This window comes from Photinus pyralis, unplaced genomic scaffold (assembly GCF_008802855.1).
Source record: "Photinus pyralis isolate 1611_PpyrPB1 unplaced genomic scaffold, Ppyr1.3 Ppyr1.4_LG6, whole genome shotgun sequence".
NCBI lineage: Eukaryota > Metazoa > Arthropoda > Insecta > Coleoptera > Lampyridae > Photinus > Photinus pyralis.
The window spans coordinates 991403-1130116 of record NW_022170663.1 but is presented as its reverse complement, the minus strand read 5'-3'; the positions used below and the strand labels follow the sequence as shown (position 1 = coordinate 1130116).

Below are 138714 nucleotides of genomic sequence, written 5' to 3'. Positions count from 1 at the left end.
AAATTGAACCATGTAAACGCGATCGATCTATTTTTCATTTTCAACTAAAGTCGTTCGACCGCAGTCGCTCGATTGGAATCGACCCGTGTATACGCGCCTTAAACAAACGCGTCAGGAAGAGGGTGCGAAACGAAAAGTCGAGGGAGAAGACTGAGCATTATTTAGACCTAGTCGATGACGAAAAAAAATGTCATATGTACTTCCATATGTTCATAATTTCTGCGCCTGCACGCACCGGTTTGGGACCTTCGCGTGCCATGCACGGAGCGTATCGGCACCGTCAAAATATTCGTCGACGCTCCGTGCATGGCACATTACAGTGCTGGTCGGTGACTAAACGGTCTAGTGAGCACAGTCCCATACTATGCCATGCAAACAAATTTTTTTTTGTCTGGCACGTTCCTGTTACGGTTATGTTATGATACGTTGTAGTGGGTAGAGAGAGACCTTAATAGTGAATTTTTTTGTGGAAATGCGCTAGAGGCAGTTTCGATAATATATGAATCGAATTGCAAACTTTTTTATTTATGAAGGTATTTAAATGAAATTTGATACTTATAGGCATTTGGAATAAAAGCAAATTTGGTTTTACGCATGCGCAGTATTAACTTTCTTATTTATGGAAGCATTTAAATTAAATTTGATACATATGCACTTGGAAAAAAAGCAAATCTGACACTCGGTTCAAAATGTGGTTTACCTAGTGACGATATCGTTCATCGTTCATATCGTTCATATCATTAGAAAAAAATGGGATTTTTTAGTTACGAGCTCTAAAAAATGTGTGCTTCCTCGTAAGTTGTATATACAAGGTGGAACTTTACAGCTATATGAAAGATAATTGTCAGAAGATTTAGAGCATTAGAGGAAAGCAAATTAAATAGATTTGAGTTAATTAGTAGACAATTTTACTAGTTATGTATAATATAGACATATTCTAACTACATTAGCATATTTGGGCCCTTAGTTTCTATATTACTCTTATAAGACCAAGTATTAGCCATATGGCCTATCTGTTTGCATACTGATCGAACAACTGTTCGATCTATACAAGTTTCGATCTACAAGCTTGAGCAATATGTCCCAGCCTTTTACATTCTCTACAAGTGTAGGTCTTGTAAATACATTTAAATAAGTAATGGTTTTCCTGACCGCATGCTCTACACATATTATATCTACATGCTTCATCAATATGGCCTACTTTATTACATATTGAACATTTGGACTTCTTGTGAACACATTTAGAATTATGTTTTTCATTACCGCATGCCAGACATTTATTAAATGTACAAGCATCAGCGATATGTCCTACCTTATTACATATTATGCAAGTGGCAGCGTTATGGACACATACGGAGAACCAGTGTCTTTCTTTACCGCATGCCTTACACGTATGAAATCTACACGCTTTAGCAGTATGTCCTATCTTGTTACATATAGTGCAAGTGTAACCCTTAAATTTACAACCAACGAAATCGTGGTTCTCATAACCGCACGCATCACACTTTATGGGTGATCTTCTTGAAGCTCTGTTGCAATAATCAATAAAGTTGCTTGTTTGTGTGCGAACAATCCTTTTATTCCCTGATGTAGTAACTTGCGACGAAGTACCAGCTTCACTGCACATATTAGGAGCGAGATCTTCATCATCTTCATCTATAGTTAAAAAATGTTGTAAAAATCAATTATGAATTTTGATATATAATCACAACAATTTTCATATGAACCTGTCATGTTTACCAAACCTTTTACTGATGAGATTCACCAAGGAAGCGCCTGTTTCAAAGAATCATCAGTACATATAAAAAATATAGTGCAAACGCCAGTTTTAGTTATATTCAGGCGCAGATATGCTTTTGCGTATATCTGTGGTTCAGGAATAAGATTGCCATGTGAAGAATACTGAAGAAAAGGTATAAAACCTCTTCTTAAACATTAAAGATAAATAATGAAAATTACTAAACGCATTTACCTTCATCGCTACTATCATCCCATGCTTCTTTCACTATTTTGTGTGACACTTCTGCTTCCTCTTTCTCCTCGGTAGTGGTTTGTTGATTTGGGTTTGCAGCCAGTGATCTATGATCAGCTTCCGTTTGCTCTCTCGCCTGTAGTTCCTCACGCATCTCCCTAAGGAATGCCAATCGTTCCCGCTTGGCATCCTTCTGTCTACGTAATTGATTACCGTCTTTTATTTCTTCTTCATGCCGCGTCAAAGGAAGCTGGACGGTTTCGTCCCCACTCGTTAACTTCTGTGTCTTATGTACTAACTGAGGACCATGTCCTTTCTTAAATCGTTCTGCTTCAACTTTCTGTAACCCCTTCTTCTCCTTACGGGCTTCCAGTCTTGCCTGCCTAGCCGCATTTTTTCTTTTAACGCTTGCTTCCCTCATCGTTTCCATGTGCACAGCGAGAAGGCCTTGCGTAATCTTGTCTCCCTTCTCAACCCTTGTAATTGTATCATTTGCAACTTGCAAAAACCATTCCTGTCTTTTATGCTTTTTATCACAGTCCTGCATACGTGCTTGCTGAGTGTCTTTCTTCTTTCTAATCCGTTCATCCCTTTCTCTTTTCAACTTCTCTCGCTCCTCATGTATTTCGTTAAACATTTTCAATTGTATTTCCCTAACTTTATTTGCACTTTTAAATGGATCGTTTTCTTCGTCATGTATTAATTTCAGACCGTCCATATGCTTAGATGCGAGTGCCTGTATACGTCCTTCAACTGTTTCCTGCATAACGGCTATCGTCTCTTCGCAATTCCGAAGGGTTTGTTGTACAGAAAGTAGGGTTTTTGTACAAGAACCTGTCTCATTCATTTCATTTTCCTCTTTTCCCTTTGTCCTTTCTTGGTTCGGTGCGTTGAAGTCTTCTCGCTTGTGCCTACTTCTTTTGTTAATTTGTTGACTTTGCTCTATATTGATGGATATGTTTGACTCCTCATGGCATCGGATTTCTTGAGGCATAGTGAGTATAGCTTCTGTAGATCCCGTTTCTTCTTCATAGCCTGAATTGCAGTTCTTCGCTCCCTTACCAATTTTTGGCAATTGGGTGTTGCCGTTATCGTCTATGTTTTCTACTTTATTATGACGAACCTTGGTCCTAAAAAGAGTTGGCAGTATTATATGCGTGATTCTACATCTTAACTTACTTATTTCCACCCCTATGTTTTTTGGAAATGGGGATGTTCTCTATCGCTACTTGGGAAATCCTAAAAGAATCATACATATATAAAGAATAGAAAGTGAATGCTTTTACCTTTCGGTATGACTTCCATCCTTGTAGTCATGTTTCGCTTGATCCATGATGAAGTATCCTTGAAATAATTATCGAAATCTTTTCATATCGTAACCCGTAAAACGAAAGTAAGCAACCTATAACATCAGTGATTGGTTTGTTTTAGGGTAATTAGTGTTAACCGATCTTCAATGTATTTGATAGTAAATATGAGGGTAATTACAAAACAATTTTGCATTTTTTATTAGTCTTTTTTCAATGTACAGTACCAGTACCACATACCAAATAAAATATTAGCAAGAACAGGTGGAGCTTGGATATCAAAGTGGGTGGGACGTCCTTCACGTCAGAGCGAAAAAATTCAAATTATATTAATTAATTAATTTGGTGTTAGACGGTTGATCGTAATACAACGTTTTAAATTTTAGCATTATCAATCCGTCCGATTTAAATTAAACTCAGGAATTAACTTAAATAACACGGAGTAATGTCAACGTTAGTTGCTGACCTATGCCAAGAAAATTATTTCAAGTTGTAAACCCCAATGACCAATGACATTTCCGCGTACAGTTCATGTATTCAATGATTGACACACTTGAAAACTTTTCAAGTTATTGTAAAGTATGCAGGTGGAGATAGAACGATTTTCTGGCTGAGCCAAAGACATAAGCCGTTGCAGCTACTTCTACAACTGAAGCAGAGGCGACCGAAGGTGACAAAGAGGTAATCTAAGCAGACGTCTCAAGGGAATCATTCAACTTAAAATCAATTATAGCAATTAGACGAGAGTTACCAAAAAAACCTCTAAAGGTTTTATTTGTCCAAATACAATTATGTGTGTAGTGTGTAGTAAAAAATATTCTAAAATATCTTACCAAAATGAAATGGCGTCGGCACGGTGACTTTGAAAGAATTGTACAAGAGGCATCTAATACAATTCACCCATAATAACTGAGATGTGATATCGTGTTGCACCTTTATTTTAACTGAACCTTTAATAGCAGAGTGGGATATATGCCTAGCGACGATTTTGATCTTACTTTAAAATCGCAAATAACGTATGATCAGGTATAACATAAAAGACCTTGAAAATTCTTATTCATCTGTGTAAATAAACTGATATTTTTGTATTGTTACTTAAATCGTTTTGAAGATATCAACAAAATTGTACCTACTTATCAAGTATGACTAATTCGCACAGCAATTATTAATCAATATCAGGAAAAAATAAAAAGAAGATAAGTACCTACCAACAAAGTGAATGATAACAATTTTTTTGAAGGAGAATTTTTCCCTATGACTGAAAAATTTAATTCGTCGCACCTCTGCTTCAGACCATTTACGAGTAATAACAAATAAAACAAACTACATTTTCAAAATGTTCAATTACAGTGCGTTCGAGATAAGAGGGTCAATATCTCTTTTATTTAAATTGTTAAATATATATTTATATGTGATATCACTCCCGGTATAACCGGAAATTGATGCAACTTTTGTTTTTCAATTGCAATGCCTATATTTTTTCCGATATTTGAAAAGAGCAATAAATTTGCTGTAGGTACGACAAAAAAAATGCATACAACTCTTGTGCAGATATAGCGCATTTTTTAAACCGAAATAGCTTAAGTAAATGGTTGGGTCATAAGTTAGTAGCATACTAACTAACTATGTTTACTTAATCCTTGGTAGATTTGGTAATCAACGGGGAGGAGGCTCTTTACACACAAAGATTTAAAGGTCGCCTGGCGAACAGAAAGCTGCCGAGTGCCGGTGTATTGTATTGATAAGTAGAACGCGAGATATGAGCGTTTAAGGAAAAAATTCTTTTGAGCCCCTTTCGATCGAGGGGCAGAAGAAAAATGTACCCAAAATTCCTGGGTTACCTCATTACAGCAATATAAATGAAAGTTCTATTATATGCTATTAGTTGGCAACAATGTAGCCACTAAATCAAATAGAAGCTGCCCCATTGGGCAAAAAAGAAAGTCATTTCCCTTTAGGGTAATGCATCTGTCTACTACAATTTCAATCGCTAATCTTTTTTTTTTGGATTAGAAACTATATATTGAAAAGTGAAATGTTTTTGTTTTAACAAACTGGTGTTTCCTTTATCAACCGAAATCATATGTTCAGAAATTCATAAATATAATTGATGCAAAAAATACATACCCAATTTAGAACTAATAAATACTTAGTCGATTTCCCAATGAAATGTTATCACAAACGATGTTTTGATACTGATTTAATGAAGTTATTGCCGCTATTGGGTAGTGATGCCTAATGCGTTCTTTCCGTATATCACACTACTGGTTTTTATTGTCACTATTTATGTTCACTTTTCCGTAAGTATGTTAGTGTACTAAAAGTACAACCGTTGAGTGAAAATTCAATGGTATAACAGAATAAATTACATGAACAAATAAACATGTTCTATAAACAAACGCATGTGCTTGATAGCCGGTGCAAGCCGCAGGAAAATAATACCTAGGTAGTATTCTTTGGTATCACAACTATTGCATGCGAGATATGCACCTATAGGTACCTATGCAACTCGTGAATGCAGCGGATGGAGGGAAACTTCAGAGGGAACATATTATTCACATACAGTGAATTTTTTTAAGAACATAGGAGTTTGCATGCAATGTAATTTCCCTATGTTCGATTTTTAAAAAAAACACATCAATCTATGAGGTGTGCGCGGTTCACATTCCCAAATCGCGCAACTTGTGTGACTATGAACAGCAACTCTAATAGTATTGATGATGAAAAGTGCTCGGTAAGATTTTTTTTAAAGAAACCATGTGAGGCCATAGCAACTTTAGGATAAATTTTTCTTAAACTTACGATAACTTGACCTCACAGGGCAAGCGCTGACACCACAACTCATTGTGAACCAACCTTCAATTATTTGTAGGTCATGTGAACCTGGTATTCTACTAATTTGATCTAATACATAAATGAAGAAAATAAGAAAATAAATACCGAAAACAATTACAATAAATGTTCGAAGTTTCCTCCTTGACATTATAAGCAATAACCTAACCGATTTCGTAATTAAATTGGACGGCGGTATTTTTAAAAATGTGACAGCTGACATCTATATATCTACTACTCATTTGAACTACTCAATAGATTGAGGTGTTTTTTTTTTGAAAATCGAACGTAGGGAAATTACATTGCATGCAAACTCCTATGTTCGCATTAAAAAAAAATTCACTGTATATAAAAGACCTAGATGAAACATTTTGTATTTGATTCATGGTTCATGTATTAATTTTTAATTAAAGGGTATAACTATTGTGCACTGTTTTCGGTTTGGTTATTTAAATGTTTGAATTGGTCAAATTCAGTTTCAGTTCAGGGGAATCTTATTTGTATAGAAATTACTAATCAGCCATTCATGGTGTGCTTAGCGTATTTTCCTCAAAGTGAAAAATCGCTATTGGCTACACTTTGACGTCCGTTCGTCTGTCCGTCACACGTACTCCTTCTACTGAAACGATTTTGGCGATATAGGACTCATTTGAAAGGGTTTGGTCCAAGGATTCTGTGCATACCCATATTTTTTGGTTTTGCGCACGCGCAGTGTCAAAAATTTGGTTTAGCGCATGTGCGATGCTAACTTTTTTATTTATAAAGACATTTAACTGAAACTTTATATGCAAACACTACGAATATAAGTAAAATTAACGACGTTTTGAAAATGTTGTTTTGCGCATGCACAATGCCAACTTTCTTATTTATGAAAGCATTTAAATGAAATCTTATATACAGCCATTTGGAATAAAGACAAATCTAACACCAGGTGCAAAATTTGGTTTTGCCCATGCGCAATTCCAACTTCCTTATTTACTGAAGCATTTAAATGAAATTTAATACATAGGCACTTGGTATACAAGCAATCTAACACCAGTTTTAAAATTTGGTTTTGCGCATGCGCAATGGCAACTTTCTTAATTATGAAAGCAGTTAAACTAAATATCATATGAACGAATGAAACTAAAACTAATACCGGTTTCAAAATTACTGTTAACGCATGCTGTATGTTTTATTTATGAAGGAATTCAATGAAATTTCTAATGTAGACAATGCGCAATTCTATTTACGAAAGCATTAAAAAAGTTTCGTATGTAAACACTTCGAATAAAAGTAAAACTAATGCCCCTTTCAAAATTTGTATGTATTTCTATACGCTTCACTATTTTTCATTAAACTGTATACACTTCGACGATAGGTGGCTCATTTGAAAGAGAATGGGGTAAGGATCTCGTGCCTACCGGTATTTTTTCCTGGTCCTAGCATTAATTGTAACGTTATTTATAAAATTCGGGTTCGATTTATATCAATATTTATTAAACAAAACTAAAACACTATAAAATCCGTACAATTTATATCGATTATTTATATCACTCACACTTCGCAATTTATATCAGCTTTTCGCGCTCTATGTTTCGTCCGTACTCGATCTCGTTCGATAGTAGACTGCCGCGATGTTCGGTCCGCAACCATTTATACACGCAAGCAATGTAAGTCCAGTACATTCTCCAATAATCGCGCGCGTAGAAAATTCCAGAGCGCCAAAGGCGACGTCATGTCTGGAGCATTTCCGTTACACTGCCCCCTTCTTAATTCTGGACGTCTCGTTCAGAAACTGCGTTAGTATTACTTTTTAATGCCTCGTGTCGGAATCTGCAGTCAGAGCCTGCTCGACAAACACCTTTCTTGAAAAAGTAACAGTCCACAGTTTTGCGGAGGGTCGTCCCTGTGGGTTGAAGCAGCATACTGTAATTCGAACGCTAGTGTTTCTAAAAATCACTTCGATCATGGTTCGCACTATTTCCAGTCCAACCCATCTAAACCACATCCAATCTTCGGGATCGCCAAGCTATTTATGTCATAGTATGCCATGAGTTTCTTTAAGCTTTTTAAAGCAGACCAGAGGTTTTCATAGGTGGGTTTGCCTTCTGACGTTTTCTTTGAAACCAAGTAGAACAAAGAGCGTTGACTATCTTCCAAGCGCAGTACTTTACCCACTCGTGGTCTTTGCTTTAACAACTCGTCCATTCTTCCAAATCTTTTCCGGAATACGGAAGCTATACCTCTACTCATGCGAAGGTCTTCGGCGACACAATGGGCGATGGAAACGTTAACCGGAAGCTCAAAAATATTTTGACAAATTTCCTGAGTAACGCCAAATCGAGCTTTCTTCCGCTGGGCGTAATTTGACATAAAATCGTTAAAGTTTGGCTCGATCCCAAAGCGGCGTTCCTCTTCTCGAATACCTCTAACTTCTTCGTTGTTGTTGGATCCGGCATATCGTGCGAGTCGATTAATGTGGACAACTTTCGGTTTCCGGTGGTTCATTCTGATACGATATATCACGTCATTTATTTTCTTGATCACCTCATACGGACCTTCCCATTGTCTTTGTAGCTTGGGAGAAAGACCCCTTCGTCTCTGTGGATTGTGCAGCCATACCAGATCTCCAGCTTCAAAAGTTTCATTGGCCGAGCGGAGGTTGTATTGATTTTTCATGCGATCGCTGGCAATCTGAATATGACTTCTAGCCAAGTCGTGAATATCGTTCATCTTCGCCTTTAGTTGGTCAACATAATTTTCACCTGCGACATATTCTTCATGGGGTTTACGCCCAAACTCGAGGTCACATGGAAGGCGTAGTTCACGACCCAACATAAGGCAGGCAGGAGTCTGACCCGTGGTCTCGTTGACGGCTGATCGATATGCCATAAGGAACAGGTGGAGGTACTGGTCCCAATTTTTCTGATGTTCTGCCACGACTTTTGAAAGATATTTACCCATCGTTCGATTCATTCTCTCCACCATTCCATCTGACTGAGGATGCAAAGGTGTTGTTCTTGTTTTATTGGCTCCTACCAATCGACAAACATCTTGGAACAAAGCCGATTCAAAGTTCCTTCCTTGGTCTGAATGGATTTCTATAGGAACACCAAAACGTGTAAAGAACTCCTTTACCAACACTTCTGCAACTGTTGCTGCCTCTTGGTTTGGAATGGCGTAAGCTTCAGTCCACTTTGTGAAATAATCCATAGCGACTAGGATATATTTATTTCCGCCATCTGTCTCGGGAAACGGTCCTGCGATATCGATAGCAACTCGTTCCATCGGACTACCAACGTTATACTGCCTCATGGGTGCCTTCTTCTTGGAAACTGGTCCGTTTCCAGTAGCACATAACTCACATTTTTGACACCATCGCCGGACATCTTCTTTACGGTTGACCCAATAGAATCGCTCACGTACCCTTTGCAACGTTTTCGTAATACCAAAGTGTCCTCCGGAAGCGCCGTCATGCAATTTTCGCAATACTTCCGACACTTTGCTTCTAGGTACTACTAATTGCAGCGTCGATTCGGTGCCATCTTCACTTTCAAGGGTCCTATACAACAGGTTGTCTTTCAGAGTCAGGCTATTCCATTGGCCCCAATAACTCTTTACTTCAGGACTTGTGGCACTAATGTCTTGCCAGTCTGGTCTTTGTCCGTGGCGCATCCAATTCAGAACAGTTTTTAAACTTGGGTCGTTTTCTTGGGCCGTTTTGATTTCGCTTGGCTTCCATTCCTCACTCTCTACAGTTGTTCGCCGCAGATGGCCCATCTTGTCTTCTATTTTAGAACAATGTGTGCAGTTGTCCTTGCACGGTCTTCTTGACAAAGCGTCTGCATTATTGTGAACTTTTCCAGCCCTGTGTTCAATGTCGTAGTCATATTCCTGAAGACGTTCTAACCATCTTGCCACCTGTCCTTCTGGGTTTCGGAACTGCAAGAGCCACTTTAGCGCTGCATGATCTGTCCTTATCAGGAACTTGCGGCCGTAAAGGTACTTATGGAAATGTTCGCATGCCTTTACCACACCCAGGAGCTCTCGCCTAGTCACACAATAATTCCTCTCGGGTTTCGACAGTACTTTGCTGAAATAGGCAATGACTCTTTCCTGTCCGTCTTGCAATTGAGAGAGAACAGCTCCAATGGCGGTGTTACTGGCATCGGTATCTAGCACAAACTTTCCTTCATTTCTGGGGTAGCCAAGGATAGGTGCGCTAGTAAGAGCTTGCCGGAGATGTTCGAAAGCTCTTTGACAGTCTTCACTCCATTCGTACTCATTGCCCTCTTCTGTCAACTTTATTAATGGTTTGGCAATGTTGGCAAATCCTTTCACGAATCGTCTATAATAGGTGCACAAACCGAGGAAACTTCGAATCTCGTGCTTGTTCTCAGGAATCGGCCACTCTTGAATCGCTATAATCTTCTCTGGGTCAGCTGTAACACCATCACGAGATACGATGTGCCCCAAATATTTAACTTCTTTTTGGAACATAAAGCATTTCTTGGGACTTAGTTTTAAATTGGCCTCTCGTAATCGTCCAAACACCTCTCTCAGGTTCTTTAGGTGTTCTTCAAAAGTTTTTCCTACGACAATTACATCATCCAAATATACCAGACATGTCTGCCACGTTAGTCCCCTTAGAACTGCTTCCATAAGTCTCTCAAACGTCGCGGGGGCATTACACAATCCGAAAGGCATTACTGTGAATTGCCAAAGTCCAGAGCCTATAGAAAACGCGGTCTTCTCTCGGTCTGTCGATTCCATCCCCACTTGCCAATAACCACTCTTTAGATCGAGTGTGGAAAACCATTGGGCTCCAGATAAAGTGTCCAAGGTGTCGTCTATTCTTGGCAGTTGATAGCTATCTTTCTTGGTGACCGAATTTAACAGACGGTAGTCAACGCAAAATCTTGTGGAGCCATCCTTCTTCTTTACAAGCACTATCGGTGATGACCAAGGACTATTCGATGGCTCGATGACACCTTGTTTTCTCATGTCTCTAATAATCTCTTCCGCTTCGTCTCGTTTAGCCAATGGGAGTCGCCTTGGCTGTTGTCTAATCGGTTGGGAATTGCCAGTCTTTATTTTATGGGTGACTATGCTTGTCTTTCCCTTGTCCTGGTCGTTTACCGCGAACACATCCCGAAATTCCACAAGCATATTTTTCACCTTTTGTCGTTGTCTATTGTCCAAATCTGGGGTGTTTTTAAGGACCATATCTATCAGCTCTCTTGGATACTTTCCTTTAGATAGATTTTCCGATTTTACAGAGCGAATAGCCGAGATGGGCACACACTGTCCAACTACAGTTCGTTTGCTTAGCTTAACAGGACTATCTTTCAAATTCATAATTCGAATCGGAACGCCATTTTGAACTTTTACCAGAGCCCTAGCCACTAGAAATTCCTTTTCGTTTAGTGCTTCGACTATCCGTAGGCTTCCCTGGCGACAATATCCATCTAAAGTGGCCATTATAATTTTTTCACTAAGTCCGGGTATAATGACGTCATGAGTGGTTAACAGGCGGATAACATCTTCTTTGTCTTCATGGAAAGGGAGTTCTTCATCGCCGACCTTTAACACGCCCTTTTTCACGTCCAACACAGCTCCGAGTTTCTTAAGAAGATCCATCCCCAAGATGAATTGATCAGAAATATCAGCAATTAGCGCCTGGTGATTGATGGTGGTCTTCCCGATGGTGACAGACATTTGTATTTCTCCGTGCGTTTTTATTCTTTCACCAGTTGCTGTTTTTAACTGCACGGTCGAAGATGAGATCCGAGAATGATTCTTCAATAACTCTGGTCTTGCAATAGTTCTTGTTGCACCTGTGTCTACTGGCAAGGATCTGTCTTCTCCATTAACTCGGCCGTCGATGTACAAACTCAGAACTTTTCCAGACGACGAAATGTTCACAGTGAAGATCGGGGCTTTGTTTCTGCAGGTCGACGATAGCCCCTTCCTGTCGACCTTTCTTAGTTTTCCGACTGCTGCAATGGTTTTTGGCAGTTGCGGCGAACGTGTCCAATCTCGCCGCAATTCCAACATCGTGGTTCACGTTTCTTTGCCAGTGACTGTATTGCTTTACTGACCTTTTCTTCCACTACTTTACTGACCTTTTCTTCAAAACTTTCAGAACCACCTTCCTCTTCGATGGTTCTTACCCAGCTCTCACTGCGAGGTTCCACCATACGTACTCGCGCACTTCCATGACTAGCTTTCTTGGCGGCTTCGAATTCTAACGCATGGGCCAAAGCTTTCTCAATTTTGTCGTGCCTAGCCAGTCTCAAAGCCTGCTGGGCATCTCCATCACGAACGGCATCGATAAATGTTTGTACAGCCAGTTGATCAAGAAAGCTCTCCGGTGCCGTAGGGTATGCCAATCGAATCAGTCTAGCGATGTCCGCTTCAAGTTCCTGCAAACTTTCTCCAGGTTTCTGCATTCGGTTCTTGACTTGGGCATAGTAAACTTGCTGAAGGTGTTTATCGCCATATCGCATTTCGAGTCGCGCTACTATTTGTTGGAAGTTCTGTTGATCCTCGGGGATGGTCCGCAACACATCCAGAGCATCTCCTCTCAGAGCAAGAATCAGGGCTGTAGTTTTGTCTTGAAGAGTCCATTTATTTGCCGCAGTCGCTGCTTCAAACTGTCGAACGTACGTGGTCCAAGAAATCTTACCATCAAAAGTAGGTGGCTTTACTCGGGCTTGCTGAACGTCGCCTTCTACTCTTGTATTTGTTTCTGGGTCGACCTTCTTGTAATGAGTAGACTGTGGCACCTCAAGAAGACGGTCCATCAGTAATTCATCTGGGGCACTACTAGTACGCTCTTCCGTAGTCAGTCGCAAGAATTGCTCGCGCAGCTCTTCATACTTGTGCTCAATCTCAACGAATGTTGCTTTAAATGTTTTGGAAACTTCCGTAATTCTATCTTCAACTTTTTCTTCAATTGATGTAGAGACTTCTTCGATAATCTTTCTAGAATTTTCCTCCATCTTCTCGAATTTCTCTTGAATATTTCTAGAATTTTCTTCCAACTTCTCGAACTTCTCTTGAATATTTCTAGAATTTTCTTCCATTTTCTCGAACTTCTCTTCAAAATTTCTAGAATTTTCTTCCAACTTCTCTTGAATATTTCTAGAATTTTCTTCATTAATCTTTCTAGAATTTTCTTCCAACTTCTCGAACTTCTCTTGAATATTTCTAGAATTTTCTTCATTAATCTTTCTAGAATTTTCTTCCATTTTCTCGAACTTCTCTTCAAAATTTCTAGAATTTTCTTCCAACTTCTCTTGGTTGCTTTTTATTTCTTGTTGCAACACCTGTTGGCCATTTTGGATTTGCTGGAGCAAATTGAGCATCGTTTCTTCCATTTTAGCGGCAGCAGATCTTGTTACAGGCATACACAAGCACAAGCACTTAATTTAATCTTACTTTTAATTAATTTAATTAATCCCACTTCTGACACCAATGTAACGTGATTTATAAATTCGGGTTCGATTTATATCAATATTTATTAAACAAAACTAAAACACTATAAAATCCGTACAATTTATATCGATTATTTATATCACTCACACTTCGAAATTTATATCAGCTTTTCGCGCTCTATGTTTCGTCCGTACTCGATCTCGTTCGATAGTAGACTAACTCCCGCGATGTTCGGTCCGCAACCATTTATACACGCAAGCAATGTAAGTCTAGTACATTCTCGAATAATCGCGCGCGTAGAAAATTCCAGAGTGCCAAAGGCGACGTCATGTCTGGAGCATTTCCGTTACAATATGTTTATGATTTGGCTGGGTTGTTCCATCGTATTAACAGCTCTTGCTTTTACAGCACATACGGCGATATCAGATTCCACTTTTGCTGCATCACTATCGTGGCTGTGGCCGCGGATTTCTTTAATAATTTCATTGTTTTGAACATGAATTCTTCCTTTGCACACGTTCTTCCTTTCGCATCTCCAGAATTCGATAGACACATCTTTTTCGCTTAATCTATCAAACACGTATAAATAACCATTACTTGCGAATTTTGGTTTCTCTCGTTTACTCTGTAGATTTATAGCCATAATTTGTAAGCACGAATCACGATGTACTTTTGCTAAAGCCAGATGAGGTTTGTCATCTCAAGATAACATTTCAATATTTTAAGGAATTTTTTACTCCCTCCCCAAAAATGTATTCGTAAATTTAGAACTGACCACTTAAAAACGACTAAATAACTCTATTGTAACATATTCCCTTTCATTGTGGATACCTGTTATTGAAAATTTACATGAAACTAATCCTTTTTAAAGATGGTTGGGGCTGTAAATATTAGTCAATGGTTGGGATAAGAAAGGTGAATGCTTAAAGGTTCGCAATCCGCGTGAACACAAGATCGTCTGTTAATGTTAATCCTCTCGTTTCAAGTGCAAACTCACAAAAATAATTCTTAGAAATAACTAAGGGACCTCGTAAATAAGTCTAGTACAAAGTAAACAATCGGCGTATTGGTATACAAAAAGAGCTGGTTGCGCAAAAAGTTACCCATCTCAGGTAAAATATGAATTTGCAGGCCCATTACACAGTCCTATGGAAACTGTAATAAATTGTTATCAGGACTCAAAAATGTTCCCCACCTCAGACTAGTTTGCCGGGATGGTCGTAGCCGGGGTGGAAATCGCCGGAATGACAATGTCCGCAGGGATTAATTGAATGTCGTTACGTTAGAATTTATTAATTGTATTATATTTACGCCACATCCTTTCCGAACTCCCTCTGAATGATCCACTCACAATTGACAGACAATTGTCTTAAATATGATTGGAATGGTCTCGCGCCAAAACGGTCCGCGCCAAAACGGTCCGCGCCAAAACGGGTTCGCGTCAAAATGGCTCGCGCCAAAACGGCCCGCGCCATACCGGCCACGCCAAAACGGTCGCGCCAAAACGGCCGCGCCAAAACGGCCGCGCCAAAACATGCCATCCCGGAGAACTTTACCATTTGCACTGAAACCAAAAGTAGAAAAAGAATTAGAAAAGTTAGTAGATTTAGGTATATTGAGTCCTATTGAAAGTAGTGAGTGGGGAACGCCCATTGTACCAGTAAGTAAGCCAAATGGCGAGATTAGCTTATGTGGAGATTATAAGGTTACTATAAATAGATATTTAAAAGTAGATAGATATCCGGTTCCTAGAGTGGAAGATTTATTTGTAAAATTGAATGGTGGTCAAACTTTTACTAAATTAGACATGTCGCAGGCTTATCAGCAGATTGAATTGGACGAGGAATCTAAGCAATTGTTAACTATTTCGACACATAAAGGTTTATATGAATGTAATCGTTTAGCATATGAGTAGCCTCTGCTCCGGGATTATTTCAACGGGAGATGGAGAAATTAATGCAAGGTTTAGATAATGTTACAGTATTTTTAGACGATATTTTGGTGACAGGCCCTACAAATCTCATACATTTGCAAAATTTAAATCAAGTTTTAAACAGAATTAAAAATGCAGGGTTAACCTTAAATAAAGCCAAATGCCAATTTTTTCAAAAAGAAATTGCATATTTAGGTCATATAATATCTAGAGTAGGGTTGCAAATGGATCAAAGAAAAATTAAAGCTATTATAGATGCACCATTACCAGAAAATTTAATGCAATTTGTAATGTATGCATTTTGACGCACCTCGTATATGAGATTAAGGAAGATCTCTCTCTCTCTCTCTCGGTGTCCTTGCGACACGTACCTACTTCTCTGTGTTCTTATTATAATATAAATTATAAACAATTAGAAACAAATATGTATTCGACTTATTCACGAGACACAACACTGGCGCTGAGGATCAAGAAAAAGTAAGAGATTTGGAGTTTTTGTAATACCTAATTAGAATAAGGTAGAAGAGAAGCACTATCTACGTACAATGTTGTTATCATTCGCGGTATACAAAATGGCTGTTATCGGGACCATGCCGGAATTTGATGGAAAGGATGATTTTGTTATATTCAAGGAGCGGCTAGAGCAAATACAGTCACGGAGGAGAAACAGGTGCCTGTTTTAATCACAGCTTTGAGTAATACAGTGTACACTACGTTGCGAGACCTGTGTGATCCAAATAAGCCACATGAAAAAACATTCGACGAAATATCTAAGCTACTTGTGCAGCAGTATTCTAAAACGACATCCATTTTCAATGAGCGAAGGGCATTTTATAAAGCACAGCAAACCAGTGGAGAGAGCATGAGCGAGTGGTATGCCAGATTAAAAAAAGCTAGCAGTAAACTGTAAGTTTGGGATCAACTTAGTCCACGTTTTAAGTGACAAGTTCGTAAGCGGAATGGTGGAAGGAAACGTGTTAGATCGCATGATGGAGGAAGATCCGACAAAGAAAAACTTAGAAGAATTGGTAGAGATAGCAGTTAAGAAGGAAGCATCATTGGAACAGAGCAGTTCAAAGGCGCAACAGCCCAAGCAGCATTATAGTGAAAGAAACTTATATCACCACTCTAACTGAGTGAATTTCACGTGCTAATAACTAAATTTGCTACAGTAAAGTAACGATAACTGTATTGTATGTCTATAAAGTTATAACCAAGTAAATTCCACTCGCAGAAGTAACCCTATTGTGGTTTAACATTTTGGTGACTTTGAAGGTGCAAAAAACGTTACAATTACTACTATCGCCCACTTTAAAGTTACGAAACTTTAAGGTGGCCAATTCATGGTTATAGTAACTTGTAAATATCACCTAAATATTACTCTACAGGGTGGTGCCTTGCGTCGCGCATCATAGGGATTTCAATGTAACATTCATAACATGCCATTATTGGCTCCCCAAATTATGTTAGAGCAAAACTGTATTAAGGTTTTTTATAGACAACAATTTTTTACGTCAATCAACCGACATAATGAACATAATGAAGACAGAAAATTGGAAAAATAACCCCCGCATCTTTTTCAATAATCTGTGATGCCATGGAATTTTATAATACAAAAACTACAATATCCGTCATGCCATGGAATGTCTGCTATAAAACAAATCAAATTCTATCAAAAAGTATTATATTTAGAACAGCGAATTCAACATAAAGAAAGACCAAATTACTAAAAACGATTTCTTAATATAATAATTTACAATAAATGTTCGAATAAGTCACCATTAACTGCGAGACAGTAACCAAGTCGATCATAAAATCCATTTCGAACTGCTGCTAATTGATAACTGGACATCTTTTTGTTTTAGAAAATTCCATGGCATCGCAGATTATTGAAAAAGATGCGGGTTTTATTTTTCCAATTTTCCGTCTTTATTATGTAAAAAATTGAAAACTAATACGGTTTATTGACGTAAAAATTTTTTTTCTACAAAAAACCTTAATACATTTTTGCTCTAAAATAATTTGGGGAGCCAATAATCGCATGTTATGAATTTTACATTGAAATCCCTATGATGCGTGACGCAAGTCACCACCCTGTATAGTGATTATAACTTTCAAGTGGTAATCAATAGTGATGGCGATGTTTAAATCACTTCTAATATAACTTTAAGTTTTGTCACTCGATTATATAAATTTTTATTATACTTCATTGAAATCACCTTATTTACATCTGTATTAGAAATAATGGTATCTGGCCTTTTCCAGGCTAGCGCACGGAATAGTACATTGAAATACAAGTGCAGAAACGGTATTATTGAAAAACGAGTATAAATGTACGTAATTATACGAGTTTTTCAATGACCGTTTCGGCATGCGTGTTTCATACTATTTTTTCTACGAAAGTGAAAAGTTCTTCTCTAGAAATTAGAAATTTAAACTAGTCAGATAACGGCAGAAAATCATGTAGTCTGATCGTAGTTGGATGTTTCAATTGTAAATGATCAAGTAAGCCGGTTGCCATGACAAAACATAATTGTTTGAAAAATCGTAAATTTAAGTCAAACAATTTGTGGCGTAGTGAAGAAGTGTTAAGATGGATTTTGACGAAACTGAAGATGAAGCAGGTATGTGCACCCGCCGGACGTTGCGGAAATAGCTAATGCGGTTTCGCATGAATTGCTACCCCAAAAGTCTAAGCAGCGTTTCGGAAAGGAGCGTTTTCATAAGAGAACAAATCGCTGTTTTTGGGAGAAGCGCCTGATGAAACATTTGTAGGTAATGATGAAGGTTTGTGAATTTCTTATTGTATTTTTAAATAATAAATAAGCATAATTTAATTACAGGTCGCTCTCGTCCTTGGAGTGGCTGGAGCTTGCCGTCGGAGCGAACGTTGTAAAATGACTGTAATGGATTCCACAAAACAAGATAAAATTTTATTGATAACGATTCCTGACTTCAAGAATCATGTCCCAAGAACGTTTTCTGTAGCAGAAGACAAAGAAAATTGGATACAGATTTATACCAAATCCCGAGCTTTACGTCCCTCTAATGTGCCAACTAATCGGTTTTTCTTAAATTATAAGAAAGGTAAATCTACCGTTTACCGTATAGGTAAACACGTTTTGCAAAATTCCTCAACAAACTGCAAATGATCTAAATCTGCCAGATCCTTTGGTTTTACCGGTCATTGTTTCGCCGGACTTCGGCCACGCTACTTGTTAATGCTGGAGCAGATATTCTGAGCCTAGAGCGTCACGGAGGCTGGAAATCGTCAATGGTAGCAGAGGGTTACATTGATGAGTCTTTAAGAACGAAAGTTGAAGTTTCCAAGAAAATAATTGGTAATGCTTCTGATATTTCTGAATTAACTGGTACCTGCACATCGTCTTGGGCGTTCAATGTAATAACTTCCAATCTTTGGATTTCAAAATCTATTAATCAATTATAGTCGACAATTCCAGGTGTACGTACAGGTAATTGTTCATCTTGTACCTTTAATATTAATATTAGTAATGAGTAATATTTCATGTATGATTTTTTTAGTTGTAGTTTAATTGGAGTTTTTAGTGATCCAATTTTTTCTACCATTGTCTTATATAACGAAACTGTGAATAAAGCAATACAATTACAAAGAGTTACTTCGCATATGTTTATTAGCGTGTAAAAAATGCGTGCAGAAAATATTTTTGCCGCACTAGTGTTTCAAAGACCTGTTTTCACAATCAATTTACCTACAAAAACAATCGTGTTTCTACACTTTCGTAGAAAATAGTATATTAAGATACAAGTGTATAATCACGTCTTTAAAGCACGCGCAACGAGTTTAAGGGCACGACGCAAAGCGGAGTGCCTTTAACGTTGCAAGTGCTTTAAAGACCAATTATACACGTGTATCTTATAGTATTTTTTATTATACCTGCAGCGTAATTTAAAAATAGGAAATACAATGAAATTATATTGACGTTATACTCGAATACATGTTTAATTAAGTGGGCTGGGTGTTCGAAATTTCACGATCGCCATGGAAATGTCACTTGACGTTTGCTTATAAAATCATCGTCTGTAAATAAAACGATTTCCGTTGAAAAAGATAATACGTCGTCCATTAAATCGCTTGCTGTAAAATCTAAACAAACGTTGGTAGGTGTAAAATCCAAATCCAGTAAAGCCTATTATAAAGAATATGAAAAGTTGTTTCCATGGATGAATATAGGAAGTTACTTACAAATAAAGTCTTAAATGCATCGATAATGCTGCCATATATGAAGGAAATGTCAAAGGTATTTAAATCTTGTATCTTTTGGTGCATACATTCAGAAGTTCAAACAATGCTACGATTAAAAAGTGAAACAGATTTGGAAGCATACCCTAAATTACGCGCGTTTGTGAAAGCTTCAAGCAAAGGATAGGTACAACCCAAAGAAATGTTCTGCATTTACAGAAAGCGACCTAAGAGGATTTTTTATTTCAGTCCCAGATGACAGTTTCAAAAGTCATACTTGAAGTATCGTTACTTAGCAACTTTAAAGCACGTGTGTTTTAAAGGCCTTTTTTCGCACGCATTTGAGTATTTAAAACGGAGATTGTGATTCAGGTATAATAAAAAAACTTTTCTCTGTTTCGGTGTTAGAATACGTCATTCTAGCACGTATTTTAGTGTTAGTCTGAACTCTATTCTTAAACGATTTTTAGTGACTTTTTTTTCGACAGTTTGCATTAATAAGTTTGACAGTCGGCTTATCGATGACGGAAGCTGAAATTATGTGCCGTGAACATCCATCATTTCTAAATTACGAATCGAAGCATCGAGTATGTCTTCCATAATGTAGAACTTTTGTAAGTCTTACTAAGAATTTCGAAGTATGCAAGCAAAAATTTTCTGTGAGGGTTTGTCCCTTGTTTTCAATGCGCCAAGATTCAAATTTTTCATACTCCTTTTGGTACTTATTTTTAGACTTGGATGGCACCAAATCATTTACCGCATTATCAGCTAATTCACGCAATTCCGGTGGTGTTGAAGTTAGTTCTTCGTCTGACATTGTAGGCTCTTTAGTGAAATGTAGGTAATGGATTTTATTTTTCAAATCTAAAGATAATTTCGCAAAAATATTTCGTGAAGAAATTTGAAAGATCGGTTACTATGGAAACCAAGCAAATAGTCAGTACTGCCAACACAATTTATATCGAAAATATTTTTAAATTTATCCATAATTAAACAATGCGAAACGAGCCCGAAACAGAGAAAATAGTATAAAACATTCGTTGCAGAAGGCCTTCTAAGCACTCGTTCATTCGAACCCTCGCCGCTACGCGGCTCAGGTTCGAAACTTGAACTCGTGTTAGAATAGAGGGCCTTCTGCAACTTATGTTTTAATATACTATTCCTGGTCCCTTTGATTCTTTCCGTGCGCTGAATATAAATACCCAAAATATTGTTTTAAAATACAAATTTACAGGGAAGTAAACTAATTTTCAGAAATTCTATATGCGTTGTAATGTTTCATATGTAAGTATTTTGCGTTTTAATTCGTAGATGTTTGAATATTTAGATAAACTTCTTTGAGATTTTGTGACATTTTTTGACGTTTCGTCAACCTTATCTGAAATAATAGTATATTATATACCGCGGGACTGAAGTAGTACTTTTAATCCCGAAGGTAAAGTTTATGGCCCGACCGAAGGGAGGGCCATAATTTACCTGAGGGATTAAGACCACTACTTCAGTCGCAAGGTATATACGATATTTTTCGTACTTCCGAAACTGAAACACTTAATATGTATGGGGTTAGAGAACTTACGCGTTCTTTCAAAAAATCGCTGCTTAACAAGTTACCATAGGAACGTTGCGTTGGTACGACAAACCCTATGCTATGGTAACAAAAATAAATTGGAAACTGTCATTGCTAGTGTCACAATTTTGGTGGTGGGTGACAAAGGTGTAATTGATCAAAAGCAGCCAAACTAGGTAAAGAATTGATACCACCGAAATCCAAAAAAGTATATGAGCAGCAGTACGATACGTTTAAGAAGTGGTGCCGCATACAAAATGTGGAACAACCTACTGAAATTGCCTCGTTAGTAATTTCACCCTTCCGGGATTTTCTTCCAAATTTAATCCCGGCGGGACAAAAAGTGACACTTCAGTACTTGTCATAGCGGAGTGAAGTTGTCACTTTAGTCTTGGAAGTACGAAAACTAATTAAACAAATCGCCTTTGAAATGATTTGAGAGTAACCATGAAAACGCATTTTCTATAACTGTTACAAAATAAAAATGTTGGCGAGTTTGTTGTTTTTTGTTATCGATTTAAAAGAAGTATAATAAAAAATATCGTTCATTACATGTCCAGAAATGCTTTTTCCGTGCTTGCATGACTTCCCGTGTTCGGCTACGCCTCACACGGGAATTTGCCACGCGCGCACGGAAAAAGCCTGCTTTCCGGACTCGTAATGAAATATACTATTACAGGCGGCCACCACGTTATTTTATCATTTTAAAGTAATTTCCACTAGTGACGTTATTACAATCACCTTAAAGTGGTGAAAACTTACAAAATTCACCACAAAGTTTTTATCACTTGATAGTGAATTTATATTTTGCAACCGTTCGTTTTGTGCGTTCATGTGGGCAAGTTGTGCAGCAATCTACAATGAATAGTAAACATGGTCTTCGTAAAAAAAAGTCTTTCGTCATTCTACAACGTTTTATAGACGTTTAGCAAAACAACTTAGACCTACTGATTCTATACAATGTCCAGAGGTCCAACCAATTGTTAATTTTGATGTTAATTTGCAACAATCAGTAGAACCGATCGACAAACCATCGACTTCGTCAACGTCAAGTGAATCAGTGGAGTTTAGCTATCAACAACATAATGAAACTAATATTGCTTTGGATGACAATAGTCATATTATTAATGAAGTGTTGCTACCTGCAGAGGATAATCAGGAGGTTAGGTTAGGTTATGTTAATATGTTAAGCAGTATTGCTACATTTACAAATTTGTAGATACAGTTAGAGTAACTGGCATCACTGTGCACATTTACTTCAAAGTGGCAATTGAAGTTGGCATTCGCGTGATCATCACTTTGTTAAAGTGGCGCATTTTTACGGATAGTGCGTCTTGCCACTTATTTGTTGAACTTCACCATGTAGTGGGTTATTTAAGTGCAGACCACTTCAAAGTATTAGCCTCTAAAACAGACCTGTTTGTAGCGTTTTTCGATACCGCCATTATGATAAATACTGCAAGCGATAATATTTATTACGTCATATCGCTTCAAATGTTGTTTCTAAAGTCCTATTATGAGCTTTACGTAACTATAATAAATGTTTGAAAGGTTTTCAATTACCTAAAGAATATAATTTATACAACATTAAAAACTATTACGTGAATTGTTTTTCCTAAATACGAAAAATTTCAATGGCGCGTGTAGTTTTAGTAAGGCAGAAGGCATATATTTACCATAAATTTTCAAGCGTTTTATTTTTTTCGGTTCAGAAACAGGTTCATTTAATATAATTCTAATATGTATAAAATGAATGGCTGTTCGTTACAAAATATAATGGGCATTATTTATATTATTTCACTTATGTTAGGATACTACATTAAATACTTCATCTGCAATTCTGTTACGTTTTGTGACCCCTGAACAGTCAAAATCATACCCCCCCTCATGTACAGTGCATTCCGTCTCGTTTGTTTCGGAATAGTCTACTTCCAGCTCATCATTTCTTAGCATACAAATGTTGTGTAGAACACAACATGCAATAATTATTTTGGGCACAAAATCTGTGTTAGACCCGTCTTACACGAGCAATAAATATGTCCCTATTTCTGAATTTAATTGTGTTGGAAAGAATATGGTGCGTGTAATACACCGATTATAACCATAAAAAAAATTTTGTCCATAAAAATAGAACGTGTTCTATTTTTGTGTGCATAATATGCGCAAACAGCATGCGCAATCTGTGATCCTAGGATATTGTTTATCAAAGTAATTGAAAATTGAAATTCATTAAAAAGAAAATAGAGTATTTGTTTGTCTTCAGGTCTGTAGTCAATTAATCGAAGTATCTACCTAGTTGTAATTTGAATATAATTTTAAAGTATGGAATTTGACGAATACACATTGTATAGTTCAGTGGCAATTTATACAAATATGCTAGCCCTAAAGTTCAATACACGTCGCAGGCGAAGAGTTTGGTCAAAAAATGGCATGAAAGAAGGAATATGGGAATGGGGATATTACATATGTTAAATGACGAGCTACTACAAGAAGACTCTGCAGCATATAAAAACTTTTTACGGCTAACTAACCACCAATTTGAAAAACTGTTGCGATTGGTAGAACCACATATCAGTCGCCAAGATACTGTTATGAGGCAATGTGTTTCAGCGAGAAGCAGGTAAAGAAAATGCTGATTGAAAGTGGTATATATTTTAGACATGTTATTCAGGCTTGAACTTACGCTTCGCTTTCTTGCAACCGGAGAGTCTTACCGTTCGTTGATGTATTCTAGTAGGATACATGAATCAACCATTTCTCTATTCATTCCTGAAGTTTGTGAAGTCATATTTAATGTTTTAAAAGATGAGTTTTTAATGGTAAAGTTTTATTTTATCAATTCTCTATATATATCTCTTCTACATTACAGACTCCATCTACTCCCGAAAGTTGGCAATCAATTGCTGATCAGTTTATGGAACTATGGCAATTTCCTCAATGTGTAGGGGCGCTTGACGGACGTCATATTACATTTAGACCTCCAAAATCGGCTGGATCATTTTACCACAATTACAAAGGGGATCATTCACTAGTATTATTGGCATTGGCCGATGCGTGCTGCAAATTTACATACATTAACATTGGTGTTAATGGTAGAATAAGTGATGGTGGAGTGTTTCGTGATTGTACTCTGTCAAAAGCAATTCAAAATAATTCGTTAAATTTTCCACAATCTCGACCATTACCAGGATCCAGTAACAATGTTCCATATGTGATAGTTGCAGACGACGCATTTCCACTGTCCACAAGAATATTAAAACCTTATCCACAACGAGGTTTATCTCACGACAAGAAGATATTTAACTATCGGTTATCAAGGGCACGACGTATCATTGAACATGCATTTGGTATTCTTGCCAACAGATTTAGAGTATTGTTAAATCCGATATGTCTGTCACCAAATAAAGTAGAAAAAATTACTTTAGCTTGTGTGGCACTACATAACTATTTATGTACAAATAGTGGACAATTTTATACTGATTTTGACGAAGCATCAATTATCACATTGGATACATGGAAACCACAGGGAACAAATCGAACTTCCAGATCAGCATTATCTGTGAGGGATGAATACAAAAATTACTTTTGTTCTCCTACTGGCAGTGTAGAGTGGCAGGATGCAGCAGTTTTAAGACACAATTGTTAATCATACAATTTGAATAAGTGTATATATATGTATATAGGATCACTCAGATTTTATTTGAAATTCTTGGAAATTATATGTACAATATCGCTTTCTATTTTATCTAACAAATCGTCATTCTTGATGCGGCGTAATTTTGGTTCAATGTACTTAAGAAAGACATCAATCCTATCCGCCTTGATAGTGCTAACATCAGGCTTCTTGCGTGCAACTGCATTAGCAATTTCATTTATCGCTCTGCTGGCATCTGCTAAATAGTCGATTTCATTCCCCTTTTTTCTCTTTAGTTGAGATTGTGGTCGGCTGGTTTGTGGCGTCTGTTCAATTACATGCACATTTGAGGCGCCTCCATTGACAGGTTCCTAAAGTACATTTATTTACCGAAACATTATACTTATTGACAAATATAAGGAAATACCTCTTCAGTTTGTGAATCGTCTGGTTCGTCTTCATAAACAACCTCTAATTGTGAAATGTCCGTAAATTCCAACGATTCAATATTACTGTCTGATGAAAGAGAAGGTGAAAGAGGCTTGGGGATGCTATCATAAATGGCTGTCTTTGCAATTGAATGCTCCAAAACAAACAGCATTAAATCATAATACCAAATGGTAGGTATATACACCTTAAAACATACATTTTTAGAACTATACGATTTGTTGCAATGTAGATTTGCATTTACCTGGTCTGTACCGCTTCCACTTTTCATGGAGTTTTCGTGTTTACGATATTCCACTAAGAAATTTTGTCGAAGAGCTGCAAACTTATTTTTTACATCTGCAATCGTTACACCTGCTTTCACTGCCTCCAACTTTGAACAGATGTCTGTTAAGGCAGCATTTCTCGCATGCTTGTTTTTGTATTGTGGGGATTTAACCACATACAAGCAAGGGTGATTTTTGTACACTTCAATGAGCATGGTGACCTGCTCTCTTGACCACGACATTTATTAAAAGATTGTTATTTGCTACAATCACAAGAAATTGCTTATTGCACAAAACCGTTAATAGTGACAGAGAATAGTGAAAACTGAATGTGGTATATTATTTTTGGTTATGTAGTATGTACAGTCTCTTGTAAAAGTAATGTCCCTCAGATACCTACCACTGTAGCATAGGCAACCAACATCCCAGCCGCCTAGTCCAAGTTGGATTTGCGGGTGTGGGAGGTAGGTAGGTATCTAATGCGGTTCATTTTCAGCAGATATTCCCATTTAGCCAAACTAAATACTAGTTAGTAGAATAAAAGTGAATGCCATCGATTTATTAGCTCAAAGGATCTGCGCTGCATATCCTTGGCTTGGTGCAGTAAACATTTTTACATTTCTTACAATTGGTTTGGTGCGTTTTAAATTTGCAAATAGTTTAGCTAGAGACTATTAAGACAAAATAATGGCCTTTCACTTTTTAATTTTTTGAGTAGGTTTTCTTCTAACGAAATAAAGGAGATATTCTTGTCCTTTAATGACATTGAAATTCCAGTGTCATTAATAATTACTTGCGAGTAGGTCTCCTCATGGAATGCGATTAATTGCCCTACAAGTGCACTGTGCAACAATACCTTTCTTTTGTAACTAGCATCAGAAATTAAATGATATGCATTTGTGATACTTGGTCGTGGTTGATTTAATATCGAATTTAGTTTAGGAGAGCTTTTACGTTGCATATTTTTGAGTAGGTAGGCGTATTATAAGGATATTTAGTCCAGGTTATAGGTATAATATTTTTTGACAAAAAAATTAGTTTTCAGTTAAACCGGCTTTTTCATGCAGGTGAAATGATTAGAAATTAGGGAAAAATAAAACAACTGAATTTTTCCGCGGATGCCATCCCGGGGTTTGAAAGGAGTGGGAGGTGGTAGTTACAAAAGGAACGGCATTGTTGCGCTTCCAGTGCAGATAATCGCATTCCATTAGGAGGCCCGAGTAATTAATAATGAGACTTCAATTTCAATGTCAGTAGTCAGTATAAAACGACAAAATCATCACATTTATTTTGTTAGAAGAAAATCTACTCGAAAAAATTAAAAGTAAAAGGTCATTATTTTAGCTAAACAATTTCCAAATTTAAAATGCACCAAACCAATTGAAAGAAATGTAAAAATTTCTATTGTATTAAACCAAGGATACGTTAAAGCAGCGCAGATCTTTTGAGCTAATAAATCGATGCCATTCATTTTCATTCTACTAACTTATTTTTAGTTTGGCAAAGTGGGAATACCTGCTGAAAACGAACCGCATTAGATACCTACCTACCTCCCACACCCGCAAATCCAACTTGGACTAGTGGGCTGGGATGTTGGTTGCCTATGCTACAGTGGTAGGTATCCGAGGGACATTACTTTTACAAGAGACTGTACATTGCTGCCATTCAAAAAAATCCCTAGATTTCCAACAGCTGAATACAGAATTTCCCTATATTTTTTATCATAATTATATCCATAGTTTGACAACGTGTAAAGGGCGGTATAGTTCTCGTAAACATAATTTTAAGAACACAAATATACTTCAAATTTTTATCACAATTGTGGCCATAATTATGACTCGTGTAAGACGGGTCTTATATACATTTACCTACGTGTTTTAATATTCGGAATCGGCCTTTAAGTAAGCCGTAACATTGCTCAATAAACACTCTAGTGGAGGAAAGTTTGTAATTAAAATTTCTCTGCTTTCGTGTTAAGTGACCGTTATCTTTATATGGTGTTAACAAGTAGTTAGTACATTTGTACGCCGAATCCCCCAAAATATTCGTATCTGGAAAGAGTTCAAAGGGTGTTTCACGAATTCTTTTTTTCCTAATGGTGAATTGTGCCATACACGCGCATCATGGACGCTTCCAGGATAGCCTATTATTGAGGCCAATAATGGTAAACTGGTACACAAAATGTATATTATACTAATACAAAGGTTACAATAATAGGGTAAACTCGGGTTAGTCCGTGATACGAGTAACTCCATGATAGTTTGTATTTATGCTTCCACCGTTGAGTGAAGGATCTAGGTAGAGAGGCAATGCTTATGTTAAAAGCATAGTGAACGTGGGGTTTGAGATATAGGCGGCCAAGAGTGATCTCAGATCCCGACGGCAACAACCAAGTCGGCGATCCAGATCCGGATTGCATTATTATATTTTCATATTTTCGCTACCACAATATTAACCTTACAATTACATTATCGCTTTATTAAATTTGCGCGCAGCAGCGTTGAGCAAAGCGAGGGCAACAGGCGAAATATACGGTTACGGTAGGTCCGTATCAGAGGCTGCATGTGGCCCTTGTAAAATTAATTTGTGATCGATGATCGAAGCAGTATGTTTACGGTGACCGAAACATATTATTTAAAAGTATTATAATGCACATTTTATATCTAGGTATATTCTATATAAAACAAGCGGCCGCATCAAAAGCAAGCCTTTAATCATGATAGCAGAATAGCTAGATAAAGTTACCAGCAGATTCGCCAATTAAACAAGTTGTCTTTGACCTTCCCGGTTATGATAAAGAGAAACACATAAAATAAATGATAATATACATAGTCACAGGTACCTATCATTATAAAATTCAGTAGGTACCGTCTTTTTTTCAAATTGTCACGTTAATTGCGAGAGAGTACCTATACCTAGCGTTATCGGTTTAAAATAAGTCGGTAGTGTCAGGAGACCACTTTAAGGCCCCACTGCTTTTAATGATTTTTTTGAACTTAGTTATTTTTTGTTTTGTTCAGAAGTCAAAGCCTAAAAACAAGAAAAAGAAAAAATTTGAACGAAGACGTTTCAAAAAGAAATGGTGCCCAGTGGATTGAGTGTACCTTTTGTTTAATATGGTACCACTGTCAGTGCCAATACGTAGATGAATCAGTTGCTTTTATGTGTGCTGCATGTGCAGCAGGAAGTGCCTCTGATTAGCTCCGCTATTACGTAAAGAAGCTTAAAAGTGATATCACGGAGTTACCAACACTGTATCACGGAGTAACCTGATATATCACGGAATTACCAATAGTAATTATTAACAAGCATTTTTATTGTTAATAATGGATAATGAGAATTATATGCTTTTTTTGTCAGTTGTATATGTACGCGAATATTGTTTTGTGTGAAATAAACGTTTAGTTTAAACCTTTAAAAGACCAAGTCAAATTATAAACAAAACAAAATTTATCACGGAGTTACCCGAGCTTACCCTAATTAACTTGAATAGCATAACATTTTAACGAGCAACGACCAAGATAAAAACCACAGAGTCATACATGTATACAGTATATGTCAGAAGTTAAATTTGTAGTTCAACACTTCCTCTCAAATTTAATTCTTCTAGTCCTATTCGCGAATCAGATTACCACTAGAGGCGTTGCGATCGTTTACAAATGGCGTTTATAGTTGGGAGAAAATTTGTAAACAGAAGTGTGTTTGTTTTGGATCTGTAGGAGGGGTTAACCACTCTCAAAATTGCTGTACACCACATTTTAAATTTCCACATTTCTATGGCATTTCCACATTTCTATGACATTTCCACATTTCCATGACATTTCCACATTTCCATGACATTTCCACATTTCCATCACATTTCCACAACATTTTCCCATTTCTATTACATTTTCAAATTTAAAAAAAATTTAAATTCAAAAGATTTTAAAGTTATGATGAGATTAAACAATATTTAAACAATTTTCAAACAAGAAATTTGGTATGTACATTCAACCGCACTTTATTTTACTTAAATTTTTGTTAGTGGTTAAGTTATGAGGCGCCGTTCAGGACATAAATACTTTTTTTGAATTTATAAAGTTTTTGCAATATATATATAATGTTTTCACGAATATATATATATAGGTTTTGGCTAAATATATACTCAAATTCGTAGAAATACAAATATAAAAATGTTCGATTATATCAAAAATATATATATTTCGTGCCTTAGAACTTCTATATATTTTTGTGCACATAAAACTTAGAAATTATATAAACTCTAGTTCCCACACTTGCCGCAAGGAACGCCACATGAAAAGAAATTGTCTGACGTGGGTTTGGCAACCTCGCATTATATTTAAGATGTAAATAAAACACACGTGTTTTGTTGTCCTTCGCAATTTCACATAAATACACCACCTGTCGTTCGTCACTTCACCAAGTTGCTGTAGTTTGTTTAGTTATATTTATCCAAGACTTACAGCGCTGCATTGAACAATTTCTTTTAATTATTCGTCGATCCTCCTGAAAGTAATCACATTAAAAGGTAGGTAAAATAAGGTACTGGTTATAAGCTGTAAGAGTACCTATTACGCCAAAGCCAAAATCTGCTCTATTGCAAAACGCGCGAAATGTAATCTGATCCTAGCAACTTGGTATTATCGCTGGTTCATTTGTTTCAAGCGTTTTACAATTGCGCTGATTTTTGGGTATTGTAATTGCAGTAGAATAACAAAGCATCTTTGATTTCAGCTTTTTTAAATTTATGACCGAAATGGATATTAGGGAAACAGTAGAAGAGATATTACAAAGTCCGCAATTACGGCATTCATTAGAAGCTACAGTAAGAAACTTAACCTTGCCGCTTCAACAGAGACAATCACAATTGCCAGTTGTAAACAGGGCCAGTGTTTCCTCCGGTAGTTCACTACGAAATGAGCTGCATAATTTATTTCCATCAATTGGACAAAGGAACAGAACCCGAAATCAAGGGCGAGGTCAAGTCAGGGAAAACAATTCCTCAAAACCCACACCGTTTTATAAAGATGTGATTTTAGTCACTTCTAAGAGGTGTCTTTCAACATTAAAAGGGCATGCAAAGGCTAAAGCGTATGACACAGGTAATAATTAGAATTATATTCAGAAAAGGCTTGCTGCTTTACTATTTAGCTTAGTTTGTACCAAAAGTTGATAGGTCAGTGATTAGCACGGACACTTGAAGCACTAAGGACGAGGTTAGCGCCCGTCGTTAGTGTTTATTAGTGCTTCATACTTTGCATCAGCTCGACCAGCGGTTTTTGAGAAAACGACACCCCTTAGGACAGTACTGGCTTCCTATCCTTGTTGTAGGCCACGTTCATCATTACTCAAGGAAGAACTGATTAAATTACTAACGATTGACGTCGGAGCCATCCTGAGTGCTTCTAAGAAGGGTAGGAAGCCAGAACTGTCCTAGGGGGTGTCGTTTTCTCGAAAACGGCTGGTTGAGCTGATGCAAGGTATGAAGCATTAGGCACTAACGATTGGCGCCGGTTCCGTGTTTAGCGCTTCAAGTGACCGTGCTATCTTCACGAACTTAAGGTTGATGATTATTGAGCTACAGGATGTCAAACTTTAATATTTATTTTTGTTTTACATGAATAAAATTGTAGTTTTTCAACATACCTTCACAAAATTTTGTATAACTATATTTTCCAGCACTAAGAATCTACTAAGGTACTGAATTTTATGTACAAAGCAGGGGGCACTTGGTACATCATTTCTATTATGATAACATACATAACATTCTTACCAGTAGATTACCAGTGACTATGTTACTGTACAACCTGTGATCTATAAGTGTGGTGTCACACGTTTTTACCGCTCCCGCTCCCGCTAAAACGCTCCTGTTTGACGGGATAATAATATCACACGTTATTAAATGGTACTAGTCACATATATGCGTTTTCGCCGCACCAACCGGATGCAACCGCATCCTGCTGCCGCTGCGCAGGATGACATGACAACCCCAATGACATGAAACCACGTGTTGTTGCACGTTGGTTGTCATCAGTTGTCACACTGAACGTTGCAACCTGGTGTTTTGTTAGGTTTACAATGTTTGATGTCGGTTTATTCATCGAGTGCGTGCATGCAAAAACTGCACTGTGGGAAAAACAATCTAAAGAGTATGTAGATAAAAGCTGTAGGGAGAAATCATGGGTAGAAATTGAATTTTTGGACATTCGGTAATATACAAAAAAAAATTTCTTGTTCATTCGAATTTTTTCATAAAACTTCGCGAACCTATTATTAGATTCTCGTCCTGAATTAAAAGGATCAATCTAATATTGACAATATATCTGCTTTCGCAATAGCCCCTCCGCCTCAAGCGCACAAACCATCTTTAACAATAATTGAGACATGACACTACTTAGACTGCCAAAATATAGCAAAAACGCATCCCGTTAAACCTGAATAGTGTGACAAGTAGATCTCATCCTGTCAAACCGCATCCGTTTTAGCGGGAGCGGTAAAAACGCATAGTGTGACACCACACTAAGGGTGCCCATGATCGGCCTTCAATATTTAAATATTCAAGACCAATCTTGCGCACCTTTACAGGACGTGGGGCATACCATAACAACTAATCTATTATGGCACCTCAATGTCGGGCGGGGTTTCTAGAATATTCGCCACAATATCAAGATTTGAGTTCGGTTTCCTATATTGCACACCCCTAGTAGGTTGAAATACATCTTAAACTTTATTATGTTAAATGGCCATAAGTAATGAAATTTATTTTTTAGGATTTGCTTTTTTGAATGTGGAATTTCACAACGGCATGAAATTGGAAGATCTAAACAATTTAATTTATTCATTATTTTCGGATAAATTAATGAATTCCGAATATGAATTTGTAGTGCCTATTAGTGGAAGATTGACGAAATTAAGTTTGCAGAGTGGATCTCAATTAAATGGAGAAACTTTAAAACGAGTTTATCATCAGAAGGTTGTTTATATCAGACCCATGGAAGATCTGGCTGATAACAATAGTAATTGTACACCTGAAATGAACAACGTGGATACTCCAACTCCTATTGATGATAACGACGGGGTTTGCCTCACTGATCAGTGGCACAGTTCACCAACTGGATTTGATGTACAGTCTGATAATTTAGTCAATAGTGGTGAAGAAACAAACCTTTTGCAAGAGATCTTAACAAACATTAACAGTAAAATTTCATTGGAAAAAACCAATCAATTTAATGTATACCGGGCAGATGTGTTTCATTGCTGCATACGTGCAATTAGAAGATCTTCATTTGATCCATTTGCAAAAATTGATGTAAAATTCAGTGACATAGATGGCCAATCAGAAGGTGCTGTAGATATGGGAGGGCCTACAAGGGAGTTATTTCGATTATTGATGAATTATTTAAAAAATTCAAATTTGTTTATGGGTCCAGACAAAAAGTATATTTCACTGGATGCTTTAGCACTTGACAAAAGATATTATTATGATGCTGGGCGCATGGTAGCCTTGAGCATTGTGCACGCAGGTCTTGGACCTCATTTTTTTTCAAATAGTCTCTTTGTTGCGGTAACCAAAGGCGTCGAATTTGTCAAACCATTAAAGGAGTTTGTGGAATGTGATATTTTGGAAAAAATTAATAAATTATCACATATTAATGATGAAACAGAAATGCGTGAATATCTGCTTAACGAAAGCGTATTTTCAATTGCCGGTATTAATATAGTAAACCAGTTGATCGCCAGGAAGGATGAAATAATTGACGGTAAGAGTTTATTGGCAACTATATTAAATTTTTTAATTTACATTATTCCTGTGCAATAATAGGATTACATTGCAAGGTTCTACATGTGTTAATTTAGAGTAATCACTTGGTTCGGATTTTATATACTGGATGGTTCATTTATCTAGAAACAGTAAATTTTTACAGGAACTAGTGATCAATATTTAAATAAAATGTAGAAATTCAATTAAAAGAATAGGTTTCTATTTGAAAAAATAAAGGGACCACCTGGTTAAACTATTTAAATTCACTTTGAAATTAAAAGTAGAACGGTTAGTGTTAATAACACTGTAAGTAAGTGAATTACAGTGACCAGCAGAGTTGGACTGGGTCACTGGGTCACTGGGTCAACTGGGTCACCTGGGTCACTAAATTAAACTGGGTCGCTGGGTCACGTCATACTCTTTTCAGTTAGACCCAGTGACCCAGTTGACCCAGTGACCCAGTTTGACCCAGTTTGACCCAGTGACCCAGTTTGACCCAGTTGACCCAGTGACCCAGTTTGACCCAGCGACGCAATTTCACCCGGGGACCCAATTCGACCCAGTCACCTAGTTTGATTGAATAACGCAGTTAAGTCAGTGCCCTCGGTTCAAGTGTACAGATTATGCAATAAATGAAATGCTGGTTTGTTGAAAATAATACTCGATTGCTTGACAACTGCCATTTCTGTGATGTTTGCTTTAATACTGCCGTAAAAAACTTTCCATGTCCCGAATTGTATTAGAATAATGTTATTTCTTTGCTTCAGGGCTTACCAGTTTGCTTACAGGTGTTCATTCACATTTAATTTTTTTCTACTAGTTAGCTTAATCCAAATAAATCTTTTCTCTAAATACTTTCATTGACTACTTGACTACAAACTATAAACAAATGCATTTGATTTTTTAGGTATTAGTTCTCTTGAATGAAATTGGGCTACGTGCTTGTTGCCGAATATTATTGAGGAAGTTTTTTTTTAATTAAAAGTTACTTGAAATTGTTTTGGATGATAACTAACAATAATTTAATTACTGGGCTACCGGGTCAGGACGGGTCACTGAGTAAAGCTGGGTCAAGATGGGTCACTGGGTCAAGCTGGGTCACCGGGTCAAGCTGGGTCACCGGGTCAAACTGGGTCACCGGGTCAAGCTGGGTCACTGGGGTCAAACTGGGTCAAGCTGGGTCACCGGGTCAAGCTGGGTCACTGGGTCAAGCTGGGTCACTGGGTCACCGGGTCAAACTGGGTCACCGGGTCAACTGGGTCACTGGGTCAGTAAACTAACTGGGTCACCGGGTCACTCTATGCTTGACCCAGTCCAACTCTGGTGACCAGTACTGGGTAAAGGTAAATGATTGCAGACTGTTTGAATTAAAAACAATTCTAAAGTTGGTAAAAATGTCATTAATTTAAAAGCAGTGGTGTACCAATGTACCAATGTGATGGACAACTAAATAATGATCACAGTTAATTAATTAAAGATAATTATTTTTTTTATGTCTTTATTTTATGGTGGGAAAAGTATTAGCTGATAGCTACTCTCGATACTCGACCCAATAAGATTCGAACCCAGGATGTTTGTAACCAAAAAGCTGCCAGCATAAATCTATATTAAAACGCATGTAGTGTTTCTGTTATAATTGTTTTTGTTTTTAGCAACAGTCAAGTTCTACCACATATATAGAACAAAACCTGCCTTGGACCAATTAATCGATGGACTAAAAACTTGCAATGTCTTAGAATTTCTTCAAAACCATCCGATTTTATTTGAAGATATTGTATGTGACAATAAATCTAAATTAAATAACACAATAATAGAAGAACTACCAACCGTAATGCTAAGTGAAGTAGGAAGTAATAAGAGACAAACACAAAACAGAATTCTAGCCTTTTGGAGAGATTACTTATTGGACTGTGAAGGTGAGTATAAGTATGAAAACATTCCTATAGTATTGCTGATGGTTTTTCAGAAGAAAATTCAAATTGCAGTCTGGAAGAATTGTTGGTGTTTGTAACGGGAGCTGACACTGTTCCAGCTTTGGGCTTTGGAACGAAAATTTACATTCGTTTTCAACATGATGATAAAATGATGTATCCAAAAGCTAACACATGCGGACTGGAATTATATTTACCAACATGTCATACAAATTTTGATGATTTTAAATATCATATGGATTTTGGGATTGGAAATTCAAAAGACTTTGGAATTGCTTAATTAAAATTTAATTCAAAAAGAAAATGTGATTGCTGTCTTAGAATTAATGAAAAAAATCCCTATCTATGATATGTTTTATTTTGACAAACACTGTGTTAATTAACACAGTATGTTCATAAACATATAAATTGAAGGATATGTTTATAGGGGTCATTTGTAGTTATTTTAACCTAAACATGCCTATATGAATGTGACGAGTTAGTGAAGTAGTCACAATTGACCTTTATTAGCGTCTTAAGTACTATGCCCAATTTTGTTGTTTTGTAAATAAATTCGAAAAATGTTTGGCTAATACAACTGCAAATGACCTCCAATATGTTTGTATATGAACCAGTCGCCCTGTATGTATATGAGTTTCATTTGTGAATTGGTACATGACAATTTATTTTTAGTGCAATAAATATGTACAAAACAAAAGATTGCGTGTGATCTGGTGCTATTAAACCTACCGACATGTAATTGGATACTACATTGTTATGACTGTTACTAAATAGCATTGGTTTATATGCTTGAAATAAAATTAGTTATAACATTTTATTTGATTTTATTATACATTTTATACTTAACAAATTTATTGAACACAATAAACATTATACAAAACCAAACATAGGTACCGAACTTCATTTTGAGAATGGCTCACAGTATAAATTACTGCAAACATGAATTAATGTATTCACGTACTCTAATATACAGTGAGATACCTTGCATTTCATCTTCTGCTAAAGGGTCTGCTACAATATTTCTTAATTGTTCTTCCACTTCTAAAAAGTGTTGTTCAGGCAAGGGAACTACAACATTATTGTTCGTTTGAATAACAATTGGACCTTCTGGATCAGATCCATATATAGTCTTGAACATAAAATTCGTCTTCCAACAAATCAGAATTGTTTCCAACTAATCCCATAGTCCATAATTGTAGAGGTGTGTATCCATTCATTGTACTCAAACTGTGATTGTTCCACTGACTTACAAATTCATTTAGACTGTTTTGAATACGAGGCAAATAAATATACCGCAAAGCAAACAGATCAACCTCGTTTAGCTCGTCTAATAGGCTCTCATTTTCCATCCAAATAAAAAGTTGTTTATAATGTTTAGAGACAACTCTATTTACTTCTGCCCATAATCGCTCTATGCGTTGGTTATGAACAGATCGCCCCGTTATGTAACTTCCTCTGTTAATGCCACGTTCATTTAACATATATTCTGCAACAAGAATATTTTCGGTTCCATGGTCTCCACGAACTCTTACTGGTAGTCCAAACTTTTCAACACCAATTTTAAATAAGTTTAACACACTCTGTGAGGTATTATCTGGCAAACATTTCAAATATATAATTAAACGACTATATCCATCGATACATCCATGAAATACAAATCGAAATGTAGTCAATTTATGATTTGAATCCATATGCCTAAAATTTAAAAAAAAGTGTTAATATGTAAAGCCCCCATAGACTAAATTCAGAGATGGCAATTGGGTTTTTCAGAATTTCAATCAAGTACCCAACTGGTTGAATTCAAAGCATCATAATTCACCTTGATTGCCATGCTCTGTGTAACAAATAGATCGGTAAATACAACCAGTAGTTTACCTGAAGATTTCTGAAAATCACAGTATTTTTCACAAGTTACAAAATCTCACCATAAATAATTAGGGCCTTTCACTCTGTATGTTCGTCTGCAAATTGCATGTGTTCTTCGTAAACTTATCCGAATGGGATTAATAGCTTGAAGTCTTTCTCGTACTCTCCACCGTGCAATTTGAAAGTTTCTTGATCTTAAACTCCCAAGAACATAAGTTTCACCTGCATTTGGAGTTACGGACAAAATATTATGTAGCATAGAATCCAACTCAGCGTCTGTGAGAAACTCCCGATTATCTTCAAATGACATGGTTTTTCGATGTCGATATAGAGTACGTACAGACATGTTAAGTAAGTCTGATATTCTTTTCCAGGTTAAACCAGAGTTTCGTAATGTTGTAAGTTGTTCTCGAGTTAAATTGTACCTTGGACGCCCAATATTATTTGAAACATGTAAAACATCTAAGCTATAATTACCGAGAGAAATATTCCTATGTTCACAATCTAAATTCTCAATCTCTCGATATTTGAATATCAGTTGTTCACAAATTGTATACAGGTGTTCTTTTAGGTCACAATGTGTAACATGGGAATACAATATATATAAAACTGTGTAAAAATCCTCAATTTCTACTAATTTAGGACGTAATACTTCTATGTCTCTGGTACATATACTTCTTGAAACAGTTTCGTAACATTGTAACAAACTATTAAAAAAATCATCGATTGTCCCAAATTCCATAACTTCAATACAATTATTGCAGATTTATCCGCACACATACATCTGTGCAATAATTAACCACAATTTTAATTAATTTTTATGTTTGGGTATATTTCCCGCCATTTGTTTTGTTGACACTTTAAACGTAATGCGAGGTTGCCATACCCTAGCGAGACCATTTTCTTACAGGTGGCGCTTCTTACGGCAGATGGGGCAACTAGACTTTATATAATTTATAACTTTGTGTACACAAAAAGATATAGGAGTTCTAACGCACGAAATATATATATATTTTTAAATGTAAATTTTTATATTTATATTTTTACGAATTTCGGTATATATTTATTCAAACTGTATATATATTCATGAAAACATTATATATATTGAAGAAACATTATATATTTTAAAAAAATAATTATGTCCTGAACGGCGCCTCATATTAAGTCATCACTCTAAATATTTTGGTTTATAATATAATTTCTATTCAGTACTTTTTCTGCTACAGTATCACAACTTTCTCAAACTAGCATATTTTAATACGGAAAAATATCATCTAGAATTAAACCTAACCGTAACGCAGTCAGTAACCAAGGACTCGACCGAGGGTTCGACAAATATCGTAACGAACGTCAAATTGAAAACTATGTTACTGTTCTGACTCAAATTAATGTGCTAAGAATAATATGATCGTGAATAACAAGTAGGTATGTCTAGAAAAAAAAAACCTTTTTGTTAGTGAACATTTATTTCAGTTCTTTTTTTAGTTCCTTGTATAATTTTTGTATTACATGCCTATCATTTTCTGAAATTGTTAGATTACTTGTACCTATCATTTTAATTGGTCCAAAAAATATATATTTCTTATCAACCATTTGAATATCATTTTGTTTAGGCCAAACAAAAAAACTCAGTTGAAATTCAAGAAATTTAACTTTGTAATGTTCGTCATCGCAGATTTCAATTATACGGCCTATATACCAAGCTTCTGTATAGTATACGGCATAATAATTTTCCGATATTAAATTGATAGAAGAAAATACACTCTTGGGACGATGTTGTGTAGTTCTTACTCGAAGAAGACGGTCCGAACTTAATCTATAAATAGAGCGTTACACTTATGGATTATTCATAAAAAATACCTTATTGTTTGATCGTTAAATAACCAGCATAATGTCTTCTTTTTTACCGTAATGACTTTTCCATCTTGGCAAGTTACTTTAATGTATGGGCTCTTATGGTTTAGAGGTTCCAGAGGAATGTTGGTTAGATTTAAATCTGACAAACTAATAACAGACTCATCCGTATTTTCTGATTCTGGATGGTCGTCGAGGTTGTCGCCTCCCTCCGATTAAATACAAATATAAAGCGAATTTTTTAATACAACTATTATATCTGTTTCCGCCATCAGATTTAGAAGCATTTGACGTAGCTGTGTCTATCATGGTTTTTAAAAAATTTGAAATAGTTTTACTTGATGATGACGCTTCGTTCTGGTTTAGGGAAAATTTCATACTTTGTTTATGTATAATCATCTTCAATTGATCATTTTCTCTTATAATCTTTTCAATGGCCTGTATTGGTTCATAAAAGTGGGTTATTAAACTTTGTCGTTCGTCTTCGAGGGTCTTTTGGCGTAAACGTTGATTCCTTTCTTGTCGTGAATACTTCGTTGCCAACCACTTACTCTCTTTAGTTATGTTTGCAACGTCATTTGCAACTTGTTGGGGCAAAATTGTTATATTGGAGGCAGAATTGCAATCCCCTTTCATTTCTTCGATATTTGCAATTCCGCCTTTATGAAAATCCTGGCTTTCCTTGTCACTTTCAGAGGAACTCGACAAGAGCGCTTTTTTCCTTTTCTTTTGGGGTTTGAACAGATTATTTACTTCATCATCTATCTCGGGATTTATATTAGAAGAACTCTCGCACATTTCGTTGTCAATTTCGTTGATTACCTGGTCGACTATTTCTACAGATATATTGTCATTATTTTGAGAAGTTAGCTCTGAATGCTGTTGTTTGGTACTAGGTTCGATACTCGGCTCAATATTAAGAAGACGACTACGTCTCGGGCTGGCGTCATAGCAAAATTTTTCAATTGTTGATTGACGTACTTGACTGCTACCTGAGCCTAAACCACTAATTGATGATTTTTGAACTTTACTTTTCTTAGTCAAATGCTTGTTCACGTGTTGATAATAATTTGATAAGCATAAATTAGAACCAGGTTTGTTTTTCTGTAGCTGTTTAACCTGAAATTGTTATACATTTCTATATTACATGATACATAGTTAATGGTTTCTAAAAAAAAAAAACAACGCCGCGCATTGCATATACGTGCTTATAGTTCGGCATCAATAAAACAAAGCACAAGTTAATAACACAAAATTAACTAGCATTTAAAAAATAATGTTTACGTCAACTTTAATCTCAAACAAAAAAATCTAGTTGTGTACTTATTATTAATTTAAAAAAACTCGGAAAAAGTTATAACATACAACCATATTTAGTTAAAAAATGCTATATATTTTATATTTATGCAATTAACGCTTATGTTGTGAAATTAAATTATTTTAATAAAAACTTTTACCTTAACTTTTTGTTCACACATTAAACACGATATAAGGCAACTTAAAAGGCCATCACCATCTTCGACACAGCGGAACTCATCAAACTTAATTTTGTTATGAAATGTTTGTTCTTCACTCTTACCATTGACTAATTGGGGGAATATTAGTCAATGCTCTTACTTAATTTGATTTTGGCGCAAAACGGTAATCCAGGATAGAAGTTGATGTTGAACGTTTTCGCTTAATCTTGTTTGTACGCCTACCTCAGGTGCAGCGAGAGATGCCTTTGATACACTTCTCGACTCGCTACTAGAACTACTTTCTGGACGACCAGCGTGTACTTCCGCTTGTGTATGCCCTTCGTTTGATTGCGACGCTTTTGCCGTAGGCATCAAAACCGACGGTTTTACACCACATGCAGGACATACGAGCTTCTTACTAGCCTCGCTCATGGCCAAAAGAATTTTTTTCTGTCCAGGAAGGAATTTGAAATTTTCAGGGCGCTCTTTGAATACAGGCCCATAATAACTTTCATAATCAGCTTTTTCGATTATTTGATGAAGATCGGTGTTTACAAAACTTTCTAATTCATTTATTTCCTTGTCGGATAAGTTTTTGAGACCAATTCTATTATCAAAACTAGCCATCACAATTATATTACGTAAAAACGGGGGAATCTGAATTTGAAGCCGCTGTTGTAACAGTTCAATAAATGCGTCGCCGCTGTCACAGTGTTCCACACGGTTGTCCGCGGTAGTTAAATTTGTATTCGACATTTTAGTTCGAGATTTAAGTAAATTGCAGCATAAAGTTTTTACAATAATTACTGAAACTACAATAAACACTAAAAATAACTTTTAAGATCCATGTTAGGATGTACCTGCTTGTACGTAAACGTAACACTTCAGCGAATGAAACGCGCGCCACACGTGGAAATGGAAACAAAAGGTGGTATTGTTTTGAGTTACTTATCAACTTTAATACCATCGGTTCATAAGTGTAAAAACACACTAAATCAGCTTTTGCGTATGCGGTGCCGTATTAAAATAAAATTCAAACAACGCGTTTGCACTCTGGAAATGAGGAGGCGTACAATTTCGCAGAATCGCAAGTTAAAAAAAGAGGTGCTTGAATTGCACATTTCTACATTTCTAAAGCCGGGAATACATCTGACAAACGTTGTCATTCGTTCGCGTTGCCAAACATTTATGTCTTGCGTTCGCCATGTGTGGACCGCGATTCGCAGCGATTTCAATATGGTACAAATGACTAGCAGTGCGAATGAATGTTTTCCATCGGATGTCGGTAAAAATTAAAAGATCAAAAAGAAATGGCAAGCCACAAGTGACAGCAAACGTTGCTATGTAGACGCGTTTTAAAGCGTTTAGGTGCAGTCTGCTTACGTTTTAGTACGAAAAGGTCGATTTAACTGTTACGGGGAAATTTAATTCAACAATGAGTGATAATCAGTTAATTATAGCGAGTACTTCATACATTGTTATAAGTACAATTTTAAAACGACAAAAAGAAAAAAAGAAAAAAAAACAGAGAAGTGTATGGATGCACGAGTTATATAGAAGTAGAGGTACATACGATGGTATGAACTTAGTATCAGATTTGAATGACACATTTCAATAACAAAAAATAATTTTTTACAAAATAGCACAAATGCGCGCGAATGTGTGGAACGCTAGCGTATGCACTGGCTCGGCACGTGTCTGTCGCTCATGACTGTTACCACAAACGTTGCCAGAGAATGGGTGAAAACGCGAACGAACGCGAACGAACGGCAACGTTTGTCAGATGTATTCCCGGCTTTAGACATTGCCACATTTCCAGGCATTTCCATTACATTTCTAGACATTTCTACTACATTTCCACATTTCTACAACATTTCCACATTTCTACAACATTTCCACATTTCTACATTTCTAGACATTTCCATCACATTTCCGTCGTGTGTACACCACATTTCCTGAGTGGTTACCCCCTCGGATCTGTATGTTATTTGGATTATTGTAATTGAATTCAGTCTAACATGCCTTTTGTAAAATTGGAAAACATTTGTGCGTTTGGGAAGTGTACTCCAAGCTCAAAAAATTTTACTGATGGAGAATAATTTTGTGTGGAACCATTACAGATAATAAAGATAGTAGGGTTTGGTCACTTTATGGATTAGTGCTACAAACATCTGCATTGTCTTCACCACCCCACACAATAACAGGAACAATATGCAAAACTTCAGTTACGCCTGTTACATTTACATGTACGTGTAAAGCAGGAGCATCGGAATGTTGCATACATATTAGCTGTTCTTCTTTATTGTAACCGGTAAGTATACATTATTGTCTAAAAAAGCTGCTAGGTGTAAACTTAATTTTGTGATTGCTGTACAAATTTTTTTTATTCATTTTTTACTCTATTATAATTCTTTTAGGAATGATATCATTGCGTTGGAAAAAATTTCAACCACCGATAAAAAGTGCCATTGGACAACATTAAAAGATGAAAATCTACAACAATATAAAAAAGCCGAGCCAATCACTACTTTCTGTTGTTACAAGCCTGTCCCATCAGAATCTCAAGAACAGCATTGAAATAGACTCCAAAGCGATGTTTGCATCATTTCAACTGGTTTTACCAGATTCAGCATTAGCCACGGATGTATAATATAGAGAGGTGATCCGGCGAGCTATGTTTTCGGTGCAAACAAACGGCGATTGAGTGTGGTCTGTGTGCGAGGGAGAGGCAGCGACAGAGACAGACAACTAGCTTGGCGCGAAATCACTTGTGCATTTATACTGCATTGCGCCAGTGATATACGGTCGCACTTCCTTAAACTTGTGTATGGGCTTTTTTTGCAACTTTTTACAATGGCACGAAGGTATTGTTTTGCACCTGGATGTCACAGTGGATATAGCGGAAGTTCAGAGAAAGTATCCTTATTTAAAGTGCCTAAAAACAAATTAGAAGAGTGGAGTCAACGTATTCCCCGAGCGGATAAAAAATTAACGATTAATGACGCTTTGTGCGAAAAACATTTTTTTAAAGACGATGTCATACGTGAAGTCGTCACAGAAACATATTCAGTAAGTTTTTTAAATTCAGGAAGTAAATACCAGTTCCGCAGGTCGCCATGAATTACCTACTGTAGGAATGTTATTTTTGTTCTGTTTAGTATGCACTGAAAATCCCGCGCTTGAGAGAAAATGCAGTACCATCTATTTGGCCTAATTGTCCAACCTATTTGTCGAAAAAGCCGGTAAAGAAAAGGAGGGTAATCGAACGAGGCGAATGTACATATGACCTGAAACGTAAAAAAAATAATGAATTAGGTGCCAATGAAGGTAGGTATTTGTCAAATTCTTGCCCAGAAACAGAGTTCTGTTTTTAGTGCATTTTCAGAAAAAACTGAAATGCACTATTAGGCTCGGAATGTCTGTCTGCCTGTCTCTCTGTCTGTCTGTCTGTCTGTCCGATATTTTATATCTCCGGAACGGTAAGTGCTAGAGGCTTGGTTGAGGTGCCGTTAGATAGGTCTCGGCGAGTTATTGAGCAGTACGGAGCCCGTATGTCTGTCCGTATGCCCGTTTGTCTGATATTTATATAAACATGACTGAAAATGCACTTAAAATCCCTGTCCAAAGTTAAGCTTTCGCCAATTTTTTCTTTTTTGATGGGTCTTTTAATCATTTGTGGGAATGTTAAAAACTTAAATTGCATTGCCTAAGTTATTCCACTGATTTCTAATTTCCTTTTAGTTGAAAAGATATACGAAGGCAATAACTCAGAATATAATAAATCTTGGTTAGTCACAATATTCGATAGTTTGTCGAAGAATAACGTTACCTTGCCGTCTGCGTCGTGGACCTTACAATTCCATAAAGACATTATAGCACTTTTTAAAGAGATGTTGTAGAAAATGATATCGTAATTTCAAAGAAAATTGTGCTGTGTAAATCTTTTATAAACTTCTTCATTTTTCAACATTTGCATGTCCGTTTAACTGAAGATTCAAATAGTAAGATTAATTCGATTGCTGATTTTGAAAAAATGTTGATTGATTTTGATCTACTCCCTATATGTTACGGATTAATAATAATAATCGGAGATAGCATAGACTTCAGCAGGACACGATATCACAAAGATGAATTTTCTAAAAGCGTGAGACATGGAAATTGTAGTTACCTGTTGAATACTACCGATGAACGTTTACTCAAAGGAGTGAACTACTGTTGTTTGTGTAAAAATGCCAAAAAAGCAATCGCTTATTTAAAAAAAAAGTCACAAAGGTCACCATGTCGAGACGAGACCGCTTTTTGAAAAATTCAGCCAACTGTCGTAAACGTGAACGAAGACTGCATTATAGACTAATTCAAGCAAGGAAGGAGTTACAAGAAGCTAAAGCGAAAATGAAAACCCTGAATGAAGAAGAAGTGCAGAAAAAAATTGATCAGATGGAAAATTTACCTTCCGCTCAAAAAATGTTACTGATGGAATGCATTAAGATGGCTAGGTACAAAAAGAAAACGTCTAGGCGTTATTCTTCTAGTTGGTTACTTATGTGTTTACTTCTTCATATTAAAAGCCCAAAATCGTACGCTTTTTTAAGAAAAAATGAAATCGTACCTCTTCCCGTTGTGTCAACGGTGCGTACATATTTGTCGCGAGTAAGACTCAAATGTGGACTTGACGAAGAATTTTTCCAAGCATTTAAGATGAAAATACAAGAAAAAAATAAATTTGCAAGGCAAGGTATGTTGATATTTGATGAGATGTCGGTGCGCGTTAATATTCAGCTAAATGTAAAAAATCTTAAATTAATTGGAGCAGAAGATTTCGGCGCAGAACATGAAAATACATCAAAAACAGTCACTGGCCAACAGGCTGACCATGCTTTAGTATTTATGTGGTCATCATTAGCTGATAATTTTACCCAACCAATAGCAGTGTATGCTACTAAGGGTCCCACGAAAGGAAGCTGCCTTGCACAGTTAGTATTAGAAATTATAAAAAAATTGGAGAATTGTGGAGCGGAAGTTCATGGCACGGTTTGTGATGGTGCATCAACAAATAGGAAGATGTGGATGGAATTTGGAATTTCAGGGAAGTTGTCCAACACAACTAATAAAGTTATTCATCCAGTGGATGATTCAAGAGACCTATATTTTTTCTCCGATACCCCTCATCTTATAAAGTGCATAAGAAACCGATTTTTGAACAACAACGCTCTAATAGTATGTATTTGTTATGAAAATGTATACCATATCTACCTAAATTATGATTTTTAGACGCCTGAAGGTGGAATACTTTGGGAGTATTATAAAATTCTACTACAACTAGATCAAACACAAAGTAACAACACAAGAGTGTGTCCAAAAATAACCGAAATGCATATAAATCCAAACGGTTTTATGAAAATGAGAGTAAAACTTGCAACTCAGGTATCAATTTCACATATCTACATACTTTTACAATATTATTAGGTAGTGATAGGTATATGTCATAATTTCCTTTTGTTTTAGATTTTTAGTAATTCTGTTGCCGAAGGTCTCATCCATTATCAGAGGCGTTGTGATAGACTTAAAAATGCCGATTGTACAATTTCATTTACCAGGAGAATCAATAATTTATTCGATGTTTTGAACAGCCGTCGTAGTGGTGAAGGCATTATCAGTGGAAGTAAAGATTTTGAAGTAATTCTAACAAATTTTTAAAAAGGGGATGCATTTAATCTATATGTGTATAGGTACTTCGAGAGAATTTAAATTTTATTAACCATTGGGAGAATATGGTAGTTGAGAAAAAAATTACAAAAGATCATTTTTTATCAAGCTCCACTGCTGAAGGTCTTCGTGTGACTATTTCATCTACTATGGATTTGTGCAATTATCTTCTGAAAACGCGAACATTCAGTTATGTGCTTACTAGCAAAATGAATCAAGATCCCTTAGAGGTACAGGTTTTTTGCTTGATTGTGTACGTAGGTAATGTATTTAAATTGCAGCGTTTTTTTGGAACAATTAGACAAGCTGGTTGTGATAATGATCACCCTACAATGGTGACGTTTATGCATGTATATCGTTTATTATCGACTTATAAGCTGCTGAAACCTCCAAAATTTGGCAATTGCACGAATGACGAAGACGAATCACAAAACACGGTGCTGTCTATTACAAATTTTAAAGCTATCTTTTGTGACAATGACTCTGCTAACAAAGCTCAGCATATTGAAAAAATCAAGGGTAAATTAGATGGGCTTCTTGAAGGAGAATTTTGGGAGGATTCTGAAGACACCGTGGCACCTATTTACGATGTCGATATACCTGAAACACTAGATTGCATTATTTATTACTTAACTGGTTTTATTTGTAAAAAGCTATATCGAGAATCAAGCTGCAAATTTTGTCGGGAGCTGCTGTATAATCCCAAACCTACTCATGTTTTAGCTCCCGAAGCTGAGTTAGTTGAATTAAAATCTCGAGGATGGCTGAATCATCCCAATAAACCTATTCATAATTTATTAAAGAAGTTAGAAAGTGTGATGTTTAAACATATCGACTCTGTTGATGTCTTCGACAATACACTGGAAGATTTTTTTTCAGTTCACGAAAACAAACTAATACAATTTCAGTGTCAAGAACATCGGGACGATGTAATAGCTAAAGCGGTTTATTACTATACCTGCATGCGAGTTAAACAATATTACAGACAAGAGCAAGGAAAACATAGAAAGATGTCTGCAATAAATAAGAAAAAATCAAAGTTACAAATTTCATAAGTGCATATTGTTTTAGAAAATAAATATTTAGTTTCTGTATTACACTGAATTCTTAGCATAAAAAATAATGTTTTCCGGTCCTTGTAAAGAAAAACCTACCAACTGACGTGATTTCAAATTGTAAATCTTTAACTGCCGCGCCCGAGGCCGCGCCAATCTAGTTGTCTGTCCTTGTCTAACTTAGCAGACGACATAAATGAACCACGCGATGAGCGGCCGCCGGATCACCTCTCTATATTATACATCCATGGCATTAGCCAAACATAGCCGTGATGTGGTTCGTCATCAAGATGATATCTCTAGTAATATTGTAATGGAATTTGTAGAATCTCCCCTATCTGAGGAAGGGGTACATATTCGTTCCATATGCAAGAATATGCAAAATGGTGTCTTAATGGAGGAAATTAATTTAGCATATTGTTAGGTATATATTTAAGTATCGACAACACTGTTAAGAATCGTACGGTTGTATATTTGTAACTAAATAAAGCAGTCTGAACTCGTCTCTTGCTCGTTTAATACAACATGGCGCAGTCGATAATTAAACACGGGACAATTAAAAATAAATAAAAATGGAAAGAAGACCAATCGAGCAATTAAATTTATCGGGGAATGTGGCAGAAAATTGGAAAAGCTGGATCCAGAGGTTTGAGATATATTCAACCGCCACGGAATTGGACGAAAAAGCTGAAAAAACGCAATGTGCACAACTTTTGCATTGCTTGGGTGAAGAATCAATAAAAATTTACAACACATTTCAATTCCTCGGAAGAGGACCAAAATAAAATAAAACCGTTAAAATCCGCATTCAACGATTACTTCACGCCAAAGAAAATTTGACATACGAGAGATATAAATTTTTCACATCCCGGCAGAATAACCTAAAAATTGAAGAATATGTAACACAATTGAAGAATTTGGCTAACCAATGTGAATTTGGGACCGAAGAATTGAAAAATGAGCTAATTAAAACAATGGTGATAATTGGCATTAAAGACAGTCATCTACGCGAGAAATGAATACAAAACGAGGATCAAACGTTAGATAAGGTGATCGAGTGCTGCGTAATTACAGAAAATTCGAAAAAGAATATGCAACTCATGAAAATTACGGAGACGCCATCGCCAACAACAGCAGGGGATAAGGATAGCGAGATGATTGACGCCATCAGAAAGGGAAAGAGAATGGATGGTAATGGAGCAAATTCCCGCGCAAATGTAGCAGCGTCAACTTCGAAGTCGAGGTTAACCAACAACACGATACACAACTGTACCAGATGTTCTAAAAATCATGCCATTAATAGATGTTTCGCATTCGGAAAAATTTGTACAGTATGTAAAAAACCTAATCATTTTGCTATATGTTGTAGATATAGAAACAAAGCCATAAATGAAATTTCCCAGGCCGAGGTAGAAAATGAAATTGATTATCTATCAATAAATTCAGTAAGTACTAACGCTACTAAATACTGCATTATCGAACTACCCATAAATAAACATGTAAACAGTAAGGTCAAATTCAAAATAGATACAGGTGCAAGTGTAAACATAATAAGTGTAGTTTATTTACGAAACTGTGAAATAGATTTAAGTAAAATTGTAAGAAATTCTGATTCGTTAGTGACGTATACAGGTCATAAAATTCCGATTGTGGGAAAAATTTATTTAGATGTGAAATTTGAAAACAAATTACATAGGAATTTAGAATTTTATGTAGTTGAAGGTAAAAATGACTCAATATTAGGACTACAGTCTAGTATAAAATTAGGAATAGTAAAAATTCATGATCAGGTTGAAATGAAATCAATTAATGTAATCACTGAAAATGTACAACATGATTATGCGCAATTGATTAAGAAATATGACATTTTTAATGGTATAGGGAAATTAAACAAGCCATATCATATCGAAATTAAAGAGAATGTTACACCTAAAGTAAATCCAATAAGAAATGTACCGTTTGCTTTGCAACAAGATTTTTGTAAGTATCTTGATGACTTGCAAAAATTAAAAATTATTGAAAAGGTAAAAGGTCACTCCGAATGGGTTAATTCATATGTTTTGGTAAAGAAAGGAGATGGTAGTCTTAGAATATGCTTAGACCCGAAACAGTTAAATGAGGCGATAAAGGATTCTAAGTACAAAATACCGAGCATTGATGAAATTTCAGCTAAATTAAATGGTTCAAAATTCTTTTCAAAACTAGATGCAACTAATGGATTCTGGAACATTCCATTAGATGAAACCTCTAGTAATTTATGCACTTTCGGAACCCCCTATGGAAAATTTAAATTTCTTAGGATGCCTTTTGGCATAAAAATAGCTAGCGAGGTATTCCAAGAATATTTTAAAGAAATATTTACTATGCCAGGTGTCGAAAATTATATCGATGACATCTTAATTCATGCTCCAACGAAAGAAGAGCATGATAAAATCTTAGAACAAGTATTTAAAACAGCCTATGAAAATAATATAAAATTCAATTTAAATAAATGTCAGTTAGGTATTAGTGAAATAAAATACTTAGGTTTAAAATTTACTAAATATGGTATTTCTGTTGATGAAGAAAAAATCGATGCAATAAAAAACATGCCCACCCCCAACAACAAAAAAGAGGTTCAAATTTTCTTAGGAATGGTCACATACGTAGGCAGATTTGTACAGAACCTGTCAGAATTAACTAAACCATTAAGAGACTTAATTAAAAAAGACATTTTCTTTAAATGGGAAAAAGTTCATACTGAAGCTTTTCAAAAATTAAAAAATGAAATTATGAAGGAACCATTACTAAGATATTTTGACCCAAAATTACCTATAACTATTTCTGTAGACGCTTCACGTTCTGGTTTAGGGGCAGTATTGTTACAAAATGGTCAACCTTGTGCATATGCATCTAGAGCAATGACCGAAACGCAGACAAGATACGCTCAGATCGAAAAGGAACTTCTTGCCATATGCTTTGGTACAAATAAATTTTATCAATACATCTATGGTACTAAATGTAATGTAGAAACAGACCACAAACCCCTAATTTCAATTTTTAAGAAATCCTTAAACTCATGCCCTGCTAGACTTCAAAGGATGTTAATATCTTTACAAAAATTTGACATAAATCTTATTTACAAACCAGGTAAACAATTAGTCATGGCTGACACTTTATCTCGGTTAAATGAAACTAAAGAATTTAATGATCAATTAAATTTAGAAGAACAAGTATGTTTAATTGAAAAAAATGTCAAAGTATCTGATACAAAAATTGAACAATTAGCAACTTCGACTAACAATGACAAAAATTTAAAAATTATAAAAAACTACATAAACAATGGATGGCCTAAGTCGTTAAATAAAGTTCCAAGTCAGTTAAAACCATATTATAAATTAAGATCTGAAATAACTTTAGGTTCAAAAGGACTTATTTATATGGGACAAAGAATAATTATTCCGACAGAATGGCAAAATAAAATTTTAAGCGACATACATGTAGGACATCTAGGGATTCAAAAATGCATATTAAAAGCCAGGAATTGTGTATATTGGCCAAATATCAATCAACATATTGAAAATTTGGTTAATAGATGTAGTATTTGCAATAAATATGCTAACTCCAATACAAAAGAACCGTTAAAATCACATCAAATTATTAAATCTCCTTGGAAAAAATTAGGGATAGACTTATATGAGTTGTATAGTGAAACATATTTGATTGTAGTGGATTATTATTCAAAATATCCTGAAATTTGTTCTTTAAATCATGACTTAACTGCTAAAAATGTAATAAATAAATTAAAAAGTATATTTGCAAGACATGGTATTCCATATTTAGTTGTATCTGATAGTGGTAGTCAATTCATTAGCAAAGAATTTCAAACATTTGCAAATGAGTGGAATTTTAAATCAATAATTGCATCTCCACATCATCAGCAATCGAACGGGCTTGCTGAAAGAACAATTCAAAGTCTAAAAAAGATGATCAAAAAATGCAGTGATAATAAGGAAGATATTTATCTTGCTTTACTGTCATTTCGAAATACACCCGTAGTAAACACCTATTCGCCTTCACAAATTTTAATGTCACGACATTTACGAGATCACTTACCCATTTACGATAAGAAATTAAATCCTGCAATTATAAGTAAAAACAAATATCATGAATTATTAAACAGATCACAAATTGTGAGCAAACACAACTATGACAAACAAGTTAAAAAGTAATCGTAAACGATTTACATAAAGCGCATTTCCACTTGCATTCATTTCCCATTTGTAAGATGCAACTTCTGTTAAAATCGTAAAATCCGGCCACAAATATGAAAGATAGCGTTGCACATGGGCAATCCATTTTTGACGTGCTACTTCAATTTCAGTTTATGAGAAGAAATTCATTTCAATGCTTTTCTAAATAAGAAAGTTGGAACTGCGCATGCGCAAACCTAAATTTTAAAACTAATGTTAGATTTTCCTTTGTTCCAAACGCCTAAGTATCAAATTTCACTTAAATGGTGCCATAGATAAAAAAGTTGGCACTGCGCATGCGCAAAAGAAAATTTTGAGACTGGCGCTCGATGATCCTTTATTCCAAGTGCCTATGTATCACATTTCATTTAAATTTTTCCATAAATAAAAAAGTTGGCACTGCGCATGCGCAAAGCCAAATTTTGAAACTGGCGTTTGATTTTCCTTTATTCGAAGTGCTTATGTATCAAATTTCGTTGAAATTCTTCCATAAATAAAAAAGTTGGCACTGCGCATGCGCAAAACCAAATTTTGAAATTGGCGTTTGATTTTCCTTTATCCCAAGTGCCTATGTATCCAATTTCGTTTAAATTCTTCCATAAATAAAAAAGTTGGCACTGCGCATGCGCAAAACCAAATTTTGAAATTGGCGTTTGATGTTCCTTTATTCGAAGTGCCTATGTATCAAATTTCGTTTAAATTCTTCCATAAATAAAAAGTTGGCACTGCGCATGCGCAAAACCAAATTTTGAAATTGGCGTTTGATTTTCCTTTATCCCAAGTGCCTATGTATCAAATTTCGTGTAAATTCTTCTGCAAATAAAAAAGTTGGCACTGCGCATGCGCAAAACCAAATTTTGAAATTGGCGTTTGATTTTCCTTTATTACAAGTGCCTATGTATCAAATTTCGTGTAAATTCTTCCGCAAATAAAAAAGTTGGCACTGCGCATGCGCAAAACCAAATTTTGAAATTGGCGTTTGATTATCCTTTATTCCAAGTGCCTATGTATCAAATTTCATTCAAATACTTTTATAAGTAAAAAAGTTGCAATTCGGTTTATAAATGGTCGAGATGCGAAAAGGGCACTGTGAATTTTGAATCGATTCGATTCAACTTTTGGCATTGCGTATTATATGGCTAAAGCTATCCCCATATTGAATTTAATGCAATTCAGTTCATAACTAACGGAGATGTAAAAGCGATCGAACATTTCTAAACAAAGTTATCGTTCACACGGACAGATAGATGGACCGACAGACAAAGGAACAGACGGACAGACCAGCATGCAGACGACAGATAGCAATGCAAAATTATAAACGATCTCTAGGATCGTTAATAAACGGCAAAAGTGTAAAATTATAGAACATGTAAAAAAACGGTTTTTTGTTTTTTTTTACAATAACTTTTTTTGTAAGCGGTACAGAAAAATTCCTTCCTTGGTACAAGACTCGACACCATAACGAACCAAATAGCGAAAAAAGTAGAACAATAGCTTTTAAGATAAAAAACTAGTAGCGTCGCAAAGTTAGCGGACGGACGGACGGGCGGACGGACGGACGGACGGACAAAGTGGCCACAATAGCGCATTTTTTTTTTATTTTTGTGGAAATGCGCTAAAAAGTTAAATACAGAAATGAATTACCAAATAATGCTCTAATATGGTATCAAAAAACACCAAATGATATTTGGAGAAAAGGTAAAATTGTAGATAAAGTTAGGGATAGAACTTATAAAATACTAACTGAAAATGGGAAGTATTTAAGAAGAAACAAATATTATATTAAAGAATCTAAATGTAAAGAGTTTCAAGTTTCTAATTATAATTCAAGTTTTGTTGCTACACATGTATTTAATAAATCTAAATGCTTGGATAATGAGGAACCTGAAAATATAAATACAAATTCTTGTAGTGATCAAAATTGTAATACTGATACTAATGTAGAACAATGTAGATTTAGGAAAACGTTTGAGAAAATTACCTTCTAAGTTCAATGAGTTTGTGGTGTATTGAAATTGTTAGTTTTCTTTTTTTTATTTTATAAAAAGGGAGATGTTAGGTATATATTTAAGTATCGACAACACTGTTAAGAATCGTACGGTTGTATATTTGTAACTAAATAAAGCAGTCTGAACTCGTCTCTTGCTCGTTTAATACAACACATATGTTGAAGATATATTACTATGCTGCAGAAAGTTTTATATTGAGAATGTGGTAACTCTAAATAGTGTAAGTGTATGTGATGAAACTGTCAACGATAAACAGAAATGGCATGATCAAAGACGGTTTCGAGTTACTGGAAGCAGGTGCTATTCGTTATATACGTACAGAGGTGCCAATTGGACTGCCAAAGTAAAGAGCTTGTTTTTCCCAAAGCCATTTAGTAATAAATTTATTACTCATGGCATACAATTTGAGCCAATTGCACGGCAAATGTATGAAACAATCCAAAACATTAAAGTGGTGGAATGTGGACTCATTGTGTCGGACAATAATCCCTGGTTAGGATACTCTCCTGATGGAGTAATAATTGAAAACCATATTCCGGTTAAATTAATTGAAATTAAGTGTCCATGGCAAGGTCGTAATTTAAGTATTACTGAATTGTTGCCAACTTGTTCGTATCTGCAGAAATTGGACAATGGTAAATTTCAATTAAAGAGAAAACATCAATATTATGGACAAATTAATTTAGGAATGGCAATTTTAAATATTAGTGAAACAGACTTTATCATTTTTTCTAGCAAGGATAATTCAATGTATATTGAAACTATAAAGTTAGATTTAGATTTTTGTCGCCTTATGCTTCCAATTTTGAAATACAAATATTTTCACAATATTTTACATAAACTTTGTTCTTTGGTCGATTGATATCCTGTTTGGTTGAATTAAATTGTAGTTAATGTAAATTGAGTAAGAAAAATAAATTGGTATCACTTTGGTGATTTGTACAATACATAATGTGCATATCGAGGGGTAAACCGCTGACGGAAATTTGTACACTTACTTCCAGTTTTGTCAAATACTTCCTCGTTTCGTGCATACTTCCACATACTTCCGCTTACTTCCATCTACTTTCATCTACTTCCACTTACTTCCATCTACTTCCACATATTACTTACCCTTATTTCTACTACTTTTATCCACCCATTAAGCGTCCTTGAAATATGTGAATGCGAATTAGGTTTGTTACGTCAAAAATTAAAAAAAAAACAGTAATGGAACATTGTATAATACAAAAAAAATCAACGTTAAATGTACACATAACTGAAAAACTAATCAAACTTAAATTCAAATTAAAGAATAACTACGTGTTGCTTTTACTTCTTCATGCGCTTATATTTTGCTTCTATAGCAGTTAACTGAGTCCTGTCTAATTGAAATGGAGATGCTCCTATTAACTGTACGGGCCCGAAAAAAATATATCTACTGTCAACGTTGGCGATGTCTTCATTTTTAGGCCAGTCAAAACTATTAAGATCCCTTTTTAAAAATTTCATTTTATAAACACTGGAGTGAGCATTGGAATTTGGAATGGATTCTATGTCGCCAGTTGAAATAATTCTTCCTATGTACCACGCTTCATCATAATATACGGCATAATAATTTTCAGGCAGTATTGTGCAACACGAATTTTCACCGTATTGTTCATTTTCTTTATCTGAATCATAAACGTCTGTTTCTGGTGAGCTGCTATCAGGTGAACTTTCGCTGAGAATCCTTTTTTTGTTTCGACCCGTACTAGTAACTATTTTGTTTGCAGGTTTTTTGTTTGAGGATAATAGTATTTTTGATGTTTTGTCCAGTTTGGGTTTTCTCGGGGTTTTTTGGATGTGTGAAATCTCGAAAGGCGATCTGAACTAATTCTAACTTTACCTTTTTCAAGCAGCCAGCAAAATGTGGATTTTTTCAATTTTTCTCTTTTTCCTCCGGTTATAACTTCTACGTAAGGGGTAGAAGAACTTGATGATGCCGTTGATCTTTCTTCAGGAATTTCAACTTCCATATCAGCAGATATGTCGAAATCATCATTAACATTTTCATCGTTATTTATGTTGTCACTAAATACGGTATTTATTACGTTTTCGTGCACTAGACATAAAGAGTCTTCATTTTGGTTGACACTAGATATGGCTTCGTCCATTTTCGATTCTTCACTATATTGTTGCAATTCATCTTGAGTAAATTTTTCATCAACTTTTAGTGGTATGTTTAATTGGTTGTATGCTTTTCCAAAAACCTCAATTCCCAAGTTTTCCGCTGCCAATATTGAATCACTAAGAGCTTGATGAACAATTCGTTCGATATCGGTGTCAGAGAAATTCAGTGCTCGAACAAATTCAGAGTCATTACACTTTGAAAAGTTTGGTACTTTTGGTTGTCTTTTTTCGCGAGGAAATATTAATGTTCCATGCAAATCATTCATAAGATTATTAATCACTTTAATTCTGTCAAGTCGTTCCATTATGTTTTTTAAACTAAAATTGACAACGGTCGAAAAAGTCGAAGTCATTGAGCGAGTGGCACGGAAAATTTGCTCACAAACTTGGCTGCTGAATAGATGAGGAATAAACATATTGAAATCTAGATCGTGTTTGTGGAATAATCTAATTATTTTTATAATAGAATGAGCATTTTGCTCGATACAGAGGTAAGCATTAGACGTCAAAAAATTATCACTCAATTTAAGACTAGCTGTATTAAGAATCCATTGTCTCCAAATTCTTAGAAAAAATACACAGTACCACATACGATAAATTCTGACTTCAACTGTCAGCGCTTGGTCTAAGAATGAACTTGTAGCATACTGCATTATTCTTTAATATTGAACTGTGGCATCTGTTTCTTCTGAAGTTTCCTCTGATAACTTTTTTAAGAGATTTAAAACAGCCTCGCTACATATTTTTTCAGCTGATCTAAAATTCATTTTAACCTCATTATTTAAGTCGCTTTCGGCCAGAAAATGGTCATTTTTTGGGAATCGATGTATTAATAAAAATAAATGATCAGGATTTGCAGTATACCTGCCCATTATCAATGGTTTACCCGCCTTCAATATTCTTACTCGCAACTTGGTAGCGATATGAACCGTATCTTGTATATATGATTGAACAACATTTAAATCACTGTTCATTTGGTACCATTCCCATTGACTTATTTGTAGTTCAGGTGGCAGGGAAGATAAATAACGCATACTTTTTAAAAGGCGCGTGTCTCCGTCAGAGGAATACCCTAATACAATTATTCCGCGCTCGTCCAGTTGTCTCGTCATTGTATTCCATCTTGACGTTACATCTGTGTATCGAAACTTGTTATCTGTTCCATAGATTGCTAGGCAATAGGAGGGAGCTACTTCTGATAAAGACTGCGCCATGATGACATATGCGTATTCGGATTTTTTATTATTTTGAAAGTATCCTTCAATTGCCTGAGCGGACAACGCAACATATGATTCCATTTGTGGAAACCCGTCCTTGAGGGGCATAACAAAACCGATAACTTTGTTTGTTGTCGAATCGTATTCGATTTTTCCAGTAATACGAGTGGCGTCCTCACTAATCCACACATATTTAGGAAGTTTGCGATTTTCTAAAAATAATTTCAATCCGTCATAATCGAATTCGCCTTCTTGAATTTTGTTTTTATTTTGGTCCACATACCGATTCAAAGTTGATATTGCCGGAAGAGCATTTTTGAGGTTCGCTTCTAAAGTTTCGTATAGGAGTCTTCCTCCAATGTAGTAGAGGTATATTGCAAACTGCTTGATCACATCTGTATATCGATTCCTATTACTAGATTGCATCGAATTTTTAATCGCTACTTCCATTAGTGTTTTAAGAAGGGAATTTGTCCCTGTTTCATTTGTACTTTTTTCACATGTAGCATAATCAGTATTACTTTTGCATACGTTTTCATACTCGGCGATAAAAGCACAGCTTTTTGGATTTGTCTTTAGAATGTGTTCCACCCGAGCTTCGACCGCGTCTAGCAACTGATAATAAGATGTTATTAACGGCTGCGTAGAATCGTCCATTTTATTAGTATGTGTTATTGAAGTAATTCTTGTTTAATCAACAGTCTCGGATTTTGGAGTAGGATTGGTAAAAAAATCCATAATTGCGGTTTGTTTACGTTGCTGATAGCCAGGCGGTTCTTGGTGCGTTTTATTTGATCGACGTGAAGTGGTTGACGCGCGGGTTGATGTATTGGGCACTGAAACGTTTAGATGTTTTATAAAATGTTTATGAAAATTACTGTATATCCATTTACTTTGGTGAGTAGTTTTGGTGGATATTTTTGAGATTTTTGCGGTCGTATTACAATAACATTTTACAATGCACTCAAACTGTCCAGTAATTAAATTGCCTCTACAATTGATCTCAAAGTCATTAATTTTTTGTTTAAAATATAACCATTGTTCATCACTGCACTTGGTTTTAATCCATTCATGCAAAACTTTGGAGACACGCCTATTTTCTTCTGTGAGGTTGAGATCTTTGTTGTTAACATTTTGACCTCGATTTTGACTGTAGCTGTCGTTGTTTTGGCTCGAGTTTGAAGTTGAAGGGTAAGATTTTGAAATTGCTTTTTCGGTGTCATTTTGTCTATATTGACGATCATCTCGTGCTTTTTGCTTCACAAACTTGTTTTGCTTATCTTTAAAATAATCCCGTACTTTATACAGCAATTTTTTATGACCTGTCACTATTTCAAATAAAGTGGGTTTATTTGCAAAATGCCCAAGATAGTTTTTATATTCACTTTCAGGAATTATTTCTAACAATTTGTGTCGAGCAAAATCTTCGATTTCAGTTACATCTTTTTCTGATATATCTCTAATCGATTCACAGTTATCGAAGCCAGTAATGTTGAGTATATTTTTTAATGTAATAGGTAGCTTAAAGTTTAGATTTTTCTCAACTTCGTTAAAAACATCCTCCGCAATGTCCTCTATTTGATCCATGTCAAATTCAGTAGGTAGTGCAAATTGTTAACTACTCGGCACGGCTCGGCGTTTTTTTTAGCTGTATAAAAAAAAATTTGTATAATCCAAACTGTTGCTCGTTTTAATTGCGAAATAATAAATAAAATAAAATATTTAAAGGTATCTTTTTTTGTTTACCTATTTTTACTACGTTTTTTATCTTGCTTATGTATCTGTCCGGTTAAAATTTTGCAATCGATTTTAAACTTGTACTTTCCGACAGTTGAATGTTTGAAATTTATGAGTTGGAAAATTAAAATCGTTAATTTCATAATGGTTAGGTATGTAATATTGGGCCTATAAAAATATATTTCATTATATAGGATCTCGAATGTACAAAGAAACTACGACGAACGCAAGTTGATGTATTTTGTAAGGTGTAAATTGCGAGGTGAATTGCAAATTGCCGAATACGTAGTAGTAGCATTGTATTTAACAATGGTAGTAGTAACGCCGGACTCAAATATGACCGGATACGGTGTCATATAACCGCGACGATAACCGGTACTCCGAATTCTAGACACCGCTATCTAGGCAAAGTTATGATAAATAATTTTGAAATGCCGTAGATTGCCGCGTTTTATATTGTAAGTGACGTAGGAGTAGAAAGATGATTCGTGACTATGAAAATAACATTCTATATCGAGAAATGTCAACTTACCCACATTGATTTGTTTTATAAACGTTCTACAGAACGCGCTTAAAACTATATTGTATTTCACAGTGCACGACGTAAAGTATGAACGGTTTTACCGAGGGGTTTCTCACTTCTGAAAATTTGTACATGTATTGCGCAAATTGTAATGATTGCGCTTGATTTCCAACTGATTGCGCGATTTCCGATGATTGCGCTAGCTGTGGATGACTGCACGCTTAGAGCTGGCGATTTACATTGATTGCACGATCGTTGTGTGGATTGTGCATTGATTGCGCTACTTCATAATGCCCAAATGGTGTGTATTAAATATCCTTCCCTAATTATTTTAGATAATGGTCTATTTAGGTGTTTTCTAGATGTTTTTGTTTTAGTTAATTCTTTTGCAATACGTGGACTGAAGGACCATAAGATATATTTTTTTGTTGGTTAAATGATAATTTCCGCCCGAACCATACAAATACTTAAATAAACGTTGGGCACGTACCTGGCGTGGCTGAGTGGCTGATTTCGGTGAGCTGCTGTACCGGCTGATGGGGGCCCCCAAAGATTGTTTTGGTTTTTCACTTTTTAAATTCATAAAATGCACGTGAAACTAGTGCATGCTTGACTCTTGTTCGCACATAGTTACGTCTTCACTCGCCCTTCTCTATTCATTTTTAAAGTGTTTTCGCGAATCCGCCCGAGTGCCCGATTGTAGGTACTTGTATGATTTGAAAATTACGCGCCGAAACAACTGAGGTTTAAACACTAGAGAAAAAAATAACGAACCTGTGCATACGATTGTGTTCTATAGGTGTATTATAAATTCAGAAACAGTACACATTTTAAAATTAAAAACTGTGGCGTTTAGAAAGTCGATAACGCCATATGGAATTATGAGATCAATCAAAAGCGCATGTATTTATCATTAGTTTGAGATTTATTATTTACTACAAACTAAGTAATTATTAAAGGCAAACTAATGATAGAGAAATGCAAGAACTTTGTTTGATCTCAAACTGCCATGGCATCACTGATTTTCCTAAAAGCGCCGGTTTTCAATTATCCAATTTTTCTAGTTTCAAAACTCAAAAACTTAAAAGCTATGGCACGCATCGATTCGTCATTTTTAGCAAACACAACGAAGTTAAGGTAACGCTTATGTGCTCGATTTCCGTCGTGTGTCTGTCTGTCTGTTTCATCGAGATCTCGTCCCCTGGGCCACATAGACACTTTGGGTTTTCCCTAATTGATAGCTGATATGATCTATATTCGCCCGTTACTTATCATTTACAGTTGTGTAAAGCTGGTCCCAGACGATTCGTGCATTCGGCGAACGTTCGTAATTCGGGGTAGTTCGCGTAGCGTGTGGGAGACCAGTTTGTCTTGCTACGGCGAACGTTTTTCATTCGCCAAAGCTTTCCGCAGATTGTCGGTAAAAGTGTACGAATCAAAGGGATACAAAACGTGGTTCGTCAAGCTCCCACACGGTTCGTTAAGTACCCGTACTTTTAAACGACTTATTTTAACCGTTTTTTAACTCAGTTGGGTGATACCAGTGTCGGAGGTAAGTTGTATAGGGATTATTAACCACGAATAGAATGAGTTCTTGCTTTGTGTAGGTACGATTGTACGAATAGTAAATATCAAATTCAAGAGACATGGAATGGACCAATGAGGCAACGTTAGAGTTTCTGCAACTATACGAGCAGGAAGCGGTGTTACGGAATCCCAAAAACCCGGACCACAAAAACCGTAATAAAGTTGCCGATGCATGGAAGAAGATTGAAAACTCTTTTACTGGCAATTGCGCAGTTAATGAACTAAAAAAAAAGAAAGATTCTCTGATGGCAATATTTCGTCACTTACTAAATAAAGTTAAGGCCAGTATGAAATCGGGTGCTGGTACGGATGACATCTACAAACCTAACTGGTTTGCTTATGACATAATGGAAAGGTTTTTGAAAGTTATTTACTTCCCAAGAAACACATTAAACACAGAGGTATGTACATTTTAACTTTATTCGTACATTTGAAGGTGGTAAATAAAACAACGTAATTTAAATCAATTTAAAGATAAGCTAAAGAATTTGAAGTCAAAAAATAAAGCGAAAAATAAAGCTATTCTGAAATAACTCCCGATATACTAGATATGTAGATATTTGTAAATACATATAAAATTTAACAATAGGCGTCTTGCCATGGCAATTTCCCAGTAGTGGCAAAATATTCCGCAAAAGAATCTCTAATTTCTTTAGGCAAGCGTGATGACCTTCGCGGAATATTACGGAGCGGCAGTAAAGACGACATGTTACCATCTTCTTGTCGCCATGCTCCTGGAAAAACTTGCCCATTGTTCTCTCTATCAAATGTGCCAGGAGGCGCGTAATGGGATTTTGATGTTTTACTTTTTCGTAAAAAATTGTGTAGCAATATACAAGTCATAACAATGTTAGATGCCTTGTCGGGTTGAAGTAACATTGGTTTCCTAAAGACGCGGAATACTAATGCCAGTATACCGAAAGCGTTTTCTACTACACGGCGAGCACGTGATAAGCGATAATTGAAATGCCTTTCTTTACTACCTTTTTCATGAATCCCTGGATATGGTTTCATTAAGTGTTCGCTTAAACTGAAGGCATCATCAGCCACTATTACGTACGGTAAAGAAGATTGGTTTGCGCAAATGGGTTCAGGTAAGGGAAAATTCAATTCATTCGCTTCCATTTTCTTAAACAGGGTGGTGTTTCGAAATACGCCTCCATCGCTTATGCGCCCCTGGCAGCCAACGTCAGCATAGGTGAAACAATAATTGGCGTCCACCAAAGCCATCAAGACAATACTAAATGTGCCTTTATAATTAATAAACTCTGACCCACTGTTCGTTGGGGACACAAGCACGACATGCTTCCCGTCAATTGCTCCCAAGCAGTTCGGGAAATTCCACGTCGTGTAATACTCTTCCGATAATTTTTTCCATTCTTCAGTTGTCTGCGGCATCTAAAATCAATTGTATTGTTCATACATTATTTCATTACTAAATCAGTAATTAATAGCTAGTAATTGCGGAAGTATCACTAACTGTTTGGTATCACATTAAAATGTTTTCGACAGTAACTCTAATTTTACAACATTTTAACCATGGGCTTGGTTTTAGGCAGAAAACGATAATTCAGAGATGGTGGAAGACAATGAAGAACGAAGTCTCGGAAGTCCGAAACCTGTTTCACTTGGGACTAAGTCTAATAAAAGAAAGACGATGTCATTGGAAGCGGTGGAAGACCATTTAATAAAAGCGGCAAATGTAATGGAACGAGTATCTAATAAGCAAGGGAAGGACGATTGCTGTCTTTATGGTGAACTTCTTGCCACAAAACTGAGAGCCTTGGATGAGTGCAATAGAACCATTTTGATGAACCAGATAGACAATTTGGTATTCCAAATGACGATGAAGGTTAAACAAAATTTTAATAATGCAGCTTCTGCGCATTATCCAGTTTCTCAGTCTTATTTGGAATCATACCATGCCAACATTCAACCTCATCCAAGTAGCGTCTCTGTCCAAACACCTAATTTTTCACATATACAGCCAAATCCACCTACAGGCAATTACCTTCAAACCTTTAACACACGTCGACCATTTTCCTCATTGTCCACACATTCGCCACATTTTTCCCCTCAGCCATCCCCTTCAAGCTCTGCTTCTATTCAATCACAAAATTACTCCCCTCAACCATCTCCCCTTCCACCAATTTCTCTCTCCGTAAATGAGAGTGATTATACTTTAAGAGACAGCGAAATCGAGATGCAGAACAACAATTATCAAACTCAATAATTACGTTATATTCTGAATAAAAATGTTTTTGTAATAATATTAATTACCTAATTATTTACCTGTATTTCTTCTTTCGTAACTTCTATGATAGCTTGGCAGACTTCATGAACAATGTCCGATATCACTTGATTGGACATTTTAAATAAATATGACAAACTTACAAAGCTGTCCCCTGAGGCCAAAAATCTTAGTGTTACCGCTAATCTTTCATTGGGTGGAATAGATTTTCTCATCACTGTGTCTTTCTTGGTTATATAGGGCCCTATTTTGTTAAGTATGTGCTCGAAATCGACCGCAGACATTCTACAAAAGTTTTCAAATTTTCCGGACGGTTCATTTGTTAAGTCTTGCAGCATATTTGTTCCACTATAGCTGTAAATAGATAGTTACTAAATTACTGTAGAGGAGGCGAAGTAATCACTTCGCAAACGATTAACTAAAGAAAATATTACATACCTTCCGCGGCTTTTATTTAAAGACAACGCCCACCATCTTCTTTTTCTTCGGGACTTGTTTTTCATTTTCAAAATTAAGGCACTGCTTAAAACACATGAAGCCGCAGCGGCGGCAATAACCTCATCTTCGCTATCCATTCTTTAGAACTCAAACACACCTACTGCACTGGCGCGATATCATAAAGTTTGCTAAAATAGTTCGCCAAACTACCCGGAACCCCGAATATTCGTCGAATACGCGTACTGTGTGGGAACCTAAGCGAACACGCAGACGTTCGTGTATTCGCCGAATGCACGAATCGTCTGGGACCAGCTTTACGTGGAAACACTAACGAGTGGGTTTTGAAACATTTGCTTCGCTAAAAAAACCTAAATGGACTTTATCTCTAAAATAATTATGGAAACCGACAATCGGAAATTAAAAAATTGCTATTGAAATTCCTATTGTGCGTTGTTCAAATCACCACCCGGTATGTAAAAATCCGTAAATCGCTTTTTGGCGATTTATGTGTAAATTTCCAGGAATATTGAGGAATTGAGTGGGAAATTTGCATGAATATTTAAGGAAACAAGATAATTTTTTTTATTTATTATTTTTTTTATTTATTTGGCTTCTGATAGAGTTCAGATACCGTTTCTGAATTGCAGCTTTTTGGCTTCTACCAACTTGAAAAGGGCCGCTTCCCAACAAATCCACTGGTCCATAAAAGATAAATCGTTCTTCTACATTCTGTAAATCTTCTTTCCTTGGCCAAATATAATTATCATTCTTTAAATTTAGGAAGCGTATTTTATACAAAATGTTTCCTTCATTTTCTTCTCCTACTTTTTCTATAACTTTACCAATATACCATTGGTCCTTGCAGTCGTCATAAGGCACACAATAATAATTTCCTGCTCTTATGTTTATTTCTGTTTCCTGGAGCATTCCATCGATATCTTCTTCTGCTTGGTTTGCTAATTTAAAAGATCAGTAAAGATTTAATTCTTTTCCTTATGGTACTGATTTCAACCTACCTTTTTGTGCACTATCGTCGGTCCTTTCTTTTAAAGATGGCTTCACGCTTTCTGTCATACCTCGGCATCTAAGTAATCTATCCGTGGATAAATAACTTTTGTTGTCATAAAACAACCAGCCATAATGTACCTAGATTTTCTGACAATTTTGTCATTACCATTTATAGTCACTTTCAAATATGGTGTTTCTTTAACAAGAATATCGTGTTGTAGCTTTTCTGTATCATAATCCTTTATATCCAACGTCTTGAATTTTGATAGAATATTTAAGTCGTCATTAATTTCTTCAACATCTTCACTATGGATAATATCATCATTGTCTTCTACTTTCGCTTCACTAGTACTGTCATCACGTCTTTTATCCTTCGTATCATTTTTTTCTTGGCATTTGTTCAATATTATGGTGGTGACGGCTATTTCTATTTCATCATGTTCTAACAAAATATGTAAGTCTCTCGTGGCCATTATCGCATATCGGCATTATCGGCGTAACCCTTTCCCAAATAGGTATATGAGCTCCATCTCCCTTCAGGAAGCCATCTCCAACGACGCATTCAACCCCATTCGCCAACTGGAGTGTTCCGAGATCCAAGAGAGCTTAGTGCCAGTTCGGGGCTAACGCCCCCCGGTGAGTTACTTAATTAATTGGCGAGGATTGCGGTTAAGCAGTCGCGATATTTGTTTACATGACCCTTGAGCGCGGGAGACGACCAGTCAGACTGAATGCTGCCATGCCAACCCCTTATGCGTAGATTACAGAAGGACGTTTTTAATGAAAGGTGAGTTTACAGTAGATTTGTCGCATCTTAATAATGAGCTCTGACCAACAATTAGCTCCCATTTAAATAGCGATTTCCCTTGTTGTTATATAAAATACCCCTCATTACAATTCAGGCGTGGGGTCAGAACCCAAGCGCATTTTTGCATATGATAGCGACAGTCTACGTAAACTTTCACCTCTGCGTATTAATTTGTAGTATTTTGCAATATTAATTCCCACAATGGTATACCAGTGCACCTGTGAACTTAAAGATGTGTGACGTTCGGTCGCACTCTTTGGGTAAAAGTATACTAATTTCAATAGCCCGTGTCCCAACCCTCAAATGTGAGAACTGTATTAGCGGTCCTTTGAAATCTTACACCTTTTTCTATAATTATGTAAAAGATTAGCAACACATGTTGGTGACCCTAGGGGATGAAGTGAGCCCTTGACCACCCAGGGCATCAAGAATCCTAGCAGACCAAATTAAGTCATATACATAAAACTATTAATCTGTAAACAATAATCATCATTCAAGTTCGTGTAGCACGTAATGCAAATATTCACGGATGTCGTAGATTACCAAATGACTTCGCTGATTGCGCAGCGATTGCACAACGATTGCGCTTCGATTTCGCAGATTGCGCTTCGATTTCGCAGATTGCGCTTGGATTTCGCGGATTGCACAAGGATTTCGCGGATTGCGCTGATTGCACAACGCATAGTGTACACGTATTGCGCAAGTGAATAACCCCTCGGGTTTTACACTTTTAGGCACGTGTATGATAGTTGAGATTTCGGTAGGATTTATAACATCTATTTTTGGGGATGTATACAAAGATAGTAAAACGTTTGCAGCTTCTATGTCCGCACTAGTTGCTTTTTCTGGTTTGCAGATAGGATGTCTTGTACGATCTCTGCAGACTATTTTGTTTAACCTTTCAGATCTAACTTTTACTTTTGGAGGAGCAATTGATCCTCTCACTTTCAAAGCTGGCAAATTTTTCGTAGGGATTGCATTTCGTTTTAAACGCTTTCTTTTTGTTGGTACACCTAAAATGTACATCAATATACATAAGTTAAGTAGTAAGTCAGTAAAACCAGCGACTTTAATTAAAACTACATAATTTAACTACTGTTAACACCTTAGGCCAGTATGACACGACGCTAAATTTCCTGCAAAATTTCATATACATTTTTGTACAAAAGTTTTGCTATTTTTATTTACTAAAAAGATCGTTACGTCCTGTTTGCACTACAAAATTATTTTGTCATGAATTTCGTTTGTGAGTATGCGCAATTACCACAAGGAGGAGCGACATCTTCACAAATAGGTGTAAACAAGACTGTCATACCATTAAATATATGTATTAACAGAGGCCGTATTTACTATTTTACGTTTAAAATGAATAGTACAAATTTAATAATAACAGTGGTCAATTTTGCAATTATTTCGTTACTACTAAGAAAAAAATTAAAAGCTAGGAAAAGACAACGAAAAGTGTGGAGTAAAAAATGGTTAGAACAACGAAGAGGCAAAGGGGTATTAAATTTGTTAAATATGGAATTGTCAACAGAGGATGCAGTGATGTATAGAAATTTTTTACGCCTCAATAACACTCAGTTTGAGCATATATTATCTTTAGTGGAAAAAGACATATCCAAACAAAATACTATTATGCGAGAATGTGTTTCTGCACGAAATAGGTAAGCGAAGCAAAGATGACGGTATAATTGAAAATATACCTACTCTTAATTGTTGTAGACTGGAAGTTACACTTAGATTCTTGGCAACGGGTAATTCTTATCGAGATCTCATGTTTTCCACAAGAATTCATGAGAGTACCATATCCAGATTTGTTCCGGAAGTGTGCAGTTCAATTTATAAAAATCTTAAGGGTAATTATTTACAGGCAAGTTCATAATTAAATGTTGATATGTAAAACAGTACAATTTTGTAGACTCCAAAAACAGTTGAAGGCTGGACTACAATTGCAGAAGATTTTTACAAATTGTGGCACTTCCCCAATTGCCTAGGTGCGTTAGATGGTCGGCACATTCCATTTCGGGCACCTGCTTCTGATGGTTCTTATTATTTTAATTATAAAGGCTATAACAGCATTGTTCTACTTGGAATTTGTGATGCTAAGTATAAATTCACATATGTTAATGTAGGTATAAATGGCCGTGTTAGTGATGAAGGCGTATTCCAACAAACTGCACTGTTAAAAGCTATGGAAAATCCAAGTAATCCATTAAATTTTCCCTCTGATAAAGCACTACCTGGTAGAACAATGAATGCACATTTTGTGTTTATAGCAGATGATGCTTTCCCACTGTCTAAGCGTCTACTGAAGCCTTATGCACTTAGAGGTATAACACATGATTGTAAAATATTTAATTATCGATTAAGTAGGGCCAGACGGATGATTGAAAGCTGTTTTGGCATTCTGGCTAATCGATTTAGGATTTTATTAAATCCTATAAATCTCTCACCTCAAAAAGTTGAAGTAATTGTATTAGCTTGTGTAGTTTTACATAACTATCTGGCAGAGACAAATTATCCAAATTACGTAGAAAATGTTACAGAAGAGATTTTTGAAAATGTGTTAGTAGGAATAGGACAACAAGGAGGTAATAATTCCACAAAATTTGCTCGAGATATTCGGGATGAATTTAAAACATTTTTCAATACTAGTGGAGCTGTTTCTTGGCAAGAAGCTGCAATACAAAAACATAATACTTAAATTTTTAAAATCAACTTGTGTTAGATTATTACAGTAGCCATTATAATGTTTTTTTTACCATTCTGCATTACACTTTATATTTGTAACTAATTATCATTTTGTAAGGCATTATACAATACATTTATAATTTCTACTTCTACATTAGTTTTTAGGATTTGATTTGTAATACATTTTAATTTTGAGACCACAAATTCGCCGAATATTTCCTCATTTCCCTTGGATACGACTACTTGATTTTGCATTGATGTGAATGCATTTGAAATTACATTCAAACTGCCAGTGGCTTGTTCAAATATTTTATCGGCAGAGTCGGTATGCGATTTCTTTTTACGCTTAAGCGGGGTATTGTTCGAGCTGGTCGATGGTGGTTCGGCTCGTGGTTGAGACAACTTTGGAGTATTTATATGGGCACCTTGATCGCCTTCGTCTGTTACTGTCTCGGTTAATGTATCATCAATATTATTTTCTTCATCCTAAAAATATTTTTACATTTCACATTTACTGCTGTAGCAGTTAACAATTTTAATATTATTTACATAATATTCCTGAGGACTGCTGGAACCGCTGATATCTTCTATGGTGTCCGTGGCTTTTCTAATTATATTGTGATCCAACAGAAAAAGAAGTTTACTGTAGTACCATAAGGTGGGATGGTAAACCTACAACAAAAAGATTAATTATTCCTTTACAAATTTAACTTCAGTAACGGTAACTGTCGCGTGCCGAAGAAAAATCTGGTCAAGGATAATTACAAACGTATGACCTGCATAACATTTGATGTCGTACAAGTACATTTTCCCAGACTTTTATTAAGACACCTATTTTGTATCTGTAAAATTGTTTACTTACAGCATCATCGCCTGCTCCACTACATTTGGACGCTTGCACTTTTTTGTGTTCATTGAAGAAGTTGGTCCTCAGACCTTGTAGCTTCAATTTTATTTCGTGGCTGTTAACATTTGGGCGAACACTTCTTAACGCCTTTTCAATGACTTGCATAGCACATGCTCTAGCATGTTTGTTTTTATATTCTGCACTCTTGGTCATATACAAACAGGGCCATCGTTGATAATTATCAACTAAAGTTTCTACTTGGTCGTGTGACCACGACATGATTGCATACCACACTTGCTAACGAAAGCACCAGAGACAACTCTTTTATTTGTTTCTCTATGGAAAGCACCAGCAAATCTTCAACACCAGGTAAACAAATAAACATAACCACACATTTCACAATTCGTTCATGGCTATCATCGCATTGCGCTCACTAGCGCGCAGATTTCGTATAAAATAACCGAATTTTTAGAACGAGTTTTAAAAAAATTTTCACACAAAAAATTTTGTACAAAATTTCACACAAACTAGCGAGAAATTGTGTTTGCATCGACACTAAATAATTTGTCAAAAGTTTTGTCTAAAATTGTGTATAAAATTTAGCGTCGTGTCATACTGGCTTTAGTTAGGAGGAGAGAACACAAAATAACTTACCAAATAAGAAAAAGAAATCATCTGAAAAATGTTTCGAGCACACCTTCAAATTAGGAGTAATTGGTTTATCAATTTTAAGTTTAATTTTCCATGCCTTTTGTAAATCTACTTCTTCTTGAATTCCCAGTTTTGTTACAATGTGCACTTTATATTTACCACTAGGAGGAAAACTATGAAGACTTATACCTGAATTTAATGCGCATTTACTTTTACAACCGTGCACACTACAATATTGATTGCTTTTTGCCATTGTAAACAGCTGAAAACAATGTAAACAAATAACCAAAATGGAGTTGCTCTCCCAAATGTAATGATTTAACTTGCCGCCACCAGATGTCTCACGATTATTTGGAATCGCGAATCAGTCCTAGTTTATTACGGAGATATGCAAACCGCAAACGTCCCAAAGGTTTTGTGAAGATATCACCTAATTGTTCAGCACTAGAGACATGCTCGAGTTTTAGAATACCGTCACGAAGTTTTTCCCGGATAAAGTGAAATCTAACCTCGATATGTTTAGACCGTTTGTGGAACTCGGGATTTTTAGCAAGTTTTATGGCGCTTAGGTTGTCCACATATAAAGTAGGCACAACTTGGTTAATTCGGTTAACAATTTGTTTAACCAAATTAATTCTTTTGTAGCTTCACAGGCAGCCACATATTCAGCCTCGGTAGTTGAGAGCACCACACATTTTTGCTTCTGACTTACCCACGTCACACTAGCACTCCCGAACTTACAAACGATACCCGTTGTTGATCTCCGTGTGTTGCTATCGCCTGCAAAGTCCGCGTCACTATACACGATCATTGTTCCACGGCCCGATTTATAAAATAAGCCTAAATCAACAGTTCCCTTTAGATAACGTAGAATTCTTTTCACGGACTGCCAGTCGGCTACTGTAGGAGCACACAGTTTCTGTGAAATGACACTTATCGCGTATGAAATGTTTGGACGAGTCGTTATTGCTAAAAACATTAAACTGCCTACCGCTTCTCGGAAGGGAATGGTTTTACTTAATTCAATTTTATATATTTATATTTTATATTATTTATATATTTTATATATATATTGTTCGAAAGGGGTACTGACACAATTACAGTCACTCATTTTGAACTGCTTCAATACTCGCAGCTTGGTGAATAAAAATCGAACCGTCACTCAGACATTTAATTTCAATACGAAGAAAACGCTCTACCGATACGACCGTTATTTCAAATTTCATCACGAGATGCTGTACAAATGATTTGATTTCATTTTTGTCTGTCCCTGCAATTAACCCGTCATCCACGTAAACTACCACAATTAGTTTACTCGGATGATTTCGTAAAAATAAACAAGGGTCGGCACTGCTCACACAGAAATTTTGTTCGCACATAAAGTTAAACAGCTTTTGGTTCCAGCATCGTGGAGATTGTTTTAAACCATACAAACTTTTATTTAGTTTACACACCCGATTAGTTGCGTCTCGAAAACCTTCCGGTTGGCTCAAGAATATTTCTTCCTCCAAATCCCCGTAGAGTTTTTCTGCTGCTGCCACACCGAGCACGGTCCTTATTGTTTCGTACCTCGCAACCGGACTAAAAGTTTCTTGAAAATCAATCCCATGCTTTTGAGAGCACCCTTTCGCTACTAATCTGGCCTTGAAACGCTCAATTGTGTCATCCGTTTTAGTCTTGATTTTGTATACCCATCTGCTCTGTATTGCCTTCTTGCCTTCAGGTAATACCTGCAGTGTCCACACTTGGTTTTTGTTTAGGGCTTGAATTTCCTCTGCCATGGCCTTTGTCCACTCCTCAGAATTTGAAGATCTCATCGCCTCTGCGTACGACTGCGGCGCATCTTCTGTGGTTTCTGCTATCAAAACGTAATCATTTAAGTACCTTGGCATCCGACGTTCCCGTTGGTCCACCCGAAGTTGCTCTAAGACCACTCTGCTTCCTCTTCAGATCCAGCGTCTGCGTGGGTTGTTGTAGCCAGCTCCGATTCATCTCTGATTTTTAATGCAGTTTCCAAATTTCCATCCTGGTGCTCTTCATCCTGAAGTATTGTAGGCGGTTTTCTTAAAACAACTTTCTCGTCCTTAAAGACAACGTCTCTACTTTTTATGACTACATTACTCGAACGTACCCATACACGAAAACCATCCTTTTCGTCACAATACCCAACGAAGGCACCCAGAACACTTTTTCGATCCCATTTTTGACGTTTTTGACTGGGTATATGCACAAAGCATTCAGTGCCAAAAACTTTAAAGTGCTTAATTTCAGGTTGCGGTTGCTGACCTCTTCTCCACAGTTGAATTGGGCTTTTGTCGTTCATACTGGTGGGTCCAGTTCTGTTGAGGACGTGAGCTGCTGTATTCACTGCTTCTGCCCATAATCTCACTGGCAGGTCCTTGGAATGTATCATCGATCGTGCACTTTCAACGAGCGTCCGATTTTCCCGTTCCGCGACACCGTTTTGTTCCGGCGTATAAGGCATAATTGTCCGTAAATTAATACCTTTCGAATCAAGCAACTTGAATTCCTTATTGTTAAACTCAGTTCCACCGTCACACAATATTTCTTTTATATTGTTCCCGACATTTTCACATTCGTTTAAATATTGTTTTAAACAGGCAACCACCTCAGTTTTTGATTTAATAAAAAACACAAGTCGATAACCCAAAAATTCGTCTTTGTAGCAAAGAAAATAACGTGCACCTCCAACGGATACTTCTTGCATTGGTCCGCATGTATGAATTCGTTCACCTGCCCTGTTGCAAATGTTTCATAGAAAACAATCCGTTCCAATAAAAATTCTATTGTGTCTTATTGGTTTATATTGGCAGAATTGGAAACGGTCTGGAGAACGATCTTAGTTTTGTTGGCTACTATAGCGTAAATCCAATAGCATTGGCCGTTATTGTAAATGGGTGATTCGAATTGTAAAAAAAAACTATTGTGGTTACACAATAGAAACGTTTGAATTTCTATTGGGACTTTCCAACAAGATGCACAATCGTTTTTGTATCTGTTGGCTTCTAACGTGTTTTTCCAATATTATTGTATTTGAAAGGGAATAAACAAGTTTTCCATTGTGAAAATTAATTGTTGGGAATTCCCAATGTAAATGTTACGATTTATATTGTGAATTTTCAATAGAAACAAGCACCGTTTTGGTATTAGTTGTCTCCTAATGGTGTGTTATTGCTTCTATTACCTTACCTGTTGGATTTGAGTGGTTATGATTTGATGGAGAAATAGCAGCGTTTTTTGTAGTTTTCAATTGGGGAATTTGTGTAGGTATCTACCGCGCATTCGCATTTCGCATACGCAAGACGAGACGTAACCATAACCACGAATTCTTTGCGTGTATTTTTATTTCCAAGTTTCTATTTTAACGATTTCGGTTTACGAAGACAAATACCTAAACTGTAGGTAAGTGATATAATTTTTGTGTTATTTTTAATTACAATGGTCGTATTTGTTGTGTTGATTATGTACAACCTATACCTACAACTTTATAGGTTAGGTATGGCATTTGTTATTATTCCTATTATTTATTTATGAAACAATAATGTATATAATGCCAGTAGGTCATTTTATGTGGCAAAAGATTTTCGAGTAAATACAAGTCTAGTATTTTCTAGGGGGAATGTGACAAACAATTAATAAAACAATATCGATATTGTATCTTGAGCATTCCTCCGATTCCTGCTTAAGAGTTATACGACCCCATTAATGAAACATAATTGTACAGAATAGGGCTCATAGTACTATTTTTTCTGTTTCTGTTTTTCAGTGACGCTTCGAGTTTAAACAATATTAGAAGATGTATGCATATGTCATCTTCGAAGAAGACAATGTGCCACTTGTCGTGTCTATTATTAATTAATGACATAAAATTTAAAAATTCAACTTACGAAAACTATAATTCGGCAAAAACGTACAAAGTAAAATATACCGATGGTCATTTTTATAAGGCTTTTATCATCGCAGTAGCGGGTAAGTTCCATAAAAGCTTGATTGGTTTTGTTGTTAGTATGAAGGTATTTGTTTAGAAACAATGGAAGAGGTCAAAATGAAAGCCGAGGAGAAGCGTATTCGTTTGCCTGCTGCCAAACTGAGGGAGTTAAATGTTGCAAACGATGAGATTAGTTCATCGGACAATGAAAATATTCCTCTTAATACAGTGCGAGCAATAGTATTATTACACAATATAGAAAATAAATATTGAACATTACAAGAAAGCATCAAACAGTCTCTGGAAATATGAACGTAGTCTCAAATTACTAATGTTGTTACACCATGCTTTACTACATTCACATTGCCAAAGAGTCGTTTATGTTTTTTTTTAAATTATATAATATACGATATAATACAATGCGATCAAATATGAGTTGCAGTCGCGTCGCCTTTGGAATTTTTGTTTACATGGGAAATCATATTTAACTTGAACTACCAAAGGCGACTTCAATGTCATTCCTTTTTTGATCACCTGTTACTTTATTCAGATGGAACGAAATTCCACAAAAAAACAAAAGAAGAGTCAGGAGAGAGCATACCAATTAGAAAATTATCACAAAATAATGAAGTCTGTGTCAAATCAAGAAATGCCCATGGATCTGCCAAATACTATGGAAAGTAAAAATTGGAAAGAAAAATATGAAGAATTAAAAAAAGAAAACAAAGCATTAACGGAAGAAGTCCAAAAGTTAAAGGAGCTAAATATTAACTTACAAGAGGAGGTGATAGCAAAATTTAAAAGTATAGGTAAGAATGTGAAACATCTTCACCAAGATAAAGTAATCTGTCATTATATAGACTTCATGCAAAATCCGATTCCACCAATGGTAACTATGGACAGCCAAGAAACTTCCAAACCGATCCCCGATGATGTTCCAGTGGGCGGACTATATGATGGCCAAGTAAAAGTGTTTCTCATATACTTATGACAATTTTATAAAAACTAATTGTTAAAGATTCACATTGGACGAGGAGAATGGTTACCTGTAGCCATTTTTAATATGTGTATGGCAAAAAAAAAAGATTCTATCTTTATCAAAGAGATTGCGTGTTCCTTATTTTCGCCAGACGTATTATCTACATCATCAGTGACTGGTCAACCTGGTAATAAGACCTCAAATCCTGCCAAGCCTGCATTAGACCCCACCAAACTTCTTGCAATTGAAGGTAATTGGTTAATATGTAGATTAATCATTTGAATACATGTTTAGGAATGTCACTCCGTAGATATACTCCAATTCAGAATGTTTCAAAGAGGCGATACCCCTGATCTAAAAATTATCAGAAACTGTGTCCATAAACACGTTCGTGATAAAATTCAGGACCTCATTAGACCACCAAGGGCGTCAAAATCCAAAAAATTAAATAGTCAGAGCAACCCTCAGCATAGATTGTCACCTGAGGAACCTCAAGTAGTAGAAGAGCATGTGCAGGATGCAAATATGGGTATGTTAAATATGATTTTTTTATCTTTAGTACTAATACACCTTTTTATCATTTCTAGAAATTGTTGTGCCTAATACCTTTATCACTGAAAATGCTGTAGTCCTAGTAGATGAGTTAGGAGTTGAAATTGGCCATATATAGTAACGATCAAATTTATTGAATTTCTACTACATTTGGGAATTCACAAATAACTTTTGTTTTACCAGTATCAATAAAAATACATTTAGATTCGTAGTCAGACATAGATATTAGTAGTAATTCATAGGTACTCTCTTTAACATAAAACATATGATTTAGTGTAACTTGCCCACAAATGTATGGTTGTGTGTGTAATTTTTTAACTAGCATAAATGCTTTTTCCTTGTAAAGGATAAATTCTAAAATCTCAACAAAATCTTGGCATTTTGTTTTTATAACAGCGTTACATTTTTTCGATACATTCATGTAATCATTGCTATGAAGCATAGTGTTATTATACACACATCTCTTGTAAATAAAACCATTTTCAGGTACATCAGTTTTCAGGCTATGAAGATCTTCGAAATTGTTAGTTCTTAAAAATTTTAATTTCGTTATCATTTCACTGGCATTTATAAGAGACGCTTTTCCTAACAAAATGCTTTCACCTGCAACAGTCTTTCTTTTGTAATGCCTTTTGTGGCCCACAATTAGATTATTACAGAATATAACAGAATTTTCATTAATAACGTTATTACTTTGAATACGAGGCACAAATGTATTAAAATTATATAATTTCTTAGCAATTTGCTTTCCAATTCCTTTAGGTCCTTTGATTTGCTTTTTAATATGAAAAATTCCTGACTCAAAAGGGAAAGTGCTGTTACACCAAAGTGGGCCTGTTTTTTTTACACAAACAGGTAAGTGCAACATTGTATGCATGTTAAAAGTCATTGCTTCGGGACCGTAATATTCGTTCGCTTGTTTTACAAATAAGAATAGGAGCTCTTGTGCTATATCTATTTCTGAAGGCAGTATCTTGGTTTTTAATAGAATGAAAACTGCCTGTACTAATAAGGAGAAGTGTTCAAGGTATTTCTGTTTTAAAATGTTGTTTAAACATGGCAGTGAATAATAAAGAAGCCAGTTCTTCCATTCGGAAGCTTTCCACTTACAGCGTTCTGCTATTATAGATCTGGGCGCCCTATGTATCTCATTTGGCGGCCTTATGTTGCACAGATGTTTGTTGATTGCTTGAATATCGTTAGGTCTACCAATATAATATGTGTGTTTGTTTGAGTTGCTAAATGAAATCCAGAGATCCCACAGTTGTTTCACTACACCTGAAAGGAAAAAAGATAATAGATATTTAATTTTCTGCAGTTCTTCAATTTACCTAATAAAACGCCATGCATATAATCTAGCGGAAATGACCACACAATGTCAAAGTACGGTGTTAATAAGATAGATGCTGGCCCCTTTACTCCATTAATATTAGTAACTTCATAGTTCTGAGCGTGTAACTCTCTCAAGTCTCTCATATGCAGATCGTGTGTTCTTAAAGTAGATGGAGTTTCTTCATGCACATACTTTACACGCTTGATTACACTTGTACCTGAATGGTAGCACCAACTACATCCATAATACCCATTAAATTTCAAACGATTTTGAATTACAGGTCTTGCTACTGAATCCACTGAGCAAAAGAGTGGTAGTAATTTATAAGTCTTTTCTTCTTCGTCAAACCGAACTTTTACACCAATTTCGTAAAGTTTCTTTGCCGTTACATTAAACTCATCTATAATCAAGTTCATTAAATGTACATCTGGTTCACATTTGCCAACCCAAACACCTATAAACACCAACTTATGAAACCGATCTTTTGAACAAATCTCATTAATGAAAAGTTGAACAGGCCACATTGACTTTTTGGAGGACGTAAAAATAGCAGCCCCATCTGTACTAAAGTTGTATGTCAAATCAAACTTTACTTTATTTTTTAAGTTTTTATAAACTTCACCATCATAATAGTCACATATTAAATTATTTTCTGAAGGTTTTGGATCTAATAAGACAGATTCTTTTAACAAATATTCAATCCTGGGTGTCGGATCTATCATTATGTAAACATTTTCACTATTTATGGTTAAATGATGTTCTTCCCGGCAATTTTCATTAGGACAAATGGATATATGATTTTTAAATTTTTTTTTTGTAACACTTTCCTCCAATTTTGTTTTACATTTTGTACAATAAAATGTATATTGAACAGCGCTGTCATCAGGATCGAACATTTTAGACATATAATACTTAGAGGTGTCAAATAAGTCATCATCAAGACTATTTGAACATATCTTAAGCATTTCAAATATATCTTGTTGTGCTTCATTTGTAAATCCGTGTTGTAAACTTAAGGCATATACCATACACATGACATCTTTTTGGGTAAGTTTTGCTTCTTTAAAAATATATTCTTCATTATTATTCCATAACTGTTCAAATGAATCTTCATTTGGAATATTCGTGTGGACATCGACATCTGAATTTTTCTCACTTGGGATTATATGATCATCTATAGTATTTTTTAGGTCATGTGGTTGGTTTATTTCCAAATTATCGTCATTTGCTTCATTTATATCATCACTCTGAGAGTTTTCTAAATTTTGAGCTGAGATACTTGCGGTGTCTACGCTTACCGATATGCCTAGAATAATAACTTTGTTGTGTAATGTTACTTATCGCATGTTATGTACAGCAAGATTCACAAGAAGTGGGCGTAGGTGATAAAAATAATATTTACTAACTTATACCTAGTAAACTTTGGCCCAATACTCAATAGATACTGAGATATTGAAATTATTAGAATGTTATCTGAAACGGAAAGTTCTGTTTGTTGCAGAAATTTGCGAACAATGCTGTACAATTGACAATATTCACAAATTTAATGTGGAGTTTGAACACTTACTATCGGCTATTAATACTAAAGAGCAATAGAGCATATTATAATACCATTAGTCAACACATTTTTTGAATAGAAGTCTAAAGAAAAGCTAATATTTACTATGTATACCATGTTGCAAAGTTGAGAGTGAGAAAGTAATAAGTCTTCAAGGGCTAATGATCAATATTTACAATCAATATTTATCATCTTACCAACTTGTTTCCAATGTCGTATTGTTCTTTCACTAACTAAGGGATTCACATTTGGTACAAGGTACTGCTTATTAACTCTTTTGCGTTTGCGAAATTCTGACATTTTCTGAAGTTCTCCTAGCCGCAAAAGGAACTTTAAAACAATGAATCACATTTCTATTTATAGAATATTTTCCCTAAACTTTCTATAGGTTTTTATAGAATATGGTTGGGAAGTGGTTGAATTCTATAGGATATAACCAGTGGTCGAAGTGGTAACTATTTTTTACCGGTATGGTTTAAAGTAATAAAATGTTAGACAGTGTGTATGCATTTTTATATAAAAATACAAACAAAAAATTTGAAAAATACATTCATATCAGTATTTGATTAGAAATACTAAATACAAAATTAATTAAGGTGATCCCACAGAAGTTGATAGGGTGAATCGCCCAGTTAGCCGGCCACCACCCGTTCTCGGCCACTTTAGGAGAATTAGGGAATAAATTAGTACAAACTTTTGTTTCGATCCGCGATTTTTACAGATCCTACTCAACACTCCTTTCCCCACCACTTTACGGATCACGCCATTTTTTTAAGCACATGTCACCATAAAAAATGGCAGTTAAAAGTTGGCTCTTGTGAAACGTGCGTGCCTGCGGCTGTTTACTGCAGATTTGCTAGGGTACATCTCATAAGGGAATAGTGATTATTTTGTGTAATACTGATTATAAAGGTAAGTGTTATTAAATTTTAGATAAATAATATGTCGATGTACTATTATATTTAAGAAAATAATGATAATTCATAAGTACTAATTATTTTATGGGGTGGCCGGTAAACTGGCTTAACCAAAACGCTCAATCCACTTCTCGGCCAGGGTGGCCGAGAACAGGTCGTAGAGCATGATATTGTTTATCTTTTTTTGTCTTACTGGTTCATAATAATTCGTATCCTTTTCTCTGGCATACTTAGGACAGTTAGTACCACAAAATAGCCAGTTTTCGGCCGGACTATCTAAAAAAGCGCGGGAAATAAAAATGTTTAAAAGAGCGGCCGAGAAAAGGTATCTTGGCCTTTTTTCGGCCATTACCTTTAACTTATATTGGTTTTATGTGCTTTTTACCTGATTTCGTGTTAACCCCATTTTCTCGTCATCTAAGATTTCCTGAACCTATAAAAAAAGGTTCAGAAAATAAAAAAAAAGAGAAATTGCCAAGTGCTATCTCGTCCAACGCTTGGCGAAAACATATTGAAAAGCAAGAGAAAGGAAGACTAAATAAACAGGAAGCTCAGCAGAAGAAAAAAGATGAAAGACTGGAAAAACAGAATAAAAAAAATGCAAAAAAAGATATAAAACAGTCAAAAAAAAATGCAGCAAAGAAATTAAAATTGATGTGTTCTCTTTGCGAAGATGAATTGGTAAGTGACACAGAAGATGATTCTTTAAAAAACCTGGGATGCGATGCATGCCCTAAGTGGTTTCATTTAGCTTGTACTGAGTTATCTAATTTATCATACAATGAAGCTTCAACTAGAGATTTCTTGTGTAGTTCCTGCAAATAAGTTTTAATGAGTACAAATTATTTACTCCTCTTTTTAAGGATATCTATTTATGTTTATTTTTAAGGTTTTTTTATTAGTTACTTATATTAAAATAGGCAACTTGGAATATTTTTGTTTTATTTATCTACTTAAATATTTTGATTAGAATCTACTACTGACTGCAATAAAATTAATTTTTTTGATTATCTGTACCTAGGCACCCATTTTCCATTCATTTCTCCTTTTATTTTAATGCTTAAACAACACGGCCGAAAAATGGGATTTATCGGCCACCCATGCCGAGAACTGGCATAGTCTTGGCCGAGAAAATAATCAAGTGACCGAGAACTGGCAATAAGGACATTTTTTAGGATTTTATTAACAAAAAAAAACTTAAATAGATTTGACATTTTTGAATGATTAAATTTAATTAAGTAAACTACGTGCTATCCAATAAAATAATCAAAATTGGATTTCAATCATTCTGCAATTTTTAAACGTCGGTTTAAGGTGAAAATTCAGTTAAGTGGCCGAGAACTGGGCGATTCACCCTATTCAGTTGTCAAATTTGGAGCTTGGTCCTTCTGACGTGCAGCACATTTCGTATAATCAGCATCACGGCGTCCTAGTAACATCCATGCTTTAACATAAGTTTGAGGTTTAAATAGGGGAAGCGGTGGACCAACACATTTTATGAATAGCAATGAAGACACTGTAGTTACTTTTAGTTTATTTCTTAAATCCGAATGAATAATGTTCATTGCACTGAATATGCGTTCGCACTCCGCTGTTGAAACAACTAATGTATTAACAGTTTTCATCAGCAAATCTAACGGTTTAGACACAATGCCAGAATCTACATATTCGCGAAAGCTTCTTACATAGTCGTGACCAGATAGTTTAAACTTTTCACACAACACTCGAATTTCATCTTCTCCGTACCTTATGCTGGGTTCTTGGGGCCACTGGTTACGGTCAAATATTTCTAAAGTTTTTACAAATTTATTGTAATCTTCGGAAATTTGTGGTTCCGTTCCTGATCGGTGAGAAGAAAATCTTAGTAAACGTTGCTTCAGATTATTAGTCAGGCTTCTATAAAACTGTGCACTATTTATTTTAGTCACTCTTCTACCGTTGTGCAATTTGACATGACGAAATTCAAGTACATTTATAGAGGTTTCTACTTGTTTAAGGTATATTCCTGGATTATCAATCATTGATTCTACCACGCGAATCTGTCGTGTAATTAAGGCGTGAGCTTCAGGAAGGGTTTTGTTACGTTTTTGTAATTCCAGAGATAAATACGAAAGTTCTGAAAGAGCGTCATACAATAATCCTAAATTATAAACGAATCCGGTTTCAGTTAACCTATCTTTCAACCCAGAATATGTGCATCTTTCCTTACTTTGCCTTGACATGTCAATGGAAGCGTTGTCAAAATGTTGATACAGGGCGTTGTAGTTGCTCCACACAGCTTTTACTGACCTTAAACTTGAAGAAACCCAGCGTGTGTCGAGTATACGTCCTATAGAATACAGCTGAACGTCTAAATTTGCCGCACATCGTTTTAATTCGTATTGATTTTTTGGCGAAGCACTATATAAACTATACAACTTGTCGAAAAATATCTTAAAATGATTGATGCCATCAACTTCCTCCAGTACGTCATGGACTGCTAGTTCTAAACGGTGGTTAGAACAGTGCCATACTACTAAATCTGGATATTGACTAATTAACTGTGTAGCTACTCCAGATTTTTTTCCAATCATGTTTGATGCTCCATCAGAAGCAAAACAAACGAAATTTCTAGCCAAAAAATCGTTTGTAAACCCATGTTTTTCCAAGCAAAGCATCAACATGTTAAGGATGTTTGAAGAAGTGGTGGTTTCTAAATCAATTAAATCCAAAAAGAATGTTACAGGTTTCCGAATGTGGTAACGTTGTTTTGATGCATACCACTAGTACTGTATTTTTACTAACAGAAGTAGTTTCATCAATTAGAACAGATATCTTGGACTCATTTTGGATAATTTGACTGACAATTCTTTTTCGCATTTCCGTTGCAATATGGTTTGCAATGTCGGCGCATGCATGATCTGAGTGTAAAATGCGACCCATCTTTAAACCATTTAATACTTGCATATCTATATCAGAAGTTAAATCTGTAAAAGGCCTACCTTTTTTATGATGTTATAAACTGTTGTAAATACACGATTGGTACTTTCACAAATGTCTGTACTTTGGTTAGTAAGACTGGTCTTTAATCTTTCTTTGTGAGATTCTGTCAGAATTTCCTCAGCATATCTGTGGGCTTCACTGGTCTTATGATGAAAGATTTTTTTTCTGAGGGATTGACGTTGCTTTTTTGTGGAATCTCCAAACGCCGCGATGTTACAATTAACCCACTCAGTCGAAACTTGAACGCCTTGTTTTTTAGGAACATTGCCGAGATTTTTAATTTTCTTGCACGTACTACAACCTAGTTTTTTTTCTTTTGTTTCAAGCCATTTATATTCTACACATTTTCTATTGTACATTTCTATTGTCCAACACTCGGGAACATCGGGTAAATTATTAAATTTCAATTTCTTTGCCCCACTCTCACTTTCATCAGTTTCATCACCGCTATTATTGTCACGTTCAACACTATCAGATTCTGATTGGGAAGGCAAAAAATAATCCGCGTCAGCGTCTCTGTCCATGTTGTCAGTACTAGCACCAGCACCACTATCGTTATCGTTCTTTTTACGTTTCAGCCAATTAAGGAGGGACATTTTTCACATTTAAAGTGACTTAAAGTTAAAAAGCTTGAAAATAAAAAAACAATACAACAATGCAGTACAATAAATAATAACTTAAACTGAGAAGTGCAAAATCTTCTTTGCGTGTTTGTACACAATGGCAGACTGCAGACCACTGAAGTTTTTAGAACCACAAGCAATCCGTAAGTAGCTTTGGGAGTGGGTACTACGTATGCGCCTAAGAAATGCGCAGTGTCCAGAGCGTTATAACGATCGTTAGGAACACCTTTCCCTTTGCATTTCTCAAATAACAAATAGAAATACGGACAAAAAATTCTGTAAAAGGTAAAACATATTAATATTACTAAGAACAAATCCAAAATACGGATCGAATGCGGAAAAGATTGCAAAACTACAAGATTTTGAGGTCGCACGCGCCGCATACCGGTATGCCTATGTGAAAAAAATTATTACCGGTATGTTTCACAAAAATAAAAAATCTAACGGTATGCCATACCGCCCCATACCGCCTCACTTCGACCACTGGATATAAATAAGTTTCTATTGTGTATTTATCCGTAACGAATGAATCCTATTGGTATCCAGTGGACTTTCCTAATCAAATCTTAATAAGTTTCTATTGGGACAAATTTCATTGGAAATGGTTGGGAAATGAATAATTTGTATGGGAATGCTGATTGGAGCGTATTATATTGTAATGTGTAATGATTGGGTCCTATTGGCACATAACGGAATTCCCAAGTCATATTTTTATAAGTTTTGATGGGGTAATTCTCAATGGCAATATACACATATTGGTGCCAATAGGACCCAATAAAAAAATTTATTGGTTCCAATAAGGCATTTACAACAGGGTGGTTGGGTTGCTTTACAATGGCGCGTACCAAATGGTCTTCGATGCTGCTTTCCATATGCACAACCGGTGCAAAATTCTTCCTCCGAACGGATATCGACATCTCTTAGTTTTAAGAGCGTTTTAACATGTCTTTTATTTTGATGGCAAAGCCGTTCGTGCCAAAGTTGCAAGGTATCTTCTTCTGTGGTTAAAAACGCAACGGCAGATTTCTCTGGAATGATGACTTCCATGTTTAGAATATACAGGCCCTTTTCAGATTTCGTTCCGCTCAACCTTACTCGGCCATTCTTACTGAAAATGCAACCAGATTGATTTGCACTAAAAGAAAAACCTTTATCTACAGTCTGACACACAGAAAATAGGTTCTGTCCAGCCTTTGGAACGTACCATACATTTGACAAGTGGTTAACTTCCCAAATTTCACGGTCACCGTCTTAACATTTATGGCACCTTCCCCGTAAGCATGCATGTAAGTATTGTTGCCTACCTTAATGGGTTTCGGTATTTCGAACCTGGTATACTCCACAAACCAATTTCTGTTGTATGTTATATGTGCCGAAGCACCCGAATCGACAATCCAATGGCCTTCCTCGGTTTCAAATCCGCTACACATAAATGCCTTACCCTCGGTCGTTGAGCTGCCACTTTTTGAGCTCCGATTCGATTTTCTGGGGCACTTACTCGAAAAGTGTCCCACTTCATGGCACCTGAAGCACTTTAGGTCCTTCTTTTCATTCGATCGACAAATAAAGCAACAGGCTTTTTACGTAACCCTTTCACAACCTCCAACACTCCATTGTGTTTCAACAGCAGTTCCACTTGCCGCTTCCAAGAGGCCCAATTTGAGGCGTCAACCAGCTTATCCACTTGTACTTTAAAATCCATTGTCTTTTTTTTGTTGGGAACAAAAGGTACGGTTTTTTTTCTTTAAACGCGGCGCGACCACGAGGAAAAAAGAAAAAACTAACTTCTCTTTTTGTTAAAAAAAAGAAAACGAATTCTACGCAGATTAACGGCCTGGGCCCATAACCTATTGAGGCCAATAATGGTAAACTGGTACACAAAATGTATATTATACTAATACAAAGGTTACAATAATAATTAACTTGAATAGCATAACATTTTAACGAGCAACGACCAAGATAAAACCACAAAGTCATACATGTATACAGTATATGTCAGAAGTTAAATTTGTAGTTCAACACCTATAAATTATGTACGTTAATATGAACAAAAGCATGGATATTACCTGCAAAAACATCTGTGAACATATAATTGGCATCACACACACCTTGCAAGATTATAGAATGGTAGTGATGTCTATTTACAATAACTTCCTTGATCTTGAGAAGGAGCCGTAATTGGTATATGTGTACCATCAACTGCCCCTAACACGCCAGGAAACCCCGCACGTTTGGAAAATTGCAGCATTACTTGATGTGCTTTCTGTCCGAGTGGGCCACACAATATAATTATATTTCGGTATCCATTCCGAAGATATTTTACTTTACTATGTAGTACGCCCTCTCTGTGCCATTACCACAAGGTTTAAAGAAAAAGAAGCTCTCCCTCTTCCCGCTCTGTTACAGGTATTATGTAGCAAGTGTGTTGTTCACAGTGATCCCAGATTTCACGATTTATCGTGAGATTTCACGATCTTGAGTTACATCTCACGATCTCACGAATACAGTAGTAAATCTCAAGATTTTCCGTATTTCAAAAAATACTTTCAATTTTTTAATCTGATTCATGAATAAAATTTATATGCACAAAACGAAACAGTTATTAAAACAATAGCACATTCAGCTGATTCAACAGTCATATGGATATGAGTAAAGAATGAGCTGAAGCAGCGTAAGCGTAACGTTAGTAACGTGATACCGACGTGAATGTTGAATGAATCATGATGTGTTGTGTTGTGTTTTTCCACGCTGCCTTATCCCTGGCCACTCAGATGTCGGCTTGCGCGCTCAGCGTATATTACTTTTACTAAGGAATTATTGTCTTGTAGAAATCCTTACGCATACCTATTATAGATAGAGAGATTTTAATTTTTAATTAGTCAGTTTAACTTTGGCACACCGCACAGTTCGGTTTCTAATGCAAATTTGCTAATTTCATTAGTCATAGTCAGTTTGGACCGTACCTGTACGTATACTCGGGTTTCTTCATCAACTTTATTATTGACAATATACGTAACTAAATAAACTATTAATCACTAATGTGCTGAAGCGAAAATGTCTTCCGGTTCCGATTCAAATCGTGTTGATAGTGACACAGATGATAGTTCACCTTCGGCTTCAACGTCGCGTAAGAGGCCTAAATTGGCGTACAAACAAAAATACAAGAAGGATTGGGAGAAACAAATGCCATGGTTACAAGAAAGCCAAAATGGAGCATCTTTTGGTTGGTAAGTTACGCCTATAGTTCATACGGAACACAAAGTGTTAAATATAGCTTAATTTTATATAGGTGTAAAGCATGCAAATGTGACATAAAAATCACCCATGGAAAGGGTGATTTGGTAAAACACGAGTATACATCAAAACATACGAAATCTTGTGTATCTACCGTAGGACAAAAAACCATTACGTCCATGTTTGCTGAGAAGACAAAAGAAATGACCACAGAGATGAGGGCAAAAGAAGCCGAGATACGAATTGCCGGTTTTGTCGCGGAACATAATCTTCCATTTAAGATAATGGAACATCTTCCAGATTTAATGCGTGCTGTGTGCAGTGACTCGGCCATCGCTAAAAAAATCAAATGCGGTCCTACCAAAATTAAATCAATTATTACAAACGTAACAGGTGAAACTCATCGGCAAAATCTAATAGCTTTGATGAACAGTAACAAATTTAGTTTAATTGCCGATGAGTCAACTGATCGCTCGTGCACTAAAAATTTGTGCCTAGTTGCAAGGATAAATTGTAATAACAATAATGTAAAAGACTACTTTTTGGCGTTAATTCCAATACATGACGCTACTGGCGCAGCTTTGTTTGAACATATAATTCAATTTTTCAATAAGTATGGAATTGATTTTAAACAAAACTGTATCGGTTTTGCTTCTGATGGAGCAAATAATATGATGGGGGGCCAAAATTCTGTCGTAAGTCGTATCAAAGAACTTATACCTGGAATATTTGTCATGAAATGCATATGTCACAGTTTCCACCTTTGCGCGTCATATGCGTGCGAAAAGCTTCCTGAAGAAGTTGAAAAATTCGCCAGATATGTTTATAATTACTTTTCCAATAGTCCCAAAAGAACTGAGGAATTGAAAGAATTTCAACAATTTGCTAATGTATCTCCAGTAAAAATGCTACACCCATCTTCTACAAGATGGCTGTCACTAGAGTCAGTTGTCACTAGGTTACTCACTCAATACGGCGCTTTAACGCTATACTTTACGGATAAAGCATCATCTAAAAAAGATCAAGCAGCATTTTCTATTTTACACCTTCTTCAACAACCTGAAACAAAATTGTACTTAGAATTTTTGGCTTATGCTTTACCATTTTTTAATAAATTAAATACGTTAATGCAAAGTGAACAGCCACAAATTCATACTATTTATAAAGAAGTCAGCAACACCATAAAAACAATTATGGAATGTTTTATTAAAGACAGTATCATGAGTAAATTAAATGTTTACGAGATAGATTTCCAAAATCCACGGAACTTCCAAAATATTGAAGAAATGTACTTTGGCGCCGTAATAAATAGCAGTGCTAATTCAGAGACCCTTTTGCAAATTAAAAAGCAATGCCTTCAATTTTATATTGAATCTTTAAAACAGATCTTGTCTAGATTTCCCTTAAAAGATTCTATTTTTTCAAAATTGGATTTCATGGATCCAGAGACTGTTGTAAATAGAAAAGTTAAATCTATTGCCGATGTTGTGTCACATTTTTCCAATCTGCACTCCCATAGTCTTCAAGACATCGATAGTCAATGGAGAATGTTGCGAAATATAAATTTTGATGATTTTAATTTATGTATTGGTGATGACATCGTATCATTTTGGCGGAAAGTTTCTAAAATAAAATTGGGTACCGGTGAACAAAAATTTGGTAAATTAATTGCTTTCGTATTTAATTTATTATCTTTACCGCACTCCAGTGCGAATGTAGAAAGGTGTTTTTCTCAAATAAATTTGAATAAAACCAATATGAGAAACAGATTAATTAGTAGTACCTTGGAGGGTATACTACTAACAAAAAGTTTGGTTTCCGAAGGCGGTCAATGCGATAAGTTTGAAATAAACAAAGAGATGTGTAAGAAAATGAATAGTACTGATTTGTACAAAAACAAAGAAAATGAGGGGTCTGATTTAGACTCTGATTAAAAATATAATTTTGTATACATATTACCTTGTTTTATTTCATATATGTATTAATGTATTTGAATTTTTACTTTGGTAAGTACAAAGGTCCACTATATTAAAAATTGTAAAGAAAAAATTAACACGCCGCTGCTTTGCCATTCAAAATGGAATTCTCACGATTTATCACGATTTTTTACGATCAACCTAACGAAATCTGTTCAATGCCATCTGTGATCACTGCATTCGTTCTCTTGTGCTAGCCACGTTAGGTAGATCTGTCCTTGTAAGTACTTACACTAACGTTTTAGGAATTTTCATTTTTAGGATGGGAAAACATAGTAAACGAGCTCGCTCTAGATCAAGCGATTCAGATGAAGGGCTTTCTAAAAAACAGCTCCTTCGACGTTTGCTTAAATTAGAACGAAAATTGGAACGTAAACGTACCCGCGCTCGTCGTTCGACATCGAAAGAAAACAGGCCGCCTAAAGGACGCCACGTTTCTGTTCGCCATCGCTCGAGCAGCGTGGGTTCAGATGCGTCGGGCAATAGCGACCGTGATAGCTGTTATCCGCGGGATACAGTATCACATATTCGCAAATCTTGCTCTTTTAGTGATAGTCGCAGCCCGCGCGGCTCGGTATCACCTTCAAGCGAAGGCCGCAGTCAGACCGGCGCCATTTCCATCCCGCAAACGGCGAATTTATCCACACAGGACCATGACCGTGACCTACATGTTCCTACGGAGAATTCGGTTACGAATGCTGACGTTTTATTAATCAACGATGAGGCAGAGTTGACGGAGGAGATTTTGGAGCTGTTGGGGGATAACCCGGACAAAAATATTTCTCAGAAACTCCTTTTACACCCAGAAATTATAGCTAGGTGGAATTTTTTTTAAAGCACGGCATAACTCAACAGCTAAAAACTAAGCTTTTCGAAACGTATATTCTCGATTCGAATTGTGAAGCTTTGAGTCCACCGATCCTAAACCCGGAAGTAGCAGCGGTTCTGTCAGGCGCTAACTTAAATCGCGACAAAGCGAGATCGAGCCTACAAAGCCAATTAAGTAGGGGCCTATTAGCGTTAGGTCTAGGTTTTTCGGCTATTTTAGAGGAGTCTAGCAACATTCCTTCTCCCTTAAGGGACAAATTGCTAACTTCGTTTACGGACGCCGGCCGGCTTTTTACTGATTTATTCTTTACGGAATCAATGACGCGACGTTCATTAATCGCACCGATCCTTAATAAAGAAATTAAGGATCTTGTAGATCCGTCAGAAGTGGATACCTTTTTGTTCGGGTCGGACTTAGCGGACAAAATTAAATCGGCAAAAATTATTAAATCTACGGCTAGAGAGTTAAGAGCACCTGCCGTACCCACCACATCCTTCCGTCAAAAATCAGCGAGATGGAACAAAAAGCCGGCCACCGCTACTCGACCGCAGTCGGAAAACAGGAATCGCCCGATTCGTCGCAAGGGAGAAACGGATCTTTACAAAGGGCGCTCCTACCGCAGAGAATCGAACAGTCGGAGAGACACATTCAGAGGCAGAGGCAAACAACAATAACCGAGGTAGGTAATAAGTTCGCCGGCCGTCTTAGACACTTTTATTCTGCCTGGTCTCAAATATCTTCCAATTCTGTGATTCTGGATTGGACACAGGGTCTCAAATTGCCCTTTTTATCAAAACCGATTCAGGATTCTCCGACATGTTTTAAAACATCAGTCAACCATTGCAAATTGTTAAGGGAAGCGGTACTGGAATTGTTAGCCTTAGGAGCCGTGGAAAAATGTTCCAGTTCTGCGGGCGAATTCATTTCGCCAATTTTTTTTAGCAGATAAACCTAACGGCAAAAAGAGATTTATTTTAAATCTGAAAAAGTTTAATACCTTCTTGTCGACACCCCATTTTAAAATGGAGGACTACAGAACAGCATCAAAGCTAATAAGAAGTAATTCTTTTCTAACAACGATTGATTTAGAAAACGCTTATTTTGTAGTCCCAATTTTTAAGGACGACAGAAAATTTCTACGTTTCTGGTTTGACAATAGTCTCTATGAGTTTTCCTGCTTGCCGTTTGGTTTGGCCTGCGCTCCTTATGTCTTTACTAAATTAATTAAACCAGTGGTTTCCTTTTTACGGCGAGAAGGAATTACAATAATCAATTATTTAGATGATTTTCTTATTATCGGAGACTCTTTTGAAGAGTGCGAAAACCACACACGAGTGAGCATAAACTTACTGGAATCTTTGGGTTTTATAATTAATTACGCAAAAAGTAACACATCTCCTAATTCAAGCTGTAAATTTTTGGGCTTCATGTTCCATGCTCCCTCTTTACGGTTAGCTTTACCTGTCGACAAACGCGAGAAAATTTTCAATTTCATTATTACCACCCTAAACCGCAGAAGGAGTACAATCAGAAACTTTGCGCGACTAATCGGCGTTCTTATTGCTGCGTGCCCCGCCATTAAATACGGGTGGGCCCACACAAAATCTCTTGAACGAGCCAAGATCAGGGCTCTTAGACTTTCGGGAGAAAGTTTTAACTCTTGGTTCTTTCCTTTAAGTAGATCAGTTCTTTCTGATTTATACTGGTGGGCTTCACACATTCAGACGTCCTCCAACGACATAAAGAAAGATTACTTTGACTTAATAATCTTTTCAGACGCGTCCCTAACGGGTTGGGGGGCTTGCGCTAATAATCAGACGGCTAGAGGATGGTGGAATCTAGGCGAACAATTGTTACACATTAATACTTTAGAACTATTAGCGATTTTTAACGGTTTAAAAAGCTTCGCCGCGAATCTTAAGAACTGTAACATTCTGATAAGATCGGACAACACCACGGCTATCGCCTGCGTTAACCGCATGGGGAGCGTTCGGCACAAGACCCTTAATAATTATGCTCAAGATATTTGGAACTGGTGCGAACAGAGAAACGTCTGGATTTTTGCTGCTTATGTTTCTTCTAAGGACAATTGGCAAGCGGACGCCGAATCTCGAAGTCTACCTCCAGATACGGAATGGGCCTTGTCACATCACGCTTTCCTACTAATAGTAGAGAATTTCGGAAACCCTGATATTGACCTGTTCGCGTCAAAAGACAATCACAAGTGCGACAAATTCTTTTCTTGGCATAGAGACCCAGCTGCAGAAGCTATAGATGCTTTTACAGAAAATTGGCAGGGCTATTTTTTCTATGCGTTCCCGCCTTTTAACTTAGTGTTGAGAACCTTGAATAAAATTGTGCAAGACGAGGCGACGGGAATTGTAATTCTTCCTTTTTGGAAATCACAACCCTGGTTTCCACTTTTTTGCAAACTTATCGCAAGCAAATTATTATTCTTTGATCCAGATATTAATCTGTTGACATCTCCTTTCAGCAATCGACCACATCCTTTGGCGAAGGACCTTACCCTGGTGGCGACAATTTTGTCAGGAAAGCCTTCCGCCTGAAAGGAGCTCCAGAGGAGTCTACAAGCACCATACTGAAATCGTTGGCACCTGCAACTCTCAAACAATACAACAGGACCTATAAGCTGTGGTGGGACTTCTGTAAGAAGACTAGAACTCATCCTTTTTCTGCAAATTCTACTGAGGTACTGCGATTTTTGCAGGATATTTTGGAGAATTATAACCTAGGTTATGGATCCTTTAATAGTCACAGGTCTGCACTTTCATTAGTCTTAGCCGTCAACCTAGAGCAGTGTTCCTTAATTAAGCGATTTTTAAAAGGAGTTTTTAAGTTGAGACCATCCAAACCTAGATATGATGTTACCTGGAATCCACAAATAGTTCTTGATTTTTTCAACACGGAAGAAGTCGTAGATCTACAGACACTATCGAAACGCTTAGTAACCTTGTTGGCACTGATTACAGGACACCGTGTACAAACCTTTTCTGTTATTAGAACGTCAAATATTGTTCGACATGAGAAGGGAGTCAGAATCTTCATATCGGACAATATAAAGACATCCGGATTGGAACGGTCGCAACCAGTGCTAGAACTACCGTTTTACCAGGTCAATCCTAACATTGCGTAGCTACCTTGCTGTTAAAATACCTGAACAACACAGCAAACATTCGACATCCTGACTCGGATCTGTTGTTTTTAACTTATAAGAAACCACACCGACCAGCTACCAAACAGACCTTGAGTCGCTGGATCAAAGACAGCCTCGAGTCCGCAGGCGTGGATACGTCGATTTTCAAACCTCATTCCACTCGCCACGCTTCGACGTCGATGGCTTGGCGAAAGGGCGTTTCTCTAGAGGCTATTAGAAGAACAGCCGGGTGGAGTAAAAATTCTGAAGTTTTCGCCAGGTTTTACAACAGGCCATTATATCAGCAAGATAACTTTGCATTATCAATTTTGGATAACCACGATTTCTCTTGACGAAATATTTTTATGTAAATCTCATGTATAGACACATTTTTTTGTTTGATAAATACATAAATTTTGTAACACAACTAACGTTTAGCTATTGGGCTAACTTAGAGTTTTTACTAGATTGTGATGACTTGGAGGTTTATTTGCCGCAGCTCTTTAAACATCTACGTAGTAAATATCAATTATATCTTCGGACTGGATACCGAAATATAATTTAACGATCAATTGAACTTACCTGTGAAGTTCGATCGAAATTATATGAGGTATCCAGTCCGAAGATATAAGGTCCCTCCCCCCCTCCCAAGGGGCAAATAAACTTCTTTCAACATAATGACTCTCTCAAACCTCTACACGCACGAGCAGAGGGGGTAAGCGGGAATTTTGTTTTCTTTAAACCTTGTGGCTTTAGCTCAAAGAGGGCGGACTACGTAGTAAATATCAATTATATCTTCGGACTGGATACCTCATATAATTTCGATCGAACTTCACAGGTAAGTTCAATTGATCGTTAAATTAGACGATTGATCCGTTAAAATTGTGCATACTTTTTGCACATACAACCACGCTGTTGATTTGCTTATATTAAATTTCTCGGAAATAAGTCGATAAACTTGCTGGTTACACAACATACTCAAGGCTATGAGTAGTTGTGTTTGTGGAGGTTTTGCAGTCGGTCCTACCCCATTGTCTCTTTTGTCTATTAAAAATTTACCAATTCCACCCAGAATGTAATTGAAGGTAGAATGTGAAAGTCTATAATGACTTTTAAAAACTGAAAGCAATATATTTTCATATACAACTGTACACATTGGTAATAACATACAACTATCATCATACAAAGATGCCACATTTTCAATATAATCTTTTATGGCAATTCGAGGTCTTTTTTGTAGATGTACTGACTTTGATAAAATTGTAATCATTTCATCCTCACTATCACTCTCCATCAACTGGGCTATTGCCGCCAAAATTAACTTCCGTTTTCTATTACTTTTTGCAACTTCCATTACAAAGTAAAGAAAAACAAACCAAGAAAGCATGCAAATTTATGAAACAGTCCCTTTAACCTAACCTACAAAACAAATCTGACGCTCTCTATTTACCGTGTCGTTCGATAAATCAACCATAACCACGCTCACCGTAGGTAAACAGCTGTTTACCGAATTTTACCGAGACATTTGTCTCGATCCAATTATCGTAAATGCCCATAAGTTGCCCTTCAAATCAGCTGTTAACGAGGATCAAAACCAGGCGTCAGGCGAGTTAATTTACAGTGATGTGTGCGGACCTATGCCTGAACAGTCAATTTCAGGAGCTAGGTACTTTATTCTATTCAAAGACGGGTGTACAAGTTTTCGAGTCGTAAATTTTATTAAGCATAAAAGTGACGAATTGGACTGTTTTAAAAACTTCAACGCGGTAGTTTCGAATAAATTCGGTCAATCAATCAGTGTTGCATGTGGACAACGGTACCGAATTTTGTAACATGGAATTTAAACATTATCTTACAGGTCAAGGTATAGAGTTAGAAAAAACAGCCGTTTACTAGGGTTGCCAGATGGCCGGGAAATCCGGAAAAGTCCCGGAATTTAGTCTCTTGTCCCGTGTCCAGTAATTGTACATCGGTGTCCAGTAATTGTACATTGGTGTCCCGGATCGCCCCCATCGCGTCATATTACATAATGATATAAATGTGATTAGTGTTGTCCGATCGGCAAGGCCATAAGGGCAACACTTGACTGTGTGCGCAGCGCATCCGCGCTCTCATTCCGACTCCCACCCGCACCCACCCCAACATACAGATACAATACGCAATACGCTACACGGTGCACTTACCATTACCTTCTTGCCTCGAGTAAAAACCGTTGAGTGTTTAATTTCTTGAAGTTCAGTCGTTTTAGTGTTCTAAAGTGTAATGGAACCATTTCCGTATCCATCAACAAGCAAAAAACGATTCACCGGTTTTAATGACAAGTGGTCGAACGATCCTGATTTAAAAGACTGGATTCAGAAAAAAAATGATTATACTGCAATTTGTAAAACATGTAATTCGGATATTGCAATTCAATATGAAGGTCGCCGTGCGTTGACAGTAAGTTTTGAACTTTTTTCGTTACAAATTTCTTATAAATTATTGCTATAGGTTCACGCTAGTAGTACTAAACATAAAAAGATGTTGTCAGCAAAAAAGATATCAACCTGCATGGAGAATTTTGTTATAAAAAAGGACACAAAGGAAGAAGCTTTGGTTATGATGGCGGAAGTAGCTTTTATTTATCATAATGTGAAACATGGTTTAAGTTATAATAGTTTGGACTGCTTGGCCAGAAACATTAGCAAATTTATTCCAGATAGTCAAAAATCTGCAAAAATGACATGTGGACGCACTAAGGCTTCGTCAATCACACGCAATGTTTTAGGACCATTGTTAAGGAACTGAATGTATAGTTTTGTGTTTTCTTGCGCATGGAGAGAGAGAGGAGGAGCACGCAGTTGCAATAAAGCATGTTAGCAGGAAGGTTGTTTTTATATCTTCGAGAAGCCATTCGTTTTTACCGAAAGTAACAAGTAATACAGTCCACTCTATTTAAGGGCAAAACATTGGTCTTCGAGTCGAATATAACAGAAGAAAAATCAAATGTGTTATCAATTTTAGCTGTTGACGTGATATTCGCATGCGGCTTCCCCTCAGTGTTCCAAGTAAAAGATGGAATGGTAACGTCCCATCCGTTGATAATGAGCTGCACTGTTTGGCGCAAAAACTAAGGAATGCAGGTAGATGACATCAGCTCTATTCATGAGAAATCGCATACGCACATATCGTAAAACTATCTGGGTGAGTTCCCAATATTCCTTATTCCTAGCTCAAATCTCAATTTGTCAATAAATTTAATCAAATCATTTTGATCAACCAATAATAATATTGACAAGCAACTAGTAAGAGCGCATACAGGATTTTTTTAATTAGGGACCATTGATTTTTTAATGCGTGTAGCGTGTAGGTACAACAAAACAACAAAGCGAGGGTCATTGACCAGTTAAATTAAAAAGCAAAATATAATAATTAATTAGGTGTTATTATCTACCTAATTAAGGTGTTAAAAGAAGGGCATTATTCATTGTTGTCATAAATATTTTAATATTTCATATTTGTACTGGGTATTCATAATCAATCAAAACAAATTGCAAATAAAAAAAAAAATGGATGTGTCTAAAAAACAACGCGCTATTATAAAAGGCAAATTGACCGTGTTTACGAACTTTATAAACGAAATTGATGCAAAGGTAAAAGCAGGTGAAATTATTGATGGTGTTAGCGCAGCTAATATTCAACGGCGTTTACCGCTGATTGAACCGCTGCTAGATCAATTTGAAATGAATCTTGGCAACATTTATTCCGAAGCAAATGAAGCCGAGGCGGAATTGAAGGAATTGGAAGACTTCCAGCAAAAATTCTTTGAGGCCACGGCTAAGGCCGATTGTTTATTAAGTAAAATTATAGATACTGACAGAGGGCTCTCCTCTCGCGGTTCACCGGCAAATTCCGTCGCGAATTCTATTGCGTCTAGTGCTCGTTCCGTTAAAAATTCTATTAAATTACCGACAATTAAACTGCCGAAATTTGACGGGAAAAGCGAAAATTGGCTTGAATTTCGGGATCTCTATGTAAGTTTAATAGAGGAAAATGCGAATTTAGACGAGGCACAAAAATTTCATTACCTGAAGGCAAGTTTAGAAGGCGACGCGGCAAGGGTAATAGAATCTATTAAATTTAGTACAACAAACTATACTCTCGCGTGGACCAGACTGCAAGAACGGTATAACAGTGAAAAGGTGTTGATTCACAATCATGTGAAATCTTTGTTTAATTTAGAGTCCATCCAAAAGGAATCTTCTATGAAAATAAGAAATTTATTAGATTCAGTGTCAAAACATTTGGCCAACATAAAGAGTTTAACTTCTTCCGAAACTTTGGGAGAGACTTTAATCATATATTTAGTCACCTCAAAATTAGATTCTATGACCATGCGCGAATGGGAAAAACATACAAAAAAAATCGATATGCCTAGTTTTAACCACCTCTACGAATTTTTGAAAGAAAAATCAGATTTATTAGAAACCGTAGAGGCCAAGCAAAAACACAAAAATCAAGAAACGGTAAAATCCAGATCACTAGTAACCAAGCAGGAGTCCTGCGTGGTATGCAAAAATTCTCATGCGATTTGGTCATGTGACAGCTTTCTGAAACTCTCTGTAAAGGATAGGCAGGAAAAGGTTAAATCTCTTAGAATATGTATCCTCTGTTTAAAAAAGGGTCACTTTATCAGTAGCTGCCAATCAAAATATCTGTGCAATAAATGCCACAAACGGCATAATACACTTTTGCATGAAGAGGTCAAAATCGCTCCTGAAGATGAGAACTCACAACTAGTCGCGGCGTTCTCTGCCAACACAGCGCAAGTGTTGTTGCCAACAGCATCCGTGAAGGTGTTTGGTTCTTGTGGTAAAGTGCGCACAGCTAAAGTCTTATTAGACTCTGGTTCTCAATCATGTTTTATAACCTCAGATTTGTGCAAGAAATTAAAGATTCAAACAAGCAAAATTGACATGACTATAATCGGGATAAGCGAGTCAGAATCGCCCGTTCAAATGAAATGTGATGTACAAATTCAATCGCACTATAATAGCTCTGAGCTAAAGTTATCATGCCTTGTTATTGATAAAATAACAAGCTCCTTACCAAGCCATAACATTAATTTATCAAATATAAACATTCCTCAAAACCTTAAGCTGGCTGACCCGGCATTCCACAAGCCAGGAAATATTGAAATACTTATTGGCGCTAGTCATTTTTGGAATCTGCTCTGTATAGGTCAAATAAATTTGGGACATAATCTGCCCACGCTTCAAAAGAGTAAATTTGGTTGGTTGGTGTCAGGGCCCATTTCAACTAGTTTTGCTAAGCAATCGCGCTGCAATTTCAGTAAAATTAATGACGTGCAAAATCAATTAAGTAGGTTTTGGGAAATCGAAAAGGTGTCAGAAACGCGCACATTGTCATTAGAAGAAAAGGCTTGCGAAGCGCATTATAAACAAACCACGAGAAGAGAATATGATGGCCGTTTTGTGGTATCCATTCCTTTAAAGGAAACCGCGGATAAATTAGGTGACTCTTTTGAACAAGCAAAAAAGAGGTTTCTTGCATTAGAGCGAAAACTACAAAATAACCAAATTTTAAAGGATCGTTACCATAATTTTATGTCTGAATATGAAAAACTAGGTCATATGTCAATTGCTCAACCCAAACCAAACGAGGCTTCTTTCTATCTTCCGCATCACGGAGTTTTGAAAGAGGAAAGTGTATCCACAAAACTGAGAGTCGTATTTGACGGCTCAGCAAGCAGTACATCTGGTTTTTCGTTAAATGACTTGCAAATGGTGGGACCTACAATACAACCAGATTTAATATCAATTTTGCTATGGTTTAGAAAGGGACAGTATGCAATTTCTGCGGACATCGAAAAAATGTACCGCCAAGTGCTAATTAACCCTGAGCAACGGCAGTTGCAAATGATATTATGGAGACCAGACCCCACCGAATCAATAAAACAATACAATCTAAACACAGTGACGTATGGCACGTCGTCTGCGTCTTTCTTAGCCATTAGAAGTTTAATTCAAATAGGTATGGAGAACGAAATTTCGAACCCAGACATTGCCAAGATTATAAAAAATGATTTTTACGTCGATGACTTGTTGACCAGTACAGATGATTTAGAAAAGGCTAAATATCTTTGTAATACTCTTCCCAAAATTCTAGCCACCGGTTGTTTCGCTTTGCGGAAGTGGATTTCAAACGAACCCGAAGTTCTAAGTGGCATAAAGCTAAGTGATAAACACCCGAATGTTCTCAATGTTGGTTCAAATGAAAACATCAAGACTCTTGGTCTGATGTGGTCGGGTAAAACAGATAGTTTAACGTTCAAAATATCGCATTCTCAACAACGTAAGGTCACAAAGAGAATAATTCTCTCTGAAACAGCTCAAATTTTTGACCCTTTGGGACTTTTAGGTGCCTGTACTATTTCGGCAAAGATCGTACTTCAAGATCTTTGGCGCGAAAAATTAGACTGGGACGAATCCGTTTCTAATGCTTTGTTTGAAAGGTGGTCTCGATTTAGGGAACAATTGCCTATATTAAATAACTTAAGGGTACCAAGACATGCCATTTGTAAAAATCCAAAAAGAATAGAAATGCACGGTTTCTGCGATGCCTCCACAAATGCTTATGGAGCATGTATTTACATACGTTCTATAGATCATAACGATGAAATCACGACTAGGTTATTGTGCGCAAAGGGTAAGGTTGCTCCAATCAAACCGTTGACCGTGCCAAGACTCGAGCTGTGTGGAGCTGTCATGTTGACAATTTTGGGAAAAGTTGTTTATGAAAACTTAGATATAACGTTTGACTCTTGTACTTACTGGTCTGACTCAACGATTGTATTGGGTTGGTTAAAGACCTCACCAAGTTTGTTAAAAACATTTGTTTGTAATCGAGTCGCCGAAATTCAGGAGATTGCTCCAAATATTAAATGGAAGCACATTTCAACGAAAACAAATCCAGCAGATTTGTTATCCCGCGGGGTGACACCAAATGAATTGCTGGAATCAAACCTATGGTGGCATGGTCCATCGTGGCTTTCTGAAGATTCAACTGTTTGGCCTATTTCTAAGGAGAGTACTCCCAGTTTACCAGAATTTAAAGTAGTGACAAAAACATATATTTCAACCTGTTCGTTGTCATTTGATTTTGACAAGTACTCCGATCTTAGTAAGATGGAGCGGATTGTGGCATACTGCCTCAGATTTAAAAATAATAGCCTTAAACCAAGGGAGGAAGGTCTCACTGGACCGTTGCGTGCTGCTGAAATTAAAGGCGCATTCTTTTGTTTAATAAAAATTGCCCAAAATGTGTCATTCAGTAATGAAATCAAGCAGCTCAAACAAAGCAAACCAATAAAATCAACTAGTCACATTCAAAGTTTGACCCCATTCTTGGACTCTAAGGGTCTAATACGTGTTGGAGGCCGTCTAAGTAATTCAAAATATAGCTTTGACAAATGTCATAGACTAGCTAAATTAATATTCGCACGTGAACATATACGTTTAATGCATGCTGGACCTCAGCAAATGTTAGCCGCAATTCGCGAACGTGTTTGGGTCACTGCCGGAAGAAATATTGCCAAGCAAATAGTGCATCAATGTGTAAAATGCTTTCGCGCAGCACCAAAAGAAATAAATCCTATAATGGCCAATTTGCCTCTCGCAAGGGTACAGCCCTCATTTCCTTTTCAAACCACGGGTGTTGATTATGCTGGCCCACTACATATACGTGATCGTAAAGGCCGTGGTTTTAAGACCTCAAAGGCTTATATTTGTATTTTTATTTGTTTCGTCACGAAAGCTGTGCACATCGAACATCGAACTAGTAACTAGCTTGTGTACTGAAGCCTTTATTTTAGCACTCAGACGTTTTATTGCACGTAGGGGAAAACCCAATAATATATACTCCGACAATGGAACTTGCTTTGTTGGTGCGAAGTCAGAACTAAAGGAATTGCAAAATTTTCTCAGCGCTAGTAAAAATATTACATCTGACAAAATGAGCAATAAGGAAATTAATTGGCATTTCATACCCCCACGGTCACCCCATTTTGGCGGGTTGTGGGAGGCTAGTGTGCGCTCTTGCAAGCATCACTTAAAACGTGTAGCGGGGAATGATTCATTGACGTATGAAGAAATGTATAGTTTATTGGTTCAAATTGAGGCAATCATGAATTCTCGACCCATGTCGCCCATGCCATCTGACCCTAATGATCTTAACCCCCTTACCCCCGCTCACTTTATGATAGGAAGATCCATGGTGGCTGCTCCGGATCCAGACGTTTTGGGCATTCCAGAGGGTAGACTATCTCTTTTCCAACGGATACAACAATTAAATCAGCATTTTTGGAAGCGATGGAGTAGGGAGTACATAACTGAACTTCAGCAACGCACAAAATGGAGAGCACAAGGCAGAAATTTGGAAAAAGGTGCAATGGTGTTGGTCAAGGAGGACAATCTCCCGACGTCATTGTGGAGGATCGGCCGAGTAGTTGAAGTATATCCAGGACCTGACGGAATAAATCGAGTTGCCGTTATTAAAACAATCAACGGGAACATCAAGAGAGGATTCGCAAAAATTTTCCCGCTTCCCATATGTGACAACATAACCACTTCAACCGATAGTGAAGTGATTTAAAGTTTTAGTGTTTAGCAGAGGTCACAGTGATCGTTCTTTTGTTAACAAACAATTGGGTTTTATGTTTCCAGGCCACAGGCTGTTTATAATTAGGACAAATATTTCGTTTTGTTTGCATATTATTAGAGTTAATTTTGATCAATTATATTTAACTTGTTTGTTTTGAAAACCGTACTGTTTTCAAGGTGGGCGGTATATGTTAAGGAAGTGAATGTAGTTTTGTGTTTTCTTGCGCATGGAGAGAGAGAGGAGGAGCACGCAGTTGCAATAAAGCATGTTAGCAGGAAGGTTGTTTTTATATCTTCGAGAAGCCATTCGTTTTTACCGAAAGTAACAAGTAATACAGTCCACTCTATTTAAGGGCAAAACAACCATATTCACAGGAAAAGTTGATAGCTGATTTGAAACAATCTCATTATTTTTCAGTAGGTTCTGACGCTTCTAACGTTGGTAATATAAAAACGTTTTCGTATGCTGTTCAATATTTTGATAGTAAAAAAGGTATATGCAAAAAACTATTGGATTTTTATGAAGATGCCGATGAAACATCCTTCGATATATATGGGTGCTTGAAAAGAATTACTACTAATGCTGACCTCAACATGCGTCAAATTAGCGCATATAGTGCAGATAACGCTTCTGTAAATTATGGCATACATAATTCCGTGTATCAGAAGTTAAAAGCAGAAAATCATCATGTTTTCAAAGCTAATTGCTATTGTCATGTAATAAATAATTGTGTAAAGTATGCGTTGAAAGGACTTGATGTTGACGTAGAAAACATAGTCATCAAAATATACAACGAATTTAGTTCGTCAGCTTTAAAAACAAAAAAATTAAAAGAATGTTTTGAGTTTGCTCAAATAGAATTTAAAGAATTACTAAGACATGTTCCTACAAGATGGTTATCACTTTTGCCTGCTATAGATCGATTAATGTATAGCTGGCCTGCAGTAAAATATTATTTTTTAGAAAAAGGTCCGGCTAACAGTCATAAAGTGCTTTGGGAGTTTATTTCCGAAGGATGTGATAGTAATGATTTTAATAATGAGGAAGAGTGCCTGAAAGAAAGCCTGAATGACTGCTATCTTTTCTTTTTGCAGAATGTTTTGCCTGAATTCACCAAAGTAATCCTGATATTGGAAAGTGATACCCACTCTATTTTAGACCTCGATCGTGCAATGCGAAATCTTTTTGACCAACTAAAAAGCCGGTTAGCTAATAATTTTTTTGGAAGTAAAGTCAAGGTTATTTTTAGAAACCTCTGCGAAGATAAAAAAATCAGTTTACAGAGCAAGCTCACATTTTTCTGCAAAGAGCAATTCATTATCTAGAAGAAAGATACGACTTTGGACCAGATGGGATTTACAAGAAATTTGAGTTGCTTTTGTTAATATGAGCCCAAAATATGCGTATCTGGCAACCCTGTATTATGTATAAATAAACAGCGCCATGATGGACAACAGTCAGTCCGTGTGGTAAACTTGATAAGCACGTTTGTTTTAAGAGGTTATGGGCCCAGAATTTAAAACTAGTGAGTAAAACGTTAAGTAACACAGAAATGGCTGCGAATTACATTGTTAATGTGCCTAAGTTAAAAGGTCGTGATAACTATTTTGATTGGGCATTTGCGGTAGAAAATTTCCTAGTTCTGGAAGGGTTATCCAAATGTGTAACGGAAGTGGTTGAAGCGGATGACGCTAAAGCGAAGTTAATTTTGACCATAGATCCCTCGCTGTATGTTCATATTCGTGAAACAAAAAACACGAAAGAACTTTGGGCGAAGTTGAAATCATTATTTGATGATTCGGGGTTTGCACGTAAAATTACCCTATTGCGCACGTTGATATCGACACGTTTGGAAAATTGTGATTCCATGGCGGCTTATGTCAACCAAATCGTTGAAACTGCACAGAAACTACGCGGCACGGGTTTTAATATTGATGAAGAATGGATTGACTCGATTTTGTTAGCAGGTTTACCCGAAAGATTTTCGCCAATGATCATGGCAATTGAGCATTCGGGAATAACAATCACCTCGGATTCAATAAAAAGTAAACTACTTGATATGGAAGTCGGTGCCGAAAAGGTTGGAGGGGCTTTTACGGCAAAAAATTGGCCTAATAAACCCAAGAAAAATGTTTCAGCAGGTATAACAGTTCTAGCTTCAAAAGTGTAAAGTTCTACAAGTGTAAACAAGTGGGGCATTTCAAAAGTCGGTGTCCAAATGTAAGCTCTGTTAAAAATGAACATACGAACGCGTTCAGTTCAGTGCGGTGTTCTTAAGCGGAGACTTTAGTAAATCGGACTGGTACATAGATTCCGGAGCAAGCGTTCATTTAACTGCTCATCAGGATTGGATTGTAAGCCCTTGTCTAGAAACTAATGTTCGGGAGATAGTTGTTGCTAATCGGTCGAAAGTGAAAGTTTCGTGTTCCGGCGACGTCAACTTAGCCACAATAGTAAATAACCAAACTTTTAACATTACTGTCAAAAATGTGTTGTGCATCGAGATAGTATAAACGGAGACGACACATGAGGCGTTTTCGGAAATTCAACCGGGTTAGGTAGGTTCTTAGCGAGTTGTAACCCAAGCGTTCGATTATTCACACCGGTTATTTTGTCTGCGTTCGAAAACTAGATCAGGTTGGCAACTCGGTTGTTTAGTAATAACTCTGGTCAGTGAGTAGGGTACGTCTGTATTGTAGGTTATGTTTTGATTGAAGTGTTTACCTTTTTGTTTGACAAAATCGTCAATAGAAGACTTTTAGTTTTATTATTTGCTACAATCAAAAATGAATAGGGTGCTCGCACGATGTGAAATCTGCGACTTTATATCATATGAAAATATTGTTAATGAACATATTCGAACAACTCATGCCCCGGATTTGGAATCCCGTGAAAGTACAGAGGTTGAAAATTGGCAGCAAGAGGATATAACCCTCAACAATGAAGATTATTATGAGGATCATGATTATGGCGTATCTCAGGAGCAGGAAACACCAATAGTGACTCAACGTAGCCAAGCAAGTGCATCCGAGCCTCAAAATCATCATTGGCAAGATAATGAAATAAAGCTATTGATATCACTGTATGAGGAACATAAAACAAGATTTGAAGACAAGTCTACAACAAACAGGAAAGTTTTGCAACAAATTGCCGAACTGATGAATGCAAATGGTTACATGGTCACATGGGAGCAGTGCGAAAATAAATTCAAAAATTTAAAAAAACAGTACAAAAAGGTGATTGACCACAATGCTGCCACAGGTAGAAATAGATTACAATTTAAATATTTTGACATTATGGATAATTTACTGCATCAAAATCCTGAGATAAATCCACCAGCAGAATGCAGCAGCCTGAATGTGGTAGGTTTTAATGTTTTATACTTTTCATTTAAATTTGTTCCTCGAGTTTAGCATTTCCATCAATATTTTGAATCTTTCATGTACTTTTGTTATAGGAACCAGAATGTCCAAATAGTCCCATCAATGATAGTGGGAGGAGCACCCCATCATGCAGTACACAGCTTCGACCAAATAATAAACGTAAGAACAAGGAAAATGAGCCAGTTTGGTTTAAAAAATTTCGCGAAGATATGGATAAACGCCACCAAGAGAAAATGAAAATGCAAGAACGCTTGATTAATGTAATCGAAAAGCATTTAAATACATAATTAAAGCAACATGTACATTGTAAAATAAATACTAATCTTACAAAAATTTGTTAATTTATAATTTCTGCGATATCATCACGTTTAATGCGTCCTTTAGTGTCTAAGTTTCTATCATTAATACCTACAGCAACATTAGCATCTGCATCTTCTTGATACGGCTCTACATCTAAATCATTTGCATCAACACAAATATTATGTAAAACACAACAACTTATAATAACGCTGGGAATTACTTTGGTGTCATATATATTTACGTATCTCAAAATGCGGAATCTACCTTTTAACAGCCCATATGCTTGCTCAATAGCTACTCTTGTAGCAGAGTGCTTGTAATTATAATTTTTCTGTTTTCGACTCAAATGTCCATTGTCTTTGTAAGGCGTAAGTAGGTGACTTGCATTTGAATACGCTGAATCACCTAACAAGTGATAATCTGAGGGCACGAGATCATGAATATTGTGGTTCAATTTTTTTCCTAAGGGAGACATTTTTAATACCCTGGCATCATGGACACTTCCAGGGGGACCTAATGAGTTCATAAATGATAGTATCCTTTTTAATTAATAACTTTACCGGCATAACAATCGATAAATTTATATCTAGCATTACAAACTCCTTGTAAGACAATTGAATAATATTTGTTTCTGTTGATGTAAGAGTTTGCCATATTGTGTGGGGCCACTATTGGTATGTGCGTTCCATCAATCGTACCTATAACATTTGGAAATCCTTGTCTTTTACGAAATGCAGTGGAGAAGCACTGTCTCTGTGATTCATTTTTAGGCCACTGAATTACATCTGACGCAATTGAAACTAAAGTATCTACAACTTTTCTAAAGTAACACCATGCTGTTGAAATGGTCAGATCAAATCTATCGGCGACGGTTCTGTAAGACTGGAAATGTTAACCATTTTCAGAGTAATTATACAATTCATTTTACCTGTACGACTCTTGATTTGCGAGAATCCATAGACCTACTAATAACTGTGTTTTCGCATCATTTCCAGGTCTCCCAGTGTGGTGTACGGAACTAGCCATTGACAACTTATCACCAATTTTAATTAGCACTTCCTCAAAGCTCATTTTCGTCAATCGGAAATGTTTACGGAAATCTACAATACCTATGACTTTTAACTGGTACCTACGCAATTTAATATTTTTAATTACCATCTAAACTGTAGCTTTCTACAATGGCAACATAATTCTTAATGCATACACGTTTACTTTCCCCATGTTCTCTCGTAGTTAAAAGTTGTTGACTAACAATCACATTGTCATCATCGTCGTCGGAATCTACTTACTACAGATGTCCAAAACGCAAGGAGTGCTGCTGTAGCGCGTTTTCTACTTGTGCCAAGAATAGTAGAATGGATTATACTATCCTTGTTAGACATGTTTATGTAGGTTATGTCACGGTTAGGAATATTAGGTTATGTAAAAACGTTCGGAAAACATATAACTCGAGTTGCGAACCTGTGTAGGTTACCTACCAACTGGGTTATTTACTCGGGCATAATTTCCGAAAACGCCTCAAGTGACCAAAGCGGGACCCGGTCCGCCATATTGTTACTACACATCCGTCATCCGTCAGATTTTGTGTTGTGTTGTGATTTTCGAATTATTTCCGTAATTATTCCGGTCTATTTATATAAATTGCGTTTTATCGACATGGTGTGTTGTGCTGTGCGGAGTTGTTATGCCCGGGATGGGATTGACAAAAAGAAAATAACTGGAATAACTTTTCATAGGTAAGTACAAACACAATACAGGCTAGTATTGATAGAATTTCAGCATTTAGTTTAGGTACCTACTTACTGTCAATTTAATCACGATAAAGCCGACCTATGCATATTGTAGGTACCTATTATCACAGACAACATATACTACAGACGGTCAATGCAATGCTATAGAAATAAACGCAACACCTAATAGAGTACGGTTAGTGTGTTGTCTACCTTGCAGCAGTCGAAATAATTTGTCGTAAAATGTGGTAGACGCACAGAAAACTGTTGTGTGTGGTAAAAGTGTGTAATAGATGGAGTCATTTTTGTAAAAATAAAATACATACTCAAACCTTATTTCCTCGGCTTCAACGCCGGCCTTTATGTAGATAAGATAAGCGCTCACTTGTATAACATCATAAATTACATGAAATAGGATACATTTTAATTCTTCATTTTTCTCTTTTCTAAACATTTAAAAAATTGATGGAGCGGGTTTGGTTATACAAGGGCGGAAACTAAATTTGGCCTCCACATATAAAATTATGAGGTTGGACAAGGAAAGATTTTATTAGAATAATAAACATAATTTTTGTTTTTCCATAATAAATATATTATTATACCGGGTGGTGACTTGTTCAACGCATCATAGGAATTGCAATAGAAATTTTTTCATTTCTGATTATTGACTCTCTAATTATTTTAGAGAGAAAGTCTATTTAGGTTTTTTGTAGGGAAAAAAATTACGAATCCATGCATACTACCTATAGCTTTTAATTTTCTGAACTTTGAATCCAAGAAATTGGATAATTAAAAACTGGCGCTTTTAAGAAAATCAGTGGTGCCATGGCAATTTGAGATCAAACATGACAAATGCAGGCGCTTTTGTTTGGTTTCCTAACTCCATGGAATTACCGATTTTATAAACGCGACAGTTTTTAATTTTTAAATTTTTACTGATTCTGAATTTATAAAATACGAAACGAATACGAAATACTGATTCGTTTATATAATTCGAGGTAAATCTTTCACTCACGCCTTTGACGTCCCGACGAAGGCGACGACGGGCGACTTTAGCGCCCCCCAGGCTTGGCGTCCAAGGCCTGGGCCCCCCTCGCCCCTCCTACTCGCACGGCCTTGCCTACCTATATGTATCTGTGATAATACCATCACAATTTTTTTTTATTAGGGGAGGGAGCACTTAACGAACTTTATTTTATGTCAATGTGTAGGGTCAACATAGTCCAGTCAAATTAGCTCCAAAAGTATTCTGAACTGGATGTTGGCATTTCACACAACGAAACCAAGTGTATTCTATGTAGTTCACTGCTCGGAAGCTCCCGGAACATATTGCTATACACAAAAAAAAAACAAGAAAAAATGGAAAAATGCAGTTTTTTTCGCATTTGACTTCCAATTATCTCGTCAACTATTGCTCGAGCTCATAGAAATGAATTTGTTTAGAATCGAATTTTCAGTTGGTACCAGGGCTCGGAAAGGACCAGAACGAGCCGGAACGCTGTTCCGGTTGGTAAAAAGTATTACAATATTGTTCCGTTTCGTCGAAAATATTTGTACACTGTTCCTTTTCGTAAAGGGACCGCAGCGTCAGATCCTCTCCATCCGCACACAAAGAAATTTTACAGAACCCTACATATTGTTGGATTATTTGTCATTAATGCGATAAAAATCACATGGAAACGAAAATACGTCCTTCAGATCATACCAGCACACGAAACCCATTAGTATCCACTGGTCTCCACACCAAGGGAAACAATAAAAATGAAACATTTAATTTTTGTTACGTTTTCTCGTTGTTTTAATGTACGTAGTACATGTTTTCTATGTTACCCCCCCCCTCCCCCCTTCCTCCTGATGGGCTGATGCTTGCGTTCCGGCGAAAATTTCCATTCCGAGCACTGGTTGGTACAGAACCGTTCATTTTTAAATGTTATTGTTTTTTCTGGAAAAATACAAAAAAAGTAATCCCAAAAATTAACATTTGTTTTTGTTGATACGCCCTTCTCGATGCTTTGTCCTTCAAACTGGATGACTCCTAGAGCGTTTTCAATATTTTTATGGATGGTGGAACCGTAAAACAACCTATTCCAACAATTGTCTGTTGTCCCGATGAGTTTTGCAAATCGACGGACTGTGGAATTAGTTTAGTGGAAACCCCAGAAATAGAACAAGAAAGTAACTTTATGATAGACCCTTGGCACTCTGTTTAATAAAAATCATACCAACTGTATCGGATACAAAAATCGATCCTAAACAAATTCGTTCTCTTCATTTTTTCCGTAAGAGGAATAGTTAACGAGATACCTAATTAAATGCGAAAAAACGACATTTTCCCATTTTTTCTTCGTTTACTTGTGTATAGCAATATGTTCCCGGAGTTTCCGGTCAGCTAGACTGTCATTTACGGATTCAGGGGATTTTTTTGCATACAATACACATGGTTTCGTTGAGTGAAGTGACAACGCACTAAACCGGCAGACAGTAATAGATATAAAACTATAAACCATCTCGAGGATCGCTATTAAAACTTTGCTTTGTGACAATTTTCGTAGGTAATTGCACAAGTGCATCAAAATGCTCTTTTAACAAATTATGAAGTGTAACTTCAGCGCATTTTCCGTAAATTGATCAATACTTCCCCAAAGGCCATACCTATATGTGCGCTACGTTTTTCATTACTAGACGCATATATGGTTAAACTTTTAAAGAAATATCTTCATAAATAAGGAAGTTGACACTTACTGCGCAGTTGATATTGCGCGTCCTGCGCATGCGATTATTAATCTGATATTTATAAAATGCAATACTTTTGCTTTTACTATAAGTATCTTTGGTTAAAATTTCAAAGAAATATCTCCATAAAGAAAGTTCGCATTGCGCAGTCTGCGCATGCGCACATCTGATTTTTACTATATGCGATATATTTGCCTTTACTACAAGTATCTGTGATTAAAATTTCAACAAAATATATTAATAAATAAAAAAGTTAACATTGCGCAGCCTGCGCATGCGCAGTTCAATCGTCAAGATTTTCTTTGACTCAGGTGCCAGAGCGATACGCTACCGAATGCAAAAAGAACGAACTAAATATCTTCAAAAACTGTAGGAGTAGTTAAGGCCTCGGCCAGACGGACGGACAGAGAAAGTGGCTGCAATAGCGCACCCAACTTCGTTGGAAAATGCGCTAAAAATTATCAGGATTATTTTGATGCACGAGTGTAATTCGGGGGAATATTTCCCGAATAAACATTACAAACTCACCTTACCTACTTATAAAATTGTTAAGTGTATTCCCATGAAATGTGCAATTATCGCAGGGCTCTTTCGTTTTCTACAATGCAATTACCGCTGTAATTGACCGATAATTGCACACCTCAAATGGGATTTATTACATATGAGGCAAATATTCATTCGAAAATTTGCTTACGTTTAGGTTTTCTTTATCCAAGTTAAATGAAGTTAAATTGCTGATTGCAAGATTTATTCCACAAGCGGAGAGACAAGTAGGCAAGTAGAGTACGTAGGTATATAAACAAACACGGAGATTACACTTTTTTCGAGAATTCGAAAGGTAGTGCAAGTTATATCGTTTCTTATGCACCCAAAGACAACGAGTAATACGTAATTGCGAATATGAAGTGATATTTGCTTTGTATGTGTACCTGCAAAGATTATCAGCACTTCGCCTCAGATGTAAATTATGGGGATTTCTTGTGGGACAGCTTTCTAACAAAAAAGTATCAATACTTCTTTCCCTAGACAATTTGCAAAACCATTCCAATAAAAGAAATCTGTAGAAGAACCAACACATTGTTGTATGTGCTAATAGATGGAGCAAAATAGAGGGATAGCAGGTTTTTAAATAAGGGGATATTTGACACAAAACTTAGCGTGCTTTTTCCCCTTAAGATTGACCGTCTGTAGTATATGTTGTCTGTGCTATTATGCACCATTTGTCAACTTAACTTTCACAATTCAATTCCACCAAGAAAATTTAGGTATAGGTACTTAGTCATTTGATATTTACTGATAGCTTTTAAAACTACCCCATTCGGACCTACACAAATAAACTTAAACTTTTTTTATAATCGTTCCATATTTGTAACACATTATTACATTTGGTAATTAAGCTTAAAAACAATAGGATCCGGCCCTGGCAAGTCGGCCATATTGGTACGACACTAAGCCCCGCCCACAGGTCCCATTTTAATAGTATTGTTTAGATGCTAAATAGCGTCTTCATTTATACTATCTCGATGTGTGTTGTGTGTGGAAGACCTAACCACAAACTTGCTTTCTGTTAGTGAACTTATTAAAAATGGTAATTCGGTCAGATTTGACAATAGTTCTTGTCACATTTATAATAAGAACAATGTGTTAGTCGGTACAGCTGAATTAAACAACGGTGTTTAGGTATAGACTAAACGTGTTTAACCGAGAGTTGATTGCAGCGGCAGCGAAAGTGACAGGAGGCACTTGGCATCGCAGGCTGGGACACATGAATTCGAGTTATATGACGAAAATGAAAGACGGTTTAGTACAGGGGGTAACATATTCAGGTACTGTACAAATCCAAAAACAAGATTGTGTCGTTTATTGCGAAGGTAAGCAGGCAAGATTACCTTTTTCGCATAAAGGTACTCGGGCTAATAGTCTTTTAGAGATCATCCATTCAGATCTGTGCGGGCCGATGGAGCAGAAATCGTTTGGCAGTGCCAAATATTTTTTGACCTTTGAGGATGACTTCAGTCGAATGGCATTCGTATACTTCTTGAAATCGAAAGATGAGGTACTCAGTTGTTTCAAAAGGTTCAAGAATGAGGTCGAAAATCAGAAGAATGCTACGATTAAAATCTTAAGGACAGATAATGGTGGTGAGTTTTGTAGCAAAGAATTTGAAAATTTTCTAGAAAGCAGCGGAATAATTCACCAGAAAACCAATTCGTACACGCCACAACAAAATGGCATGTCTGAAAGGTTAAATCGAAGCATCGTGGAGAAAGCTAAGTGTCTTTTGTTTGATGCGAAGCTGGACAAACGGTTTTGGGCAGAAGCAGCAAACACTGCAGTACATATAAGGAATCGTGCTCCAGTAGCGGGTTTGCAGAACGCGACGCCGTATGAACTTTGGACAGGAAAGAAGCCTGATGTCAGTTATTTCAGGATATTCGGCAGTACAGTAATGACGCACATTCCCAAAGAGAAGCGATTAAAATGGGACAAAAAGTCTAAGAAGCTGATATTCGTAGGTTACAGTGACACTGTCAAAGGGTACAGGGTATACGATCCCAGTAATAATGCGGTCACAACCAGTAGAGATGTAATCGTAATGGAAAACTTGGATGATCGATGTAGTCTACCGGATGGAGACAAAATCCCAGAGAATATCGAAGAAGTGGGAGCCATCGAGTGTGAAGGTGATCAACACGTTGCAGTTCAGCCAGTCGATCCTGAAGGCAACAATACTCGAGAAGTGGGAGGTACCGAGGACACAGGGACAGAAAATTCTACAGTTGAGGAAGAAACTCCAGACATGCTTAGAAGATCGTCTAGACCACCGAAACCTAAGGTATTTGAAGATTACATCACTTGTTTTTCCAGTGAGGCCACAGTTTGCCAAGGAGACCCAATTTCGTTGGATGATGCTTTATCGAGACCAGATAAACAACGTTGGCAGCATGGCAGAGGAACTCCATTCGTTTGAGGAAAATGACGCGTGGGAGATTGTCGACACACCAAGGGAAGGCACGATTGTAAAGTGTAAGTGGGTGTACAAAAAGAAATATAATAGTGAAAATCAAGTGAGGTATCGAGCTCGATTAGTTGCGAAAGGTTTTAACCAAGTGCATGGTGTTGATTATGAAGAAACTTTTTCGCCAGTAGTCAGACATTCAACGTTTAGGTTATTAATAGGATTAGCAGTTAAATTTGATTTAGAAATAACACATTTAGATGTTCCTACTGCGTTTTTAAACGGAATATTGAAGGAAACAGTTTTTATGCATTTTCCTGATGGTTATTCACAAACAAATTGCGAGAATAAAGTGTTAAAGTTGAAAAGGGCAATTTATGGATTAAAACAAAGCTCTCGCGCATGGTATGAGAGAGTAGAAAATTTTTTAAAAGAGTTAGGTTATCAGAAATCAAAAATTGAACCATGCATGTTTATAAAACGAAATAATAACTTGATAACGATAGTCACGGTTTATGTGGACGATTTTATTATTTTTTCAAATGATATTAATGATACTAACAATTTAAAAGGTAAATTGAAAGAGAAGTTTAATATCAAGGATTTAGGTCAAGTTAGACAGTATCTAGGAGTAAAAATTAATGTAGATAAGGAAAATCACAGAATTACGTTAAGTCAAAAAGATTATATTAATGAATTATTAGACAAATTCAACATGCAGGATTGTAAAACAGTAGCTACTCCCATGGAGACCAAAGTAGATTTTGTAAAAGATGAGGATGTATGTAATGGAAACATTCCATATCAGCGATTTATAGGTAGTTTATTGTATTTAGCCACCTTAACTAGACCAGATATATCTTTTTCGGTAGGTTTTTTGAGTCAGTTTAATCAATCATTTAGTCTGGAAGGCCGCAAAAAGAGTTCTAAAATACTTACAGAAAACTAAAAGTTATGTTTTAGAATTTAAAAAAGATAATAAACCTCTGCAAGGTTTTGTTGATGCTGATTGGGCCAGCAATCCAGTCGATAGGAAATCATATACAGGTTTTTGTTTTAAATTGTCCGGATCTGTAGTATCATGGGAAAGTAAAAAGCAGCGTACTGTAGCCTTGTCAAGTACTGAGGCCGAATACATGGGTCTTTCCGAAGCATCTAGGGAAGCGATTTATTTAAGTAACATGTTATCGGAATTAGGTGTAGATTGTAATCCTGTAGTTGTCTATAATGATAGCCAAAGCGCACAAAAGCTGTCTGCAAATCCGGTCCATCATAACAGGACCAAACATATTGATGTTGATGTATTGTTCGTAATATAACAGCGAATAATTTTGTAGAAATTAAATATTTGCAAACAGCTGATATGCCGGCTGACATTCTTACCAAAGCCTTGAATTCGATTAAACATTATAAGTTTTTAGAATGTTTAGGCATTGTAGATGTAAGTTATTGTTAATATTTTGTGCTAGTGGGAGTGTTAATATGAGCCCAAAATATGCGTATCTGGCAACCCTGTATTATGTATAAATAAACAGCGCTATGATGGACAACAGTCAGTCCGTGTGGTAAACTTGATAAGCACGTTTGTTTTAAGAGCTTTCCCTTAAATCAGAGGATTTTAAGCTGACGTGGGAAGTACTGTCAGAGTTTCCTGTTATATTAAAAATTGAAGACGCAGTTGACATTGACTCTCTTTATACAGAGTTTGCGTGCATAAAATCGGTTTTTGAGGTTCTTCCTAAAGATTTACCGAACGATAAGATATGGGCGCATTTCTTTAGAACAAACGACACAAACGATCTTAAAAACCTAAAAAAAATAGTTGGTTTTGTTTTATCAATTCCAACAAGCAACGCCTTCTGCGAAAAAATTTTCAGCCTGTTGAATAATGTATGGACTAAAGATCGAAATAGGATGTCCATGGATTTGATCAAATCCGAATTGCAGACTCGCATTAATTATGAAGAATCGTGTTCAGAAATTGTAACAGTTTTACAAAGTGCAGATGGACAGAAACTTTTGAAGATTGCCAAATCTAGTGATATATACATAAGAAAATAATATATTGGTTTGGAAACATATTAGGGAGTTATTGCAAACGTTACGACGCAGTTCCCTTATTAACGCTGACCTTATTTTGACATCTACGCGTGCGCAGACAAATTTTTTAATTAAGGGAACTTTATTAAAATACTGCCTTCCCTTATTTACGTCCCAATACGGTAAGGATTTAAGGTAACCTTATTTTCCCTTAAAGCATCAGCTGAGTAGTATCATAACCTTTAAAATTTACATGAAATAATCTTGGAAGATCTGCTCTTGAAAACCGAAAGTTTAGCAACACCTCTGCCTCAGTTAAGGTATTAAAATCGAAAGGGGGCCCTTGGTTGACTTCTTCGCGATTAACGAAAATATTATCCATAATGACATACTCATAATCATCATCTGCAGCGTCACCCAGAATAAGAGCTTCCAAAACTTCTTCCATTGCATCCACAGAAAATAAATAAATACTCAATCATAAAAAATTTAAATAATTTGAGGTTAGAAATAAATAAATACGTTGAGTGTTAACTGCTTGTAAACTGTCACATGCAATAACTCAATTTGTGCTGTCAAAAATAAGGTAGTTCCTTATTATAGTAAGGCAGTATTTAATTAAGGTTTGACGTTATAGTATGTGTGCAATAACTCCCTATTATAACAAATTTGATTTTCTTTTTCATGTACTGAACTAACATTTTATTTTTTGTTTCTTAGACTTATTAATAAAGTAATACCAAAATTTGTAGAGTTTTGAACACCCCCCCCCCCCCCCTCCTCATGCAACGCTCGTGATGTCGGAATGTCCCGGAAATTGTGAATGAAGGCATTTACGAAAATTAAACCGTTTGGTCGATTCCGGTTCACCAGCGGTTATTGTGGTAATGAACCGCGGTAAGTGGAAAATCGAACGCGCCACATCAGCTGATCATTGATGTAAGGTTATGTCTGTGGGTTATGTTTGTTATGATTAAGTTATACCATTGCACCTTAGACGCTATATTCAAAGCCTCGGAGCAGAGTCAAATCATATAAATTAAATAATAAATGTTGTGTAAAGAAATGGCAAACGTAATAAAAAAAGGATTAACTGTTGCTTTACTAATTGATAATGATAGCGATGATGAAATCATGGAAGCTGCAATTTCCTACTGTAAGCACAAGTCGAAAAAAAGGAGAATTTCTGTAACAAACTATACCGAAAATGTGGCATTATATTACAGCTTGGATGGTCTGAATATGCTGTTTTTTTACGAATCATATCAATAATTCCCGTTCCTTTCAGATTTCAGAATGCATTATAGATTAAAACGTTTGAAAACTTACTGCAAGAGATATGCCCTTTATTGTTAAAAAAAGGTGAGGGTGCAGGACGTAATACTCTTTCTCCAGTCAAACAGCTTTTAGTTGCGATAAGCATGTTAGCTAACCAAGAAGTGTATAGGTTTGTTATATGTGTCGTAAGGTCTAATATACAAATGCAGTATCTGTTTAGATTGCTGTCTGAAAGGTTCGACATATCAAAGTCTACAGCATGGGCTTATACAAAAAAAATTTGTCTTCTATTGGTACAACTTTCCAGTAAATACATTTGTTGGCCTAGAAGTGCGAAGGCGTATGAAACCGAATTAAAATTTCAAGAACGTCATAAATAGAGAGCGGATATCTAGGTTTTATGCTTATCGTGAGTATTATAAGCACGCCAAAACTATTCAAAATATTAGACCTAATTTCGCATTTTGATTCATACCGACCATACTTTGTTATGCTTTTTCAGCTTTTTTTAAAGAGAAATGCTTATTGACGTTAATATGCTTATTTAATGCTTTTTTGCTGATTCTATGAAAATAAAAGACTGTTAACACGTTCACCTGCACGCAGCGATTACAGAAGTTACACCGAGACGCGTAAATCACAGCCACACAGCTGTTCATCAAATTCTACTGGCGCTGCATTTACTAAGGAGTGAATCATACCGCGTTATTGTTAGTGAATGAACGTTCCTGTGGTTTGCAGACCATTTTCTTTTATCTATTAGTCACCTTTATTAGGGAATAATGCCAAAACAAAAATCCACACCGGATGAATGGATAAGGGGTTTTCCTGAATTAAAAATCGAAAATGGTAGAATATTTTGCAGAGCTTGCGTTAAAACGGTGAGTGTTTGTTTAATTTTAATAGGTAAGTAGCTAATAAGAAAATAATTCTGCATAGATACAAAATGATAAAAAATATAACGTCACGCAACATGTACAAACCACTCTTCATGTAGAAAGGCGGAAAAAATTTGAAATTGAAAAATCCAAACAACAAACATTAGTGGAATCTGTTGCATCCTCTTCGCGACAGGACGAACAATTCAAGTTTAATTTTGATTTATGTGAAATGATGATTCAGGCCAATATACCTTTAAAGAAGTTGGAAAACGGCCCGTTTCGTCAATTCCTGCAAACCTATTGCAATAGGCACATCCCGGCTGAGACTACTCTTCGCAAAAATTACGTGGAGCCCGTGTTTCTACAAGTATATAGAAAAATTCAGCAATTAATCGGAAACAATTATATATGGTTTGCGGTGGATGAAACCACCGATAGTTGTGGTAGATATGTAGCAAGTTTAATAGTTGGCGTTTTAAATGAAGACATTGCTACACAAGGGTATGTGGTGAGTTTGAAAGAATTGCCAAAAACGAACAGTGATACAATAACTCGATTTGTCAATGAAAGTCTTACATCATTGTTTCTGCCAAATGCTGTGCCTACAACTAAGATTTTATTGATGATTTCTGATGCCGCGGCGTACATGTTAAAAGCTGGACGCAATTTAAAAATTTTGTACGAAAGTTTAATTCACTGTACATGCGTCGCACATGGGGTAAACAGAGTAGCAGAAACTGTACGGCTACAATTTCCGGAAGTTAATAAATTAATTTCCAACGGTAAAAAAATTTTTGTAAAAGCACCACTAAGGGTACAACAATTTAAAGAAAAATTCCCAGATTTACCCTTACCCCCAGAACCAATTTTAACTCGATGGGGAACATGGCTAGAAGCGGCTTCCTACTACAGTACATACATTAACCAGTTCGAAGAAGTCGTTACGCAATTTGATGCAGAGGCTACCCAATCCGTTAAGAATTGCGTAAATATTTTTCAAAATAAAAAGTTGCGTCAAGATTTGGCATTTTTAAAAGGAAACTACACCTTTATATGCACTGTGATAGCCAAATTAGAGAAACAAAGTGTACCGTTAGTTGAATCAACTGGCATAATTCAAGATTTTAAAGAACAGATCCAAGCAGTACCTGGACAACTAGGGCGTGTCGTCCATGGAAAATTACAAGATGTCTTCAATAAAAATAGTGGATTTGAAGTTTTATTAAAAGTAGCTCGGGTGTTACAAGGTGAATTTGTGGAAGATCTAGACATAGATACTACAATTGTACCAAAATTCAAATTTGCACCAATAACTAGTGTAGATGTTGAACGCAGTTTTTCTACTTTAAAAAACATACTTAGCGAACGTAGAAGAAATTTAACAATGCAACACTTGGAACAATTTGCTATTATTCACTGCTTTAAAGAAAACGAATAGAAAATAATACATACATATGTCTTTATTTGTATAAAACTAAGATTTTGGGAAATTTTGTTCTGCTTTTTATATGCTTTTTACTGTAAAAATAAAACTTTTTTTGGCAATTTTGTTGTGCTTTTTATGTGCTTTTTCTAAAATGTTTTATGCTTATTAATCCGCTCTCTAGTCATAAATTTCCAGGGGTGCTGGGCGCTATTGATGGTACCCATATTCCTATCACAGCACCCCATCAAGATCAGGCCGCATACTGCAATAGAAATCGTTACCACCCTATTATCTTACAAGCTATATGTGATAGTGATTTACTATTTACAGATGTTTTTGCAGGTAAATTATCTCCTTATTTACAAAACAATAACACATTTTCATAGTAGGCTTTCCTGGTAGTGTCCACGACGCTCGTGTTTTCAGCAATTCTCCAGTAGGAAGAAAAATTAACAGTAACCCTTATGATCTTTTTCCAAACTCCAATTATCATATTCTAGGAGATTCGGCATATAAATGTACAGGCTTCGTTTTGACACCCTTTAGAGACAATGGGCACCTTACAAGGGTACAGAAGAATTATAATTTTAAACATTCCTCAACTAGAATATATATTGAAAATACATTCGGTTTATTAAAAACCAGATTTAGAATCTTAAAGCATGTCAATGTGTACAATACAGAATTTATTCCCACAGTTATAGTTGCATGCTGTGTGTTGCACAATGTATGTATGATAAATAATGATCCCATTGACATTGTAAGTAGTAGTTATGAAGATATATCTCAAACTCCCAGTAACGCAGATTGTTCAGGTAATGCTAAACGTAATGAAATTGCTAATACATTAGATCAAGCTTGAATCAAAGTTTATTGTAATAAGATATTAATCTTTTTTCAATATGTTTATAAGCTCTCTGAATAAACTCATTTTTTCTTTATGTCTTTCTGCTGCTTCCTTTCGCATTTCTTTAATCCATGCTGGTTCATCATCTTTCATTTTACGTTTCCTTTGTCTTGCCAGTTTTGCATCTGCATTAGAGTCCTGCAACAACTAATGTATTTAGGGTTCTAATGTAATAAAAAAGGAACTCCCTACCTCGCTACTTAGAGATGGTGAATGTATATTAGTAAATGAAGCTGGCGAAGATGGCCCGGCTTCATTCATGTTACTGACAACAGCAAGAGGACTAGCTTCTGCCGATGTCCCAAATATATTTTCGAATTGATCAAAATATGGCCATTTAATAGCTCCTGCACCTGTTCTCCCATTATTGTCTCTTATGCGTTTGTAGGTTTTTTTTAAGTTTCTGAATTTATTATCAATTTGTTCACAAGTAATCAAATGACCTTTCGCACCCATTTGTTTTGAAATTTTCGTCCATACAGACTTATTTGTACACTTAGCTGATTTGAATAACTGTAGATTTTCCTCATACAAAGTTATTAATAGGAGAATCGCTTCATTCGTCCAACGTGGCTATGGCTCTGTAACATTAGGTATTACCCATCACATTTTTTTACAAAAAATAGAAGTTACCCTCTGATGTAGTAGCAGTTGCAGAATTTTCCTGCACCTCCGTTTCCACACTGAACTGCGATTCTTCATAAGATATGTTTAACAATTCTCTGTTTTCGGTAGTATTGTCCATATAACAAGCATAATTCCCTGTTGGTAATAATTACAAGTATATTTTATTCAACAAATTTAAATTGTCGACCCATCTTACCCAATCTATTGAACACGTAAATACTACCATCGCTTAATAACACGGGTCTATTGTTTTCATCTACAATGGGCTGCAACACTTGATTTTCCATTTTTAGGTTATGTTGACATATCAACCGCATCTACCGATTCGAAAGGTAGGTCCAGGATCTGTTAAACCGGTTTAGTCAACCGCTAAATTATCGAATGTGGTTTGGTACATAAATTTATATTTTTCGAACGCTTTTAAAGCAACCGGTTGAGCCCGGTTTAATTTTCGTAAATGCCTTGAGATTCTGGCAACCCTGCCGTTTACACACCTCAACAAAATGGCCGCAGCGAGCGAGAAATGCGCACTATTATGAAAAGTGCAAGGTCAATGTTGTATGCTAGAAATGTATACAAAACGTTATGGGCAGAAGCGGTTAACTGCGCAGTGGAAATACACAAGTCGAAAACATCACACCATACGAAGCTTGGACAGGCAACAAACCTTCATTACGACATACCGTAAAATGGGGTGAATAGCAACTTCGTGGCGAATAGAAAAAAAAAAGTAAAAGTTATTTGCAACGCTATAACAAATTAAGGCGCCTATGAACTGAATCTGAAATGACCTATAAAAGGACAAAATAGTTTATAAAGGATACGGTTTTACAGTTGCTTTGGAAATTAGGTCGATGTTGGATATTGTAGGAAATATAGTACACATTAATCCTACGGATTTTTATTTTCGATATTTATCATATTTTTTGAAATAATTAGAGTCGTTGATAAAACGAATTTAAAGGATAACTGGAGTTCTATTTTCGCGATGAACATGGTTTTTGGCGATTTATAATCTGCTAATAAAGCACTTTAATCCTACGGATAGCAATTTTTTTCATCTTTTATAGAAAAGCGCCAAATTGGTAAAAAGATTTGGGTGACGTCACGAATTTTTCAGTGATTTAAATCGAAGTTAGGCAGCTTAGATTGCACCTCATACCTTCCGGCGAAATTGACTGTTGCTTTTGTACCTCGCTAATTATATGGTAATTAGATGATTAAATATGCATTATGACACAAATAAAGGGGAAATTCCTTTAAATATACACCTTTTTACCATCTTGTCGAGTTTCTTGTGGCTTATACTTTCATTGCGGGTATCTATAACTTTTTATTTTTTCCGCTGTTTTTTAATCCTACTGACCCCTCGTTCGCACGGCACATATGTACGGCAAAATGACCGAAACGTAATTTTGACCGAATGGAACGCAGTATAATCTGCTAACAAAGTCCACTATTCGTACGGATAGCTATTTTTTCATCTTTTATAGAAAAGGTCCAACTTTGAAAAAAGATTTGGGTGATTTAATCACTTTCGCAGTTCCTTTTATCAATAGCGGTTCCGCTTTAACACTTTTTAGACTTTCTATGAAAATTAAATTCATTTTAGGCACGTAAATAACAAATAGGTAATTTGATCAATAATGATCATAGTAAATACCCAGCAACGAATTTATTGCGATAAATCTTTATTGAATATAAAACATGCAGAGATACGTCTCACAACAACAGTGGAGGGACTCATAAGTATCAGGAAAAGATGATTTTAAAAAATAGACAAAGAAATGTTATACTTTTATATACAATATACAAATATTTACAATAAGAAAAGATACTTTATTAAATAATTAATGCATAGTGTTGCACCTCCCCCTCAACTCATGTAAATTGTTCTCAGGTCTTGTCCTCTACTTCTTCGTGGATCTACCAATTCCGGGAGTGTACGAAATTCTCACGGGACTACTTAATACTAATTACTATACTAAATTTTATTTTGCATTTTTGGATATTACAATTAAATTATGTGAATAGTAAGTTAGAATGTTATTATTCTGACATTGCAAAATAAAAACCTAATACGTTATGCGGGACAGTATGTTTACTCTGGCTTTCCTGCGGCCGACATTCAATAGTAACGGATACCCCATTACGCAATCATAATTATTATCTATCGACCATATTTACTGTGTCCTATTTTTTAAATACGTTTATCTCTGAGATACAGCGTGGAAACGAAAAGTTTGATTTTTTGACACGTGATCATATGTTACTACCCATGTAATATAAATTTTAGATCTTTTTGCGTAGAATCCTGTGGCGTAATCAATTGGACCACCGTTTCTGAGATTTGACCCAAAATAGGTATCTTTTAAATGGAACGCCCTATATCTATAACATAATTTTTTTTTCATTCTTTATCCTGATTACAATTATGTATCAGCATTATTGACTGGTATTAATAGTTTGCCTTAGTTACCATGGATATAATAAAAAAACCATAATCTCTATTTAATCTGCTATTTGTATTTCAAACAGTAAAAACTTACGTTTTTATTCATTTTCATGGGTAAAATTGAAAAATTTATATAGGTTGTGATACATCAGTGTAATTAGGACAAAGAAAGCAAACAACTGATTTTATGAAACATACGGTGTTTAAAAAACACCAACTTCGGATCAAATCTCAGAGTGGTCCAAAACTTTTTTTACTAGTCCACTAGATTCTACGTAAAAATATCTAAAACTGATAGTTATTACCTTTCTTCTATTTTGCATGGGTAGCAAGATATGATAACATCACAAAACCTAAAACGTTTCGCTTTCCTCCTGTATATCAACAAACGTAACTAGATTGATTCGGTTTCTGGTGTCTCAATCTAAATTGGACACCGACCAAATTTTCATATATTTTATAATATGAGGTACCTAACCATCGGCCTCATTTACAATCGCCGGTAATAATAGTGCACCATATGCAAAATAATATTGCTTTAGAGAAAAATATCCATACTTGAAAAACTCAAAATCCTTTGAATAAACACTAAACAGGAAAATACGTAAACTAATAGTATTTTAATTACCATGCAATAAATAAACAAGATGAATTTATTAATATCAATAGAAAAGCTCATTAGGCAAGTGTTATTAGGCTCCTTGCATTTATAATTAAATCCATTGAAAGGTTATAAATAAAGAGACACCAAATAGAATGGGACAAATTCAATCATCTCTTTCTACTTGTAACATGCTCTTTTGAAGAGGTTAGGCAACTTTACACACTCCGTTTAGCACAACAAATTTACTTCAGTGATACCTACGCGTGATTTTCTGTGTAAAGCGGGGTTCACATTTGTGCATTTTCATGCTGCATTTGATGGCGCATCAAGTTGCTGCATTTTTTCATGCGCGCGTAGCTATTCAGATTACTGCAATTTTTGATGCAATTACAAATATCACTAGTTAGGGAATTTACTTTTTGCCAACCCAGTTCTCCTCAATTGGCATTCTGGAGTAAAAAATAAAAGTGTTTTTCTTATAAATTTTTCCCTCAAAGTTCAAATACTTGAAGTATGGATGTGGAAGAAATTGTTCTAATAACACTTATAATTGGTGCATCTGCAGCTTTATTATTAAATCGTAAGAGACGGTGGTGGGTAAGACCATGGATTGAGCAACGGGAAACAAATAGTCAAGGCAATTCTAATTTGTTGCACAATGAATTAGCAGTGCTGGATAAAGAAAATTACAAGAATTTTATTAGAATGGATGAAGATACTTTCAATGATCTATTGAAACTTATTGAAAATGATATACAGAAACAGGACACTAAATTCAGGAATGCAATTTCGGCCAAAGACCGATTATCTGTTACATTGCGCTATCTAGCTACTGGCGAGTCTTATAAAAGTCTTTCCTTTTCATTTAGAATGGGACAATCAACAATTGCTGGAATAATCCCAGAAGTTTGCATTGCCATTTACAATAATTTAAAAAATCAGTATTTAAAGGTAGATACAGCTACACTCGACAATGAATAAAAATGATGTTTAACTAAATAATATTTTTAGATGCCTACTACAACCCAAGAATGGTTAAAAATTGCTAATGAATTTGAAGAAAGATGGAACTTGCCACATGTGTTAGGTGCATTAGATGGTAAACACGTTGTTATAAAAGCTCCCGCAAATGAAGGATCGTCATATTTTAATTATAAGCACACACACAGTATCGTACTATTGGCTTTGGTTGATGCCAATTATAGCTTTTTATATGTCGATGTGGGTAGAAATGGAAAAATTTCAGATGGGGGTGTATACAAGAATAGTTCACTTGCTGCAGCGATTGAAACAAACAAATTAAATTTTCCAGAGGAAAGACCATTGCCAGCGGGTACCAAACCAGTACCATATGTAATAGTTGCTGATGCAGCATTTCCATTATCCCGTCATATTTTAAAGCCGTTTCCATTTCGTAATATGACTTGGCAACAACGTATATTCAATTATCGCCTAAGCAGAGCACGAAGAGTTGTGGAGAACGCATTTGGGATATTAACAAATCGTTTTCGTGTATTATTGAACATTATAAGTTTGGACCCAAGTAAGGCCCAAACATTAACTCTAGCATGCATTGTGCTACATAATTTTTTGCGAACAAGGTCCCCAAATGGTTATGATGTTAAGGAACAGAACATTGATAGGCGATTCACATTTAAGTACACCTTAAGTCGACAAGCAGGCAACAGGTCAACTGCATCAGCACTTGATAATCGAAATGAATTTGTACAATATGTAAATGGTATAGGAGCAGTAGAATGGCAAAATGACTTAGCATAGCATTATTATTATCAATAAACAAATGTACAAAATAAAATCTAATCATATTGAGCATCAACAACTTTTGTAAATATCTCCTTCTTCAACATCCGTATTTTGTAAGGGTCTTCGACTTTCCTCAACTCTGTTGCGATTGTCCTACAACATAATAAAAATTGATAGTTTTTTTAATATTTATCACTGGCAACTTATTTAATTGCTATTTAAAACACTTACTTTGCAAATATATCAAATTCATCTTCAATGTGGGGCCTTTTTTTGCAACTTTCGAGGGATTGTACAGCGGTTTGGATTAGGTCTGCCACAGAGTTCTGCATTTTCCTCTTGCTTTTTGATACTGTAGGTGTAGTTGCCCTTGATGTCGATGTTTGTGAAGTGCATGGACTGTTATTGAAAGCATCAACTTCATATTCATCCAGGTCTTCCAGCGTGCCTTCAAACACAATATCCTCATCATATGTAACTGTAGTACCATTGGGCGTGAATATTTGGGTCTCCTTAAAATCAATTACAATGTGATTATTTTAAAAACCTTATAAATAAATACTTACTGATGGTTCAATATTTGATTGGCTTTCCCTCACTGGATCGCATTCGTTTAAAAACTGCAGCATGTCAAAACACCAAAGTTTCGGTTCGTAGGAATCTGCTGAACAACCACTGGACAAAAATTTTTTTAATAGTGCCACCTCTTTCTTAAATTGCGTCCGAATTACGTGTACTTTTTTAATTATGTCTTGGTCCGTTAAATTGCGGCACTCAACCTGATACTTTTTCATCAATTCATTTTTTATTGATTGTATTGCATTTTGCCGTTTCATTTTATTCTTATATTCTTTCATTTTCGTTGTATACAATAAGGGTTGCGCTTCGTACAAAATTATAAGGTCCTCCACTAAGGTACGCGACCATGGAAAAGCACGTATTTCACGGTTCATTTTTAACACTAAATAAAATAATTAACCCAATTCCAAACTGTTTAAAATTAAAATGTAAGGTTAAGAAACATAAACAGCCATGAGTCAACGAACTTTTCGTTGCAAACTTAATTCTAGCTATTGGCAAGAGAAATATTCCTAAAAATATTACTAAAGATGCGCCAAAAAATGCATACAAAATAGAACGTGGTCTAAAGCATGCATTTCCATGCGCATCAAAAATTGCAAGAAAAAATGCATAATGTGAAGGGGAAAAATGCAAGCATTTTAATGCCGCATCACAGTTGCAGCATGGAAATGCACAAATGTGAACCCCGCTTTATCCTGGCATACCCATTTGAAGTCCGATCCACTTCTAAATTTGTTGAAGGGCTGGGAAGGATAACTTTGATAGATCTCAAAAAATCATATGCTGCCGGCGATTTATAAAACAGCATAATACTAAAATTTTTCTCTGCTAATGTCCAACTAGCACGAGTTTTCCTCAGTTGCATACAGGCAAGGGTTCTCGAATGCAGCGATGAAAATTGATGTTTCCGGAAAATTTCATCAGTTGTATTGATTTTCCTTGCAGTCTTGATAGTTTTGCGCAATCTTGAAACACGAACTTTGTGGTTTCTTAGCTTTTGTTGGGTAGACATCAACTTCGTAATGACTTTTTCATTCTGATGTGTAAGCGAAGAAAATAGTTTTCGTTTTGGAAAATTGGGGCTGGGCATTTGTGAAATCTCATCCAATAACTCCTTCGTTGGTGTTTTTGGAGAAACAGGCCTGTTTGGCGAAGGAATCAATGAAGGTTTACCATAAACTTTCAGAGTGCTTCGGTCCTGATTGATCGTCCTTGATTCAAAAGGTATTTCTTCATCAATTCTTGCAGCGTTCTGTATTTGTTCTGAACAACGTTCAACTGAAGGAGCAGTAGCATTACAATATGGAATAGGGATGGCAGATTTCAAAAGTTTCAGATGGTTTGCGTTCATGAAGTCCTTATCGGCGAAATGCTCTCCACAAATGAAGCGGTTTGCCAACTTAGACTTCTCTAGATTCAGCAAATTAACATTTCCTGCAATAAAAAATACTGTTACGAATGTAATGGAGTAATAAAATAAATAATGCAAACAAAATAATATGCAGCCTACACTTAGAACTCGTATGGATGTTTTACAACTGCAACCGATAAAAATATTTCTTACATAAATCATGTATTTGAAGGAGGTTTAATGAAACCAAAATAGGACTTTTTACATAAATGTAGAGTTAGATGCAATATTTGATGCAGCAAACAAACTTATTTAAAAAATGTAAAAAATTGTTTAAGTAAAAGAATAATCTAAACATGTAGAAGTAAGAAACGAAGTAAAAACGCTATTTTTTCGATGTAAACTGCATTTAAAATTGGAATGTTAAATAAGAATTTAAAATAATATCAATTATAAAAATAAGACAAGAAAGTTGTCTAAAATAACTACGTGAAAATATGATTCGAATACAGCACAACAAAACCGGCCCTAATAATATATAATTTTAATAGTTTTGTACTTTTTTTTAATTCATGTATGCACGTTAAGAAAAAATTCCGATAACTTGTCGTTTAGCAACGAGTGAAAACTTGACAGTTTAAAAAACACGACCGCGAAGCGGGAGTGTTTTTCTGTCAAGTTTGCACGGGTTACATCTAAACGGCAAGTTTAAGGAATTTTCATACGGGAAATCAATGTACGCATTAGATTCGCTAAGATTATTTTATGCATAACATATGTTGTCATCCCAACTCCTTTTGCCAAATTTACTCATTGACAGAATCTGTCACCGTTACTTGGTTACAGTTGCATATATATCAACATGAAGTATTATCGAAAAATTACCGCTGTAATTTCATGTAGGGTAGGTTGAATAAAGCACTGTGATTGGCCAAAACCGTGCATGCATAAAATAATCACTAAACTTTCTTGCCAAAATAAGTAACACTTGCAACAGTTAACCTTAAACCACCACAAAACAACATGGAGAGATTGGTAATGGATAGGAATAGGTGGAGAATTTCAGTCAAACCGAACACCTCGACACAGTAAGGTACAAGAGAACGGATTAACTATGTATGAGTATGCATTTATGTGATTGCTAACCTTAGATTCATCTTGGGATGGCAAACAGCACTTTTATGCCTTAACTTTCCATAACAAGATTAAAACATGATTTACACAAGAATACCATAATTGTATAAACGTGCAATTAGTTACCTGAATTGATAATCCAACGTTGCAGTCGAATAACATCCTGAACAGGAAATTGATGTAAAATTACCCCATCCGTAGCTTTCTTCTTCCCACATCTGTAGTAGTGGCATATATTTCCCGGCATAATATCTTGCTACTAAAAGAAGAGATTACAATTAGAATTGTTTTTATCTGTGTAAAGTTTTAGGTGTTTAATCATATAGAATGTCATTCAGGCGAAAATAACGTAACACCGAGTTTTCTCATTAAAGTATAATTGGAAATGCTACCAAAACGTACAGTACAATGAACTCGTCTGCATCCATGCATAAAACGCATAACATTAACAACGGAAAAATGCATTGCCACGCCACCTATTATAAACAAACTTAAATGGTAATATATTACAGGGGCGCAATAAGGCGGAATTGTACTTCAATACTCCCCCTCAATTCCGAAATCATGAAACAAATACAATAAGTAACTTAAACATTCAAAATTTTTAACTTATCTCTAAAATACTTAAACTTTACGGTTGGTAGACCTTTAGTAAATATGTCGGCTTCCTGCTCATTTGTTGGAATGTAGTTCAAAACAATTTTATTTTTATCAATACAGTCTCTAATGTAATGATGTTTTACATCTATATGCTTGGTACGCTTGGTTTCCAAGGTTTCAGCCATTTTTATACATGACTGGTTGTCCTCATATATATTTATAGGATATATAGAATAATTCGAAATTTCATTAAGCAATTGTGACAAAAAATTACATTCCATAACACAATTTGCTAAAGCCACATATTCTGCCTCACAACTAGACAAAGCTACAGTGACTTGTTTTTTGCTTTTCCAAAAAATAATATTTCCAAACATTTTGATGCAATATCCTGAAATACTTTTTCTGTCAATTATATCACTTGCAAAATCTGCGTCAACAAAAGCACTAAAAACACTGTTAGTTATTTTATCAGTTGACTTTTCAAACTTAAGAGCATAATTTTCTGTTGATTTCAAATATTTTAATACATTTTTCAAATATACCCAATGCTCTCTATTAAAATTATTTTGAAATTGACTGAAATATGTTATCGCAAAACACAAGTCTGGACGGCTTCCGAGCATAATATACATTAAATGACCTACTAGCTGTCTATAAGGTAAGTTTTCATCACACACATCGGTCACTCTCAAATTAAGATTACGCTGTATAGGTGTACTTAAACCGAGACTTAAACTTTTACACTCATTCATTCCAAACTTGCATAACACTTTGCATATTAAATCTTTCTGGTTAACAAAAAGTGTAGTTTTAGTTTTAATTATGTTTAAACCTAAAAAACATAAAGTTATTTCTTTACAGGCATTAGGGAGCAAATCTCTCATTTCAAAATTTGACATTAGTTTACCTTTTAAATTGATTAACTTATCCAAAGATTTAGAGAATATTACCAAATCATCAACATGCACTAAGAGGTAAGTATCTTGATTATAGTAAAGACAGGGATCTGACTTTGATCGTTGCAACCCTATACTTACTAAATGACAATGCAGCTTCTCGTACCAACATTTTGGTGCTTCGCGCAGTCCATACAATGCACGGTTAAGCTTACATACCACATTATTAAGATTAGAATTTACCTTTAGTCCTTGAGGTATGTTCATGTACACAGGCCGTTTCAGTTCTCCGTTCAGGAAAGCACACTTCACATCTAACTGACCCACATACATATCTTCTTCGAGGCACATCACTAATAACACTCGTAGTGTCACCATCCTAGCCACGGGTGCATACATTTCGTAGCTTGGATTGTTCTGCTGAAATCCCTTCGCCACCAACCTTGCCTTTTTCACTTTTTCTTTGCCGATCTCCTTTTCTTTAAAGATCCACCTTGAGTCGATTACTTTTTCATTCTTCGGCCTTTCGACTATTTGCCATGTACGGTTTTTCTCCAGAGCTTGTAGTTCGCTTTCGATGGCTCCTTCCCAGCCTTCTCCTGAAGCGATAGCTTCGTTGTATGACTGGGGTACATCGTCTAATAAATTCCCTGCAGATAAGGCAGCAAAAAGATCTTCGTCATAGTCCATTGCAAAATCTTCGTATCTTTTGGGTAGATTTATTTTTCTCCCTGCTCTTGTCTTGGGTCTTGCATCAGTATTCGAATCTTTTATCGTGTCCTCGGTCATGTCGTTACTCATGTTGTTACTGTCCTCTTCAGATCTACTTCCTGACTCTTGTTCCAGTTCATCACGCTCTTTTTCTTCTCGATCTTGAGGTACGATTACTTCAACATCTTGTGGTATATTCATCCTCTTCTGCATTGTTTCGTCGAACACAATATTTCTTGCGGAAACGACTTTTCCCTTTATAGGATCCCAAAGTCTGTATCCATTATCGGTGTAGCCAACCAAAAACATTTTCCGACTTCTCGGTTCTAATTTATTTCTTCGGTCCTCTGTCGGTATATGCACATAGGACGTACAACCGAACACACGGATTTTGTTGAGGTTAGGTTTTTGGCCATACCATATCTCAGCGGGTGTTGTTTTGTCGGGCAAAGTAGACGTAGGTGTACGGTTTATGAGGTAGACTGACGTTGCTACAGCCTCTTCCCAAAAATGTTTTTCCAAACTGGATTCAAATATTAGACATCGTGCCTTGTTCAATATTGTACGATTGAGTCTCTCTGCCACACCGTTTTGTTCTGGAGTTCTAGGTACTGTGTACTCCAATTGCACACCCTTTTGTTTACTATGGTTTTTAAATTCGTGAGAAATATATTCTCCCCCGTTGTCGCACCTTAAACGTTCAGGCAATGTTTTGAATTTATTCTGAACTAAGGCTAGGTATTCCTTATACTTTTCAAATGCCTCACTTTTGTGTTTGAGAAAATAAACAACAGTGAAATGTGAATAATGATCAATAAAGGTAATGAAATACCTGTTTCCTGTGTGTGCGACTGGATTCAACGGTCCACATACATCACTGGACACACACTCGAGCAACTTCTTCGCTTTTCTCTCCGGCTCCAAGGTTTTGAAAGGATTTCTTGTTTGTTTCCCTTGCAGACACACTTCGCAGACCTTCGAAGCTGGGTAAGTCGAAGAATGACCCATTCTTCGGTGCCACAAATCTTGATCAATTCCCGTCACATTTGCCTCACATAAATTCGGTGAAAGCAAATTTAGAAAATATAGATTACCCTCCAATTTTCCTCTAGCCAGAACCCGATCCTTTCTACTCCTTATTAACACCTGGTTCTTTTCAAAAACGATCCCCATGCCCTTGGACTCTACTTTCTTTACCGAAAGCAGATTATGTGTAAGATTCTTGCATACTAGTACATTTTCTAACCTTACTTTTACGCCGTCTTCCGTTTCTACATGCAGCGTTCCCTCTGTGTTGGCTTGCACACTTTCGCCTTTCTTTGCCACATTGATATTATGTTGTACTTGTTGCTTTTCTGTCATGAACTGTTCAAATTCTTCAGTAACTAGATGATTTGTACAACCTGAATCCACCACGAATCGTAAAATCCTGTTGGTTTCTTTTCCATGGTTTTCACTCGACATGCAAGTTATAAAAGCCACTTCATCGTCGTTTTCGGTCACATTAGCTTTCTTTCCTTGGTTGTTCTTGGGACATTCGGATTTCTTGTGCCCTCGGACACCACAACCGTAGCACTTGTAGGGAAACTTCTCCGAAAACTTGCTTGGGGGAAACTTTGAAGGAAATTTCTTTTTCTTGCCGCTGTGACTCATGAAACTGCTCGAACTACCTTCGGCTGACTCTCCCTCGATCTGCTTGAATTTCAGCTCTTCGCTCAGCAACTTACTTTTTACAAAGTCAAGAGTTACTTTGCAGTTTTCTTGCGAGAACAGTATGTCGATGGCTGTGACAACACTTTGATATTGTGGCTTTGTGATTGACGCTAGCAGTTGTGAAATGACTTCCAAGTTGTCCATTTTCCCCCTGCATTTCTTAGCTCAGTCACTGTTTTTTCAAATTCCACAATGTAATTACTCAGTGAGTCGGTTCCACTAAACTTCATGTTCCGCAGCTTCCTCTGTAGTTGCACTTGAGAAGCCACACCGGTCTTGAGATACGTACAGTTCAGAGTGTCTACGATCTCTTTAGCTGTGGTCTTAGCTTTGATCATCTCGAGAACGTTGTCGGCTAAACAATTTACAATCAGGTTTCGTGCCTTTATATCCTGCTTAACGAACTTCGCACGTTCTTCCACATCGGTAGGTGCTTCGTTGTTTAACGTATCAAGAACCCCGTGATGTTCTAATAGCAGCCTCATTCTGAACTCCCAATTTGAATATCCCTGTCCATTGAAGGGTTTAATGCCGATGGGCATAATGTTCTGAGACGCCATTTTCAACACACGCGAATGTAGGACACACGTTTTAATTTTCCACTTTAATACAACTCTATCACGACTAATTCACCAAAACTACAGTTAACGAGACTGGGCCCATAACCTATAGAATGCCATTCAGGCGAAAATAACGTAACACCGAGTTTTCTCATTAAAGTATAATTGGAAATGCTACCAAAACGTACAGTACAATGAACTCGTCTGCATCCATGCATAAAACGCATAACATTAACAACGGAAAAATGCATTGCCACGCCACCTATTATAAACAAACTTAAATGGTAATATATTACAGGGGCGCAATAAGGCGGAATTGTACTTCAATATAGATTAGATGGCCTAATGCATTCACCTATAGAACCATTAATTATTTCACTCGGATCGGAGGACAGTGACAGTTTTAGTGAACTTTCGGAAGACAGAGACTAAATTGCTTATACATAAAGCAGTAAACTGTGCTGTTTAATAATATGAGTATAATTCCATTGTTCTGAATTTGTTCAATAACTTAACATTTGTTGTAAATTGTAATTTGGATTGTGTAGTATTACAACTGATAAAACATTTAAAACTACAATTCAAAATAATATTTCAAAGGCCAAAAAATGTATGCAGGATGATTACCTATTATCAGTGTATTACCAATTTATTATAATTCGCTTTTAAAAGTATGATGTATGCATAATATAAAGGAGTTCCTACCCAATAATAACCCAAAAGCATAAATAACGAAATCTATCCAAATGTGAAAGAAAATCACATCATGCAACCCACAATACATGTCTGTATAAATTGAGACTGTTATTTTTGTTACTAGATTCTAGTGACATTTTCAGTGTAAATCAGGTTTTTAAATCCGTCTTCCTAGTTAAAAAACAGAGTATAGTTATAACAAGTCTCTGGGGTACTTATATACAAGCAAAGACAAAGCAAAAGGGAAAGGTAGTAATCGTAATCCGGATACGCGCCACTTACTTTCAGTAAATGTCAAAAGAGAGGGAAACAAGGCAGACTAAGAGATCCTTGTTATGGTTCTGCGAAGCCAGAGGTTTAAAATAATTGATAGCAATAGAACATAAACAATAATTGACGTTACAATCTGTGGTGATTTAATCAATAATCTCAAAAATATTACAAATAGATTACTCGAATAAATAGATCTGCTACGTCAATTTTTGAATTTAAATTAATTTTTAGTAAAAGGGGATCAACAGTCAACACGTAGTCGGAGAAGATATTAATATCCAAACATGCTTACACAGACGCAACAGAGCTATAATCGTTAAGTGAATCTCAAGTACATGTAATAATTACAATTCGATTGTATCGAAAACCAATATGGAATCAAACGTTAAATCAGGGAATCGACGAAAATAATTAAATAATTAAATAATAATTAAAATAAAATCTACCTTTGAGCTTCGAGTCGCAATCTGTTGAGCTCAAGAGGGCGCGTTCTGCAAATCTGTAACAGAGGTTAGTGAATCGCGCCGCACATAAAGTATTGTGAAGCAGCAATGCTAACGTCTGACACTGACGGCTAATTGTATAATAAAATCGTAATTAATACTCAAAAAGAATCAATATTTCAAATGACTTTACACTAGCAAAAGCAAAATTTGGTCGACTTACTATTGCCCATACAATCTAGGTATAACAGCATAAAAGGGAGGTTAAGTTCAATAAAAATACTTTACGGTACACAAATAACTAAGTTTCTATTCAATTTCAATGCAATCTAATCAATTCAAAACCAACGTAGCTAAGAATCGTAGATCTTGGCTTCGAACAAAGCTTCGGTAACTTCAAAACTAATCTCACCAAGCAACGGTACTAATATCTTAAATAACATAGCTAATATGAAGGATATCAAGTAATCGAACTAACAGAAATGGATATGGTAGTAACAGAAGTAATCGTCGACACGATCGGTATCGGTAAAATCAGATCTTCGGTAACGACAAAAACAAAGTCCGTAGTGTAGTAGTGTAGAAAGAACTAGGTGAAAGAACTCTACCACCAGAATAACTATCATAAACTAGTGGATTACAAAGAAGATACCTAGGTGACGTAAGGAGAAGAAATCTAAATTTAAACGAATGTTAGGAAAATGTTCAAGCAGAAAAAACACGTTACAAGATGGACATTTTTTGTGGTTTATGTGCCACTTTTTTGCGGAACTTTTAATTTAACAAGTAGGTTACGTTTGCTTCTGAGATACAGAGTGAAACCGAACAAGTTTGATTTTTTAGAATGTTATATCTTTTACTACCCATCCAAGAAAGAAAAAAGGTAAAAACTGCCTACTTGTACGGTTTATGATAGTAATAATTACATAATATGTATAAGATAGACCAAATGTTTCGCCTATCCTTTAATGATTCAACAAATTTTGCTAATAGATGGTTTCCGAGCTCGAGCTAGGTAACTATTGAGATCACCGTTTCATTAAATGTCGACGTTTTAGATCATTTTAAGCAACTTTAAACAATACCATTTTTTTCCGTCTGTATGTATGTATGTACGTTGGAAATTTTCCAAGATTGACGGATTTTGTTCAAATTTTGAATATGTATATTAGACACCTAATGTGGAGTAACCCCCAAAATTTACAGTACCTATTTGTACCTATATATTTCACCAAAGAACTGAGATACATGGAGTTAATGAATTGTTTGAGATTTTACAATGCAACTCGGCGGAATGCATTTGTAAACTAAACGGCCTAAATGGCTAGTTTTGGTATTCGGAGAGAAATTTCTTAGTAAAGTAAAATCTCTTACGCATCGCTCCTTGTTTAGCGAACGCTGCTGACTATCCTTCCCTCTCCGTCTCACTCGCGATTACCGACTCGGCGAGGTCGATAGGTTTTTACTTAAATGACCGTAACTTTTTTATTATGAAAAATTCACGGTAATGTTATAGAAAATAAAATAATCACAATGCTTTGGAGCATCGAATGAGCTATAAATATTGGAAATTGATATCGTGAAATAAAAAGTTATGAGAGTTCAAAGTGCGCACTTTTCATCTGCTACACGAATTTTGGAAGTTGACGGTCATTTTTCTAAAAACTGTGCATAACAAGGTAGGTAAATTGAATGCTAAATGCTTTAGATTCTGCAATAAATGTACTTTCATTTTACAAAAGGAATGATTGATGTATATCGCTTAGTTGCTGAGAAAATAAATACTTTCGGTGGTCTAGTCGCGCGCGCGAAAATGAGTAAAGTTCAACTTTAGCGGCCTATAACTTTTGTCAGGACCATGGGAAAATGTCGTAAAGCGAGATTCTGAAGGTTCAAACATTTCTGAACAAAATGGTGTGGGTCCCAATTCTTTCTACTCCGAAAAAATTTTTTGAACGATTTCGCGGCTCTCTCCGCTGCACTAACAGTTCTCCATAAATTAAATGCATAGAAGCGGGAATGATTCAAATTTAAAATTTCCAGATACTGTAGGTAACCAAAGAGTACGGTTACTCTTTGCTGTAACATCACTACCGGGATCGCGGGATCCCGAAATACCGGGGTCCCGCAGCATTTTTGCGGGATTAATCCCGCACATAAATGGAGCGGGATCCCGCGGGACTGAGGAATTTGACGACTCTGTTTATGAAACGCGAAACGGAGAAGTTATTTTTTAAATAATTTCTTAAACTTTTTTCGTTTAAAATGTATTATGATTTTTGAGGGTTTTTAGAAGTTCACCTTTTTGTGCTTTACAGGTGAGGTTTTTTTGAATTCTAAAGTTAGGCCGAAGGTACTTTTTTGTTAAATATTGTGATAATTAGCGATTCCATATGTGAACGGAAAGGAGAATGTGTATTAGCGCGCCGCTGAATGTCTTACGCACATATCACTTAAAGGTCAATTTCATAGGTATACTTAATGGGTCTAGGACACTTCGCCGAATGCCCACAACGCCGACACGATTTTTTGAAGGTCCATATCGCCGACTAGGGACACTACGCCGACGGACACTACGCCGACCGTGCCCACATCGTCGACAAGTGTGCAAGGGACACAACGCCGACCATGCCCACTTCGCCGACGGACACTACGCCGATCGTGCCCACTTTGCCGAAACGTGTGCAAGGGACACTAAGCCGAACGTGACCACAACGCCGACTGTTCGAAAATCCAGGCCCCTCATACTCTGTCCAGTGTATGAGTTTGCATTTTAAAAAGTTTAAAAAACATGTCCTAAACCTACAAATAACCTAATATCCAAAGCTGCTTTGCTTCACACTCCGTCCAGTTTGATTAAGAATTTTCGTATGAGTCTGTAGTTCGGAAAAAGTTAAAAAAATATTCTGAACCTACAATAACCTAACGTCAAAAGCTACTTGGTGTTGCACACCGTCCAGCTTGATTAAGAAGTGTTGTATGAGTCGACGTTATGGTCACGTTCGGCTTAGTGTCCCTTGTTCACTTGTCGGCGATGTGGGCACGGTCGGCGTAGTGTCCGTCGGCGAAGTGGGCATGGTCGGCGTTGTGTCCCTTGCACACTTGTCGACGATGTGGGCACGGTCGGCATAGTGTCCGTCGGCGTAGTGTAGTCGGCGATATGGACCTTCAAAAAATCGTGTCGGCGTTGTGGCCATTCGGCGAAATGTCCCGGCCTCTACTTAATAATTTACGGAATGGTTATGGAAAGGATATGGTATGGAAACGTTATGTATAGTGTGAATCAACCTTAAAGGTTGTGAATTAAGGTTGATTCTCACTTAACATAACGTTTCCATACCATATCCTTTCCATAACCATTCCATAAATTATTATACCTATGAAATTGACCTTTAAGTGATATGTGCGTAAGACATTTAGCCGCGCGCTAATACACATTCTCCTTTCCGTTCACATATGGAAGGCGAATGTGTATTAGCGCGCGACTGAATGTCTTACGCACATATCACTAATAGTATATTAAGTATGGAGAACGGTAAGGGATTGTTTACCGTTCGATAAGACAATTGTTTGGAGGAGGGCGGAGCGACGACTCCAATTATTGTCTGAGAACGGTTAACCCGCCTTAAGTCGTTCCGGCGTGCTTATTAAATTTTTTGCGCCGTCCGAAATTTAAAATTATTCACCAGTAATATCAAATATGCACTAAGAAATTAACGAGCAGAATATCGAAATGATCGAAGTGGTTAATGTGTACATCACTAGGTAACCAGTTTATTTTTGTCAAAAATTGAAATTAATAATTTTCATAAAATTGTGCATGTGTCTGATGTAGTTTGCTAAGCCTTTGCACTTCCTTTTATGACTTTATTGAGCCAGTATTTGGCCGGTGGCCGAATGGTAATGTCCGAAGATTAAATTAAAGATTAAATGTAATGTAAGACTGTTAAATATTGAACTGATTGTTTTTAAAAGGGCGTCGTAAGTATTTTTGCTGTTCTGTTTTTTCAGATCGTAAGTAAATTTTGGCGTCGTCGTAAATCATAGCAACTGGTAAATTCCAACTTACTGTCATGGAAACACACATGGTATAACTAGTCAGAAATGACCGAATTGCGCAAAAAGGTCAATTTCGTAGCCTATAATAATTTACGGGAATGATTATGGAATGGATATGGTAATGGAAAACGTTATGTATAGTGAGAATCAGCCTTTAAAGGTCGATTCTCACTTAACATAACGTTTCCATACCATATCCTTTCCATAACCATTCCGTAAATTATTATAGGCTACGAAATTGACCTTTAAGTGATATGTGCGTAAGACATTCAGTCGCGCGCTAATACACATTCGCCTTCCATATGTGAACGGAAAGGAGAATGTGTATTAGCGCGCGGCTGAATGTCTTACGCACATATCACTTAAAGGTCAATTTCATAGGTATAATAATTTACGGAATGGTTATGGAAAGGATATGGTATGGAAACGTTTGTTGGTTGAGGCAGGAACATTGTGGAAGGAAGAAGAAGAAGATTGTGTGAACTTAATACATTTACTACAAAAACGATTACCAAAAAAGTTAAGAACACGTTTTGACAAAAAAGATGATTCATGTGGAATGCATTTTAGGTTACTTTTAACAACTACCTAACTTCATGAATGCCATAGGCGTAGTTATTTTAAATCTACTCTCAACAACGTTATGTATAGTGAGAATCAACCTTAATTCGTATTTTGAATAATCTTTGCATTTTGATCAGATATTTTAATAGCTATCTCAATTGAGGAAATAGTGTAAATATTGTCGATGTGTAACATCTGTTGCATTTGCATTAAATGATTTACAGTAAGATAAATATACAGGGTGGCGCAGGGCAGTATCCCTACTTTTGAGATGGCGTTGTGAGTAGTCGGGACTCGGGACGTGTTGGAGGAGTGGGGGTAAGCTCGAATGACACTGTGGCCCTAACCTTGGCTCAGGCTGTGACGATGGAATTTTCCGTTAGTACCACTGTCAATTGTAGACATGGCTTGGTCGAATGACCAACGCGCTTGTGCAGTGGAAACGTATTTTGCTCAAAATAATAAGTCTATATATTGATGCAGTGCAGCGTGCGCTGTTCCTGACCGCTCTTAAATCCATTTTGTTGTGGGTGGAGAACTTCCTAGAGAACCTCCATGCATGTGGTAGTGTAGCGAAAAAGAGAGTTGGGGCTCAGAGGACCGTCCGAACCCTGACCGTGTACAGCAGTGTATTGACAATGAGGGACATAACTTGTGACTTGATTACTTGAATGATGTGTTGTTTAAAACAAAGTGAAATTATTATATTAAAATAGCTGTAGGCACCCTTTTGATGCCACAATAAAGTTTTGTTATAACATTTTTCGTTTTTTAAAAGTTAAAGTTAGAGGGATACTTCCCTGCACAAATTACATTGTTTGTGACGAACTATCTGGCCAGGTTAAAATGTGTAAATTAAAAGGTCCAGCCTTGCGGGTGGTATATACAAGCACACCGAATCCCTTAAAAATAATTATACCTATCCTTAAGGCGCCTCTGAAGTAAATTTGTTGTGCTAAACGGAGTGTGTAAAGTTGCATAACCTCTTCAAAAGAGCATGTTACAAGTAGAAATAGATGATTGAATTTGTCCCATTCTATTTGGTGGCTCTTTATTTATAACCTTTCAATGGATTTAATTATAAATGCAAGGAGACTAATAACACTTGCCTAATGAGCTTTTCTATTGATATTAATACATTCATCTTGTTTATTTATTCCATGGTAATTAAAATACTATTAGTTTACGTATTTTCCTGTTTAGTGTTTATTCAAAGGATTTTGAGTTTTTCAAGTATGGATATTTTTCTCTAAAGCAATATTTTGCATATGGTGCACTATTATTACCGGCGATTGTAAATTAGGCCGATGGTTAGGTACCTCATTATTATAAAGTATATGAAAATTTGGTCGGTGTCCAATTTAGATTGAGACACCACAAACCGAAGCAATCTAGTTTCGTTTGTTGATATACAGGAGGAAAGCGAAAGTTTTAGGTTTTGTGATGTTATCCTATCTTGCTACCCATGCAAAATAGAAGAAAGGTAATAATAACTGTCAGTTTTTGATATTTTTACGTAGAATCTAGTGGACTAGTAAAAAAAAGTTTTGGACCACTCTGAGATTTGATCCGAAGTTGGTAAACACCGTATGTTTCATAAAATCAGTTGTTTGCTTTCTTTGTCCTAATTACACTGATGTATCACAACCTATATAAATTTTTCAATTTTACCCATGAAAATGAATAAAAACGTAAGTTTTTACTGTTTGAAATACAAATAGCAGATTAAGGGCCGGTATTTCCATCTTCGGATAAAGTACTAGATTCGTACCTGCCAAATAACTTATACCGCCCGATATCTACCGTTTATCTATCTGCGAGTATTTCCATCAGCGTGCGGTATAAATACAGGGTGATTCCTATAGTACCTGCCACCGTTTGGGAGCGTATAGGGGGTGCCTAGGGGAAG

At 36.2% G+C, this 138714-nt stretch overlaps 17 protein-coding genes across 23 annotated transcripts; 9 read left to right on the top strand and 8 right to left on the bottom strand.

Annotated features, from left to right (window-relative positions):
* Positions 1–891: 891 nt before the first annotated feature.
* Positions 892–5664, bottom strand: LOC116175162 (eukaryotic translation initiation factor 5B-like). Of its 2 annotated transcripts, XM_031493278.1 has the most exons (6): positions 5649–5664; positions 5407–5596; positions 3259–3374; positions 3152–3211; positions 1973–3102; positions 892–1656 (listed from the first exon to the last, which is right to left on the bottom strand). In XM_031493278.1, the coding sequence occupies exons 3-6, from the start codon at positions 3303–3305 to the stop codon at positions 1046–1048; spliced, it is 1848 nt and encodes a 615-aa protein (XP_031349138.1). In that variant the 5' UTR covers positions 3306–3374; positions 5407–5596; positions 5649–5664; the 3' UTR covers positions 892–1045. The 2 variants fall into 2 exon arrangements, with proteins under 2 accessions (XP_031349138.1, XP_031349139.1); XM_031493279.1 differs by lacking the exons at positions 5407–5596; positions 5649–5664 and adding an exon at positions 4113–4361.
* Positions 5665–23794: 18130 nt separating this feature from the next.
* On the top strand, positions 23795–25484 carry LOC116175214. The gene is made up of 3 exons (XM_031493352.1): positions 23795–23875; positions 23927–24074; positions 24125–25484. Exons 1-3 carry the CDS (start codon positions 23847–23849, stop codon positions 24899–24901), a joined length of 954 nt encoding a protein of 317 aa, XP_031349212.1. The 5' UTR covers positions 23795–23846; the 3' UTR covers positions 24902–25484.
* On the bottom strand, positions 24934–27451 carry LOC116175215. Of its 4 annotated transcripts, none has more exons than XM_031493355.1 (3): positions 27257–27451; positions 25317–25865; positions 24934–25260 (listed from the first exon to the last, which is right to left on the bottom strand). In XM_031493355.1, exons 2-3 carry the CDS (start codon positions 25842–25844, stop codon positions 24952–24954), a joined length of 837 nt encoding a protein of 278 aa, XP_031349215.1. In that variant the 5' UTR covers positions 25845–25865; positions 27257–27451; the 3' UTR covers positions 24934–24951. The 4 variants fall into 4 exon arrangements, with proteins under 4 accessions (XP_031349215.1, XP_031349216.1, XP_031349217.1 ...); XM_031493356.1 differs by lacking the exon at positions 27257–27451 and having other exon boundaries at positions 25317–25523; positions 25581–25954; XM_031493357.1 differs by lacking the exon at positions 27257–27451 and having other exon boundaries at positions 25317–25472; positions 25581–25954.
* A 2395-nt stretch (positions 27452–29846) lies between these two features.
* On the top strand, positions 29847–36151 carry LOC116175166 (G2/M phase-specific E3 ubiquitin-protein ligase-like). The gene is made up of 5 exons (XM_031493286.1): positions 29847–30130; positions 30337–30704; positions 32373–33362; positions 35017–35280; positions 35331–36151. The coding sequence occupies exons 2-5, from the start codon at positions 30350–30352 to the stop codon at positions 35573–35575; spliced, it is 1854 nt and encodes a 617-aa protein (XP_031349146.1). The 5' UTR covers positions 29847–30130; positions 30337–30349; the 3' UTR covers positions 35576–36151.
* A 6964-nt stretch (positions 36152–43115) lies between these two features.
* Positions 43116–44341, top strand: LOC116174381. Its single transcript, XM_031492295.1, has 3 exons — positions 43116–43541; positions 43631–43799; positions 43847–44341. Exons 1-3 carry the CDS (start codon positions 43326–43328, stop codon positions 43960–43962), a joined length of 501 nt encoding a protein of 166 aa, XP_031348155.1. The 5' UTR covers positions 43116–43325; the 3' UTR covers positions 43963–44341.
* A 10347-nt stretch (positions 44342–54688) lies between these two features.
* On the bottom strand, positions 54689–56269 carry LOC116175022. Its single transcript, XM_031493063.1, has one exon. The coding sequence runs from the start codon at positions 56213–56215 to the stop codon at positions 55214–55216; it is 1002 nt and encodes a 333-aa protein (XP_031348923.1). The 5' UTR covers positions 56216–56269; the 3' UTR covers positions 54689–55213.
* A 4999-nt stretch (positions 56270–61268) lies between these two features.
* On the bottom strand, positions 61269–63515 carry LOC116173454 (protein ANTAGONIST OF LIKE HETEROCHROMATIN PROTEIN 1-like). Its single transcript, XM_031490942.1, has 3 exons — positions 63379–63515; positions 62982–63294; positions 61269–62087 (listed from the first exon to the last, which is right to left on the bottom strand). Exons 1-3 carry the CDS (start codon positions 63513–63515, stop codon positions 61269–61271), a joined length of 1269 nt encoding a protein of 422 aa, XP_031346802.1.
* Positions 63516–67987: 4472 nt separating this feature from the next.
* Positions 67988–68937, bottom strand: LOC116173453. The gene is made up of 3 exons (XM_031490941.1): positions 68751–68937; positions 68438–68560; positions 67988–68374 (listed from the first exon to the last, which is right to left on the bottom strand). Exons 1-3 carry the CDS (start codon positions 68898–68900, stop codon positions 67988–67990), a joined length of 660 nt encoding a protein of 219 aa, XP_031346801.1. The 5' UTR covers positions 68901–68937.
* Positions 68938–73267: 4330 nt separating this feature from the next.
* LOC116174914 lies at positions 73268–75607 on the top strand. The gene is made up of 7 exons (XM_031492942.1): positions 73268–73376; positions 73433–73563; positions 73886–74144; positions 74196–74299; positions 74354–74564; positions 74625–74843; positions 74902–75607. Exons 2-7 carry the CDS (start codon positions 73438–73440, stop codon positions 74982–74984), a joined length of 1002 nt encoding a protein of 333 aa, XP_031348802.1. The 5' UTR covers positions 73268–73376; positions 73433–73437; the 3' UTR covers positions 74985–75607.
* Positions 75608–85297: 9690 nt separating this feature from the next.
* Positions 85298–87661, top strand: LOC116174152 (SCAN domain-containing protein 3-like). The gene is made up of 2 exons (XM_031491974.1): positions 85298–85506; positions 85569–87661. The coding sequence occupies exons 1-2, from the start codon at positions 85334–85336 to the stop codon at positions 87445–87447; spliced, it is 2052 nt and encodes a 683-aa protein (XP_031347834.1). The 5' UTR covers positions 85298–85333; the 3' UTR covers positions 87448–87661.
* A 93-nt stretch (positions 87662–87754) lies between these two features.
* Positions 87755–91853, top strand: LOC116174151. The gene is made up of 2 exons (XM_031491973.1): positions 87755–88997; positions 90813–91853. Exons 1-2 carry the CDS (start codon positions 88833–88835, stop codon positions 91470–91472), a joined length of 825 nt encoding a protein of 274 aa, XP_031347833.1. The 5' UTR covers positions 87755–88832; the 3' UTR covers positions 91473–91853.
* Positions 91854–93670: 1817 nt separating this feature from the next.
* Positions 93671–100124, top strand: LOC116173452. Its single transcript, XM_031490940.1, has 3 exons — positions 93671–93911; positions 93963–98918; positions 99736–100124. The coding sequence occupies exons 2-3, from the start codon at positions 95021–95023 to the stop codon at positions 100122–100124; spliced, it is 4287 nt and encodes a 1428-aa protein (XP_031346800.1). The 5' UTR covers positions 93671–93911; positions 93963–95020.
* Positions 100125–103853: 3729 nt separating this feature from the next.
* LOC116173447 (protein ALP1-like) lies at positions 103854–105089 on the bottom strand. Its single transcript, XM_031490936.1, has 4 exons — positions 104972–105089; positions 104745–104916; positions 104377–104690; positions 103854–104329 (listed from the first exon to the last, which is right to left on the bottom strand). The coding sequence occupies exons 2-4, from the start codon at positions 104885–104887 to the stop codon at positions 103854–103856; spliced, it is 933 nt and encodes a 310-aa protein (XP_031346796.1). The 5' UTR covers positions 104888–104916; positions 104972–105089.
* A 9956-nt stretch (positions 105090–115045) lies between these two features.
* On the top strand, positions 115046–116875 carry LOC116173446. Its single transcript, XM_031490935.1, has 2 exons — positions 115046–115437; positions 115496–116875. The coding sequence occupies exons 1-2, from the start codon at positions 115339–115341 to the stop codon at positions 116873–116875; spliced, it is 1479 nt and encodes a 492-aa protein (XP_031346795.1). The 5' UTR covers positions 115046–115338.
* A 4865-nt stretch (positions 116876–121740) lies between these two features.
* Positions 121741–123287, top strand: LOC116174923 (protein ANTAGONIST OF LIKE HETEROCHROMATIN PROTEIN 1-like). Of its 3 annotated transcripts, none has more exons than XM_031492958.1 (3): positions 121741–121967; positions 122022–122407; positions 122468–123287. In XM_031492958.1, the coding sequence occupies exons 2-3, from the start codon at positions 122162–122164 to the stop codon at positions 123233–123235; spliced, it is 1014 nt and encodes a 337-aa protein (XP_031348818.1). In that variant the 5' UTR covers positions 121741–121967; positions 122022–122161; the 3' UTR covers positions 123236–123287. The 3 variants fall into 3 exon arrangements, with proteins under 3 accessions (XP_031348818.1, XP_031348816.1, XP_031348815.1); XM_031492956.1 differs by having other exon boundaries at positions 121741–122407; positions 122468–122999; positions 123058–123287; XM_031492955.1 differs by having other exon boundaries at positions 121741–122407.
* On the bottom strand, positions 123223–124480 carry LOC116174924. Its single transcript, XM_031492959.1, has 3 exons — positions 123787–124480; positions 123452–123732; positions 123223–123373 (listed from the first exon to the last, which is right to left on the bottom strand). Exons 1-3 carry the CDS (start codon positions 124171–124173, stop codon positions 123274–123276), a joined length of 768 nt encoding a protein of 255 aa, XP_031348819.1. The 5' UTR covers positions 124174–124480; the 3' UTR covers positions 123223–123273.
* On the bottom strand, positions 124452–126599 carry LOC116173445. The gene is made up of 2 exons (XM_031490934.1): positions 126414–126599; positions 124452–125236 (listed from the first exon to the last, which is right to left on the bottom strand). The coding sequence occupies exons 1-2, from the start codon at positions 126532–126534 to the stop codon at positions 124452–124454; spliced, it is 906 nt and encodes a 301-aa protein (XP_031346794.1). The 5' UTR covers positions 126535–126599.
* Between the last annotated feature and the right edge of the window lie 12115 nt (positions 126600–138714).

What these genes read in the sequence shown, in the direction of transcription:
- LOC116175162 (XM_031493278.1), bottom strand. Translation starts at nt 3,305, where the DNA reads ATGGATCAAGCGAAACATGACTACAAGGATGGAAGTCATACCGAAAG. An exon ending in AAACATAGGGGTGGAAATAA is followed by an intron (nt 3,103 to 3,151) that starts GTAAGTTAAGAT and finishes AACTCTTTTTAG; the next exon opens with GACCAAGGTTCGTCATAATA. An exon ending in GGATGATAGTAGCGATGAAG is followed by an intron (nt 1,657 to 1,972) that starts GTAAATGCGTTT and finishes TTTTAACTATAG; the next exon opens with ATGAAGATGATGAAGATCTC.
- LOC116175214 (XM_031493352.1), top strand. Translation starts at nt 23,847, where the DNA reads ATGAGGCAATGTGTTTCAGCGAGAAGCAG. An exon ending in TGTGTTTCAGCGAGAAGCAG is followed by an intron (nt 23,876 to 23,926) that starts GTAAAGAAAATG and finishes CATGTTATTCAG; the next exon opens with GCTTGAACTTACGCTTCGCT. An exon ending in TAAAAGATGAGTTTTTAATG is followed by an intron (nt 24,075 to 24,124) that starts GTAAAGTTTTAT and finishes TCTACATTACAG; the next exon opens with ACTCCATCTACTCCCGAAAG.
- LOC116175215 (XM_031493355.1), bottom strand. Translation starts at nt 25,844, where the DNA reads ATGTCGTGGTCAAGAGAGCAGGTCACCATGCTCATTGAAGTGTACAAA. An exon ending in ACGATTCACAAACTGAAGAG is followed by an intron (nt 25,261 to 25,316) that starts GTATTTCCTTAT and finishes AATGTACTTTAG; the next exon opens with GAACCTGTCAATGGAGGCGC.
- LOC116175166 (XM_031493286.1), top strand. Translation starts at nt 30,350, where the DNA reads ATGACCGAAATGGATATTAGGGAAACAGTAGAAGAGATATTACAAAGT. An exon ending in GAAGGATGAAATAATTGACG is followed by an intron (nt 33,363 to 35,016) that starts GTAAGAGTTTAT and finishes TTTTGTTTTTAG; the next exon opens with CAACAGTCAAGTTCTACCAC. An exon ending in TTACTTATTGGACTGTGAAG is followed by an intron (nt 35,281 to 35,330) that starts GTGAGTATAAGT and finishes ATGGTTTTTCAG; the next exon opens with AAGAAAATTCAAATTGCAGT.
- LOC116174381 (XM_031492295.1), top strand. Translation starts at nt 43,326, where the DNA reads ATGGCACGAAGGTATTGTTTTGCACCTGGATGTCACAGTGGATATAGC. An exon ending in TCGTCACAGAAACATATTCA is followed by an intron (nt 43,542 to 43,630) that starts GTAAGTTTTTTA and finishes TGTTCTGTTTAG; the next exon opens with TATGCACTGAAAATCCCGCG. An exon ending in TGAATTAGGTGCCAATGAAG is followed by an intron (nt 43,800 to 43,846) that starts GTAGGTATTTGT and finishes TTCTGTTTTTAG; the next exon opens with TGCATTTTCAGAAAAAACTG.
- LOC116175022 (XM_031493063.1), bottom strand. Translation starts at nt 56,215, where the DNA reads ATGTGGTACTGTGTATTTTTTCTAAGAATTTGGAGACAATGGATTCTT.
- LOC116173454 (XM_031490942.1), bottom strand. Translation starts at nt 63,515, where the DNA reads ATGGATAGCGAAGATGAGGTTATTGCCGCCGCTGCGGCTTCATGTGTT. An exon ending in TTAAATAAAAGCCGCGGAAG is followed by an intron (nt 63,295 to 63,378) that starts GTATGTAATATT and finishes ATCTATTTACAG; the next exon opens with CTATAGTGGAACAAATATGC. An exon ending in TTACGAAAGAAGAAATACAG is followed by an intron (nt 62,088 to 62,981) that starts GTAAATAATTAG and finishes AATTGATTTTAG; the next exon opens with ATGCCGCAGACAACTGAAGA.
- LOC116173453 (XM_031490941.1), bottom strand. Translation starts at nt 68,900, where the DNA reads ATGCAAGTCATTGAAAAGGCGTTAAGAAGTGTTCGCCCAAATGTTAAC. An exon ending in GTGGAGCAGGCGATGATGCT is followed by an intron (nt 68,561 to 68,750) that starts GTAAGTAAACAA and finishes TTTTTGTTGTAG; the next exon opens with GTTTACCATCCCACCTTATG. An exon ending in GCAGTCCTCAGGAATATTAT is followed by an intron (nt 68,375 to 68,437) that starts GTAAATAATATT and finishes AAATATTTTTAG; the next exon opens with GATGAAGAAAATAATATTGA.
- LOC116174914 (XM_031492942.1), top strand. Translation starts at nt 73,438, where the DNA reads ATGGAAGAGGTCAAAATGAAAGCCGAGGAGAAGCGTATTCGTTTGCCT. An exon ending in AAAATATTCCTCTTAATACA is followed by an intron (nt 73,564 to 73,885) that starts GTGCGAGCAATA and finishes TACTTTATTCAG; the next exon opens with ATGGAACGAAATTCCACAAA. An exon ending in GCGGACTATATGATGGCCAA is followed by an intron (nt 74,300 to 74,353) that starts GTAAAAGTGTTT and finishes TAATTGTTAAAG; the next exon opens with ATTCACATTGGACGAGGAGA.
- LOC116174152 (XM_031491974.1), top strand. Translation starts at nt 85,334, where the DNA reads ATGTCTTCCGGTTCCGATTCAAATCGTGTTGATAGTGACACAGATGAT. An exon ending in AATGGAGCATCTTTTGGTTG is followed by an intron (nt 85,507 to 85,568) that starts GTAAGTTACGCC and finishes AATTTTATATAG; the next exon opens with GTGTAAAGCATGCAAATGTG.
- LOC116174151 (XM_031491973.1), top strand. Translation starts at nt 88,833, where the DNA reads ATGGAACAAAAAGCCGGCCACCGCTACTCGACCGCAGTCGGAAAACAG. An exon ending in GGCAAACAACAATAACCGAG is followed by an intron (nt 88,998 to 90,812) that starts GTAGGTAATAAG and finishes ATCTCCTTTCAG; the next exon opens with CAATCGACCACATCCTTTGG.
- LOC116173452 (XM_031490940.1), top strand. Translation starts at nt 95,021, where the DNA reads ATGGATGTGTCTAAAAAACAACGCGCTATTATAAAAGGCAAATTGACC. An exon ending in ACGTGTTGGAGGCCGTCTAA is followed by an intron (nt 98,919 to 99,735) that starts GTAATTCAAAAT and finishes ACTTTATGATAG; the next exon opens with GAAGATCCATGGTGGCTGCT.
- LOC116173447 (XM_031490936.1), bottom strand. Translation starts at nt 104,887, where the DNA reads ATGAGCTTTGAGGAAGTGCTAATTAAAATTGGTGATAAGTTGTCAATG. An exon ending in GCAAATCAAGAGTCGTACAG is followed by an intron (nt 104,691 to 104,744) that starts GTAAAATGAATT and finishes CCAGTCTTACAG; the next exon opens with AACCGTCGCCGATAGATTTG. An exon ending in ATTTATCGATTGTTATGCCG is followed by an intron (nt 104,330 to 104,376) that starts GTAAAGTTATTA and finishes TGAACTCATTAG; the next exon opens with GTCCCCCTGGAAGTGTCCAT.
- LOC116173446 (XM_031490935.1), top strand. Translation starts at nt 115,339, where the DNA reads ATGCCAAAACAAAAATCCACACCGGATGAATGGATAAGGGGTTTTCCT. An exon ending in GCAGAGCTTGCGTTAAAACG is followed by an intron (nt 115,438 to 115,495) that starts GTGAGTGTTTGT and finishes AATTCTGCATAG; the next exon opens with ATACAAAATGATAAAAAATA.
- LOC116174923 (XM_031492955.1), top strand. Translation starts at nt 121,970, where the DNA reads ATGGATGTGGAAGAAATTGTTCTAATAACACTTATAATTGGTGCATCT. An exon ending in TAAAAAATCAGTATTTAAAG is followed by an intron (nt 122,408 to 122,467) that starts GTAGATACAGCT and finishes TAATATTTTTAG; the next exon opens with ATGCCTACTACAACCCAAGA.
- LOC116174924 (XM_031492959.1), bottom strand. Translation starts at nt 124,173, where the DNA reads ATGAACCGTGAAATACGTGCTTTTCCATGGTCGCGTACCTTAGTGGAG. An exon ending in AATCAAATATTGAACCATCA is followed by an intron (nt 123,733 to 123,786) that starts GTAAGTATTTAT and finishes ATTGATTTTAAG; the next exon opens with GAGACCCAAATATTCACGCC. An exon ending in GAATTTGATATATTTGCAAA is followed by an intron (nt 123,374 to 123,451) that starts GTAAGTGTTTTA and finishes ATTATGTTGTAG; the next exon opens with GACAATCGCAACAGAGTTGA.
- LOC116173445 (XM_031490934.1), bottom strand. Translation starts at nt 126,534, where the DNA reads ATGCCGGGAAATATATGCCACTACTACAGATGTGGGAAGAAGAAAGCT. An exon ending in ACGTTGGATTATCAATTCAG is followed by an intron (nt 125,237 to 126,413) that starts GTAACTAATTGC and finishes TTTTTATTGCAG; the next exon opens with GAAATGTTAATTTGCTGAAT.